The sequence below is a fragment of the Lepidochelys olivacea genome (genome assembly GCF_965140295.1).
Source record: "Lepidochelys olivacea isolate rLepOli2 genome assembly, chromosome: 19".
Taxonomy (NCBI): Eukaryota; Metazoa; Chordata; order Testudines; family Cheloniidae; genus Lepidochelys; species Lepidochelys olivacea.
Window position 1 is genome coordinate 16,669,312 of NC_140429.1, and position 144,179 is coordinate 16,813,490.

The 144,179-nt window shown below is 45.0% G+C and overlaps 1 protein-coding gene across 1 annotated transcript; it reads left to right on the forward strand.

Annotated features, from left to right (window-relative positions):
• Window positions 1–26,429: 26,429 nt before the first annotated feature.
• Window positions 26,430–118,718, forward strand: HIVEP3 (HIVEP zinc finger 3). Its single transcript, XM_084652215.1, has 6 exons — window positions 26,430–31,768; window positions 36,096–36,241; window positions 87,488–87,663; window positions 97,702–97,800; window positions 109,337–110,406; window positions 117,414–118,718. Exons 1-6 carry the CDS (start codon window positions 26,657–26,659, stop codon window positions 118,308–118,310), a joined length of 7,500 nt encoding a protein of 2,499 aa, XP_084508341.1. The 5' UTR covers window positions 26,430–26,656; the 3' UTR covers window positions 118,311–118,718.
• The last annotated feature ends 25,461 nt before the right edge of the window (window positions 118,719–144,179 follow it).

A 144,179-nucleotide genomic window follows, 5' to 3' on the forward strand; every position in this document is an offset into this window, starting at 1 on the left:
GAGGGTGGTGAAACACTGGAATGCGTTGCCTAGGAAGGTGGTGGAATCTCCTTCCTTAGAAGTTTTTAAGGTCAGGCTTGACAAAGCCCTGGCTGGGATGATTTAATTGGGTATGGGTCCTGCTTTTGAGCAGGGGGTTGGACTAGATGACCTCCTAAGGTCCCTTCCAACCCTGATATTCTATGATTCTATGATTTCCCCTCCCCACAAAGGGGTGCAGGGCTCAGGGTGCAGGTTACAAAACTCTACTAAAATCCTAACGTTAGTCTCCTACCCCAGTGCCCAGACACACTGGCAGCAGGCGGCAGCCCTGGGCTAGCAGGCAGAGCAGAGCTGGCCACTTACTGACTGATCTGACTTGGAGAGCTGGGGGTGCTCACTCCGCCGGGCTGGGGGAAGTTTTCTCAGCAAAGCTCTACATTTTGGAGAGGGAAAGGCTCAGGCTGGGGGTTCTTGCTTCCAGGTCCCCAGAGGCCAGTTCTCAGGGGAACCCTGCAAGCAGGTCTGGGTCTAGGGTTACCAAATGTCTAATCGCACAAACCCAAACACCCTTGCCCAGCCCCTTCCCCAAGATCACACCCCTGCTCCATCCCTTCTCTGAGGCCCCGCCCCCGCTCACTCCAGCCGCCCTCCCTTCATCACTCGCTCTCCCCTACTCTCACTCGCTTTCACCAGGCTGGGGAAGCGGGTTGTGGTGCAGGAGGAAGTGGGGGCTATGGGCTGGGGGGTGGGGTCGAGGGGTTTGGAGTGTGGGAGTGGGCTCTGGGCTGGGCAAAAGGTTGGAGTGCAAGAGGGAGTTCGGGGTGTGGGCTCCGGGAGGGAGTTTGGGTGCGGGAGGGGGCTGGGGAAGGGGATAAAGGTGCAGGAGGGGGTGTGGGCTCTGGGAGGGAATTTGGGTGTGGGAATGGGCTCAGGGATGGTGCATGGGGTTGGAGTGCAGAAGGGGATTCGGGGTGTGGGCTCTAGGAAGGAGTTTGGGTGCAGAAGGGGGCGTAGGGATGGGGTAGGGGGTTGGGGTTCTGGAGGAGGTTTGGGGTGCAAGCTCCAGCCGGGTGGCGATGCCCTTGGGTGGCTCCTGTAAACGGTGGCATGTCCGGCAGTGGCTCCTAGGTTCAGGGGTGGCCAATGGAAGCTGAGAAGTTGGCACTTGGGGCGGGGGCAGCACACAGAGACCCTCTGTCACGCCTCTGCCTAGGAGCCACTGCTGGACATGCCGGAGCAGCTTGGAGCCAGGGCAGGTAGGAAGCCTGCCTTAGCCCTGCTGCGCCGCCAGAATTTTAGCAGCCTAACATCTCCCGGATTGGCTTCAGTAGCCTCCAGGAGATCAAGCCCCATTCCGGGAGACTCTCAGCCAAACCGGGGGGGTTGGCAACCCTACCTGGGCCTTATCAGCCTCCCACATAGCCAGTCCTGCCGTTTCCCTGGCTGGTTCCAGAATGCTCCCAAGTGGCCTCTCCCCCCCAGCAGTGCCCCCAGGGGGGGTATCCACTCCAGGCTAGCTCTTTTTTCCGGGCTGTCTCTTGTCAATCATTTGACTCTGCCCCCTCCTCCGAGAGGGCACGCCTGTAGTCCTTCCCCAAACCAACGGGGCCCCTGTCGTTCTACATAGTGGCTCTTCTCTCTACCTCTGAGTCTGCCCTGGCTCCCCTTCCCTACCAGGGACAGGAACCTGGCTGAGCTACTTGGGGGCTACACTAGTCAAAGACTGAGAATCATTGTGCAGCTTTCTCTGTGTCCTTACACAGCAAAATGTGATAGGAATTGCATTGCCTGGGATGGGCACTACATCACTGGAAACACTTAGCACTGATGTGAGCAAACAACTGGAGAATATGCTGCAAGGAACAGGAGGGGACCCATGTTTTAGTCATGGGTATTTTTAGTAAAAGTCATGGACAGGTCACAGGCAGTAAACAAAAATTCACAGTCTGTGACCTGTCCATGACTTGTACTATATACCCCGGTTAAAACTTGGGGGGGTGGCGCCCTGGGGGTGCCGTGGGTGCTGGGGTGGCAGCCCAGTGGGTGATCAGGGGGGCGTGGCCCAAGGGAGTGCGGCGGGTGCTGGGAGCGCGCAGCCCAGGGAGTACCACAGATACGGGGGGGGGGTGCGTTGGCGGGGCTGGGGCAGGTTCCCTACCCAGCTCCTGGGAAGCCGCGATGTCCAGCTCCTAGCTCCACATGCCGCCTCTGCTCCGCCCCGAGTCCTGGATCTGCAGCTCCCATTGGCTGGGAACCATGGCCAATGGGAGCTGCGGGGGCGGTGCCTGCAGGTGGAGGCAGCACGTGGAGCTAGGAGCTGAGGGAGGGGAGTTCCTGTTGCTCCTCCAGGGAGACCTCTCCCAGGTAAGCACCGCCCCGCAATCCAATGCCCAGCTCTGAGCCCCCCCACCCAAACTCCTGCTGCGGGGCCCGAGACTGCCCCAGCAGCAGCCGGTGCAACAGACCCGGGGGCTGCCCAAGCTGCTCAGGCTGCTCCCAGGCCAGCCACACAGGCCGCTGCTGAAGTCACAAGAGGTCACGGAAAATCATGGAATCTGTGGCTTCCGTGACCTCCGTGACAAACACAGAGGCTTACTTATATTTAATCACTATTATTGTTTCCTTGATGCTATTGACCTACCTAATGGCTCTTTTCCATCTTTTAATTCTGTGCTTCTGTTTTATATCCAGTGACTAAGGCTTTGTCTACACTACAGAATTAAATCAGCCTAATGTAGGTTGACATGCAGCCACCATGGTTCATGTCCACACATTGCCCCCTCTGTCAGTGGTATGCATCCTCACCAGGAGCACATCCATCAACTGTGTGGGGCATTGACAGCTGGAGCGCCCTGGCCCTGCCCTGGGGCCTGCAGCTGGAGCTGGCTGTCATCCCTGGGGTGGGGGCTTCAGTTGTGAGCCCCACGTGATGCTGACAACTTGGGCTGTCATCCCCAGGGTGGGGGACTCCAGTTGTGAGCCCCACGTGAGGCTGACTGCCAACAGGCCCTAACTACTGTGACCTAAGCATCAGTATAGTGGGCAGCTTACATCAGTGGGAGCAATGTTGTAGTGTAGACGCTTACAGAGTTAGGTCAAGGTAAGCTGCCTTATGTTGATCTAACTCTGTAGTGTAGACCGAGCCTCAGACTATAGCCACCACTGCTGTCCAACCTAATTAAAATGGGCTGTATCCTCCAACCCTTTTTATGGTGAGTAGGACCTTAGCCATGAGTTGTGGCCCTGAACTCAGGGAGACTAAGGGTGGCAGAATCTCGCCCTTCATGACCAGCACAATCTAGCCTTGCTTTTATGAGTGCATGGAGGATATGAAGGTAATCACTGAAATGTGCGGACTGCACTGTGTAATGTCTGGGTAAAATTAAATGCTCCAAATGGTGGGGAGCACACTTATCCTCTTTGGTACCTAGTTTGTAGGATATCCACATTCTGTATCTGCCACTCTGGCCAGCATTTTGGTACTAAAGTTTACATTTCAGCCATCAGATGCAAAATGGTGTACCCTAATTGAACCACTAGAGTTTCACTTGGAATTATCTTTCAGCGAGGGATGGAGGGAGTCACCAGCCTGCCCTAGAATCATAGAATCATAGAACGGGAAGGGACCTTGAGAGATCATCTAGTCCAGTCCCCTGCACTCGTGGCAGGACTAATTATCTAGACTATCCCTGACAGGTGTTTGTCTAACTTGCTCTTAAAAATCTCCAATGATGGAGATTCCACAACCCCCCTAGGCAACTTATTCCAGTGCTTAACCACCCTGACAGTTAGGAAGTTTTTCCTAATGTCCAACCTACACCTCCCTTGCTGCAATTTAAGCCCATTGCTTCTTCTCCTATGTTCAGAGGTTAAGAAGAACAATTTTTCTTCCTCCTCCTTGTAACAACCTATTACATACTTGAAAACTGTTCTCATGTCCCCTCTCAGTCTTCTCTTTCCCAGACTAAACAAACCCAATTTTTTCAGTCTTCCCCCATAGGTCATGTTTTCTAGACCTTTAATCATTTTTGTTGCTCTTCTCTGGACTCTCTCCAATTTGTGCACATCCTTCCTGGAATGTGGTGCCCAGAACTGGACACAATACTCCAGTCGAGGCCTAATCAGAGTGGAGTAGAGCGGAAGAATTTCTTCTCATGTCTTGCTTACAACACTCCTGCTAATAAGTCCCACAAAGATGTTCCCCTTTTTTGAAATAGCGTTACACTCTTGACTCTTAGAGGCAGTCATCATTAACAGGGAAAAGGTGCCTTGGCTTTTTAAAATCAGTTGATTGTACAATGAAGCCCTCTTTCCCTAGGGCAACTTCCCTCTCAGTGGAGGTACACTACTGGTGAAATTCAGCCTTTGCAGAGAGCAAGGTCTGTGCATTACTTAAGCCCTAAAATTGGGACTTAAGAAGGTCTTAAGTGGAACCTAGGCCCTGTGCTGGCTCTCTACACAGGAGTAAATTTCACTCTAAAAGCAGGATTCTGTTGTGCGCGTTGTGATGCTCTGAAGCAATCTGGGGGCTTGTCTATATGGGGACATTCAGGAAATTAAAGCAAATCAAATAAAGGTGCAAAATAAATGTGTATGAGTTAAAGCGAATTAAATTCTTGTGTGGATGCTCTCATTCAGGCGCAATTGGTCTTAGTTCACTGTAACTGCAGGCTAATTGACGTACAGCGATCTACAGCCACTTTGCTCCTGAATGAAAACGCCCACACAGTTGCCCCCAGAAATGTTTCACCTGGTAGGCACAATGCACCCAAGTTTCTTGTCCAGTAAAACTCCCACCCAGAGCAAAGAAAAAAAAAGTGAGTCACCCGCCACGACCCATCACAGAGCCCAGCCCGTAGTCAAGACCCCCCTCATGTCCACCCCTCCCACAGGGCTCCCTGTCGCCCTTCTCCTGGCCAGCTACCCTGTGTGGACACTCACTGTGGCTCCCTGTACTTGTAGCAAGTCTTGAGGCTGAGTGAGTTCTGCAGGCAGAACAAATGGGACAGGGGCTGCTGGAAGTGGGGTGAGGTCAGGCAGGCCCCTGGCAGAGGGAGCCAAGGTGCAGGAGGTGGCCCCACAGTAGCAGTAAGTGGGAGCAGCACTGGCCACCCCACTACCCACTCAGGTTTGGCACCACGGCCTTCGTTTGGCACCACGGCCTTCCGTCATGACCTGAGTGGCGCTGCAAGCCTCAGGCTTTGAATTGCAACTCACTTTTGTCCCCTTTCCTCCTTCCCCATCATGATGGAGGGGTCACCAGGCCAAACTGAGCGGGCCATGAGGCGGCCAGCCCTTTTTCTCCTTGGCGCTGCTGTGGGTCCGGTTCTGCCCCTGCCAGTGGTACGCACCATGTGTAACGCGCATGCAGCTGGGGTCCCACTGCATTCATACTGGGAGCAGGCGGTGAATGTGTTTTAATTTATGTTCATTGAGTTTACACCACAAGTTAATTACTAAGTGTTCCCTTTTAGACAAGCCCTGGGACTTTCATTCAACTTACCTATAAACCAAATTTTCATAGCAGACCAGTTCACCTGTCAGCAGGTTCAGTTGTATATAGTGTAAATGTAAGAAGCTAGCAACTAGTGTTGAGAAGAATCTACTTTGAGGAAGTGCTCAGCAAGAGTCTTATGATACAGAATTTCTGTGTCAGAGAAAGAAAGATAAAATAATCCTTGAGTTCAAGTTCATGGATTTGTCAGGAGAGCATCAAGGGAAACCATTTTCAGCTGATCTGTATGAAGGTTACCGGCCATGGGGTCATGGTATTGACTGAAACCTTGCTCCCTGCTGATTCACCCTGCAATTATGAAATTGAGCAGCAATCGTAAACTCCATCTGAACTGTAGTTATCCTCTTCTTCACCCCCCCCCCCGCCCACTTTGTGGTTTGAAACTATGTGGAAACATTTGGGAAGATTTCACAATACATGAGGATAACCATAAGTCTCGGGGTGAGGGGGTGGGGAACACGACTATGTTGCCAAGGAAAGGGAATTACTGCTTTAGATTCACCCAAGACACACAAATTTAGAAAGAGTCAACATCTTGCCAATAGCTGATTTCCCCCTCTTGGTTTTGGCAGGGCTGGAGACATTAATTCCGATGAATTTTGAAAGAATCATTACTTGGCACTAGTTTCAAAATATTAGTTTACTAATTGTTTTTCACACCAGTGCATAAATTAAATCACGACCGAGTATAGGAACTGAAAATAGCAGAGAGTTTTTACACTAATCCCAAGGAGTCTCTAGACACATACAGTGTAATTCTACTTCACAGCCACAAACACTGAACAATCTTGAGGGTCTTCTTAGTAAAATGAGAGACAATTCTGTTTTCTTGAGTTTTGCTTGTGAGGTTATAGGTTAAGATCATTGTATGTGAGGAGAATGTTTCCTGGACTGTAAAACGAGAGGTGGAGGGAGCTGCTCTTCCCAGAGGCAGGGTATGTCTCCTAGTGCAGTGTTTTTCAACTTGTGCCCTGCAGATCCCCGGGGGCAGTAGAGTTGGAACAGTTTTGTGGGGTGCTCTGTGCCTTAGTTTCACCAACAGTAAAATGGAATAATGATAGTGACTTCCTTTGTAAAGTGCTTTGAGATCTACTGATGAAAATTGCTATATAAGAGTTAGTATGTATGTAGCTATTAACTGCAGGAGACTGAGTTCAAATCACAGTTTAGCTCAATGGAAATGACTTTAGTGGAGTTTCATAGTCCCAAGTGAGTGTTTGTCCACCACAAAATGGGGCAGCCTTGGCAGAGGGGGATGGGAGTGCACTGATGGAACTATAGAAATGTTCCAGGGCTGGAATAGCAGTGGGTGCTGCCAATCAGGATTGAGATGGATGGGCCAGAACAGCATATTCGTCTAAGATGACAAGTCATTTGTATTGCGCTCCTAGGACCAAACTAAAGGCAGGTATCTGCTAGTACCTCTCCTAAATCTGTGTTTGGAGGGAGGGAGCCTGAATTCCAGGCTGTATCACCATCATGTGGCATTCATGTGGCTGTTGATAGTTTGTTCCTTTTTCTTCCAATTTTAATGTTTATTTTTAACTTTTTAAAAAATGCACTTTTGCAAAAATTTGTCTGTGTGACTAAAAAGCTTCTCTGTTTGGAATAGCTGCTTGAGGTTATGAAAATTTTACTGTTTAGTGTTTACACATATCATGCTGGCAAAATGCTAAGTTGCTTTTCTTTATCAGCTGAGACTTCATTTTATGGTGAGGTGAGAAGGAAAGTTGGTGAGCCCGGGTGGAATCTGGGTAAAACGAATAAAAACTTTCCTTCAACAGCAGGCGTTCCCAAATCTTTTCTTAATGGAGATTACATTCTAATAGAGGGTTTGTCTCCCAAACGCCTCTCCTTCCATTGGCAATTATTTTTTGCCGTGTTGTTGTAGCCATGTCGGTCCCAGGATATTAGAGAGACAGGGTGGGTGAGGTAATATATCTTTTATTTGCTGTTGGTGAAAGAGACAAGCTTCAGGTCCTGAAGAAGAGCTCTGTGTGAGCTTGAAAGCTTGTTTCTTTCACCAATAGAAGTAGGTCCAGTAAAATATATTACCTCCCCCACATTGTCTTTCTATTTGCCAGTTATGTTGACCATCTCCCCTCTCATTCATGCTCCCATACCATTCCTGTAACAACTACAGGAATTGTTTAAATGAAAAAGGAACTGTAAGAAAGCATTTAATCTATGTATCTGTCTATGTACTTGTATGGCCCTCCTCAGTGGAGTATCTCAGTGCCTCACAGTTGTTGATGGATTTTTATGCTTACAACACACATATATTATCTCCATTTTACCACTGGGAACTGAGGCACTTTGTATATTAAATCACTCGCCTGACTTCTCCCACAAAATGTGTAGCTTAGCTGGGAATTCCCGGAATTCCCCAAGTCACTTGAGTTGTAGTCCAGTGGCTGATTTTGACCTCATCTTCGTAAATGCAGAGTAACTCCACAGAAGTTACATCAGTGGAAAATTGGTGTGAGAGGAGAATCAGGCCGACTGCATATGTTTCTGGAAACTTGTGTTTGTGGCTTTAAAATGCATATTGATTTGTCCTTTGTAAAGAATTTGTAAAGAGACCCATAAATGTCCCTTTAACTTTCTGTATGCAGTGCTGCTGTAGCTGTGTTGATCTGTGGATATTTGAGAGACAAGGTGGGTGAGGGAATATCTTTTATTGGACCAACTTCTCTTCATGAGGGTGACAAGCTTTTGAGCTTACACAGAGCTCTTCTTCAGGTCTGGGAAAGGTACTCAGGCCAGGTCTACAGCATAAACTCCCTTCAGTGTAACTATGTTGCTCAGGGGCATGAAAAATCCACAGTCCTGAGTGATGCATTTATACCGACCTAACCCCCATGTAGACAGCGCTTTGTCGGCGGGAGAGCTTCTCCTGTCGCCGTAGCTACCTCCTCTCGGGATGGTATCTGAACTATGCCAGCAGGAGAGGCTCTCCCGTCAGTGTCTGATCATCTTCACTAAAGTGCTACAGCAGTGCGGCTGCATGAAGAGAAGCCCTCAGAGGAGATGGAACAGATTGTTTAGCATAAGTAGTTAACACATATTTCAGGGGAAAAAGAAAAGGAGGACTTGTGGCACCTTAGAGATTAACAAATTTATTTGAGCATAAGCTTTTGTGAGCTACAGCTCACTTCATCGGATGCAGTGAGCTGTAGCTCACAAAAGCTTATGCTCAAATAAATTGGTTAGTCTCTAAGGTGCTACAAGTCCTCCTTTTCTTTTTGCGAATACAGACTAACACGGCTGCTACTCTGAAATATTTCAGGGGACCATTCAAGGTAAAGTTGTTCGTTAACACTCCTCCAGGCATAGGGAGGAAAGGAAGGTGGGAGGGGTTGTAGATTGTTGAAATAAATATCTCTATCAGTCCATGATTTTTAGTGTCTAGCGACATTATGAATTTAAGCTCCGAGACTTGCCTTTTTGAACGTGTTGTGCAGGGTTCCTCAGAGGCTGAGGTCAGTATAGAGTGATTACTTTGTGAAAAGCGTTCATCCACAGGTGATGTGGTGTTCTTGTCTTTTATCGTTTTCCTATGTGAGTTCATTTGAAAACATAGTGAGTGTCTGGTTTCACCCACGTCGTTGTTATTGAGGCATTTAGTGCACTGAATAAGGTACACCACATGTTGTGATAGGCATCTGTAGGACCAGTAGATCTTGAAAGGTGTGTTGTGAGGAGTCCTGATCATTGTAGCAGTGGAGATATGTCTGCAGGTTTTGCATGTTATTCTGGCAGGATCTGCTGCCACTTTGGGTTATTGTGTCCTGGTCTGTGGGCAGCTTGCTTCTGATGGTGAGGTTGGAGAGAGTGGGGGGTTATTTGAAGGCTAGAAAAGGGGGTTCAGGAAAGATTTATTTCAGGATGGCTTATTACAACAATCTGTAACTCACTGACAACCCTCCCCCCCCCCCAGTTCCTTTCACACACACCCTTTTTTTCTCCTCCCTATGACTGGAGGGGTGTTAACGGATAACTTCACCTTGAATGGTCCTTTGAAATATGTGTTAATTACGTATGCTAAACAATCTGTTCCATCTAGTATTTAGCTGGGACTCTGAGAACAAGTCTACACTACAAAATTAATTTGACCTAAGTTACAGTGAGTTACAGCCACCGCAGTAATTGATCCTTGTGTCGGCGGTGCACATCCTCACCTGGTACACCTGATTTAACTGCCAGCGTGGGGCATTGTGGGATGGTCTCTGAAAAGCAGCAACAGTGGATGTAAGCAACGAAGTGTCTACACTGACATTGCATTGACCTAAGCCAAGTCTACACTACAAAATTAAGTTGACGTAAGTTACGTTAACTTACAGTCACTGCAGTAATTAAACTGCTTTTGGATGTCCACACTACGCTCTTTTTGTCGGCAGTGTGTATCTCCACCAGGAGCACTTGCACCAATTTAACTACAGTGTGGGGCATTGTGGGACCGCTTCTGAAAGGCAGCAACAGCCAATGTAAGCAATGCAGTGTCTGCACTAACCCTGCGTTGACTTAACTACATTGACTTGGCGCTATGCCTCTCACGGAGGTGGAGCTAGTAAGTTGGTGAAGTGGGCGATTTACATCAGTGAGAGCTACGTTGTAGTGCAGACACTTACAGAACTAGGTCGATGTGAACTGCCTTACGTTGACTAACTCTGTAATATAGACCAGGCCTGAGTAAATTTGCCAGACCTGAGGAAGAGCTTTGCACATGGGAAGATGGACGCTTTAACGCTTGTCTTTCTCATCAACAGAAGTTGGTCCAATAAAAACTATTACCTCACCTACCTTGTCTCCCTTTTTTTTCTAACAATTATCTGTTGCTAAAGAAGGATAAAATCCAAAAGAATTTGTAGCCTCCTCCCCGGTACTTGGGATAAAGGGGAAGTTTGAAAACTACATTCTAGAAGACAAATCCATGGATGCAGAGTGTGTGTCGGATGGCGCTGAGGTTCAGATGCGCAAAGTGAAATGACTGGCCCCGACCAGCATGTCAAGAAGCCTCCCACTGTGCTGAGCTTCCTGCTCGCATGTGCTGTCGCGGGTGCTTCCTGAGATACCAATTCCCATATCTTTGTAATTGAACAGCCCATCTTCCCATGTGCAGAGCCGTATCCCTCCATTCTCCTCCCTGCCTCCAGCCTTCTCACACTGCTGCTGCTCCTTCTTTCTTTTTAAGAGAAACAGAACACGTGGCTGTGGTAAGAAGACTGTGAGGAGCTGCCAAACCAAAGGGAAATACAGCTAACCGGGGCTGGAAAGGCGCCTTTTGTCTTCACCATCCACACTCATTTGTGTACTGGACAATGGGTGGGATCCCCTTGTACTTCTCACTTGGGCTGCCTGGGCATTGGCGGGCGTAGTTCCCACTCCTTCATTCAGCTGCATCTGCTCAGGGTGCTGCTGAGTCGCCAGCCCTGGCTCAGGCTTAGGTGAGTCTTTTCTAATGGGGGGGTCTCCAGGATTCTACGTTCAGCCCAGGCTGGCCTCGCAGCTCTGACACATCTCAAGTGTCCCGCTGGCAGCAGCCTTCCGGCTAGGAGAAGCCCCTGGAGTCCTCCCTTCTCCAGCAAAGGAGACAGTGGAGTGGCAGTAGCAGCAAGGTTAATCGAAGCCCAGTGGAAGAGAGGCTGGGAAAGGCTGGGAAACCCTCCCCCCATCCCCCGCCCACCCCAGCCAGCTCCTGGAAATTCCCTCCCTCCCAGTGCTGGCATCGTATTGGGAGTGGCCAGGGGACTCTCTCTTTCGCTGTTTATACAACAGAACAGCGGGGAGTGGCCTGTGGACTCTGCCCAGTGCTGGCACCAGGGAGTGGTTATGGCCTGGATGTGAACAGGGTGGTTAGGAGCTTGACAGGATCCAATGTGACTTTCCTCCGTCAAAAAGAACAGGAGGACTTGTGGCACCTTAGGGACTAACAAATTTATTAGAGCCCAAGCTTTCGTGGGCTACAGTCCACTTCATCGGATGCATAGAATGGAACGTGTAGTAAGAACTGATATATACACATACAGAGAAGGTGGAAGTTGCCATACAAACTGTAAGAGGCTAGTTAGTTAAGATGAGCTATTAGCGGCAGGAGAAAAAAACTTTTGCAGTGATAATCAAGATGGCCCATTTAGACTGCTGACAAGAAGGTGTGAGGATACCTAACATGGGGTAATAGATTCAATATGTGTAATGACCCAGCCACTCCCAGTCTCTATTCAAACCCAAGTTAATGGTATCTAGTTTGCATATTAATTCAAACTCAGCAGTTTCTCGTTGGAGTCTGGTTTTGAAGCTTTTCTGTTGCAAAATTGCCACCCTTAAGTCTTTTACTGAGTGGCCAGAGAGGTTGAAGTGTTCTCCTACCGGTTTTTGAATGTTATGATTCCTGATGTCAGATTTGTGTCCATTTATTCTTTTGCGTAGAGACTGTCCGGTTTGGCCAATGTACATGGCAGAGGGGCATTGCTGGCACATGATGGCATATATCACATTGGTGGATGTGCAGGTGAACGAGCCCCTGATGGCGTGGCTGATGTGATTAGCCACATAATTAATAAATGGGTTAGTCTCTAAGGTGCCACAAGTGCTCCTGTTCTTTTTGCGGATACAGACTAACACGGCTACTACTCTGAAACCTTTCCTCCATCACTACTTCTGTGAAGCACACAAACATTATATGTTGTATGCCCTCCCCACTGCAGCACCAGCCCCCACCCTAACTTCTCTCATTAGCAGCTGCCTCCCCATGGTCTCTCAGTGAATCCCACCTTCTCTGGGTCTCTCTGTATGGGCGCGTCTACACTTACAATACTGCCCCAGTGCAGCTGGGCTGCTGTAGCGCTTCCGTGAAGACGCTACTGTCCCGACAGGAGTCGGCGTAATTAATCCACCTCCACGAGCGGTGGTAGCTGTGTTGACAGGAGAAGCCCTCTTGCTGACACTGCACTGTCTATGCCAGGGGTTAGGTCGGTGTAACTGCGTCGCTCAGCGGGTGGATTTTTCACACCCCTGAACAACATAGTTATACTGATGTGAGTTTATAGTGTAGACCTGGCCTTAGGCTGTAAGCTGCTTTTATGCCATGTATAACATTGAGCACAGTTGTTACCTACCAAGTGAAAAATAATAGTTTGCAGAAAAAAGCAAGTTGTGGGCCCAGGCAGCTCAGAGATCGCCTCTATGAGCAGGACACAAAAATATACATCATATTGCCCCAGCCCTTTTTCTACTGATAACTTCTGCAGTCACAAATTACAAATAAATTGGTTAGTCTCTAAGGTGCCACAAGTACTCCTCTTCAAATTACCGAGTCTGGCAATACCTGGAGCAATGTATCTCAAACTCCATAAACCATTCCAAGTTTAGGTGCTGCAGAAGCATAGAACTTAGATCAAAATTAAGCGTGATTGGAAGCATGGGCCATGTATGTGCCGCACTCAGCATTATCAATGCACTGTCAACCTGATCAGAAACACCCTGCTGTTTCAGTCCTGGACCCCCGTACCCCTACCCTGCTGCCTCCCAGTGCTGTTGATGCTGCTCAGTCTTGAGCATTACTCAGGGCATGTCTACACTTGCCATTTAAAGCAGAAAAAGTCCCTTTTTTTGCACGAAAACTGTGGGAGTGTCTACACTTGCCAATGACACTGCAAAAAGGAAACCACCTCCACGAGAGGTGTACGGCTCTTACCGGTGATACTTTTGCGGTGATGTGCAAGTGAAGACACGTTCTTCCTGTTTACAGCGCTTTTAGCCTCCACAGGATATCCCACAGTGCCTAGGTGACCACTGTGGCCTGCAGCTCTGCTGTTCTGATGCCAGGTAAACAGACGTCCACTCCTCCCCCTGTAAAGCCTTAGGAACTTTGAAACTCCCCTTCCTGTTGTCTTGGCAAGTGCTCATGTGTCATCTGGCCAGGTGACAATGGCTGCTCCATGGAGCAAACGATCCCTTGCGTGGAGCAAAGCTGAGCTCCTGGAGCTGATCAGTGTTTGGGGAGAGGGGGCTGTGCAGGGACCCAGGGTGCCCCGCAAACACCCTCCCCCCCACCTTCCCACAAGACCTATTGTCAAAATGGAGAGAGCTACACTGTGGGATAGCTGCCCTCAGTGCTCTGCTCTCATCAGGGATGGAAGTGCTGCAAAGGTGAACACGATCTGATGCCTGTGGAAGTAAGTGAGTACACAAACCAGCGCTTTTCTTTCACCAGTTCACTATCGCCATTGAAACTGACAGCACAAAAACTCTGCAAAGGTAGACATAGCCTGAGGCATTGCAAGTCATGTCCACCGAGTGCTGATCTGGGCCAGATTTTGGGGTGACCCACCAAACTCATTTTTACTTGTGATATAACCAAGGCTTGGACTTGGATTTCCAAAGGTGAAAGACTAACACACTCAGCCACTGTAGCACCACACCTGTTCCTGCTGCGTACTTCCGATGCTCCGGGCTCCCATGAGTCTTCAGTTTGTCTGTTTTCAATTTTATAGTAAAACTAGAAAGCAAAGGGTGAAGGTGGAAAAAATACCGTTCTCCTGTGGCCTGTGACCTCAAACTTCAGGTGAAAGGAGGCCACTTGGTTCAGTATAACATTCAATTTAGTTTACATAATAACTCGCTTCTGGACTTTTAAGTGAATAGCTGCCTGTGAATAGTAGATACACTTTATAAATTTGTGTGGCTCTGTTAAGAAGGGTAAGCATTCAGTTAATGGTCTTAGGATATCTGTAGCCTAGACTGAGAACACAAGCTAAAAAGCCAGTGGCTTGTGCTATGCAAGTAGCATTGTCATTAGCAGTCAGACATGGAGGGAGCAAGGTCTCATGGTTAAAGCACAGTGTGGTGATTTCTAAGTTCACTTTCCCCCGACTCGCTGTGTAACCGTGGGCCCAATCGTTCTGTGTCTGTAAAATCGAGACAAGGATAGTTAGCTGCACAAGAGAGTTTGCTGTGGAGCTTCATTAATATTTATCCGGTGCTTTGAACTCTTTAGTGGAAAAGCCACTATGTAAAGAAGTAAATGGCATTCCTTTGCTATGGCACAGTATGTGAGGGAGAGACTAGAGCTGTGATTTTATTTTCAGGATTTGGTAAACTGAGGCACAGTAGATGCAAGTCACAATGTCCGTGCCGTATTGTTTGTGGGCCATTATTTAAGAATTAAAATGTGGTATAAAGTTTTATTTATTTATAAAAATGTGGGAGCTCCTTGAAGGTGCATTTGTTGCAACAGTTGATGCTGTCTTTACATTTTGACTTTAAAAAAAGCGACCCTCTGTCAACTAGAATCATGTGTTAACAAAAAGTGTTTAAATTAATTTGTAAATTGGAGGAATATTCAAAGTAATTTATTTCCTGTGCTGAGTTCATTTTATTGTTCAGCCTCTGTTTTGGGGATTTCCAATATGAGAATAAATGCTGGGAGACTGTCAACCTGATGAGACACACCCTGCTAGTTCAGTCCAGCACTCCCTCTCCTGCCTCCCAATGCTGTTGATGCTGCTCAGCCACAAGCAATGTTGAGGCACTGCAACTCATGTCAATAGAGTGCTGATCAGGACAGATTTTGTGTTGATTTTAGTGTTTAAAAGAGTACTATGTAAACCACCAAACTCACTTTTACTTGTGATATAACCAAAACTCCACTGTTACAGTTCTGAGCTGCCAAATGAGAACCCGTTTCATACAGCTATGTGTTGATTTTATAAATCATTTTTGAAGTTGGTCTGTTAGATTTTGTCTCATACTGTTAGGGATTTTGGAGTATCCTTGGGACCTCCCTGGCTATTCTGTGTGGAGCTAGGCACCTAACCTAGATCCACAGATACACACTCAAGTTGCAGTGGGGGAGGTTTAGGTTGGATATTAGGATAAAGTTTTTCACTAGGAGGGTGGTGAAACACTGGAATGGGTTACCTAGGGAGGTGGTGGAATCTCCTTCCTTAGAAGTTTTTAAGGTCAGGCTTGACAAAGCCCTGGCTGGGATGATTTAATTGGGGATTGGTCCTGCTTTGAGCAGGGGGTTGGAGTAGATGACCTCCTGAGGTCCCTTCCAACCCTGATATTCTATGATTCTATGAAAAGGATCTTTAGGGCCAAATTTCTAAAGTGGCCACCCTTTGGTGAGCGTGAACTTTCCCTAACTACTCACAAATCTAACTACCTGACTGCTGGTTCAAAGTCCTCTGGCTTGCTCCCACAGGTCGTTTCAAGAGCGCAAAAATGTGATTGCAAATTTTGTAAGTGCAAATTTCGCCCACAAAAGAGGATATCAAGCCTTAGCATTTTGAGGACTGAGCATTGGCAGCATGGTTGGGGGACTAAGGAATGAAATATCAGGGAAGCTGCATATCTGGTATGCACTGAATTAGCAGAGCAGGATGTGTGTGGGGGGAATGGAATATCTGGAGGTCCAGATTAATGTGCATTGGTAGAACAGTGTGGGAGAAGTCAGCGCAGCACTTGCATGCATTGATCCTTATTCAAGACTTTATCAGCCATTGTCTTCATTAGCATCTATTGTAATTTAGCTGGAAATTAAAATGTTATTAAATAAATAAAAAAACTGAGTTCCTATCCTCAGACATTCTATTCAACAGCACAGTGAGTGATGGGCCAATGTGCTGTATTGTAGGCTAGGGACAGCTGCCTCATGGTGGCCCAGTATCACAGGTGCAGTATCATCGGATGACGTTTTGTCACTACACTGCCAGCGAAGTGAAAAATCAGTTCTTAGAGCTGTGTGAGTACTGTGTGCTGCTTGCCAAAAACAAATGTTATTAACAGAACCAGCACAACTATGGGAGAGGGCCCTGTATTTCATTCTGACTCGGGCATAGTTTATAATTGTATAAATGAAACTCCAGTTGCAGGATGAAATTCCACTCTCTTGAAGACATTTGGTTGTGCAGTGCAACTGATGGCACAAGTTGAGGGCAGTGGGCATGGGAAGTGGATATTGTAGGCTGCGGGAGGCTTTGCCTCCCCAAACAGCCCAGCATGGCCCTGCCCACGCTCCGCCCCAGGCCCCCTCCCGCTTGCCCTTCCCCCTTGACTCCAGCCCAGGAAGGCTGCTCATCTTCCAGTTGGGAAGCGGGCTGAGGGTAGGACGGCCATAGCAGGCCTGCGGCTGGGACTTGGGGTGGCTGGGGCCACCCAGCACTGGGGGGCCCCCCAGATGCTGGGGCCACACTGCCTGGTGCTGTGGGGGAGGCTGCAAGTGCTGGGGCTGCCCACCCTGTGCTCGGGGAGGGGCTGAGGGTGCTGAGGCTGGGGGCCACATGGTCTGCCCAGCACTTGGGGGTGGGGGGCGCACACCACCCACCTGCCTGTCTGGCACTCAGGGGGCTGCACGCTACCCACCTGCCCAGTGCTTGGGGGCTGGGGCGGGGGTGGAGGGGCTGGTGGCCACAGAGAGGGAGGAGGCTCTGGGCTCTGGCAGGAGAAGGGGGTGGGAGAGGAGAGGCCTCTGGCAGGAGGGGCAGGCCTGGTTGGCCTCCCCAAGCCGGCAGTTCACCTGCCATCTATGGCCGTGGATTTGCTCAGGTGTCTGTGAGGTCTGAATTTAGCCTGCAGATATTTATATTATTGGTGAGGACTGAAATGAACCTCAAATTCCAGAGGGAATTTTTAGTGCTGGTAGTTAGGAAGAAAACATCTCTATATTTGAATGCAGAGCACATTTCGCACCTGGAAATGGACTGCATTTAATTTACTCAGAGCCGGAGAAGGGCTCAAACAACACCTCCTACCCCAATCTCAGCAGTTTAGGGGAAGAGCTGTGGAATCTGAACCTTTGATCTGAATTGTTGAAATCCAGATCTGAATTTTGAGGCTCCTCTCAGCTCTGCCGCACCCACCTAGAGCTGTGCTCTGCCTGATGCCTACGTGGCTGACGTAAACAAACCTGTGATTTCCTGCATGCTGTCACACTGGCAGAAGGGATAACCCTGGGGATGTCCTTTTCATGAACATGCATGTCACCATATTAGTGAACCTGCCGAGTGAGGTTAACCAAGCCGCTAAGGACTCCTCCACCTGTTGGGACTGGGTTTGTGTACTCTCTCTGTTACCAGGCAAACTGCTCATCAGGGCACCTGGTGTCAGTCCTGCACTAACACTGCTGAGATGGCATTTTAATATATTGGTTTAATAATCACAGTGTGGTGTTGTTTTTCAGACTGAATTAAACCCTGAGCAAAAAAAGGAGGCACCCCATCAAAATTAAAGAAAATCAGTTCCACTGTAAGTAATCTCTGTTTTGTTTTAATGATTTAAAGTGGGTATAAGTCGAATATATATTCTGCCCTTCATACTGAAACAGTAGGACTTGTTTTTCTATTTGGTTGGTTGTTTTAGCTCTTTGCTCCAATATTTCTAGAGACATTTGCCAGATAAGCTTATCAAGAATGTAACTAATCCAACATCACGTTAGCTTGTTTCACTTATATTAGTGACTCCAGTTACCAAAAATAATGACCGAAGCTGTGCTAATGCTCATGCAGATCACTGGTTACATCATAATTCTGTTTTGGTCACAAATATTTCTCTTTGAAGGTCTATGGCAGCATATCTTCTGTCACTCAAACCCATTGGCAAGAACTAGTTATCAGGAACATACAATACAGGAAGCAGAGAGTACTGTACTTACAACTCCATATGCTTTATTCATAGCTTGTATATTGTTTTTGAGTGGAAATATCTTACCATGTTTCACAGGAAAAAAAGAGACAAGATCTCTTGCAGTATATTTTGTTATATAGGGGGAAAGAACTCATTGACCTTCTGTGAACTTCGTTCAGAACCAAAGATTGTTTGTTATGATTCCTCAGTGAGAATACATATAGCAGAGGCAGAGTTTCCACCGGAAGAACTTCAGACTAAGCAGGATGATCTTGTTCTAATTGAAACATACCCTAATGTATGAGAAAATAATTCCTTCTCTAGGGGTGTTCCTGAAAGCAGAGTTTTGTCACTTTGACGAAGAAGTTTCATCAGGGCTTTCAGTTTAAACTGAAAACAATTTATAAAACAACATGGGTTGCAAGTTTTCAAGAATCGCTTTTTCAAAACAAACTTGGGGACAAAAAAACCCCTCCCAAAACAAACAAAAATAAAACAAAACAAAACTCCTCAAACTCAGCAGAAAATGGTCTGGCTCCTTTAAGGGTACTTTTAATGAAATTCTCGTCCCGATCACAAGTCAGCTGTGAATTACAGCCTGTAGCACTCCTCATGCTGTGGGTCTCACCCCAAGTGACATAACAAGCACCTTGTCTGTGTGTTGCAGTACACACACAAGATGACATTCTCCCCTGTGCTGGGGTCAAGCATTGGGCATAGGCACGACTCAAGTCCTGCTTAAGCCCTATTTTGAAGGCTTGGATGAGTTTTTAGTGGTTTATGGACCTTGTGACTGGCCCTGTGCACAGGGTTGAGTTCCAGCACATGCAGGAATGTAGGATGCAAACAATAAATGAGACTGTTTAAAAAAGCATTTATAAGTATTTTGTAAAAAAATCGGGGTGGAATTTTGGTCCCATTGAAGTCAGTGGGAATTTTGTTATTGACTTCAGTGAGGACAGAACGTCACCCTTTGTGTTTGCCACTGCTAATGAAGCAGCCGATTTCTCTTCAAATATACCCGTTTTGGGGTCAAGTAAACCTATCTAGGGAGATACAATGTTCTAATGCAGCCAGGCATTTTTCAGATACTGGAAATGAATAAAAATAACAACCAAAACCCCTAGCTTGAATGTCTTTCGTATTTCCCCAGAGACATTCAAAAGTAGCTAAGATGTAGGTGTCTTCAGATCAGAATCTTTTTAAAGATCTGTTGATGTGGTGGCAACACAGTGTTCTGCTTTGCAGTAGTGTTGGGAAATCGCAAAGGGAGTGAAGGGTAATAGACCATGTACCACAGGAGGAAGCGGAGGGGTGAACAGAGAGTTCGGGGTGAATATAAAAGACTGAGAGGAAAAGAGGGGCTGCTTTTCAAAGAAAGAGAGGGGAGAAAATTAATACGAAACAGATTGAATAGTACAGCAAGATCAGGATAAAAAAGAAAATGGCATGGAGATGGACAGTATATGTTGGAGAATGGAAAGAGCTTGGGACAGCAATTTGAAGAAGGGACTAATCAAGAAAATAAATCTGGCCTGATTCCCCCTTCCCCTGTGGCCACTTTGCGTTGCTCAGGGGGTACAAAGCAGCCAAATTCTGGCCAGAAGTGGCCAGTGGAGAATTTCCCTTGTATATGGGAATGCTCTGCTGGTGTTAAGTTGTCAGAGTCAGCATATCCACCTCCTGCATCAGCCACCTCCTTTTCTCCTCCAGCATAAGTGCCGTGTTGGCAGAAGAAGAGAACATGGGGGAACAGAACTCCACTACATTTCTTCTCTACTGGCATAATGCAGAGCAGCTCCTCAGCTGCTCTAACTTATCTCAGAGCTAGGGAGTGGAGGGTCAGACAACCAAAACCAGCCCCTGAGAGGCACCCCACACACTACTTTATCCTGTGCCAAGCAGAGTTCAGACACAGGGGAAAACCTTGCCCCCTACTTTTAGGTTCATGACATTTATTCTTGTTCCTTTATTTATTGTATTTTCCCTGGAGAATTATAATTCTGGGGTAAGGGGATTGGTTTTAGAACTTTTTTGTTCTGTTAACATTGCCAACTACTTTGGATACAGTCATTCAGTAACTGAAGAAAAAGATAGAAAGTATCTTGAATTTCTCCAGAATGCCCACACTTGATGAGTTGTCAATTGATTGGTTTTTTTTAAATGTTAACTGCCATGCAAAGATCCCAGCAGAAACAGCTGGGATCGACTTCTTCATTGGAGAAGGCTAGAGATCGTGTTTGGGTTGACACAACGAATCATCTCAAAGCCCTCCCCCAAATCATAAAGGTGTCATTGTCCACAGAGTTGTGATCATGGAGGCCATAGGAAAAAGCAAAATGCAGACTTTTTTCTGGCTTATCGCAAAGTGCTGTAGCTGGCAGTTTTTAATGCATGGGTTTGAGCTTGTGTGTGTGTGTGAGAGAGAGAGAGAGAGAGGGAGAGAGAGAGAGCTCACAGCTTTCTTAAAAAGTCTCTGCTTAGATCCATTTCCAGCAAACTAAAGTCGTAAGAAAAGAAATGCCAGACCGCTTCTGTCTTATCTTACTGGTGTGCTGAGCAAAGAGCACTGATTTTAAACAAAAACTAACACTATCACTTCATTTACAGGACATTTTGTAATCTTGTAGCACCATGTTCATGATGAAGAATGTTAACTAAAACAGAGAAATGATACTGAAGTTGATTCTCTTCTTTGGAATCTGGGGACTTGGGTCTGTTACATCCCAAGTTCTCCTTTCACACTCCCATGATCCATCTGTGCACCGTAAATGTAAATATGACAAGAAGCTGGTGGCTAAATTAATGTTCTATTCCATAGACTACCGCTGGCATGAGGGCATCACAGAGAGGCAGCTGTGTCGAAACTACAATGCACTGGTATAAGTCTAGAAATGAGCCCAGAGCAGGGTAATTCTTAAAATTGTGACAAGCGTGACAAGGACATGCAGTTAATCATCAGTGCTACCAAAAATGATGAGTGTTCTGCCTCAAGCTGACTGGTCCTAGCTGGTGTTAGTCAGACATGCGCTGGCAGCCAGGTCCATTTAAAAAGAAGGTTTCAAAACGATAATGAATTGCTCCTTTTAGCAACAAACTTGTGAATAAGATAAGGCATCCTCTTTAGATTGCTGTTGCAAGTCCGCGAGGTGCTCAGCAGATAGTGGAAGGGCATGAAGCTCCAGGACAAACGTGAGCACTGAGCAGAATCCACGTGTAGACAAAAGGAAGTAAGTCTCAAGTTCCTTTGAGCGCGGGTTCACGAAGCTCCTGTCTACACTAGAAAGAAAGGTATTTTGATTTTGTTTAAATGTGCTAGCTAATGCGCTGTAAGCGGTGTTTAGAAATGTGCCAGCAGTTAGTGTGGATAGCATTTGGTCCTTTCCAGCACAAGCCAGCTGGTTGTGACGAATGCTAGGATGCTGCCACATTTTTCAACTCCATTAATTAAAAATGGTAGCTGGCAGGTTTTTAAAATAACACCTTTGTTTTCTAGTTGAGACAGGGCCTCACTCACAGAGACAATGGGATGGTCAAACACAACCATCAGCTAGGCAACATGTTCCCCTGTTGAGCCTCACTGCTGTTATTTCCGGTAGTGAATTGGGGACTGTGGAGCAGTACTCTCCATAACACAGGATGGGGATTCCTTGTATTCCTCATCCAGCTCAGCACCATTTACCTCATGCTCACGTACCAACACGTTCCATCTGGCCAGGATCAAACTATTAAGTAGCAGCATTTTGATTAAGATGTTTTATTAAATCAATTGATCCCTCTTCATAGAATCATAGAACTGGAAGGGACCTTGAGAGGTCATCTAGTCCAGTCCCCTGCGCTCATGGCAGGACTAAGTATTATCTAGGCCATCCCTGACAGGTGTTTGTCTAACCTGCTCTTAAAAATCTCCAATGATGGAGATTCCATCACCTCCCTAGGCAGTTTACTCCAGTGCTTAACCTTGAGGCTCACGCACAGCCATTAGCATGCAAAGGCACACCCAGCAAAGTTACATGAATGCTCTCCCAGCCACTCAGGAACTGGGACACCTGCAAATCTCCCAGCCCCAGCATTGCACCCCAGAAATGTGTATGTTACACTATTCAAGATCCTCTTGATCAGTGTAAGCTCATTAGTTTGTCATTTCATCAAAGCAAATTATCATGCCACAACCTTTGTTAACCTGAGTAGGGATTCCCCCAGACACTTCAACCAAAAACACACTGGTTGAGATAAAATATGAAAACAAGTTTATTAACTATGGTGTGACCGGGATCCCAGGGGAGCCGCGCTGAGGTTACTCAATTAGGGTGAACTACAAAGAATGGGGCAGACAATACCCAAAGCTGGTGGATATTCCAATCCTTAGATTTACCAAGCCAGCACAAAACAGCTTCTATAATACCTTGCTCATTACCCAGAAGCCAACAACACAGTTCCCTTAAAGCCACCCAGCCTCAGGCCTCAACCCCCACACCCAAGTCAAATATGATGAGGATTACTGAAAATCTTATTCATCATATAAGAAAGTTCTACCAATCCCAAAGGATTGGACACATTACCTCCCAGGTTAATTAATATTCCAGATTTTACCCAAATACACGCTTACAGCCAATTCTTATTAACTAAACTAAAATTTATTAAAAAAGAAAAGAGAGAGAGTATTGGTTAAAAGATCAGAATACATACAGGCATGAGTACAGTTCTGAGATCAGATTCATAGTAGAGATGATGAGCTTTGTAGTTGCAAAGAATTCTTTCAGGATTAGTCCATAGGTTATAGTCCATAATCAGGTTCATAATCAGGGTGATGCAGATAGGACTGGAAATCTCAGTCTTATGACTTAAGCTTCACTGCATGAAGCATCAAGCAGATCTGAGATAAGGATCAGGACCCAAAGGTTTTTATGCAGTTTCAGGCCTTCTTTTGACAGCTTGAAGTCCTTAGGCGAACAATACGCAATCATAGAGACTCTGAAGTAGACCTGTTTCCTAAGCATCACCAGTAATTAGCTACATGGATTAACATAAGGCAATTGCCTGTTTTCCACCACTCACAGGTGATTTGCTGTACATTTCAAAGAGAGGTGAATACATTGATATCACTATATTTACAATTAATTTAAAAGTTAATATTTCCTTTTGATCTCTTAATTAACAGAATACAGCATAGACAGGGACTGTTTGACTACACTTTTAACCTCTAACAAGATATGTGTACACACATACAATTAATATCACCTCTAACGTCTAACAATATAGGTTTGCATTTCAAAGTTCTAGCCTATCTGCCATGGAATGGCCCTAATTACCATTCACATACTTTTCTAACATGTCTCTAAAGTTTGGATCTGGGTCCTTTATCCTGCAGGATGCTTAACCCTTTCAGGCCATGCATCATACTTTGTATAAGATTTGTTGCAATTATATAACAGTGGTAGAAACAATGATTTGCATGGTCATATTCCAGTCTGATAATGTCACATATGGAAAGATAGATTTTAAGTGATTATAAGTGATACAAGCATAAAAAGTCAGAATTGGTTACAAAAGGAAATAAAATGATAAAATTACAATCTAATTCCTAAACTTTACCAAGATAAGTAAAATTTGAAGCAAACAACTTTCTCATCACACCAGATGCTGCAGGCAGTTTACAGTGCATAGTTCTTAGTTTGCAGGCTGGATCCCCTTACAGCCTGGGACCATTCCTCTAGTTCAATGATGCTTCTTTGTCTTTCAAACGATCTTGCTCTGTGAGTAGAGGTGAGGGGAGGAGAGGTAATTTGGGTGTAATGTGTTCTCCCTTCTTATATCCCAACTCCTCGTACTGGAACAATCCTTGCTGTGTCATGGGGTTAGGCAGTCCGATTGGCTACCTGCCCTACAATCACTCCTTCATATGAATTGCAGATTCTTGCTTGCACCTTCTATATATGTGCAGCTGGACATTCAAGGCCTTTATTTACTGTCCTTTGTTACCTCTGAGGGGTTAGTCTGTGGGTGTTTCCCAGACTCACAGTATGTTTCAAGAACAAACCTATAACAAAATCTCATATCTCCATATACAATGTTGATGCACAAATTTTGACAGGACAACAATGTTCAGCAAATTATGACTTTTCAAATGATACCACACAAGGCATACTTTGTACAAAATATATCATAACCCCATATAAAAATGGTGAATATGGTTGATACAGGGTATTATTTTGAGGTACAGTGTGTCACAACATTGTACTTGCCAGTTGTTCCTACTTAAGAGACACAATCCAATTTTTCTCACAAGACACTGGCTGTCTTCCATTCCATCCCTCTAAGAAGCTCTCCTATTCTCCTTAAAAGCTTTTGTTTGTTGACTGGCACAACAGGTTAATAGAGTCTCATATCCAAGTTCACTGTAAGTGGGTTGCCCTATATAACCAATTCACTTGATTTTCAGAGGGCTGAGCTCCCACTTTCTTCAGTTGGAGTTATGGGTGCTCAGCATCTCTGAAATGAAAATCAGACTTTTTATTTTGGTGACTAAATTTAGGCACTCAGGTTTGAAAATTGCAGCCCCCATATTCAGAATATGCTCTAGATAAGGATATTGCAGATGGGAGAGAACTGTAACCTCTATGCATATGATTTAAAAAAAGTGATATAATACCGTTAATGCAATTAACTCCAGTGACTGGAGAGAGTCTCAGAGACATGCTCCAAAACAGCTGTATTATTCCTTTAAGTCCTTTAACATGCTGAAAGCTCACAAAGCTAAGTTCCTCTCTTATACTGACATGTACAGGTATCCATTGCAGGGTGCTGAAATTCCAAAGATTCTTTCTGGGAGTTGCTGTTCACTGTTGCCACGTGCCCCCACACCTGGCAGATAAGTCCATGCACTTGGAAATCAATACATTGTGAATTACAGCCAGGTTATAAGAGGACTGGAGAGGCTGAGAGCAGTGGCAATGGCCCGTCAGCAACAGAGCAAGCTAAATATTGGAGTCTGATTGATATGAGAGATGTCTAGGAATATGAAAAGCATGGCAATTATATTGTTTAGGTGCCTAGAGTAATGACAAAAAAACAAGTGAGGTGTCCTACTGTTCTGAATTTTAATCTCACTGTAGTTCTCAAAGATGATGTTGAATGACAGTTATGATAATGTATACTGATCTGAGAATGTGGTATACCAGTCAAGGATTCTGTTTTCAAATGTGGTCATGTAAACAGGACATCCCAAGCCCACACTGGGTTGTTAAAATGGTAGGCCCATAAACCTAGCATTTACGCACACAATGCCAATGTGAGCAACCCCATATTTGAGATATGGGCATCTGACAGGAGCAGCACTAAAATAAGTCTCCATGTCATTATCTATTAGAAAAAAATGATAAACTCAGGGAGTTTACTTAAAGGGACACAAGCAATTTAAGAAAACCATATTCTGTATGATTTTTTTTACGTACTGCTATTACTAGTGACACCTAAGATTATTGCAACATTAAGAGACTTAGAAGGAGAGAGATTGTTCTCTGTTTTTCAGTGTATTTACTTGGTGCATTTGGTAACACTTTGTATGTACTTAGTTCCATGGTTTTCTTTGGATAGTCCATTAAATTAGGTAGGAAAATGTGATTATAAAACTATAAAAATTGGCAGGGGTTGTGGGAGAAGTCAAGCAGTTGTAAGATCTGAAATGACTTTTAACTCATTTTTTTTAAAAATACTGTGACTAGATTTCAAGTTGTTTGTATCCCTCTAGCTTCAGTTACTGTTACAGTGCCTGGGTACGCATGTAGTGAAGAGAGAGTAGATCCCTGAGTTTTCACAGCAGTAATATTTAGGTTTGCATTGTCACTCAAAATGTTAAAAATGGTAAGAATTAGTTGAACTATTATGAATTTTCTTTTGTATAGAATGTTTGTTATCCTCTATAAAAATATAACAGTATTTCATTGGTGAAATATGAATGCTGCAGTAATTTGTGTCTTGGTTAATGTGATTACAGAAATGTGGGGAATACTTTTTCGAGGCCTTTGAACTCAAAAGTGGAAGAGCAGGAAGACACGGGGAACACACACCATTCAGTGTTATTTTCCTTGTAAAGGAAAACGATGATTATGTGATGAGCACTAAAGTCTCAAGTTTTCAAAGGTTTGCATAACAAACAAGAGACACATTGTGGGTTGCTTCTTGACTTTGAAGGCTTGCCACTGTCAACTGAAATAAAATGGCAAGATTTAAAGCCTTAACCAAGTTCACAAGGAAAACATTTGGACTAAAAGTTTTGGACAGTTTTCTCTCTTTGAAGTAGTTTGTCATGCATTACCAATGTGAACTTTATTGACCCTGAAACATTTTTTTGAATCAAATAGCAACTAGTGATACTTTAGTAAAATCTTATATCAACAACCATCTCTTGGTAGCTCCAGCTTCATAGCAAATGCAGGCAAAGCAGGGAATCTACAGAGGAGACCTTTATTATTCATAAATGAAGCCTGCCAAAACCTGCCCAAAATAGCATTCAAAGACCCTTTTAAGGTCATGGATCCTGAACAAAGCCAGAAAAGCACAAAAAAGGCTGAGGAAAGTCCCAGAAAGAGGCTTACCAAAGGAGAGGCTTTCCACTCCAGTATTTCATCTGCCTCTACGTATCAGGGCAGCTCTACGTCTTCACAAGCAACCCCTCTTCTTGATATCAGATCGCTGCAGCACTTTTCTGGCTCCTTGCCAATTCCAAGAGAGGAATCTCAGGAGAAAATTGGAAGTCAGAAGCAACCCAAGCATTCCTCTTTGGAGCACGCTCCTCACGTTTCACAGCTTCAGCAGCATTCACTGTCACCAGCATTTATGTCTCCTGGAAAACCAGAGCAGATCCTTGAAGGGCCCACATGGCAGCTAGTCGATCCAGTAAGACCGGGTCCTTCTGGCTCTTTTTCGTCACCTGGGCTTCATTCTCATCACAGCCAGCTCATACCTTCCCATTCACCAATCCTTCCTGGAGAGGACATGCCATCCGTTCAAAAAGTCTATATCCCTCGACCTTCCCAAGTTTCCTTAAAACAAACTGAGGAAGTGCACAAGAAGGAGAAGAAACCGCAGAAGCCAGGCAAATACATTTGTCAGTACTGCAGTAGGCCTTGTGCAAAGCCAAGTGTTCTCCAGAAACATATCAGATCACACACAGGTGAGCGGCCATACCCTTGCATTCCATGTGGCTTTTCTTTTAAGACTAAAAGCAATTTGTATAAACATAGGAAGTCTCATGCTCATAGAATAAAAGCGGGGCTGGCCTCAGGAATTGGAGCAGAGATGTATCCTTCCAGTTTGGAAATGGAAAGGATCGGTGGGGAGGAATTTGAAGAACCTACTGAAGGAGAAAGCACAGATTCAGAAGAGGAGACAGGTGCAATGTCAGGTCATTCAGTAGAACTATCACCCCGGCGAAAGCACACCCTGTTATCTAGTAGTTTGCATAGTCTAGGAAGCCAAGGTTCCAGCCACGACCGGTGTTCATTATCCCATTCCAGTATGTCTCAGTCTCTTGAGGACAACATGCAGTTTGTGGAGCCCTCATCTGATCATGCTTTGAGCCACAAATCGGAAGATACACATACTATAAAACAGAAGCTTGCACTCCGATTAAGTGAAAGGAAGAAGGTGATAGATGAGCAGGCGTTCCTTAGCCCTGGCAGTAAAGGAAGTACAGAGTCAGGCTACTTCTCGCGATCAGAAAGTGCAGAACAACAAATCAGCCCACCAAATACAAATGCAAAATCTTATGCAGAAATTATTTTTGGGAAATGTGGGAGAATTGGGCAAAGGACAGCAATGTTAGCTGCGACCACAACCCAGGGGTTTCCACACGTGTCCACTGAAGATAAGCCTAGCATGGTACCATTGTCTGTGCCCAGAACACAGGTTATTGAACACATCACTAAGCTAATTACAATTAATGAAGCTGTTGTAGATACCAGTGAAATAGATAGTGTGAAGCCTAGAAGAAGTTCTTTATCTAGACGTAGCAGCATTGAATCTCCAAAGTCTGGTGCATATAGAGAACCATTTCAGTTTGACAGCAAGTCTGGTTCCAGTAGCCAGTTGAATGCATCAAAATCATTGACATCTCATGGTGAAAAAATTAAGCCTGAACAATCATTGTTATCCCTTCAGCAATCCCACAGTGCCACAGAGACAGTGCCTCTCCTAAGAAGCCATTCAATGCCTTCTGCTGCCTGCACTATAAGCTCCCCTCAGACCTTTAGAGGTAGTTATTCATTTGATGACCACATCATGGAATCTGATGTCGTAAGCCGCAGTCAAGTGTTTTCTTCACATCCTCGAATGCTAAAACGACAACCAGCTATTGAGCTACCTTTGGGAATGGAATATGGTTCAGAGGAGGTTAGCTCAGTAAGCAAAGAAACCGTTTCCAAACCTGCCGAGGAACAAGAAATCAAGGAAAGTGATCTGACGAGAAAGTCAAGGAAGGGTCCGAAAGTTAAAGGGTTCATTTATGAGTGTAATATCTGTGGTGCTCGCTACAAGAAAAGGGATAATTATGAAGCGCATAAGAAATATTACTGTTCAGAACTTCAGATCTCAAAGCCTCATTCTTCCAGTTCCCATACCTCTTCAGAAGCTGAGAAAAGTCTTGTGGATCCTGATACATGGCCGCAGATGATGCATTACAAGCTGGGGACCAGTTTAGAGCTTACTCCACTCAGAAAAAGACGAAAAGAAAAGAGCCTTGGTGACGATGAGGACCCTCCAGCTTTTGAGTTGCCTGAAACTCCCTCATCCAGCATGAGGCCAGTAAGTCAGTTTGCTAACCCAGCATCATCGGATGTTGCTTTGAACTTACCCCGTGAGTCCATTAAGTCACCAGTTGATACAGGTAAAGCCATCCCGCTCACTGAAGTTAGTGCTGGCTTTCTCTCCAGAACTACAAAGCCAGTTTCTAGTACAGAAAGCAAAGAGAGAAGAAAAACTTCAAAAGAGATCTCTGTCATCCAGCATACAAGTTCCTTCGAGAAGTCTGATTCTATAGAACAGCTGAGTGGCTTGGAAGCAGAAGAAAAACCTTTAACCCAGTACTCATCTCAGCCAGCAATGCAGCACAATAGGCCACCTCATTCCCTGCAGCCAAAGCTGGTACGCCAACCCAACATCCAGGTCCCTGAGATTCTTGTCACTGAAGAGCCTGATAGACCTGAAACCGAGCCTGAGCCACCTCCTAAAGAGCCAGAAAAAACTGAGGAATTTCAGTGGCCTCAGAGAAGCCAAACTCTCTCCCAACTTCCTGCCGAGAAACTCCCGCCAAAAAAGAAAAGGCTGCGGCTGGCAGAAATGGCTCAGTCTTCTGGAGAGTCCAGTTTTGAGTCCGTCTCCCTGACGAGAAGTCCAAGTCAGGAAAGTAGTATATCCCATGGCTCCAGCCATTCCATTTCATTTGATCGTGAAGAATACAGTAAATCCGAGGCTGTCAGCCAGCCCTCTGAATCCCATACTAAACCCCTTGGCATTGGCTCACATATGTTAATGGTACCGAGCCACCATCATCATTCCAGGGAAATGCGAAGATCTGCTTCTGAGCAGACCCCTAATGTGTCTCATCCTTCTCAGATGTCGGAGCCCCGTAGTAAATCATTTGACTATGGAAGCTTGTCATCTTCTTCTGCTTCAATACCTGGCCCTTCAGTTTCCTCGGCTCCACAGGAGAGGAGGAAGTGCTTTCTGGTTAGGCAAGCATCTCTTACCAGTCATCCAGAGCATGAGCCAGACTCAGCCCCAAAAGGAAGGCAAGAGACAGAAGAACTATTACCTTCTTCCAGTAAATCTCCTGCCACCAGTTTGCCCCATCAGCCTACATCTTCATTGTCCTCATCCCCACATGGTGATAAGAGTCAGCCAAAAGATAGCCCTCAGCCTGTGTACAGCCAGCCATACTCTGAGGCTCTGCAGGTGTTTCATCATCCGATGCCACAACTAGCACTGCATGAAAAACAGCGTATGTCCCCACAAGTATCTCTCTTCCCTTTCCAGCACCTTCTGTCGCAGCCAGGACAGTCTGCAGAGCTCTTCTCCACTCATACTGTGTCCGACATCCTCTCTGCTCAATTTCCTATGCCACAGATTCCTCCCTCTATATTTCAGACACCACCACTTCCTCTTCAGCAGGCTCTTCTCCACCCAGGCCAGCTTCACGTTGTCCCTCCATTAATGTCACATCCAGCAGAAGTACCATACAGGCAGCACGCTTCATTCTTACCTGTCCATTACCCAGGCTCCTCACCGCTCCCTTCTGCATTTTTTCTACCTCTACAGTCTCCGTTTGCTCTCCCGTTGCCGAGTGAGGTTGGTGGCCATTTACCACAGATCAAATCCAGTGTCTCTCCACCAGCAGGAGCCTCCAGCCTTTCTCCATGCACAGAGTACAGCTCTGACAGCAGGTTACATCCTTTGACCAGCACAACCAGCCCTTCAGCCTCAGTCTCCACATCTCAGCTGATGGTTCCTACATGTCCGGCTCCTATGGTATCACTTGTAGTCCCCGTTCGCATTCAGACTAACATGCCAACCTATGGGAGTGCAATGTATACTACTCTTTCTCAAATCCTAGTCACTCAGTCCCAGTGTAGTCCATCTTCTATTGTCCTTCCGAAGTTTGATGATCGCCAACCCAAAGGTGCCCTGGTGTGCAGCTCTGACGTTCATGGAATAGGCTTCGATTTGGCACAGATGATCACAGAGGATCAAAGAAGCATCTTCCAGACTCCATATCTCAGAGTGCCATTGCCATTACCAGAAAGGAAGGGCTATATGCCACTCACCTCCCCATCAGAAAGTGTCCTGGGATTGGAAGGAGGCTCATCAACAGTTGGTGGAAGCAAGCGGATGCTCTCTCCAGCTGGTAGCTTGGAGCTGACGATGGAAACACAGCAGCAGAAAAGAGTGAAAGAGGAGGAAGTCTCTGAAGTGGAAGAAAAGTTGGAAGTGGTGAAGCCGTCCAGTGCAATAGAGGAGGGGAAAAAGCAGGATATATCTCACTTTCTGCCAGAGAGCCAAGGCCGACTTGAGGTTGAAACTCCACCTAGTTTGTCCTCAAAGCAGTCTGAGCCAAAGGAAATCCCAAGTATTATGCCACCAGCCTTGCCACATTCAGGTGCTTCGAGCTTTGAGGCACTGGAGGAATACACACCACAAGCTGGCAAGCAGTTCCGAAGCAAGACACCTTTGCAAACAGTGAAGAAGGAAGACTCCAAAGAGCTAGCAGAACACCCCCTACCCAATCCTCCGAGCCCAGCGCCTCATTTCGACGTCACGCAAAGTGCAATGAAGTCTCGAGAAGGTACAGATCTGAAGAAGGTACTTCAGTTCCCCAGTCTCCACACAACTACTAATGTCAGTTGGTGCTATTTAAACTACATAAAGCCAAATCACATCCAGCAAGTCGACGGAAGGTCCTCAGTGTATGCCAGCTGGTGCATTAGCTTGTATAATCCCAACCTCCCAGGTATATCTACTAAAGCAGCCCTCTCACTCCTGAGATCCAAGCAGAAGGTGTGCAAAGAAATCTATACCATGGCTACCGCTCCACGTCCAGAGACAGGCAGGCTTGTGCCGTCCAGCTCCAGGAAGCCAAAAATGACAGAGGTAAGAAAAGTGTTGGCTTTCCTCCTATCTATGTGGGCGGGGGGCAGAAATGGAGGGAGGAGAGGTCTTAATTTAGTAGGGGCTCCTTGTGCATCTCTTTCTCATCCTGGTGAATGCTTACCCTCCGTGGGACAGTGGGAGTGCGTAAGAACGCAAAACACGCTCTTGGCCAAAAGACACTGGCAAAACTGCTTTATGGCAGGATATTATAAAATTCTGTGTCTACTTGTCTGGCAATCAGCAGAGCAGTATGTGATCGCCTCCTTACGTTGAACTACCAGTACTAAGCACAAAAGATGACACTTATATTTGCCTTGATGCCTTGATATTTCAGTTTTTTAAAAAAAATTATAAAAGTTATTTTTTTTTATTTTGTGAAATGTTAATAAAAAACAAACTCGTGTATAGGTACAGATGTTTTAGGTAATGGGATTCCATCTGTAAGTGTACCTACCTATCCCACAGTCATCACCATGGTATCTGAACGCTCAAAAGTACTCAGGGCCAGATTTACAAAGATATTTAGGACCCTAAAGATGCAGATAGGCACGTCATAGGATTTACTAAAGCACCTAAACATCTTGGGCACTTAACTCCCATTGAAAAATCAATTGGAGTTAGGCACTTAACTCACTCTGGTCCTTATATGCCACTAGGTGCCTATCTGCATCTTTAAGGGCCTAAATACTTCTGTAAAATTGACCCTAAACCCTGAAAAGAGTTAAAAGAAGTAAGACAAACCTGTTTTATATTCTTAACCCACCATGCCACAGTCATGCAAGCTGCTTCACACGGGCAGAGCCCGGTGACTGTGCAGAGCTCCACTCAAGTCAGTGGGACGCCATGTGGGCCTCTGGGTCTGGGAGATGCTATTGGTTACCACACGGTGCTTTCCCCCTCATTTTGGTGGCGGGGAGGGGAAGGAGGATTCCAGAGCATAGCACATACTATTTTCAGTTAATACCAAACTATACAAATCCCTAATCCAGGTCATTATTATACAGATTAGCAAACAGAATTGCTCTGAAATTTTTGCAATTTGGTAGTCATTTCAACCCAATTTGTATTGCCGGATTGTTTGTTTTATTTCTGAATCGCAAAATGAACCCTGAAGATTGAATTTATTGTAATGTCAGCTGCAATTGCTGCTTATAAATATGTCTTAAAATACACACCAGAGTTACCATATTTCTTTTCAGCAGTTCCATCAATATCCTGCAGAAACCCCCAAGACATGATTTCCAGGAACCAGGAGACACTCACTATGTGTGTTATAATAACAATAACAAATACTTTATCCTTATGCTGCATCTTTCTTCCCAAAAAGTCTTAATGTATATTACCAACTATGGGCCTCATTCTGAGAAATGCTGAGCCACCCACCCTCCGGTTGACTTTGACATGGGCTGTGGGTTCTCACATACACAGAGTAGTGCTTTTAGGCTGTGCTGGGAAAGATGACCTACACATCAGGTTTAAAATATCTGGTTTCCCTGTAATCATAGGTTAAAATCTAGACAGGGATGACACAACTCTCAATCCTCAAGACAGAGATATTTCATTACATGCGGTTTCCCCCAAATGGATTAAAGATCTTTTTGCCAAAACCTTAAAAAGAAAGCCCCGGTGGATATTAAAGTGGTCATGATGCATTTTGCAAGAGATGGGGATTTGCCCTGGTGTATCTACAAAATTCACCTCCCTGCACTGTTGTGCTCTCTCTTATATATGTATCCCACTCCAAAGCCGCTACCATGTCCTGGTGGTGTATGTATATATTTGTAAAATGTGTCATGATGAAAGGTGCTGTGTATGTGTAAAATATGTTTTTAAGTTTACTGTGTTCAGCTGGGACACACTAAATTGGGATGGCTGCTTTATTGATGTGTCTTCTGAGGAAATGGCTTACCTTAGTTTATATTAGTAACCTCTGCTTAAATGGGATAGTATTAGCACAAATCGTATTTAATTCAATGGAGGAAAAAAAGTGATTTTTAATCAAATGTTCAGTAGGAGTGAAATTCTAAAGCCTGCTCATTTACATGTTATTGAGAAAGATTCCCAGGGACAGTTTCCTGGCTACCCAGGAAGTTGTGGTCAACAATAGCTGGGTTCCAATTGCCTCAGTCAAGGGGCTGAAAGTTCAGGCTTCAGTCTGCACCTTTGTAATTATTTTCCTTAAAAATCCTCTTTATATAACTATACATTGTCAGGTAATACAATAGAAAAGTTAATATAAACCATAGTCTTTAATACAATGGGACATACAGTCAGTTACTAGTAAGCTGTAGTACATAGCTTACGGTGTTCAGACTTGGCTTGATTTTTCAGTCTCAGGGAGATTTACCAAGCTGGTGAAGTTTGAAGCAAGAGTAGACTGCTCTGCAAATAGCTTCATGACTAGCTAAACTGCTTAGTGAGCATGCACACTTTCTAAATGATATGCAATAATAGTAAAAGAGCAACTGTATAATTTATTTTACATCTGTCTAGGGCCTTCCATCTGTCCATTTATATCTTGCCCTTTCAAAAACATTGATATATTAAGCCTAACGCTACATTTGTGATGGCATATATTATTACTGTTCTTTTACAAATGGTGAAACTGGGGCATAGAAAAAGTTAAGGTGAAAACTTGCAGAAAAGTTTCATTAACTTTGGATGTTCAAATCATGACATCTAAGGTTTGATTTTCAAAGGTGCTGATCATCTGTGTTCCCACTGACTTCATTAGGTTCTCAGCACCCTAAGTGTACGTCTACACAGCAAAAAAATCCCCGCAGCAGTGAGTCCCAGAGCATGGGTTAACTGACTTGGGCTCCTACAGCCCATGCTCTTGGGCTGAAAATAGTAATGTAGACATTTGGGCTTGGGCTGGATCCTGGGCTCTGAGACCCTCGGCTTTCAGAACCTAGGCACCAGCCCAAGCCCGAATATGTACATTGCTATTTTTAGCCCCACAGCATGGGCCCTAGAAGCCCAAGTCAGTTGACCAAGGCTCTGAAACTCAGTGCTGTGGGGATTTTTTTGCTGTGTAGATGTAGGCTGAGTGTCTCAAGCTGGACTCACAAAATTAGTGGACAATTTTGAAAACTTTGGCCTAAGTGATTTGCCAAGTGTCATATCACTTCTCTGTGGTAGATCTTTCTTCCTCTGTCTAGTAATCCGATGGTAGTTTGCAATAACATACCATAGTGAAACTTCTCACAAGCCACCCCCAACCTTCCCCCAAGAAGTAAACTGTTGGTCATCTGGGACACAGTTTAATGCTATGGATGATACATTGAGCATGAAATGGCAATATCCACAAAATGAAGTCACTCTGTGCTGCTGTGTACACAGAGTAAATGTAGTTCAGGTGAAAGCTAACTTGCCTTGCTCTTTCAAACCTTTGTGGATAATGTGAAAGAAAATGTTTTGTTAACTCATAACTTTGTCATGTCACCAAAATATAATGTCACACAGAGCTCCTTGAAGTAGCATAACGAGGTCCAGATGCAGAGTCTTGCTCTTCTTAGAACAGATTGAGTCACAGAGCACAGAACTAAGGTTTAAATCTGCATGGTGTAAACATAAGGATTTACAGTCCCGCTAAATGGCATGTCACTGTGTGACTGTCTTTATGCTTGGGTGTATGACAAAGCAAAGGGCCTCATGCTTAGCAGTGGGAAGAAGAGAAAACTTCACTTTTAGAATCTCTCGGGGGAGAAGGAGAAACAGGTTTTGTTGGCATTATATTTGTGGCGGTGAGGGTGCCGAGCCCTTGGCTAGCTTTGTTCTTCTTGAAAGGAAGTCACCCAAGAGCTTTCAGTAACCATCGGTTCATACAAAGTTTAGAGGTCTCCTGATTTCTATTCCCGACTGCCACTGACTCACTGAGTGACCCTAGACAAGACACTTCATCTGTCTATGCCTCAGTTTTCAGATTTGTGAAATGAAGATAACTGTATAGACCCACGTTACAAGAGGGATGTAATTCTTAAATATTTGTTAATAATTATTGTTTTTACAATAAAATATGTAAATTGTTGTTAATTTACATGGTACTTTAACACATTCCCCACCCTTAAAAGTTCAGTCTAAATAAGACATATCAAACAGAGGACAAGATCCAGAATTTGAGAGCATATTTGAAAATGTAAGTCATAGATACTAGGTACAATCATCATAGTCAGTACCACATGTGGTAGGTTGCCTTCTCTACAGACTAACACGGCTGCTACTCTGAAACTTCTCTATCTGAGGGAACCCAGTGTATATGGTCTGTGTGTTTGTTAGAGCCATTTGAAATGTAACAAATGATTGTTTTGCTCTTTTGGGGAGATAGGTTCATTTGCCTTCACTCCTTTCCAATGAAGGTCGAAAAGATTTAACTAGAGCTGAGAAGGAAGAGGATAAAAGAGGCAAATCAGAAGAAGAGGCTCCCATTTCCAAAAGAGGGGAGCCAGCCAGGATCAAGATCTTTGAAGGCGGGTAAGTATCTCATTTTGTTTTCAGACTTTTATTACAGCTTGTTGCATAAGAGCTATCAGTAAAAACAAAGTCAAGTCAGTAAAGGTGTCTGGTGGATATCAGCAGGGGATGGCCAGGTATAGATCGACATGAGCAGTTCCCTTTTATTTTTCTACAGCCACCTTAAACCAAACACCCTTGAGATTTATACATAATTCAGGCTGGATTCAGTTTCTTTCCTGAGTTGGTCTTCAAGTTAGCAAGCACTTCTTTAGCACTGCTCTGCAGGTGGTTCAGTTGAGACAGCTGAAGAGTGCAGATATTTCCTGCAGCTGTCTCTGTTGGAGGAGATGATGGATTGCAGTGGAGATGATACCATATTTCCTAGTTCTTTTCAGAGTCTTCAGATCAAAATAAAGTTCTTGTTAGTTGTTTTACCTGTATGATGAAGGAATTGGAATGATCTTTTCTGATGCTGGGATTTTTTTGCTGGGGAGTTGAAAGGATAGATTGCATAGGCTTAGCAAACTGGTCAATTGACTAGTCAAATAATGTCAGTTGATCACTTATTTATTATTTGGCCATCATGAAATATTGTCAAATATTCCAAGAATGTCCTGATATAGGCAGCAGCCTACCTTTTGGATGGTGTCATTCTTTAATTTTTTTAGAACTTCATTGTTTTGTATTTTTCTGAGTTAAAGTACCTTGGTTAAGTAACTTATTTTTTGTAATTAGGCATAAGAATCCAATGCTAAGCCTACTGCCGACCATAATGTCTTGCTCTTTTTTGTTACTGTTGTTACTGTACTAATAAATTAATGCTTTAAAATATTTGACCATTTTTTACATTATTTCGTAATATTTGACTGGCCAATTGACCAATTGTTTTTACACAAGTCAAATGCTCAACAGTAGGATTGCTTTATATATGCTTGTTTGGGCTCACTCCCAACTATCTGATTTAGCTACCAGCGTAGTTCCAACCAAAAGCTCTAAATTTGCTCTATAATCTGTTCTTACTTCATGGTAATTCATTACACTCTCTTGCACTCGCTTAATATTTCTGATTATGTTTTGAAAAATAAAAATCAGTTAACAAGTAGTACATCAACGGGATACAATTAAGAATCCTACGTCCTATGTATTTCAAAGGGGCAAAAAAACCTTCAGAAGCTTGTAGCAGGATAGGTCAGTCCTGCTGGGAGATGGTGAGTCCTCTTGGTTTTGTCTGGTTGGAAAAGACTTTGTTGTGTCAGGGATGCGGATCAAAATATGTAAACCAAAAGAGGGCTTAATGAAAGTTTACCATTAGGTTCAGTTCAAGCAATCCCTCTCTTGCTTAAATGTATGCCATCAAATTTACAAGTCAACTCAGCTTGCATAGATGTAGGCAATGGCATTGAGAGGTAGATCCATGCAGAGAGGTATAGAAGAGCAAACAAATAATAACATCTCATCTTGAACTCTGTGGCTAGCAACTCAATGTTTATTAATTAGCACCCTTCAGAATGAGTGAGTTCCCAGGATTTAGAAGGCAGGCTAGGGGACGGGAGCAAAGCCACACGTGGAAGATACTGTGCAAATACTCTTGTTTAGGCATGGTGGTGTTACTTCTGTGTAGCGAATGAATTTCTCATGGACAAATGATCTTGAATGTTATTATCTTTAAACACATGAAGCACCTCCATTACTGGTTCCTCTTGGAACTAGGAATCTCAAAGGGAAACTTATATTCTGGGAGTTAGATACCTTGTCATCTGTGATCAAGCAGAAGGACAATCTGATGTGGCTGAAATTCATCCTACTTTACACAGATCAGCACAGGAGTCTCTCTCCCAGAGTGACCCATTTTAAGAGAATTCTGCTCTAAACAGTAGGGAAATGAACTGTAGGTGTCCCACTCAGGGCTTAATTGAAAGACCTATGTTCCCCAATACTGAGCGAAATCCAGTCTCGTAACCACATTTTTTAAAACTTTACACTCTTTAAAAAACAAAACAAAGTAACTCTTTTTAACATGCTCTGTGTAACATAACATCAATGAATGTATTACTCATCCTGAAATAACCTTACATTTTATTTCAAAACAGCAGTACAATTGACCCAAAAAAGCCATACTTCTGTATATAGAAGAGAAGATGACAGCTGCTTACTCCCAAGCATAATCAGTGATGCAGCACATCAGAAATGGGTGCTAAAATATTACCTCCAAATTATAGAGTAAAGGCTCTGCTCAGAGCTCTGATTGTCAGCACGGGGAAAGTGGTTCACCGGAGATACTATGGGAACACTCAGTGGTCAATGTCTTATCATACCAGTGCAGCTGTTGATATGGAACAAATTAGCCCCTAACACACTTTACATTCTTGCTTGGCAAAGTGACTCTTCTCAGGACACTTTCTACCAGTGAAGTGACCAGCCTTCAGAGGGTTCTACAGGGACTTCAGTACTATATAAGTGGTTTCACACTCAGTCTGCTGGGATTATTTTTCAGAATTTGGTTACCCACTCCCCCAAAGAAGTTATCTCACTGTGTTTTTTTTCAAAGGGACAATACCCTCTTTCCCTTATTTTCCCCTTCATCTCTTTGCCTCACCCTGGTCCTATAGTATTGGCCAGACCCATCCTACTAACCAACCATGGTTGGTCGCAGATCTTTTGGGAGCTTTTTAATGCTTCTTGTGGGTCAACCGGAGAGAGTCACTGCAAAGCAATTCAAGATGCTGCTCCCACAAAAGCTGAGCTTGTTGCATCTCTCTCACTCCAGCTCTCTCTTTGTCTCTCTCTGGTTCTTTCTTTCTTCAGACTCCTCTCTCATTCTCACTGCTGCTGTCAGCACTCGCCTCCCTCCATACTGCTATTACTCTTTGGCTTCACCATTCAACTTCTTCCCACAACTACATCATTTAGAGTGCTGCCTCCCAGCTGCTGCCCAGCCTGCTAACTAGAATCTTATTGCTTGGCTAGTGAACAGGGGAATCAGAGCTATACCTCAAGATTTCCATTACCCATTAGCCAATCTTAAAGTACAAGAGTGATGAACTAAACAAACCTTACAGTGAATCTGTGAGAGTCTACAGACCCCACGTTTGACAGTCCGACTTGCCCCAATGTCACTCACTTTAAAACATGTAGTGTTGTAGCCATACTTTACAATGTCTCTCTGGCAGTTCTGAGAGGCTGATGGCTGGTTTTGTTGCATTTTACCTCCAGGGGACTTTTTAACAGAGATGGTCCCAAACTGGAGCTCCAGATCCAAATGCTCTTGAACTTCAGAGAAGTTCTGATTCAGAACCGAAGTTTTGTTGATGCTGAACATTGCCCTGAAGGTTTCATTCATGACTGTATTCAAAATCTAAAGATAAGGGACAGAAATGTTCCCCTCTGGATCACAGCAGCATGGTGGTGACCAAAAAGTGGACTGTGTGAAATGTTTTGGGTCTCGGGCCCATCCCCTAATAAGTAGCTCTTCATATCACCACAAGGCCGTTAATTGGACCCCTGTTGGCTGCCTCAGAAGACAAGATAAGAACTAAGTGAGCCACAAGAGTCTGGGCTATGACAGTGATTTTTAAATGAACCTAAGGGAGCAAAGCGCCCAACTCCCATTGAATTTTATTGGGATTTAGGCATCTAACTTCCTTAGGCTTCTTTGAAATCTCAGCCTATGCTTTTCACCATGTCAGGGTTCAGGTCTATTTGGGAGTATGAGTGAAACTTGTCTGGTTCTGCCTGTACTTTACCTGGAGCTGAACAAAGGACTTATCCCCAGAGCTGTCAATCAGAACTTTCAAACCAGAACTAATTCCACTTCAGAGAACAAACCCCAAAACTGAAACCCATTTGGCCAGTAGTTTCAGCTGCTGGATTTCACTCTTAATGCTGAAAATTCTTAAGAATTTATAAGTTTCAGAGTGGTAGCCGTGTTAATCTGTATCAGCAAAAAGAACGAGGAATCCTTGTGGCACCTTAGAGACTAACAAATTTATTAAATAAATTTATTAATAAATTTGTTAGTCTCTAAGGTGTCACGAGTACTCCCCATTCTTTTTAAGAATTTATATACAGCCATGAATCTGCAACTGCACCAAACTTTCACCCAGCATACACAAACCTGTCCTATGAAGGGCCTTACTGTACAACAACTGGTGTCATTCATTTTTCTGAGCTCAGAGACTGCCACTGTGTGTATTTAGCTCTCTTAATACAGTGTCTCTCAAGTGGCCTTTGCATGAAAAGGCCATGCCACAGCTGATACTTCTTGCAGAGATAATAAAAACACCCGCATGGTGTTTGACTGAAAGACACTGAAGTGATTTGGAACAATGAAAATGATCTTTAAAGGTCTAGTGGATCAATGCTAGTTTGGGAGCAGTGTCATGATTCCTCAGTGATTCTGTATCATCTTCATCAATACACTTCAGTATTTCACAGGTGTTGTCCCCATTTTGAAATCTTATATCATGAAATTGTACATTGATATTGACTAGGTTTGAAAGAAGGAAGTCTGTCATGGTAGGAGAAACCTGGCCTGCTTACTATGCATTAGTGTTTCCAAGATGAAATCTAATATTCTGGGGAGTAGTTACAGTCAATATATGTTCTACTGTTTCATGGCCAACCCCTCTGCGCTTTCACAATACTGCATCTATTTGTTCATTGCACCAGTTGATTGCAGTGGGGAAGGTAATGCTAAGATCTAAACTGGTTAGTCACTGATAGCTTTCACTTATGCTTCTACAAGACTATCGCATACAACTGGTACTTTATAAAAGGGGAAGGCAGAAGTGCGTTCTCAAGAAAGCAGACACAAATGGGCTGGCTCGTCTGTTGTTGTTAATGGTAAAACTTTATTTTTCTTTGTAGGAGAAGATCATGGGCTGAATTCTCCTCTCATTCACACCTCTTTTAAAACAGTAAAACTCCACTGTAGTTACTCCAGATTTACACCAGCACATGTGTGTAACTCCACCAGTTTAACCAGATTCTAGTCTCATTTTCTCATTACTCTGGTTTTACACCAGTGTACTTTCATTGACTTCAGATGAATTGCTTCTGATTTACACTGGTATAAGTGAAAGAAGAATTACCCTCATCACATTTCATTTTTGCACATCTTTGGTTGTAAGGGCAATGTTGTCTGGGTTCATTTTGCATTAGAGACTTGTTGTGGTTGATTTGGGGGAGTCAGAGCAGCATTCAGGCCCTTGCTAGGATCACTCTTCTTCTTGTTCTAATTCCTTCATCCAGCCTCTTTACTAAAACTTCACCACTGATGGCTGTAGTGTCATCAACCCTGAAGTCCTTTGAATCAAGGTTATGATTTCAATCTAAAAACACCATCCCACTCCCTTGAACAGACTAAATGTCTAATTGAAAGAATTCAAAACCCACTGCCTTGTCTTTCTAGTACAATGCAAATCATTAGAGGACTAGATGAGATTCAAACTTGTTGCTCCCCAGAAATTCCCAGGGTTGAACTGCAAGTTACTCTGCCTTGCAGTGCTGTTTTCCAGACCCCATGCTGCAAACTTGTAGATGGGATTGTAATTAAAGTGGTTCACACATCTGCGTAACCCAGCCTGCTTGGTCAGAGAAAGTTTCCCTTCAGTCTAGGGCAGTGGTTCTCAAACTTTATTTTTTGTGGACCACTTGAAAATTGCTGAGGGTCTCAGCGGATCACTTAATGATCTTTCCAAATGTTGTTTGTACCATTAGCTAACTATTGTAAAGCACTTTGGATAAAAGCACTATATAAAGAAAACTTAATAATTAATGGTTTTTTGTTCTACAAATAAAAGCACACAACTCATATTTTAAAATCAGTAATCTTACCATTCGAATGCGATGGATGTGCCCTCTCTTCCCCGCTGCGGCAGCCCCCAAGCTGAAGCTGGGAAGGAGGGGGCTCTCTTTCTTGCCACAGCAGCCACAGAGCTGAGGCTGGGAAGGAGGGGGGGTCTCTCCCCGGCAGCTGCAGCCCTGGAGCTGGGGAAAGTCGCCTCTTTCTCTGGCTGCCGCAGCCCTGCACATCCCAAATTCCCCCACCCCCCTTCTCACCCCACTGCCCCTCCCACCTACCTCCTATTCCCCCCAAGGTCACCACCTCACCTTACATGTGCGTCTTCTCCAGGGTCCAAGCACCTAATTAGTGGAGCCATGCCTGCGCGGCTCCACTAATTGGGGGGTGGCCCTTAGTTCTCGTGTATGCGGCCGCCCAGGCCCACACCTTAGAGGGAACTATCCGCGGACCACCTGAATGGAGCTCGCAGACTACTGGGGGTCCACAGACCACAGTTTGAGAACCTTTGGTCTAGGGGAAATGTAGAAGCCTTGGGGCTGTTTTCTCAGACTTCAACATCACTACTAATTAATGGATACATTTTAAAAAAATCTTTTTTGGAGCATGTTAGCTGCCTTCAACTGCTTTTTCCCCTGTGATTTCTCACCTTGGTGGACAACCTGTAATCTGTGGTTGGCTTCTCCTTGATGATCTCATCCCCTTTCTATGACAGGCTGTGGAAACTGCAGTTCCAGACACTAGCTGACACTCCTCATGGCAAATCCCTGGCACAACAGTGCAAATGTTTCACTACCCCAGAGAAACTCTCTTCTTTAAACACACAAAGTTTCGCAATGTGCAACTCCAAACGGAACCCAATTCACTAGGTTTCCTTTGCTACTTAGATGAGCTCAAGGAATTCACCTGTTTTATTTTTAAAGGTTTCAGAGTAACAGCCGTGTTAGTCTGTATTCGCAAAAAGAAAAGGAGTACTTGTGGCACTTTAGAGACTAACCAATTTATTTGAGCATAAGCTTTCGTGAGCTACAGCTCACTTCATCGGATGCATACACATATACATATGCATCCGATGAAGTGAGCTGTAGCTTACGAAAGCTTATGCTCAAATAAATTGGTTAGTCTCTAAGGTGCCACAAGTCCTCCTTTTCTTTTTATTTTTAAAGTAATTTTTCCCAGAGACATAGGCTTGAGCACATAATGAGCCATGTATCAGCTAAGGAGGACTCTGACGTGGCTGACATCAGCATAAGACAGAGAAATTTTATTGCGGCGGGGGGGATTAATATCTGCATGAGAGAGAATGTTGCTAATTCTCATTCCTTCCTCTGCAAACCTGCTCAGTCTCTCATACACACCACTTCTCCGCACAGCTTTGTGGTGAGGTTCTGCACGTCTCTGAAGCGCTTATAGTGTTAAATGTTAATGTGTTTGTCGTGCATACACTCTCTGCAATTACAGCTTGAAGAATTCCTATTGTAATATTTTGCTTTTCAAAGATTAAATGAAGTGGCTTCCCTAACTCTCACTAATGTGGGGCACTTCACAAGGGAAGGGAGCGGTTCCTGCGACCAGAGAGCTCAACAGAGCATCATGGTAGCTTTCCAATTAGGCCAAAATGATCAGTGTCATTAATTTGGGGGGCCTCCAGCTGTTGAGGGCTGGACCCCTGATTTTCAGAGCTGCAGAGCTGCACAGCTTTGAAATTGTGGAAACATAGCACCTGTGAAAACCAGGCCCCAGGTGTTTCAGGGTGGCATGTGAGACAGCTGGTGCGCAGATATGAACCCTGCTTGGTTGAAACCAGAAGCCTGTGGTGCGCTTGCTTCTTAAGGAAAGAAAAGGGAAAATGTGGTGGGGCAGGACTTGGACCCAAGTCTCTGAAATCTGGAAAATTTCTGTCTCTTGAGCATTTACTTTAAAATGTGGGGAGCGGGGGCACTTTGATCTTTGGAGCCACAAGGGGCAAGAGTTTCAAACCTTTGTAGGGGACATCATTGCACAATCCCTACTGGGCTCCCCTGGGGAAGTGCCTCAAAACACCCATGGCAGATGTGAAAGCCCCCAGCCATTACGGGTAAGTGTTTGTTTTTTGTTTGTTTGTTTTTTTTTGTTTGGGGGGGCGGGGTTGGGTTTTGGTTTTATTCCTAATTTCAAAAAATTAGATCAGTCCAAAGTGTTGGAACCTCTGCAAGAGCCGTAGCACAGCCTCCACTTCTCTGTCGCAAGAATTCTCCCATCCCCCCCTTTTTAACCAATGAGCTGACGTTTGGGTGTATTCTCAAGACTCATAGTGCCCAGACCCGCCCCGATGAGTAATGGTGGGATGGAGGGTGAAGAGCTGTGTGCTACATTTCATGGTAGGAGACAAAACATTCTTGCTCAGACACATTCAGAAATGATAAGGCCTCTTCTGAGCACCATAAATGTACACTATGCTTTACAGAATATAAGCAAGGCATGTTCTCTGCTCAAAGAGCTTCCAGTCCAGACAAGACAAGACACAGGGCAGTGGTTCTGGCGAGGGGAGAGTCTGAGTTACTAATGCTGAGAACAATGGAGGCAGGATTGTTGCAAGAGGTAGATTTGCATGTGGTGGGAGAAGGCGCTTGGTGGATGAATTCAGGAAGACTCTTCTAGGAATCAGAGTAACAGCCGTGTTAGTCTGTATTCGCAAAAAGAAAAGGAGTACTTGTGGCACCTTAGAGACTAACCAATTTATTAGAGCATAAGCTCACGAAAGCTTATGCTCTAATAAATTGGTTAGTCTCTAAGGTGCCACAAGTACTCCTTTTCTTCTAGGAATAGGAGTCAGCCTGGTAGAAGGCAGGAAGTAAAGTGCAAGAGGAAAAGGAAAATGAGAGATCCAGAAGGGAGGACGGGTACAGAGAAATAAGAGAAGAGCTGTGACATGTTTGGAAACCAGCTCTGCACATCTCAGTGTATGTCTGTTTGTTGTAAATAGCTGGCTGGATTTGTCAGATGAGAATTACTTTGTCTTGGAGAGCTAACGGTTTCCCTTTCCAGTAAGAGCGTGGGATAGCTCTAGCTGGAACACAATGCTGCATACCAAACCTGCCACTCAACAGATGGTGTCTGCATTCCACGAGCGCTTCTGTAAGAAGTAACCTCAGGTTATTAGCTTTTAAAATAGATTATTAATATCTGATGGCAGTAAATTCATTGCGTGTTTCCATACTCTGAAGTGCTGTAATTTTCTGTCAGAGCTTGGAGCTGGAATGAAGTCTGCATTTTCCTTGCATTAGTGACATGCCCAGTCATTCTGTGAGTGGATGCCATTATAAAGAGCTGGGAATTTACAGTTTTCAGTAGGCTTCTTATCATCAAAGCAGGTGGATGCCCAAGTACACATGTGTGCATGCGTACACACATACACAGGAGTGTCATTCATGATTTGAGTACTGTGATACCTGACACTTCCTCCATCTTCTCCCCCGGGGCTGAGACTGAATAATGTCCTCATGTGCTGGTGGCTGACAGTGCCAAGGCAGGCTTTCCTTCAATACCACCTGTGTTTTCACTGAGCAGTTCCTGCACATGCATATTCTAGAGACAGTGCACTCTAGTGGTTAGAACAGATAACTAGGAATTGGGAATCTGCCCAAGACACACTGTGACCTTGGGAAGTCACTTTCCCCTCTGAACTTCAATTTCCTTGTCTGTAAAATGAGGGTGATAATGCTTACCTACGTCAGACAGGGGTTGTGAGGCTTCATTCTTTAATGTCTTTGAAAGGGCTTAATGTTCTTTGATGAAGACTGTTAGTGTTTTCCCCCTCTTTTCTGCTCTGAATATCCACTCACTTAACTTGTCAAATTGGATTCACTGTGCTGTGTATTCCTGTTTCCCCAGGAAATTAGACAAATGCAGAATTTAGACTGGGTTATTGTCTGATTATTATTTTTTTTTAACGCAGTAACAATGTCTCCGTTGTACAGTCAGTCTGCCTGCCTGCCACATCCTCTCTGGCAAAAACTTCAAAGTGCAGCTCACTGTTAATTTTCCACAGGCATCTATTGAGAAATATTATGTACTGTTTCCTGCCCAACCTGGCGAGAGAAGCTCACCTTCTCTGCAGCGATTTCTCTCCTACTGAGCGGTGACTCTGACCCAGTCACTTCAGCAGTCTATACTGGCTGCTTCTGGGAATTTCCTGGCGGTGGCACAGGAGGCTAAGCAGTAGTCTGTCTAAAAAGGGCAGTCCATGGAGGGTTACACTCAGCTCCTCATGAGATTTTGCCTTTTAGAGGCCCTATAAAAGTGAGCTTTGGGTTAAAATTAGGGGAAATAAAAGACTGAACTGGCCATGAGTATGGAGCTAGCAGGGGAGCCCCCAGGTCATTGTTCAGGTACTATGGATGGATGGAGCCAGTAAGCTGCATTGCTAACAGCTCTGCTGTTCCTGATCAGGGGATGAAGAGAGGGCTTGGGCTCTGGGGCTGTCAGTCACCTGTCTCCAGCGCTAAGTTAATTAAATTAATTAAAACAATCCAAATAAAATGTGTGCATATGTTGTTCCAGTTACTCAGTGTGTGTTCATGGTAACACCCCCTAGGGTACTTGTGCAGTCCACATGGATAAGAAGGAGCAGACCCTCCCCATGTGCTCACAGATGAAGACAGAGAGATCGCCAAGGAGACAGAGATGAGGGAGAGTAGGACAACAACATACTTCTTTCCTTTCTTCTCATGTAATATACGGGTCAGCTCAGTTCACTATAAGCAGCATGGCAGAGAGGGTCTTCAAAGGAGGCCCCAAAATGGAGAAGAGAGAGGCCTTGCACAAAGGTCACACCAGGCCTGCGGGGTCAGCATGAAAGTAGGCATGCACGTGTTTGTGTGAGGAGCTGCCAACCGGGCAGTTGAGTGGGCATATTGGCAGAGCATCAGGGCACAATGTGAAGTGAGGTGAGTCCGGGTAAATAGAAAGGCATAGTTAAATCCGAAGCAATAGAAGATGTGGAACCAGTGAAAGGATTCAAAGAGGGGAGTGACATGATCAGAACGACAGGGAGAGATGATGACTTTCTGCACCCCAGCGTCTCCCGCCCCAGTTCTGGACGTCTGAGCTGCTCGCCTCTCCCTGAAGCTCACAGAGGCGGATCAGGTTTTGTGTCTCAGCACCTGCTTGCTGACAGATTGTGCCTCCACAGCAGCAGACAGTGGTGGCTTCCTTTGCTCCTGCCCTTCCTCCTACTATTTTAACTTTTCTGCCCAGTTTTCTTGGCAATGGGGAGCAGTGTTCTCCCTCAGCATTCCTCCTGCCCCCTGAGATGGTTAACCCTATGGGGGTTTATCCCTGCCTGAGCCTGCTGCAGCATCTCCCTACTGGCTCCTCTGCCCCTTACAGCCTTGGCAGAGCAGCCAAGGAAGCACCGGGTCAAATCCAAGTGCTGCTCTATGTGTGAGGCAGCCTTCCCAGGTTCGGCAGATGGCAAGTTATGCCCAGCCTGCACCCAGCTTCCATCTTTAACTCTGCTAGCTCTTGGGGCTCTGAGTCAGGCACATGGGGTCCCCTACCCACCAAGGCCGATACGATTCCTGACTTTAAAAACCTCAAAGGAAGGAGATTCCACCACCTCCCTAAGTAACGCATTCCAGTGCTTCACCACCCTCCTTGTGAAATAGTTTTTCCTAATATCCAACCTAAACCTTCCCCACTGCAATTTGAGACTATTACTCCTTGTTCTGCCATCTGCTACCACTGAGAAAAGTCTAGAGCCATCCTCTTTGGAACCCCCTTTAAGGTAGTTGAAAGCAGCTATCAAATCCCCCCTCATTCTTCTCTTCTGCAGACTTAACAATCCCAGTTCCTTCAGCCTCTCCTCATAAATCATGTGTTCCAGTCCCCTAATCATTTTTGTTGCCCTCTGCTGGACGCTTTCCAATTTTTTTACATCCTTCTTGTAGTGTGGGGCCCAAAACTGGACACAGTACTCCAGATGAGGCCTCATCAATGTCAAATAGAGGGGACCAATCACGTCCCTCCATCTGCTGGCAATGCCTCTACTTATACAGCCCAAAATGTCGTTAGCCTCCTTGGCAACAAGGGCACACTGTTGACTCATATCCAGCTTCTCATCCATTGTAACCCCTAGGTCCTTTTCTGAAGAACTGCTGCCTAGCCATTCGGTCCCTAGTCTATGCGGTACATTGGATTCTTCCATCCTAAGTGCAGGATTCTGCACTTGTCCTTGTTGAACCTCATCAGATTTCTTTTGGCCCAATCCTCCAATTTGTCTAGGGCCCTCTGTATCCTATGCCTACCCTCCAGCGTATCTCCACTCCTCCCAGTTTAGTGTCATCTGCAAACTTGCTGAGGGTGCAATCCACACCATCCTCCAGATCATTTATGAAGATATTGAACAAAACCGGCCCCAGGACCGACCCTTGGAGCACTGCACTGGATACTGGCTGCCAACTAGACATGGAGTCATTGATCACTACCCGTTGAGCCCAACGATCTAGCCAGCTTTCTATCCACCTTATCGTCCATTCATCCAGCCCATATGTCTTTAACTTGCTGGCAAGAATACTGTAGGAGACTGTGTCAATAGCTTTGCTAAAGTCAAGGAACAACACGTCCTCTGCTTTCCCCTCATCCACAGAGCCAGTTATCTTGTCATAGAAGGCAGTTAGATTAGTCAGGCATGACTTGCCCTTGGTGAATTCATGCTGACTGTTCCTGATCCTCTCCTCTAAGTGCTTCAGAATTGATTCCTTGAGGACCTGCTCCATGATTTTTCCAGGGACTGAGGTGAGGCTGACTGGCCTGTAGTTCCCAGGATCCTCCTCCTTCCCTTTTTTAAAGATGGGCACTACATTAGCCATTTTCCAGTTGTCCGGGACCTCCCCCAATTGCCATGAGTTTTCAAAGATAATGGCCAGTGGCTCTGCAATCACATCCGCCAACTCCTTTAGCACTCTCGGATGCAGCGCATCTGGCCCCATGGACTTGTGCTCGTCCAGCTTTTCTAAATAGTACCGAACCACTTCTTTCTCCACAGATGACTGGTCACCTCCTTCCCATGCTGTGCCGCCCAGTGCAGTAGTCTGGGAGCTGACCTTGTTCTACGGGTTCTACTCCATCTTCATAGTACAGAAGTACACAGGGGGTATCAGAGCCATTCTTAACTTCAAAAGGCTCAGTAGAATATGAAAATGAGGTTTTGGATAGACACCCTGACTTCTACAGTGTCATTGCTGTCCTCGGGGAACTTCTTGACTTCAGTAGATGTAGCAAACGCATATCTCCCTATCCCCATCAGACTGTGCTGTCGGAGACTTCTGAGGTTCGCCTCCAGCAGGAAATGTTATCAGTACTGAATACTCATGTTCGACCTGTCCTCGGGCCCGAGGGTTTTTCCAAAGATGTTGACAGTGATAATCAGACGGCGGTAGCAGGGAATTTTCCTGTGCCCCTTCCTGGATGACATCCTGTTCAGAGCTCCATTTTGATCAGCTGCACACAGGGCCATGTCTCAGATGTTAAATTTCCTCAGGCACATGGCTTCATCGTCAATGCCAAGAAGAATTCTCTGGTGCCATCCAGGAATTTATTTTCTGGAGGTCTACCATAGGACTATGCCTCCAACTGCTAGGAGTCCTGGTGTCATGCGTAGGGATGACTCCATGGCACAATCACACAGCAGAAGCCTTCAAGCTTTCATACTAAAGGTTTGGGACCACGCCCTGATACACATGAAAGATCAAGTACGGGTTCCAGCACAGATGTTCAACTTCTTACAACGGTGGTCAATCCATTACAATGTCTGCAAAGGCATCCCAAGCTGCCTTCCATATACTTTAACCCTCACAACCAATGCTAGCCTGAAGGGCTGGGGAGCTTACTTGGAGACCCAAACATCCCAGGGCCTCTGGACTTAGGAGGAAAAGGCTCACAGCAGAAACCTCAGATACCACAGTGAGGAGTGCTGGCTGGCTAAATAGACTCATAGACTTAAAGGCCAGAAGGGACCATCATGATCTAGTTCAAAGGTTCCCCAACTTTTCTTACTATGTACCCCCTTCCAGATCTACCAGATCTTCCTATGTACCCCCTTCCAGATCTACCAATCGGGCTGCAAGGTAAAAGGAACAGAGAGAGAGGAGAGAGCGAGAGAGAACAAAGGGCTGTTTTGGGGCAATTATCAGTGGAGTAAAGGAGGGTATGGGAGAATAGGACAAGTAATGAGATCCAAGCTGTTGGTGGAGCATGATTGCACAGCACCTTGAAGGTGAGCACAGGAAAATTATAATTGATACAGTACATTGGTACTGCACTGAAAAATGTAGAGTACACATTCATCCATTGATCATGTGCTTCATTGACTACTCGGAAAGCATTTGATACCGTCTGACATGAGTGTCTTTGGAGGATACTGGCGGACATGGGCAGTGGTGCTAGAACCAGAGGTGCTGGGGGTGCTCCCGCACCCCCTGGCTTGAAGTAGTAATAACAAACACCAAATATGTGGTTTCCATCATCAGCACCCCCACTATAAAAATTGTTCCAGTACCCGTAGACATGGAGATTCCAAAGCTTCTCATTGAACTCATTGCAAGTCACTGCCACCAACAACAGACCATGGTGTAAACAGCAGTAGGTGACAGTGAGTGGTTTTCCACTGGGCAGGGTATGAAACAAGAGTGTATTTTGTCCCCAAACCTCTTTAACATATATGCAGAATTCGTTATGAGACATGCCTTGGAAGGTTTTGACAAAGTGGAAGGAGCTAGGCTCTCCATTGATGGACACCTCTTCATCGACCTCAGATATGCTGCTGATGAAACGCTCTTTTCTGCAACCATTGATGCAGTGCAACAAAAGTTGGTGTCTGTAAGAACAGGGCGTGAGTCCTATGGACTATTCCTGAATGCAACAAAAAGAGTGACTAAAACAGGATACGAGTGGACATCACAATTAACAGACAAGCTGTTAATTATCTGGGATCATACGTATGCAACCAAGGAGGCTGTTCCAAAGGAATCAGAAGATGACTAGGGATAACTCACTCCGCTGTGCCTCTCTTAAGAAAGCATAGATCTCGAAATGTACAAAGGGCAACTGGTGAAATGCCTAATATTTTCCATAGTGATTTATGGATGTGAATTTTGAGAAGTTAATGTGACTGATAAGAAAAAAAATAAGCATTTGAAATGTGCTGCTGACGAACACTCTTGCATATCTCCTGGACAGAAAAAAAGATGAATACTTATATTGGAAATATTATTGAAGAGAAGTGGACCCTGATGTTGAAAACCAACAAACACAAACTTATGTACGTTGGTCACATTCGGTGTAGAGACAGAAAAAACCTTGAGAAATTTATTTTGGAAGGAATGGTGGGGAGTCATCATATTAGGGGACAACCAGCAAGGAATTGGATGGGTGGTGTGTGGCAGGTCACTGGAAGATCGGCTGCAGAGTGCTTGAAGTTAGCAGTGGATCATGATGGCTTTAGAAAATTGTTACGATGTCACTAATATTCAAACACAGATAAATGGATTTACTTACTCACTTAATGTGAATAAGGGGAGGCCAGTAGATGAATTCAGAGAGAAAAGAAGTCTGATCAGGTGTGGCAGATCATTTTAGCAGCTATGTTTTGCAGGAAATGAAGGAGAGAAATGTGGGAATTCTGGGGAGGGAGAGGTTGCAATAATTGAGGTGGGAGATGACTAGACCTTGGACTAGCATTTTAGCTGTAAGAACAGAAAATAAGTGTGTGTGTTTTGATATAGTGTGGAGGAAGAAGTGGCAGGAGAAGTGAAGGGAAAAGGAGAATAAGGAGTCAAAGATGACCTCAGTGATGGTGTGTTCATAGTAATGGCAACCAAACATACACCTACAATTGCTGAGTTAATGGGGCATGCGAGTGTATATGTATTTCTTATTCCGTACAAGTCCTCAGCTTTGTAAGAATAAACGTTCTTTCCAGTTTAATAAAAACTAATAGACTAGTTGGATATTCTCCCTTGTCAGGTCTTCCAAAGCTACAAATGTAAAAGAAGCCTTATTAAATACTTAAGTATGTCTATGATCACTCAGGCTGTCTTCTTACATTTCTAGATTCACAGACTCAATAGATTGTGTCTTATTCTGAGTCTATTCAGTAGGAGCCAAGTGTCTGGAATGATAAGGTCTTCATGTTTGCAGACTGCTTCATGGGCTTGTGGCAAACATCGGGATTATAGGCTTTTCACGTTATTGATTCAATGAAATGATCTCTACAGTCAATTCAGCAGAAAATTTTAGAAGGCAAATGTCTTTACCAGGTTTATTTAGGATTAGCCAACTCCTAACATCTGCACACCTTGGCAGCCTGTTCTATATAGAAGTAATTTATAGGAACTCTATAATAGATTCTGAGTACTGTGCAATCAGTTAGAAACCTGACATCCAACTAGACAGTCCCAGACCGAACCGGCTGTTACTCAATCCATAGTCCAGTAGATTCTCTGGTAAATAGGAAAAAGAGGACTTTGAAAATGTAATTGTGAACTGGATTTTGTGGGACCTCTTCCTCTAGCCTTTTGTCTTTATAAGAATGGAAAAATTACAGATGAAATAACCCATCTGTTCTCCAGGCAAATGTTAACACGATTAAAAAAACAATCAATCTTTCAAAATCTGATACTTGATTTTAGAATCTGTAAAATGTTAAAGAAAATTGGAGAGCCCCAGTGATGAGATGTGATGTGAAATTCTGGGGAACAATCCTGCATTGCTGAGGCAGTAGGAGACTCAGATAAAATTTTCAAACATATGTAATTTAGGAGCCTAAGTACCATTTTCAGAAATTGGTTTAGGCACTTAGGAGCTGAAATCCAATAGAAAGTCAATGAAACTTTGGCTACTAAGTCACTTCAGTGCTTTTGAAAATGCTCCACATTTTGGTTAGTTCCCTTCCTGGTAGAGGCACTCGTGTACTCGAGTGGCAGAACATGGGGCACAAACATGCTAATTGTAATGAGGAGGGCTGAGAGCAGATTGACTGAACAGTTATAGGCAACTCCATTACTTCCCGAAGGAGCAAGAACTGAGAGAGCCAGGAATCTACTGATTTTTTTATTTATTTTTTTAAACTTCAAACTTTGGGAAATACTCTGGATACGGATTAACTTTCTATTTTCAATATTCATCGTGTTGCCCATTCTTAAAATGGAGGCTCTGAGAAATGTTTTCGTTTACTACATCTTACTGCTCTTCCATAGCTTTCTGTAGAAATTCTTCTCAATAGATGACAACCCGTATTCCTACATTTTTATTCAAACTGCTAATAAACTTAGACTTTCGTGAGGTGTTTGACTTAGTACTACATGACATTCTGATTCAGAAATTAGCACTATACATTATCAACACAGCATGTGATAAATGGATTAAAAACTAGCCAATTAATAGATCTCAAAAAATACTGAACAATGGGGAGCCTTCATCAAACGGGGATGTTGCGTAGTGGGGCTTCCAACACTATCCAATATTTTTATCAATGATGTGGAAGTAAATCTAAAATCACTGCTGATAAAATTTGTGGATGACATAAAGTTTGTTGGAGTGGTAAATGATGGCAGGACAGTCATAGAGAGTGATCTAGATCACTTGGTAACCTGGGACCATTCAAGCAAATTGCATTTTAAGACCACCAAATGCAAAGTTATATACCTAGGAAAAAGGAATGCAGGCCAAACCTTTAGTAGTGGGAGGGGAAGGAGGCTGTATCCTGGAAAGCAGCATCTCTGAGAAGGATTTAGGAGTCAAAGTGGATCTTTGTGATCTATGGCAAAAAGGAATAATGTGATCCTTGGATGTATTTAATGGGGAGTAGAGAGGTAATTTTACCTCTGTGTATGGCATTGGTGAGACCAATACTGGAATATGGTGTCCAGTTCTGGTTTCTGCTTTTCAAAAAGCTTGTTGAAAAATTGGAGAGGGTACAGAAAAGAGCCACAAAAATTATTCAAGGGCTAGGGAGAATGCCTTACAGTGAGAGACTTAAAGAAATCCATTTGTTTATCTTATCATAAAGAAGATTGAGAAATGACAGTGTATAAGTACCTTCATGGGGAGAAAATAGTGGGTACTAAAGGGCTCTGTAGCAGAGAAAAACAGAACCAAAACCTGTAAGATGAAGCCAGTCCAATCAAATTAGAAATTAGGCACAAATTTTTAACAGTGAGAATGGAACAAACTGCCAAGGGAAGTAGTGGATTCTTCATTTCTTGAGGACTTCAAATCCAGACTGAATGCATTTCTGGAAGATACACTTTAGCCAAACAAAAGTTATGCTTCAGTCAAATACAAGTTATAAACGCTCATTACAGGGATAACTGGGTGAAATATAATGGCCAGTGATATATAGAAGGTCAGACTAGATGGTTTCTTCTGGCTTAAAACTCTATGAATCTGCTCTGAGGGGATTATTGTTCCTCTTCCTCAGCAATGGAAAGATGCCACGTTCACAGGGTTGTGCTGAAGACTGGATGTTTCTACAGTGACCTCAAGAGATCCCGTGCTCACTGTCTATGAGAAATCTTTACCTGTTAGGAGGATCTTGCATCATGTTCTAAAATGGATCACTCTGTGTTAGTCTAATTTACCCTGGTGTCTCATTCCACAGACAAACTCTCAACTGAGACTTGCCTCATCCTGAATTTGGTTAGCTGCATGGTGCTCTGGCACAGATGTTTGGTGGGTCATGGATGGAGATGCAGTCACTGATGGAGCTGGGTCATTTGATGGCTTTGAATATCAAGTCAAACAAAGGCCTTGAATTGGCAGAGAAAGTGGCCTGGGAGGCAATAGAGGGATCAAAGCACAGCAGTGGGCTTGCAGTGGTCTGTCCTACTGAGGACATGGGTTATCCAGCTGGAGGTTCTGCATTAGTTTCACCTTTGACTGCAGATACAGTGAAATACATTAATCGATGTATGGAGATGACAGACACATGGATAATTGTGCCCAGGATTGTATCGTAGAGGGTAAAGTATCCACGAATAAAGCATTCTTACCGCTCTCATGCCCTGATCATTCAGGGTTAGTGATAAGTTCAGAAGGACCATGAGACTTTGTGCCACTTTCACAAACTGGCAGCAGGAGTGGGAGTTCATCAGGGTTCAGTGGAAGGTTGGAGGCCAGTGCCCTGGCTAGTTCATCTAATCTTATAGACAGGTTCTGGAAAGGCAGCACATAACTGTGTGTGCAAATGCATAATTCTGCACATGGTGGCTTAGTTTTGTGGGTATGTCACAGGGTGGGTCTCCCTTACCCTGGATTCCTTGGTGCAAACACTCCTCACACATTTCTTTGGCAAGTTCAACACCATGTGCTTTATTTACAATGTGCAATACCAGTACAAATTCCGCACAGCACAAGGCTCTTACCTTCTCCCTTGGCACAGTGGGAGAGGGATGAGAGAGATCACCTCCCTGAGATCCTGGGCTTCTGTGGCCCTTCTCCCACTCTACCCCTCTTCCCTTTCCTGTCTTTCCTTTAGCTGTCCTCCGCCGATGAGCTGAGCCACATTATTAATTGTTCAATCCTTAACCAATTATCACCATAATTTGCCCCATGAGGGGATGCTTACCAAGTGTCCAGAGTGGTGAGTCAGCTGTTGTCTGCTCATACCGCTATCACAGGGTACAAACGGAGGTCTTTGAATGTAACAGGTACAGCTACTAACTTTCCAGGTGGAGCTTGGGTGCCAACCTCTCAAAATTTTACTCAAGGCATGGTCCTAAAAACTGCCCAACTACATAGAGAATCTGTGGGCAAATATTTTGCTGTAAATTATCTAGTTTCCATATACTCTTCTGATTGGCTTTTTCTGATATGATTGACCTGCTTTGTGTGACTTTTGGCTTGGTTAACAGCACAGGAGCTGAGAGTTCAAAGCACAGATCTTTCTTGCAGATGTTCAGATCAGTTAAACCAGTGGTTTCCAATGTTTGTGAATTTCTTGCCATCCTTATTTAAACAAACTATTTAATGGCTGGGATCATGTGGTTTTTCAAGGTTGCAAGAGACTGAGCACTTATGCCTCTCTTCTGAGGTTCAGCTGTATTGATTCCAAGCCCTTAGAAGGCTTGAGAGGGACTTCCAAGCCCTGGATTATTTGGAAAGTCATTTGGCCACAAGATGCCAGAGCTGCCCATATCCATAACTTGGTTTGCATAAAAGAATCTTCCCCTAAACCTTTGCCTAAAATGTGAATTGAACCAGGGCTGTCAGTGCTAAAAACACAGGCCTCTACCCAGATGTAGGAGAGCTGCTTTAGTGGTAAGAAATTAGCAGGGTGTATGGTCGTTAGCATTAGCCATTAGCGGGAGACAGACACAATCACCTGCACTAGTGACTGTTTTGGGTACCATGATGGCAGGGGCATTAGAAATAAAGTAGTTAGGAAGCTGGAAAAAAGAAACAAAAGTGGAGCTTCATATGCATAATTCAATGGTGTGGTTTCTCTTGCCAGATGCAGTGCGGTTGGTTGGAAAGAGCATGTCAGATTTTACCCAAGATTTGTGAAGGGATAAAGGTGGTTGGGGAGGAGGGGGAATGTGTTCTGACTAGTGTCTCACTGATGAACTCCATTTCCTCAATACTGGAGCGGATATTAGTGGTTTTATGCTCACCTTTACCATTGACTTGCTCCAGGCCCAATTTCCTTCTTGTAGAAAAGAGAACAATGCTCAAGATTGCAAAGTAAATGGTGACCATAATAGTAAAGACCATCACAAAACTACCATGTGTTTTTATTGTGTATGTGAGCACAGGGCAAATTAAGACTAATAATGATATTTATTCAATTTGTAAAACACTTCGAGTTCTACAAATAAATACGCCAAGTAACTGCTAACTGTCTCTTACTACTACTACCACTACTAATTTGTTGCTAACTATGAGTAAGACTCAAATGTTGAATCTTGGGTGTACGGGTGGGCACTCACGTAAGGTTCCGCAGCAGCCATGGAAGTCAGTCAGAGATGTGCGTGCTTGGCGCCTTTGAAAACCAGGTCTCTTATGTAGGTGCTTTCATGCAGATTCAGTTTGCTCAGATTAGGCCCCCAAGAGTGATAATGGTGGCCTGACTACACGGTTCCACCATTGAAATCTCTGGCAGTTTGTGGTATGGCTTATACATCGCAAATAAACTGCATCACAGTAGGGCTCACTGCAAGTATTAAAACAAAACCCTATTACAGTAAATGTAGAGCAGCCTGTGAATAAAGGGCAGCCCTGAAGGGGAGTGTCCAGATGTCAGCGTTATACTTTACTCACACAAGAAGACCCACTGACTTCAATGGGATTACTCTCAGTGGAACATTGAAGCATGTGCATAAGTGGAGCAACTGTCAGAGCTGTGACGTGGCAGTGAGGAAATCACAGTGAAAAAATTAAAGGATACACAAGTGAAAAATGCTTTTTTTCTGGTGCAGGAAACATAGGCACGTTAGTGTCGTTCCAGCTGTAAATCCATGATATATTTGTATAAAAAGGCTTAAATTCTCCTCAGCTGAATTAGGATTATTACTTTTGGGGAGTTCTATTGTTTATCACTTGGTATAAGAGTAACTTAAAATCATTTCTAGTTTCTGATGCCATTCTTGGGAAAGAGACAACACAGCTCTCCCTTTTCTGCATGATCCCCAAAATGCTGGAGTACATGAGAAACAGCGGGAAGAACAGCTGGTTGTTTTTGCACAGACATTCTCTGTGGACTTCCTGCTTGCTCTTAAAAAGTGTGAGTCATGTCTCTAGACTATCTGGTCACTGTAGTGTCAAGGGTCACATCTGGCGTGATGGGTTCAGGAACAGTGGCTTTAATCAGGTGGCTTCCAGGTCCAGTGCAGACAGCACTGTCAAGGGAATTCCCAGCTGAATAGCAGTCCCACCAGTATCTCTGGTTGCTGGCAGCATTCTACTAGCGAATGTTTGACTCGGCAGAAGGAAGATGAGTGGTTTTGGAGATTCTTGTGGAATTAGCATCTCCTTGTCTTCAAGCAATAGCACATCTTCAACAAAATCCCATTTAGAAGCAGGCCCAAGTGTCCCTAATTAAGATGTGCACACTGCAGACGCAAGAGAGAAGTTCTCTGCATTTCCCCAGGCCTGGCAGAAGGGCTTCAATGAGGTTTCCGTTCAAGTGCGCTGTCATAGCAAGGCAGGGGATGGTTTGTTTTCTGGAGGGAAAAAAAAAGTCTTAGATTTTTTTTTGATTCAGCGAAATCCAGTATGATGAATCAGAGAATGACTGAAGTGGCATGAACCTCCTTATCCAAGTGAACGGATCGATGGTGCTCACCTAGGCTTCTCAAATCAGATTTGTTTCACATGAGCCTGTACAGTCCCAGTAGGGGTCCTGTTTCTGTTTGGGTATGTGAGTATTTCCCCTGCACAGTTTGTTTTAATCAAAACCAGCAACTTCATAGTAACAAACATGGGCCTGGGTGTAATGAAGGAAGGGGAGAACAAACATATTTTAGTTTCCAGCTGCCACAGGGTTCTTATAGAAAATATAATGAGGGATGTGACCGTAAAAAGAATAAAAAATACTTTGAATCTCGTACTCTTACAATACGTTATTCTGCATCTGGAATCAACAGCAGTTCACAGGACTTGGACACACAATTTCTGGATGTACCCACAAATGTGCTGCTAATTGCAGATGTAATTACATTATTTGTGAGTGAAAATTTAATCAGAGACTGCTTTTCAAAAATCAAGTCCTTAATGTTCAGCTATATCAAATGCTTTCTGATTTTTGTGGCAGAATGTGCTGTTATGTTTGACAGGCTCTTGGGTACATGCATAGTACATGGAGGGATAATTTGTAGAATAGGGATTTTCAGAGATGTTCAGTCAGCAGATATACTTTAAAATAAAATGCTTTGTCCTGAAGTGTTAATGCAAAGAACATTTCTTTAAGGATATGGGAAATGGCTTTTACTTTCTTTGGCAAATACTCTTCATGCAAGCAATTCTCATAGACTCTCCATGTGGCCTTGGCTAAGGGACGTGTTGCTGATTACAAGTAGCTGTGTCTTTAGACTGCAGTTCACAGTGAACCAGAAAACTAACACCTCTCCTCAGAGCTGGGATCAGTTCTACAAAATGGTTTTCTAGACAGTGAAAACTGATGGAGGATGAGATTGGGTAGGAAGACTTTATTCAAGAGGAGGCTCAGAACTGTAGTAGGAGATCTGAGCTTCACCCCTAGACCAATCTTGTTAAGGGTCAGAGCTGGATATTACTTAAGATATGTAAGGTTGCCCATTCTAGATATAAAATAATCCTATTTACAAAGGGGAGAGACTTTCAAGTGAGTGCATCTAATCTCAAATGTGAGGCGCCTCTGTGAGATTAAAATCTCTCTTTTGGTCGGACTGTACTTTACATGGTAAAGTGTGTTTAATAAAACAGACATGACACTTCTAGCTCCAGATTGTCCTTTCACTTACAGTAGTTTTACACCAGTGTAATTCCATTGATTTCAGTAGTTACTCCTGAGTTACACCCATATACAAAGGAAGAATTAGGCCCTTATTTTATCCATACATTTCATCCCTCAAAGAGTGAAGGAAAATTGTGACTGTCCTAGTGATCCAAAAGCCTTCAGGATTAAAGTGACCAGGAAATTAGTGTGAAATGCAGGTTAGAAAAATAAGGTTTCCAAACTAAAATCCTGGCCTATGTCTCTGACATCTCTTGGTGGATGTCACACTGTCAGTTCCAACTCAGTATGGCTAAGACAGAGCTTTTATCCTCCCCCAAGCCCTCCCCACCACCCCGTTTTCTCAGTCACTGTGGACAAAACCACCATCCTGCCTGTCCTGGTCTCTCTAGGTCCTCACAGCTATGCTCTGTTTAAGTCGTGCAGATTCTTTCTGTATAACGTCTATAAGATATGGCCTTTCCTTTTCATCCACACAGCCATAACTGTTGTCCAGGCTCTTGGCTCTCACCATCTCACAGCTCAATACTGCAACATTTTCTTCTCTGATTTTGACAAATGCAGTCTTGCCCTGCTCATATCTATTCACAATGCTCTTTTGTGTGCTTCCACTGGCTCCTCCTCATCCTCCTTTTCTGTCACATGAAACATAAGCTGCTTATCTTCACTTTCAAATCCCAATATGGCATATCCCTACTCTGCCTGTCGTCTCTCATTCCCTATTAGAATGTCAGCTCCCACCTCCAGTTGGCCAATGCTGCCAGCCTCCACTGCCACTTGTTACATTTTCTCACAAGGACCTTCGTGCTTTCTCTCATGCTGCTCCTCATGCTCAGCAGGAGCTCCGCATAAACACCCACAAAGCCACCTCATTATCCACCTTCAAAACTCTCCTTCACCATGCCTACCAAAACCTTGAAAGGAGTTAGGCACCTGGTGCGGTGAAACCACTGCCCATCACGGGGTCTAATATTGTCTGATTGTTTCCTTATACTCCCCAGTTTATGTGTTGGTGTCCATCTGTTGTCTCTTGTTGTGTACACAGAGTGCAGGCTCTGTGGGGCAGGGACTATCTTTTTGCTCTGCGTTTGTACAGCACCTAGCATCACGGGGTCTTGCCCAAGACTCTGGGGCACCTGGCATTGGCCACTGTCAGAAGACAGGACACTGGGGTAGATGGACCTTTGGTCTGTCCCAGTATGGCCGCTCTTATGTTCTTATGACTAGGACTCCTAGGTGCTATGGTAATACCAAACACTACGACTACTAATAGTGTCTTTTAAAAATGAGTTTAGTTTGCATAAAAGTTGCTGGACTGACAGCACTGGGCCATGGAGTCACTCACTGCCCTGCCAATGTGCATCACCTGTGATCGAGGGGAACGCCTACAGGGGTGAAGAGGGATGTCCAGTCAGCACACATCAGTGATGGTAGTGGGTTTGTGATCTGGATACTTGACCATTAAGAACTGAACTGAGACTGCCAGCTCATTTCCTATGAACAGCCAAGGGCATCAGAGGGTAACAGCTTTCAGTGACTCCCAACCTGGGCTGAATTTTGAATCAGGGACCTAAGCGAAAGGCTCTGAATTCAATTATCATACCTCTGAGCCATCAAGGGCATTTTTTCTGGTTAACTCTCTCCCCCACCCCAACCTTACATCACTTGGAAGAGCTGGAAAGTTTTCTCTATGTGTTATCGCCAGGAGATTTCCATGGGAAACTTTCCAAGAGGAACATTTAGTCCTTGTCAAGCCACAGGGGAGGTAGCCAGACCCAAAGCATTTTCCATTAGTAATGAGGGAGTCATTCTTCTCCTTCCACCCACTCAGCATTCTTTGGAGACAAATTCCTGCTGCCGGTGTTCCTCTGCATAAGTGCTTTAGGATTGCATCCCTGCCTTGTTAGCTTCCCAGCTGCTTTGCGGCTTTGTCTCTGATCTCACCCGTGGGTGTGGCATAGTGTCTGGGAACTGACAGACAAGCATGATCCCGCGGTTCTATCAGGAATGCACTGGGGAGGGGGGTAGTCAGCAGATCTTAATGAAATGGGGGTTTTCCATCTATATGGATGAGACCTGCATGGGATATGTGTGTTAAATAGCAATCTTGTGAGAACCATGATCAGTAGCACTGGAGTTTACAAAAACATTTTGATGTCATGTCTGAAGTTGTTATAAAACTACTAAAACTAAATATCAAACTAAAATCTGTGGAATTGGTTTCTAAAATTAGCAGCCTGTAAATTAAAATACCCATGGCTAAAGAATCTTTTGGGACCTTTAATAGCTCTTTCTTAGGACATGCACAGAAAATTCATTATGCTGCATGAAGGTGTATTACTGTGTCTTTATTATTATTAATTATTATTATTACTATTTTATTTATTATTATTTATTATACAGCGAAACTTCTCTACAGCAGCCACAGAAGACACCGACTGAAAGTAGTTGCCTAGTAAGAGAAGGGCCTTTCAAGTTCAGTTGGAGAAAAGTGACTGAAAAAATTTCATTACAGGATTTCCAGATTTATTCTCAGTAATTTCAGTATCTGATAATAAATAATGATCATGGCTATTTCCTATCTAACACTTTTCATCAGCAGATCTGAAAGAGCTGCACAGACTTTACTGTATTTATCGTTACCACACTGCTATGAGGCAGGGCACTGCTGTTATCCCTGTTTTACACTTGCGGAACTGAGGCACAGGGAGATGAAGCAAGTTGCCTAAGGTCACATGGGAAACCAAAGGCAGAGCAGGGAATTGATCCCAGGTCTCATATAGCCTAAGCTCATGCGCGACCCCCTGGACTATCCTTCTGCTATGTAGTGTATGCTGTTTCCAAGTAAAAAGATAAGGATTTGAACTGTTGCATCCAGCGAATGTAATCTGGGATCTGCTTTCCTTCTCATATATCATCACCTGTAATAAATGCTCTGCCCTTTGTGATACTTGTGCTGTCCGATTGCCTTCAATAGGTTGCACAAGTGACTGGAACTTCCTGAACAATCGTGTTGATGATGTGCAAGAAGAAACAGAATCCAGCTCCCTCTCACAGAGTTGTGCTTGCTTTGCAGGAGTAAAGCAAAGAGGGCATTAATAACCCTTCATAGTAGCTCAAATCAGACATTCTGACTCTGAATACGCATGGGGGGGAGATGTGCTGAGTGAGAAGGAGGCATTTTCACATAGTCACTCCTCAGAGTAGAACCACACTAACTACAGGTCAAACAAAGATGTCCTGGAAACCTTGGGCCTTCTTGAAAGTGGTTGCTTAAGACAGGATGACTATGGGAGGGGATTCTTAGGGCACATTTCACTTGATATGTATGAAAAAATGGTAATTATTAATGAACTCCATAAAATGACCTTGACTAAAGGAGCAAGCTATTAGCTGGCAAATAAGTATTTAGATCAGTTGATACCTGTTTTATGTTCTACTGGGCCAAGTACATGGCTGGTGCAGCTCCAGTGACTTATCTAGAATTACACCAGGGATTAAAGGTTCAATTCAGCTCTCAATGAAGTCAATGAGAGTGATTTCATGGAGAGATGGATCGGTTCCTAATTTGGCCCATGGCCCATAAGCCTCACATTTTGAACTCTTTGTATAAAACACAGCCTATTATCTAATAACACTCCAGGGTGTGCAGATTTAGTGGCATCTGTCCATTGCTTACACTCTGCCTTCCACTCATAACTAGAGCTGAGCAAATCACTGATTTTTTTTAATTCAAGAACTGAACTGAAATATTTGGGAAAAAAATGGGTTTGTTTTTAACCAAAACTGCATTTATCCTTGTGTTGTGTGGTTTTATTTTCAGAAATGAGATGCTGAAAACATTTTTGTCTTCTAGCAAAAACCAGCAAAAACAAAAGCAAAAAAAAGAAATTAATTTTTTTGTTTTTCATTTTGTTTTGTTTTCACGTTTTTCATCCTTTTTTTGCTTTGTTTTGTTTTTCAAATAAATATAGCTACATTTCTACACAAAACATTTTGAAATGAAAAGTCAAAATGTTTCTTTTTGAAATGGTTGAAACCAATCATTTTGACTTTTTAAAAAAAATCCATTTTTTTTTTCCTGGCCAGAACTGTTTGCTAGATTTGACCTGAATTTTCAGTTTGGGTACTCTGAAGAATACATTTCTTGACAAATTCACTATTTTCCGAAAAAATGTCACCCAGCTCTGCTCATAACACACCTGTGACATCCAGGCAGGACAGCAAACACTTATTCTCAGTGATGAGCAGTATTCAAAGCTTCCCCATTCTGATTCATTCAGAAGAGCTTAGATGCCTGAACTTCAACCTGTCTGAGTTTTGTGTCCCGGAAGTGGGTCTGAAATCTGGTGACCGCGCACTTCCTCATGCAGTTCCTGGCGTTTCTGGTTTCTAGTCGGGTGGAGTTGTCACAAGAGCAGCCTTTGTTGTGATATTTCTGTTTCTGGCCTCAGGGGAAGCCCAGACAGATGGAGGCAGTGTGGAAATAAAAAATAATTAAACACGTACGAGTAATATTTTGGGAATGTAAAGCATTGGTTTGGCTCCGATCCATTTCCAGAAATGGGTAAATTGTAGTGATGAGGATGGGAGCCATTTTACCTTTCCAATGTCATGTAACTTTAGCACCCTTGTGGCCAAGATGGAGTCTGCTCCGCAGGCAGCTCTGGCCAAGAGAAGGTGTATGCAGGAATGCAGCAGGGAAAGTCCCTTCCACCCCAAGGGCACCTGGTCCAACCCTCCAGAGTGAACACACACACCCACTGGAAGAGTACAATGAATATAGAAAAAGAAAATATTTATTTACAGAGGGATGAATGGAGAAAAACAACAGGGGAAAATATCGGGGGAGTGCTAAAACAGGGTTACATTCAACACAAGGCCCCACAGGCCCAGTGGTAGCACAATCTGAAAGGGCAGACACCCGGCAATGTGTCTGCACACAAAGTTCAGGAGTCCTGGGAAAAGTTCCAGTCCAGTGGTGAGTCTTGGGTGCTCCCAGTCATCTTCGGCACCAGTGAACTTTCTCCAACAAACCCTTCTGGTGCCCTCTTCTGCCTCTCTCTGCAAAGCCGCACAGAGCGACAGCCTCCCCATGTAACTAGCTACAGCCTCCCTCCTTATCCCCATGCAGAGTCACAAGCCCCAGTACTCACGGCCCCATGCAGCTCTGGGCAGCAGTGATCTTGGGTCCAGTTCCTGTCCTTTTCGGGGGATTCCTCCCTGGCCCAGTGCTCCTCCTGGCTCCTGGCCTGGGGTGTCCCCGATGGGCCGCCCTGTCCCTCCCCAGCTTCAGGCAGGTTCTCGGGGGTTTCGCTCTGTAAGGGCCTGCAGCCCTTCTCCCTGGAGCTCCAAACACCCCCCCTTGCTCTCCCCGAACTCTCTGCTCCCCTCCCGCAACAGCATTTCCTCCTTCTGGAACCATCAGCACTTCCCCCCTCAGGAAAAAGATTTAAAGGGGCCATGCTCTCTAACGCCAAGGGGGTTACACACGGGCAGTGGGTGGAGCCCCACTCTAGGGAGGCTAGCCCCAGCTCCGTCCCTTCTCCCCGTGGCCGGAGCCATGAGACTGCCTGCGGCCCCCGCGGCCAGAGCCACAAGCGCCCCCTGCCCGGAGGAGCTCCAGACCAGCTGCAGGCCGGAACACCCCCAGCCCTCGGCTAGAGGAGCCCTGGACCAGGTGCAGCCTGGAGGACCCCCCCACACACACACACACACTCTCGAATAGAGAAGCCCCAGGCCAGATGCAGCCCGGAGCATGTCCCCCCACCCACAGGATGGCTGAAGCCCTGAGCCTCCCCTCCACACACAGAGGAGCCCCGGTCAGGCTGGCTGAAGCCCCAAGCTGAGCTTTCCCTGCCCAGAGGAGCCCTGGCCAGGCTGGCTGAAGCCCTGAGCTGAGTCTCTCCCCACCTGGAGGAGCCTGGGGCTGGTCGTAGACATGCCATGCCTCCCCGGACCCAACCCACCCACTGTCCGGGGGGAAACGTCTGTAGAAGATGCTTTTTGATATGCCTTATGCAGGGTCTGGGGCAGCTGAGGAGGCAGTATGTGCCTCCGCTGTCACCCCGGAATTTGTATGGGGCATAATAAAGCAAAAACTTCGCTGCCAAACCCTGCAACAAGGGGTCTGCCGGCTGTGGCAGTGCGCCTATTATACCCACCGCCCATGGGGTTACAATTATTACTTGTATAATTCAGGATGGGTGAAAAGGAATGAAAGTCTGATGTGATAACTCCAGAATGACACTCCAGTTATTTGACCTTCCAGGACTTCAAGATGTCACGGTAGCATGAACACCCTTGGGTGTTTTGTCAGTAACATTCAGGACTGGAGAGGAGGGGGCCCATTCAGGGAAGCATAAGATTCTGTGGAACAAGAATATTCCACTCTGTGTTCCGAAAATCAACAGTCCACAGAGCCAAGGTGTATTATTTAGAACAGTTAGCTGACAAGAAAATCCCAGCTAGCCTGGAAAGGGATTGAAACATCATAAGGTCAGTAGTGTGTTAGCCCAGGGAAATGCATGGTGTATTGACACGCTGTGTAGGATAAGAAAGCTAGACGAAGAGTCAACGCAACTTTTGTATAAGGAAATCATGCCTTGCCAATCTATTAGAATTTTTTGTGGGGTCAACAAACATGCAGACAAGGGTGATCCAGAGGTTATAGTGAATCTTGGCTTTCAGAAAGCCTTTGACAAGATGCCTCATCAAAGGCTCTGAAGCAAAGTAGGCAGTCATGGAATCAGAGGGAAGGTCCTCTCATGGATCAGTAACTGGTTAAAAGATAAGAAACAAAGGATAGCAATACATGGTCAGTTTTCACAGTGGAGAGATAAATAGTGGGGTTCCCAAGGATCAGTATTGGGACCAGTGCAGTTCAACATATTCATAAATGATTTGGGGAAAAAAGGGTAAACAGTGAGGTGGCAAAGTTTGAAGATGATACAAAATGACTCAAGATAGTAAAGTCCAAAGCTGACTGTGAAGAATTACAAAGGGATCTCACAAAATGGGATGACTGGGAAACAAAATGGAGATGAAATTCAATGTTGATAAGTGTAAAGTAAGGCACATTGGAAAACATAATCCCAAATATACATACAAAATGATGAGGTATAAATTAGTTACCACTCAAGAAATAAGTTACCACTCAAGAAAGAGATCTTGCAGTCATTGTGGATAGTTCTCTGAAAACATCCGGTCAATGTGCAGTGCAGTCAAAAAAGCAAACAGAATGTTAGGAACCACTAGGAAAAGAATAGATAATAAGACAGAAAATATCATAATGCCTCTATATAACTCCATGGTACGCCCACACTTTGAATACTGTGTGCAGTTTTGGTTGCTCCATCTCAAAAAAGATATATTGGAATTGGAAAAAGTGCAGAGAAAGGCAACAAAAATGCATAGGGGTATGGAACAGCTTCCATGTGAAGAGAGATTACAAATACTGGGACTGTTCATTTTAGAAACGAGGTGACTAGGGGGATATGATAGAAGGCTGTTAAATTATGAATGTTGTGGAAACAGTGAACAAGGAAGTGTTATTTATCTTTTTGCATAACACAAGAACAAGGAGTCACCCAATGAAATTAATAGGCAGCAGATTTAAAACAAACATAAGGAAGTGCTTCTTCAGACAACGCAAAATCAAACTGTGGAATGCATTGCCTGGAAGGCCAAAAGTATAACTGTGTTCAATAAAGAATTAGATAAGTTCACGGAAGATCGTTCCATCCGTGGGTATTAGCCAAGATGGTCAGGTTCATAACCCTGTTTTTTGGGTTTCCTTAAACTTCTGACTGCCAGAAGCTGGGAATGGGCTACAAGGGATGGATCACTTGATGAATTACCTTGGTCTGTTCATTCCCTCTGAAGCCTCTGGCATTGGCCACTGTCAGAGACAGGATACTGGGTGAGATGGACCATTGATCTGACCCCGTATGGCCATTCTTATATTTTTACTCAAAGTCAGGTGATTCCAGTTCCATTCACATCTCCATCTCTCTCAGCTCTTCCTAAAATAGCTGCAAACTACTGTTCCCTAGGTACAGGGCTGTTTCCCCATAAATACACCACTATTCTCTAAACAGTTCCCTGGCTTCTGCTTCCTTTCTCAGTGGGGTTGGCAAGAGGGTTGTCTGGGCTCTGCTGTGAGGACGTTTGGAAGTCAAATATTTGTCTTGAAGAAGTTATTCCATAATGAGCAGCATATCGGGTTCACTTCCAAAATTCTTTAAAATTAAGGTACTTCCTGTTTTTTCAAATGTAACTGGGTCTCCATTTGAATGGGGTTTGCATTATAGTTAATGGCAATCGGTCTGATACTTCTTGTGTATAGTGCCAATAGTTTGTGGATGCGTATTCATGTCACTGGTTTGAAAGAGCAAATGAAATTCAATATTTCCCCACAGGACCCTTGCTGGAGCCTTCCACACTATGGGAAAGAGTGTTTGGGTTTCTATTACTAAGTAACATATGGATGGAGATCACTGGCTTAGCAGTGTACCAAAAAACATCTACTGAATGTCATCTTCCTCCCAAGCCCCACACAGCTACATAATCAGCTGAGCTGAACAACCCACTTTGGTCCAAACTAAAAAGGGAGAGAAAGTGTCCGGGATTCCCCCCAAGGGTAATCATCTCAGTAAGATAATAATCCCTCAGGAGGAGATGGACAAAGGGAAAGGGAAGCATTCTTTTCATCAGACAATGCTCTTGTCTTCCTGGTTTCCGCCGATGTCATTCCAAAATTAATTTCTGATTGAGAGGCAGGAGTGAGGATTTTGGAGATCATTCTAACCCTCTCCCTACACACACAGCCTTTCAAAGCTTATGTGGTTGGGAAGAAGGACCAGAGTCCAGGAGGCTGGGAGAGGAAGACAGACCTGACAGACCAGACTGATTCACCAGTGGAATAGGTTTGGTTTGGAGCATTTATTGTGTCTAATTTCTGTGTGGGGTGTCAATTTCCTCATATTCCACCTACGGACATTTGTTTGGCAACAAAATTATCATTAACCCTGTTGCTTAATATTGTAGGTGAAGCTGGTAGCGATCCATAAGTTTCAGTTGCCTAGTACTTTCCATTATAAAGGATTCTTGCAACCTTTTTTTGAGAAATTCTTACACCTTCATTGTTTGCAGCAGGCCTTTGAAGTTTGCAAAGGGAAAGCCCTTGGGCTGGAAAAGTGCCTTTTCTTTGTCCCATGAAATGACACGGAGGTTTTGCTGAAATACAAACTTCTGAAAATCACCATTTTCCTTCTCTCAATCCTATTGCTTGGGGAAATTTTGGCAGCTTGCCAAAACAATAACTAAACACGTACATCCTAACGGGCCAGATACAAACTGCAGCCAAGCAGCAGCAGCAGCAGCAGGCTCTGAATTGGGGCCTATGGGAATAGTTTCTCCTTCAGCCAGTTAATGCGTTCTGTAGTGCAAGGAGCAGAAGCTGTAGTGCTGAAGGTCCAATGTTCATGCATTGCTGATGGTGCATGACTTAGGGGGTAGTTACAGTTGTGCATAAGGGAATTTGTTTTTACCTTTTTTCTTTAAAAAAATCTTAGGAAATTACACACAAAAATGATGCCGAAAGGACATTATTTAGAATGCAAAAACAAGCAGATGAAAATTAAGGTTGCACAGGCAACCTTAAATCTAGCATTTCCTAACCTTTGAATGCTCGAATTTGAAACCTAAATACAGTTATTCTAACATGGTATTTTTATATGTTATATATATTATGGGTTGTAGATAGAACACGAACTTGGAGTCAAGACTCCTGGATTTTATTTCCAATTCTGCCAGGATTCAGTGTGATTTTGGGCAAGTGGTTTCCACTCTCCATGTCTCAATGCCTTCATCTTACAGATGGTGCTGATACTGCTGCTTCCTTAGCTTTGTCAAGTGCTTTGAGATCTATGGATGAAAAGCACCAGTCAAGTTTCTAACTATTATATGCATTTTGGAATCAGTAGAGGTTAAATTATTTGGCTCTGTTGACTTAATGGTTCTTAATATTATTAGGTGTCTTTATTTCATTTACTTAATCTCTGTTCACATTGTAGCTGTTTTCTGTCTTTTCTTTGTATCTGTCCTGAAGAGCCATTTGTGTCACCCATTGAGGTGCAGATTGTAAATAGGAAGAGTATTAGAGAGCAGGTGGGAACTTTTCCAAGGGAATGTTCTCGTCAGAATCATCGAATGCAGCGTGTTCCACAGAAATGTGTCACTTTTGACAGATCTTTTGAAGGAAACTGGAAACGTCGTTTTCCCTGCCAGCTCACCTGCCCACATGTCGACCTCCTGGGAGGCAGGGGAGTATATTTCAATTCAGAAACACTAAAAGATTCCTGCAGAGGGATTGTCTGATGTTTCTGAAATTAAATATTATGAAAGTTCATATTTTCAAAAATTGTGGAGATTTGGCTTTTTGTCCTGATTCAGGACAATTTTTCTCCCAGAAACCTTGATTTTTTTCACAGAAGTGAAATTCACTTTCCAGGCCGGATCTAAGATTGATTTATTTGTAGTGAGTTGAAGCACAAGAAGCTTTGTATCAGGTGTGTTGCTGGAATATAGCGTACATTACTATGCAGCAGCCTCTGGAGTCAATGGTTACTGATGTTGTCCCATGAAAGAAACATTAAACCTTTAGAACCTTGATTCACATTAGGTAACTGGGGCCAGTCTGATACCAGCACTCCTCTGTGTGGCACCTGTATGACATGGTGTCGGGTGTAAACTAAACTTTTGTCAAAAATGGAGCAAGTGAAGCAACCTAAATCCCTCAGGCTGGAAGGGAACCTGGCCAATAAATGGGGGAGGAGGCTGCAGCATGTTCTAATTTTTCTGGAAGCAAGTAGCATTGCAGAGAAATCAGAAAGGGTGACATCTTACACACTGCTACATGTGCCAGACCCAGATGTATTGGAGATTTACAGTACTTTTCAGTGGGAGCATGAAGGGGACGTCAAACTGCTAGATAAAGTCATCCAAAAATTCAATAATACATGAGCTACACAAGAATATCACTCAGGAAAGGCAGATATTCATTACAAGAAACTTGCTGCCAGGTGAGACCATTAACCATTATGTTACAGACCTACAAAACAATGCTAAAATATGTGAATTTCAGCAGATGAACTAATTAGTGATGGACTAATTAGCAACTGGATTGTTTGTGATACCCATATAAGTAATAACTATCTCAAAGCAAGGTTACTATGAGAAATAAACTTCATTTTCACAAGGTTACCAGTTTGGTGGTTAAGGTAATAGTGTAGACATAATCCACCTAGACTCCTGTAAGGCATTTATCTTAGTGCCACACAACATTTTGATTAAAAAACTAGAATGATATAAAATTAACATGGCACATGTTAAATGGATCATAAACTAGCTAACTGATAGGACTCTAAATGTAACTGTAAATAGGGATTTGTCATCTAGCAGGTCAATTTCCAGTGGGGTCCCACAGGAAACGGTTCTTGGCTCTATGCTATTTAACATCTTATTAATTAGCTGGAAAAAAACATAAAATCACTAATAAAGTCTGCAGATGACATAAAAATTGGGGGAGTGGTAAATAATGAAGAGGGCAGGTCACTGATTCACAGCAATCTAGATCACCTGGTAAACTGGATGTAAGCAAACAATATGCATTTTAAGATGTCTAAAAGTAAATGTGTACATGTGGGAACAAAGAATGTCGACCATAGTTACAGAATATGGGACTCTATCCTGGGAAGCTGGGACTCTGAAAAGGAGTTGGAGGTCCTGGCAGATAATCAGCTGAACATGCTGTCGCCAAAAGAGTTAATGCGATCCTGGGATGCATAAACGGGGAATCTTGAGTAAGAGTAATGCAATTATTTGATTTCTGTATTTGGCACTGTGGTGGCTGCTGCTGGAATACTGTGTACAGTTCTGAAGCCCACAATTCAAAAAGGATGTTGATAAATTGGAGAGGGTTCAGAGTAGATCCATGAGAACGATTCAAGTGTTAGAAAACCTGCCTTGTAGTGATAAACTCAAGGAGGTTCAATCTGTTTAGTTATTATTACAGTTTATAACTATCTACATGGGAGCAGATATTTAATAATGGACTCTTTAGTCTAGCAGAGAAAGGTATAACACAATCCAATGGCTGGAAGTTGAAGTTAGATAAATTCAGACTGGAAGGAAGGTATTAATTTTTGCTTACGGTTTTGTTGTGGTTGTATTGGTCCAAGGATATTAGAGAGACAAGGTGGGTGAGGGAATATCTTTTATTGGACCAACTTCTGTTGATGAAAGAGTCAACTGTGAGAGTAATTAATCATTGGAACAATTTACCGTGGATTGTGGTGGATGTTATTCTGAAAGATCTGTTCCAGGCACTATTTGGGGAAGCTTTATAGTCTGTGCTATACAGGAGGTCAAAGTAAATGATCACAATATCCGCTGGAATCTATGAAGAACAGTGAATTTTTTAAGGGCTAGTGAAAATTTTGCTTCCCAAATGAAAACATTAGCAAGCAGCGAAAGAACTAATTAGGAGTGTGTAAAGACTGAACCCAGCAGCAGAGACATGTTGGTTTGAAATAAATGTGGAGATCATTATAACATGAGGATGTTCAATACAAAGGATTTAGTGTTGTATATGCAGTGAAAGCAACCGTTTAGCAAAAGTGTATTGCTCTTGGCAGAAATAGCAAAGAAATACAAAACCAAATACAGTCATGGACATCAAGATCATCATCCAAACTATGCCAATGATACAGAAACATAGAGTTCTACAGCAGATTGGCTTGTGAGACTGGAAATAAAAAGGGAAAAAAGAGAATTTCAAAAGACGCTGGAGCTGTTTATCACGTAATCACAACAAGCGTATTCGGAGGATTAGTGGCAGAAGATGTTAATGTAGAAACTTACGGTTGTTTTATATAGTGAACACATACGAGATTATATGACAGATGCCATTCAGCAGAGTATGAAAGAGCAAAACAGGAAGTCACATGTATGCTTGAATGGAAGAGCAGTCGGCAGATGACCAAAGGGTGCACAACTTGTAATTGACCAGGATACAAAACGTTTTCTGAAATAATTGGATGTGATGTTTAATGGCCTGGGATCCAGTCAGGGTATGGTCCATCGCATTGCTATCGACGCAGAGTGCCTCCAGAACTGCAGGCACATGTAAAATGCCATTAGCACAGAAAGAGAAATCAAAAGGTGAATGATAAAATTACATGTTATTTAGAGAATTCAGAACCCGAATGAGGAGTTGGCTAACAGCCTGGTTGCTATAATACAACCAAACATGCTAAGGATTGGTACAGATCCCGAAGATTTGAATGAGGCCATCAAACAGAAGTGCTGCCCCATGACAGTTAACCCTATAGGAGGAATAGAAGGCTCCTCAAAGAAGACATCCACAGGCTCCAGATGGTGGATCAATCTCAGCATCTGAAGAACCTACTGCAAAAGGAACTGTTTTAAGACAGGAAGTATCAAATGGTTTTCCTTGACAGTCAAAAGCCACTGAGGGTCAGATACTGAGGATGATCATCTCATCTGCTCAGAGCTCCGGTACGATACTGCAGAAAAACCTGAGTGTCTCTGGATTAAGTTTAGAAGTGTGAGCAACAGGAGTGATGTAGTGGTGGGAGTCTGCTATAGACCACCGGACCAGGGGGATGAGGTGGATGAGGCTTTCTTCCGGCAGCTCGCGGAAGCTACTAGATCGCATGCCCTGGTTCTCATGGGTGACTTTAATTTTCCTGATATCTGCTGGGAGAGCAGTACAGCGGTGCATAGACAATCCAGGAAGTTTTTGGAAAGCGTAGGGGACAATTTCCTGGTGCAAGTGCCAGAGGAGCCAACTAGGGGGGGAGCTTTTCTTGACCTGCTGCTCACAAACTGGGAAGAATTAGTAGGGGAAGCAAAAGTGGATGGGAATCTGGGAGGCAGTGACCATGAGTTGGTTGAGTTCAGGATCCTGACACAGGGAAGAAAGGTAAGCAGCAGGATACAGACCCTGGACTTCAGGAAAGCAGACTTCGACTCCCTCAGGGAATGGATGGGTAGGATCCCCTCGGGGACTAACATGAAGGGGAAAGGAGCCAGGAGAGCTGGCTGTATTTCAAGGAATCCCTGTTGAGGTTACAGGGACAAACCATCCCGATGTGTCGAAAGAATAGTAAGTATGGCAGGCGACCAGCTTGGCTTAACGGTGAAATCCTAGCAGATCTTAAGCATAAAAAAGAAGCTTACAAGAAGTGGAAGGTTGGACATATGACCAGGAAAGAGTATAAAAATATTGCTCGGGCATGTAGGAATGAAATTAGGAGGACCAAATAGCACCTGGAGCTGCAGCTAGCGAGAGATGTTAAGAGTAACAAGAAGGGTTTCTTCAGGTATGTTGGCAACAAGAATAAAGCCAAGGAAAGTGTGGGCCCATTACTGAATGAGGGAGGCAACCTAGTGATGGAGGATGTGGAAAAAGCTAATGTACTCAATGCTTTTTTTGCCTCTGTCTTCACGAACAAGGTCAGCTCCCAGACTGCTGTGCTGGGCATCATAACATGGGGAATAGATGGCCAGCCCTCTGTGAAGAAAGAGGTGGTTAGGGACTATTTAGAAAAACTGGACGTGCACAAGTCCATGGGGCCTGATGAGTTGCATCCGAGAATGCTAAAGGAACTGGCGGCTGTGATTGCAGAGCCATTGGCCATTATCTTTGAAAACTCGTGGCGAACGGGGGAAGTCCCAGATGACTGGAAAAAAGCTAATGTTGTGCCAATCTTTAAAAAAGGGAAGAAGGAGGATCCTGGGAACTACAGGCCAGTCAGCCTCACTTCAGTCCCCGGAAAAATCATGGAGCAGGTCCTCAAAGAATCAATCCTGAAGCACTTACATGAGAGGAAAGTGATCAGGAACAGTCAGCATGGATTCACCAAGGGAAGGTCATGCCTGACTAATCTAATTGCCTTCTATGATGAGATTACTGGTTCTGTGGATGACGGGAAAGCAGTGGATGTATTGTATCTTGACTTTAGCAAAGCTTTTGACACTGTTTCCCACAGTATTCTTGTCAGCAAGTTAAGGAAGTATGGGCTGGATGAATGCACTATAAGGTGGGTAGAAAGTTGGCTAGATTGTCGGGCTCAACGGGTAGTGATCAATGGCTCCATGTCTAGTTGGCAGCCGGTGTCAAGTGGAGTGCCCCAGGGGTCGGTCCTGGGACCGGTTTTGTTCAATATCTTCATAAATGATCTGGAGGATGGTGTGGATTGCACTCTCAGCAAATTTGCGGATGATACTAAACTGGGAGGAGTGGTAGATACGCTGGAGGGCAGGGATAGGATACAGAGGGCCCTAGACAAATTGGAGGATTGGGCCAAAAGAAATCTGATGAGGTTCAATAAGGGTAAGTGCAGGGTCCTGCACTTAGGACGGAAGAACCCAATGCACAGCTACAGAATAGGGACCGAATGACTAGGCAGCAGTTCTGCGGAAAAGAACCTAGGGGTGACAGTGGACGAGAAGCTGGATATGAGTCAGCAGTGTGCCCTTGTTGCCAAGAAGGCCAATGGCATTTTGGGATGTATAAGTAGGGGCATAGCGAGCAGATCGAGGGACGTGATCGTCCCCCTCTATTCAACATTGGTGAGGCCTCATCTGGAGTACTGTGTCCAGTTTTGGGCCCCACACTACAAGAAGGATGTGGATAAATTGGAGAGAGTCCAGCGAAGGGCAACAAAAATGATTGGGGTCTGGAACACATGGCTTATGAGGAGAGGCTGAGGGAACTGGGATTGTTTAGTCTGCAGAAGAGAAGAATGAGGGGGGATTTGATAGCTGCTTTCAACTACCTGAGAGGTAGTTCCAGAGAGGATGGTTCTAGACTATTCTCAGTGGTGGAAGAGGACAGGACACGGAGTAATGGTCTCAAGTTGCAGTGGGGGAGGTTTAGGTTGGATATTAGGAAAAACTTTTTCACTAGGAGGGTGGTGAAACACTAGAATGCGTTGCCTAGGGAGGTGGTGGAATCTCCTTCCTTAGAGGTTTTTAAGGTCAGGCTTGACAAAGCCCTGGCTGGGATGATTTAATTGGGTATGGGTCCTGCTTTTGAGCAGGGGGTTGGACTAGATGACCTCCTGAGGTCCCTTCCAACCCTGATATTCTATGATTCTATGATTCTATGATCTCTTGTGGGTGAGGGATGTCAGGTCATCTATCCTGACCTCCATCCTAAACTGTCTCTATATATAGTTTATCAGTTGGTTGTGCTAGTTTGTGGTGGTTATTTTTGTCGAATATTTTATTTTTTTTGTATTTGATTTTTCAAAAAAGAAAGGTGAAGCTGTAACAGCACTCCTGGAATCAGTGAATACTGGCCCTGTCATACTTTTGGGTATGATTGGTGCCAGGAAATAAAGTTAAATCTTCAACTAGCTTTTGTGCAGCATACATTTATTACAATGAATCCTCAAAGTAATGGAGTGTATTGGGAGGGCAGAAAGCAGTGGTGTCTGCGTGTCACTCTAGGCTCTCCAAATTACATCATTTCCCTTGTTATTATTTATAGATGTCAGTGCCATCTTGGGTTGATTAGGTGCTCACATCGCGTGTATTCTGCAGTAGTTGTTCCATTTCTGTATATTGTCTTTTGGAAGTAGAGATACACTGTTTCTCCCAAAAGAGAACAAAAGACAGTGGTGGGACAAAGTCGAGCTGCCCGCAGTACTTCTCTGCTCTTGCAGTTGCATTTAACTAAAGGGAGGTCCAGAGGGAGACTGTTTAATCTGTACACAGAAGCAATATTCAGTCCTTCTCAGCTGCAGCATACTCTGTGCAGGAGACTGAAGCTGAAGCTACCTTGTAGTGAGTATAATGTCAGGTTTGCGGTATGGTTTGAGCTCTGAGGAAGTTTTTGTACCATAGGGCCAGATCCTCATCTGGTGTAAATTGGCATAGGACTACTGAAGCGGTGCTTAACTGGATTGTGTTGCTTGTGATGACAATTAAAAGACATCAGGGGTCACAAAGACCAGACCTGGTACCTCTGATGAAATATGTCCCAAAGATGCCATCCCTAGGATGGACAGTTCACCTTATGGAAGGAAAATATCTTTATCTCAGACTTTGCTTACTGTGCAGTACGTTAGCGATGGATAGTTCTGTGGTCAAGGTAGCAGACTGGGAGTCAGGACTCTTGGGTTCTCTTTCAGGCACTACCATGACTCACGGTGAGACTTCGGACAAATCACTTTCCGTGTTCCCGTTTCCCAGTCCCTTTTATGCCAGTATAACTGCATCTACACCAGGGCTTTTGCTGGTGTAGAAATGTTGCAAAAAAATCACTCCCCCAACCAACGTTACTCTATTGGCAAATATTTCCAGTGTAGACCCTGCCTAGGGGTTTTTGTATACACTGTTCAGTTTGAAACCGGTATAGATAAAGTGATACAAGCCCCTACTGTGGATGCAGCTAGACTGGCATGAAGGTGCTTATACTAGTAAAGTTTATTGCCATAAATTTACAGGAATGAGCTATAGCTGTATAAGGCACCTTTATACCATTGTGACTGTGTCCATACTAAGGGCTGGAGTACTTAAATCAGTACAAAAACTGTGTGTAGGACACACCAAGTAGATGTCACTGCCCAGAGTTTTTGCTGTTATATAGCCTAAATTTTCCCTTTCATAGTTTCACCCCATAATTCCAAAGGCCACCCCAAATAACTCCTCTCCATCGTTAGCATCCATGAGCTATTTTGAGACAGTTAACATCTCCCCACCCTGCTTCCTGTCACTGAGCCACGCTAAACAGATCTAGTTGTGTTAATGTTTCCTCACCTCTCAGTCCCTGCTACCCACTAATAAATGTTTTTCTCTGAACTTCCTCCAGTTTGTCTACGTTTTTCTGGCCGTGAAGTGCAAAGAGCTAAACACAGTATTGCAGGTGTGATTAGACCGAGAGAGACTACCTGTTCCTGGATGTGATGTCTTGGTGCATATACCCAAATCACATTGGGTTTGGTGCCCTATCGCATTGCTCCCTGGCTCACACGGCTGCTGTGGCTTTTTGAAGCAAGCACAGCACTAGCGTCATCTTTAATTTGTTTATTTTTGCTGGAGTGCTGGAGAAGCATTGATCTGCTTTTAGAACAATGTCCTAGCCACTGCTGGGATCACTTCTGAAGTAACTGGCATGCACCCACTTAGCCAGTCAGCAGTGCCAATGTCATTCTGACAGCAGCTGAGGGAGTCTGTGACCATGTAGGCTGCACTGTAGTGATACTCTCATCCACCTGCCATTTCACATTCAAAGAAAGGAGGGAAATTACTGCAGGTGATCTGCCTGTGGAACACAAATCAAGGCTACTGTAAACTGCAGGCACTAGCTTTTCCTTATCTCATGGCCATCTTCCACACAGTTTCTTTGCAGTGCCCTCAAATTCCTACCCTTTCTACTGTGCTCAAGCCCATCATGAGAGAAAATGAGCTGCTTACATTTCTTTTTAAAGTTGTCTTTAGAGATTTTCGAACTTGTGGTTTACAGGTTGCAATATGGTAGCCCAGCTGTTCTCAAACTTTAGCCGCCCGAAGACCACCATTTTGATTTTAAAATTTTTGCAGACCCCGAAGCCAGCTTGTAATTTTCCCTGGGCGTGTTCAACCACCACTCAGCCCTAGGCCCAGTCCCCACTCCACCCCTTCCGCCAAGGCCCCACCCCAGCCCCACCTCTTCCCACCCCCGCCCCTCTCCCAAGCGCGCCCCATCCCCCTCCCTCCCAGTGCCTCCTGCACGCCTCCGAACAGCTGTTTTGCAACGTGCAGGAGGCACTGGGAGGGAGGAGAAGTTGATCAGTGGGACCAGTGGCCCCGGATATGACTCATGGACTCCCTGAATTAGCCTCGTAGACCCCCGGGGGTCCATAGACCCCAGTTTAAGAACCGCTGCGGTAGACAACAGAGCTGAGAAATCTAAAGAGAGTTCCGTTTAATGGGAACTATTAGTCCATCAGCAACCATAACTGTCAACTAATTCCAGTTTCTAAACTGGCAGAAATGGCTTCATGTGTTTTCACTATGTCAGTAGCAGTGTGACTGGCTAACGAGGCTGCTGGCTGACATATAATTAATGAGAATCCCATTACATGGAAGCATAGAGGAGGCCCAGAAGTCAAGGATTCAATAGAAATCCTAATATTTCCCTGCTTTCAGTACACTTCTCCTCCTAAATTGTTGCATAGAGTTGTTCTTCCCTATTAAACAATGATTACCTTCAGCCTCGGAGGTGGCTGCATTTCCATTGTGGCGAAAGGAATTCCTCTATAAAGTGCTTTGGGAGCCTTCAGGCTGAAAATGCGATCTACAATGAATATCACTGAGTGTAGAAATAATAATGTCTGGCACGTATATAGCACTTAACATCTTCAAATCTCTGAGCATACATTAATTAATCACTATTAGCTGATTTTAAAAACTAATAAAGCATTTCTTTAGCCAGGTAACTCTACTGCTGTAGTGTAATTGGTATTTCCATTTGTTAGTACTATCTTGCTATTACTTTTTAATGCTTTCAGACAGTTCCAGTGTAATATTTCTTGCTGAGTGGCAGCCTAATATGAGGACAGGATCATCATTTAAAAATTATTTACATGCTTTTCCCTGTCATGAATAGCAAATTAATGTGGCATGTAAATGCATCAAAAGATAGCAATGCACAGAAAAACAATTCTGTTAGCTAAGGGCCATTAGCTGAGAAGCTCCTAAATAATGTGAAATAAATACTAATAGAACTAGTGATTATACTCTGTCTTTCCCTCCAGTCTTAGTTGTTTGCATGAGAAATGTTTTACAGGTTAAGGGCCTCAAAAGCAGTTGTATGCATGTGGAAAGCTTTTCTCTCCTGGGCTTGGCCTGACATCTTCATGGATGGTGCAGTGTCAGATATAGCAACCATCATTGCCATATGTAAATAGCACTTGACATCTTTAATGTCCTGTAGGCATGTTCAGTAATGAATGAAGACAGGGCCCAGTCCTGCATGCCTCACTTGATGAAGTAATCCTACTACTTCTATGGCATGACTCACGGGTGAGGTCAGCAGGACCTCGTCTTTTATATGACGGTGTCAGACCGTCACACGTAGCACTGGGTGGTGATGTCATCGCAGTTAGAATTCTGCTGCAAAACTTGGAGAATAGCTTTTTTTTCTTCTCCCTCTGTGTCTTCATTTTTTACCAGGAGTCTTAAACAGCAGTAAGGCCTGAGCAAGCAGTCAGGATGGGGAGGGACGGTCAGGGAAGCTTGATCAAGAGGCCCAAGTGGAAATCAAATAAATTAGCTTTCAATAAACTCCACTTTCCCAGTCTTAGCTCATAAAGATTCTTTTCTCTGCCAGCACAGGGGTTCTGGGATGACTTCTCCTAAGATACAGACCATTCTTTAAGCCTCCCCACATGAGGCTACATGGTCTATGTATTGCCATGGATTTATCTTCCTGGCAATCGTGGTTTTCGGAGGTGAGATGCACCCATATGGGCCACTCTGGTCAAAGGCAGCAACTGTGTTTAATGATCTCATAGCCGTTTTCCAATAGGACTCAGCTAAAGCAGGATCATCCGTGAAATATTCAGTGTCCAATAGATTGTTTTCACTTGGGGCTCAGCAACTACAGAACTATCTACCAAGGGAACACAATAAACCCTTCTCTTTTTTTATTTCTCTTGAGTTGGTTAGTGCCTGCCCTGAAAAAGGTTAGAGTCGTCCCCCTCTAGGGAGCTGAGCCTCATTTGTGATAGTATATTTAGTCTAGCCAGTACTAACCGTACCTCTAAATGCCCTGTTAGTGCCAGTTAATAGTGTAAAACCTGACCCATGACTGCTGAAGTAGAAAGCAGGTTCATCTGAAGATACGGTCAGACCAGGTTAATCTACTGCAGTTCGCTGCTATGTTTCATTTCATGGAATCGTAGAAGTTAGAGATGGCAGAGACCTCTTATATCGTCCAGTCCATCTACTCACTCAATGCTTAAATGTTCCCTGTGGGATATTCACTAGTATCTTGACTTGTCTATTTTAAATATCCCGAGTTGTGGTGCTTCCACCACTTCCCTTCAGAACCCGTATTTGCAACGGAATGGGTCTCATTTTAACCCAGACCTCCTGACTCCCAGTAGAGTATTCTGTCTCCCAGTCCATGCTGCCTCCTTTAAATAGATAAACCAAACCCTGTATTTGGAATGAATGAAGCACTGAATAATGCCAGAGACCAGCACCTGTTACGTGTTACCAAAGGAAGATGAAGTTACGTAGACTTTGTGAATGCAGGTCTATGTATTCTCAGTACATAAAAAGCTCATAGAATGGCCACTGCAGAACTGACATAAGCGTGTTGTTTTTCCAAGTGATTACATTGTCATTTATGCAGAAGAGGCACCAGCAAGGCAGCAAGGTCTAAAATTAGACCTACCAGATTTTATGTGGTCTGCAGATACATATGTGCCTGTCTTGCCATCTCTCCATTCTGTCCTTGTGGGCAGATAGGACTGAAACGTATAAGGAACCTGATCATTGTAGTGCTCCAGAGAGCAAGCTGTATTTTTAACGTTGTAACCCCGTCTGACATCAAATTCAAAGAAAAGGGCAAATCCTTCCCTGTCCTTTGCTTCTACAGAGCGCCCCAGATACAGTGATATCAGTGCAGTGTGCTGTGGCTAGGGGTAGGAGCATGGAATTCAGTGGATATACCAGGCTCCTCCATCCCCACCCCCATAATGTGTGTGTGTGTGTGTGTGCATATAATTTTTGCATAAGCTCCTGAACGTTGAAGCTGCACTAGTGTCTGTGACAAAACCTGTGGGAAAATTTAATTTCCTTCAATCCCTGTGGGAACCCCCTTAGCTAAAACCAGCTACTCAGCCTTGGTACACCTGTGATCATTTATGTAGTAGTGGTTAGAGGGCCTAACTGCAGTCAGGCTCCAGTTGTTCTTGGTGCTGTATTAACACATAATATAAGACAGTCCCTGCCCCAAAGAGCTTACATTCTAAATAGACAAGACAGGAAAAGGGTGGGTGAAAGGAAATATTGTTCCCACTTTACAGATAAACCTAAGGTTTGATGGTAAGTGGCCCAGATGGGATGTTGGGATTGTTTTGGTGTTGCAGGCTTTTTCAATGGCTAGTGCTTGATTCAGGATCAAATGAAAATTTGTAATAATACATTTATCATAGACTTTCTTTTTGGGCTAGGTCCAGCTGTCTGACATCAGTCCTGTTCATCTGAGACATTTGCCCCTTGAGGTTTGAGTGGAGATCAGGGAGTACTGTCTACAAGACACATATTTCAATATTATAGGAGGGAACTGTGAGTCAGGAGTCCCAGTTCCCATACCCAGCTCAGCCACTGACTTGCTGTGCCCAATTTCCCACCTTGTAAAACTGGGATTATAAAAGGAGATAGTGAGGCTTACTTGGTTATGAACTAATTTGAGCTCCTAGGTGACAGCTGTCTGCAAATGCCATGAAATATATTTCTTAATGTTTTGTATTATAATAATACTTAGCAATGCATTTATTAAAGATCTGGAAATGGGGCTGATTGGTGAGGAGGCAAAATTTGAAGATGGCACAACATTAAATAGGTTAGTCAAGACCAGAGGAAACTCTGAGCAACTTCAGAGGATCAAAAGTCTGGTTAATGGGCAACATAATGCCAGGTGGAATATGCAGGACTGCTAAATGCAAAGTAGTGCCTATTGGAGGCAATAATTTGAACTACTCATTCACTTTACTGGGTTACCTGAGCCTCATTGTGGGCAACTCAGTGAAGATCTCTGCTCAGTCCACAGTAACATTCAAAAAAGCAAACAAAATGAAAGGTAACAAATTCAAAACTGATAAAGGAAATACTATTTCACCCAGTGCACAATTAACCTGTGGAACTCTTTGCCACAAAACATCATGAAGACCAAAAAGCTTACCAGTGTTCGAAAAGGAATTACACATTTATATGGCTAACAAGAACATCCAGAGCTATAATAGTAAATATTACAAATTAAACAAGAATTGCAAAAGGGATATAAATCCTCATGCTTTAAGGTAGCAGCCAATCTCCAAGGGGTTAGGAGGAAACTTTTTCTGTGACCAGAATATCCCATAATTGCCCATTGCAAGGTTTCTAGCAGCCTTCCTTGAAACATCTCTGGCCTGTGTTATGCTGGAGGTCAGAGGAGATGGACATACTGGTCCTTCTGGTGTTAAAATTTATGAGTCTGGCACTTGCCACTACTGCCGAAAGGATACTGGACTAGGTATCCCAGCTGTGGCAATTCCTGTCTTTGGAATCATACCTGTAGTAGCCATGTGAAGTCTAACATGTGCCTGTTTCTCAAGCAAGGGTTACTTTCTAAAATGCAATAAAAAGCTCATCCTTCATCTTTCATTTTGTTGCTTTAAAGGGGCTCTTTCCAAAATTAGACTGACCTCACAATGATCATTTAGCCTCACAGGTTTCAAATCCTTTCAACATTGTGTGGAAACCATGGCACCATCGGAGATTTAAATTGCTTACTGTAGGATTATGAAAGTGCTTTGGAAAAGAAGCACAAACTTGCTGACACAAACTTAAACTGTGAGTAGTGGAGGAGTCTGGTTACAGTAAATGCTACGGAACAGGAAGGTCCCTTGTCGAGGGTAAAGCCTTAAGTGAAGTGGTCTGTAATTGATTTGTCTGTCTGATGCAAATTATGTGAACATAGACCCACAAAGAAAGGCAGCAGTAACCTCCTAGTGTTGTAATTACCTCCACGAATGTGTCACTCTCTCGGTAGCAGTTAGAGGGCATTTTCAGCAGCCATCTCCGGTTTTATGGCACACTTTATTTGGATTGGTTGGTTTTTGTTTTGTTTAGCTTGTTTAAGGTTCTCTTTCTCTGGCTCCTGTCAAGACACACTAAATAAGCGGGACAGGAAGCCCCTCTTTCTAGGCAGACTCAGCCTCAGTGAGTGTCAGATAAGCTGCAGTGTCTAATTTCAGATCAAATTGTGTGTCACTTTGTCCAGGAGAAGTTAGCCACTGGTAGCATTCATGAGGCTAACTAAGGGGCTGCTGGACACAAAGGAGTTACTCAAACAGCTCTATGTGAGAGCGCAATTAAGGATAGCACAAGTACGTGCCTGATAAAGGAGCAATTTTGTTTTTAAATGGCAATATGATGTGTTACTACAGAATAATGACAGAAAGAATTGAATAGCAGGAGAGAGTATGGAAAATGGTTAAAGCGGTGGACGGGGAATCTGGACTCCCAGCTCTTCCACTGAATCACTGAGTGAACAAGAGCCATTGGACAGCTTTGTCTATTGCTTTTGTATGCCTTAGTTTGGGGATATGTCAAAGTACAGGTTTATCAAACCTGTGTACTTTCAATCCTCTTATACAGATCTGAAACATGTACATTGCTTTAACAGGAGGCTCGAGGCATTTCATATACATTGTCAGCAGTGACTACTGGGCATAAAATGGTTTGATTTTATCAGCAATAGGGATATGTTATTGAGAACTGGTCTTGAGAGGATTGAAGTCATCATCAGTCACCGCTGGCTGGCACTTTTTGGTCATGTAGTCCCCCTCACAGATAAAGTCCCCTCACCTGAAGCTCTGAAGATCAGACTTGAGGTCAGGAGGAGACATTGCCCAGCCACAGACAGGCAGTATTCACAGGGTCATCCGGGATTAATTTGACTGCACCAGGTCAGTAATAACCCTGTGCAGCTTTTAGATGTCTGGAATAAAGTTTCAGAGTAACAGCCGTGTTAGTCTGTATTTGCAAAAAGAAAAGGAGTACTTGTGGCACCTTAGAGACTAACCAATTTATTTGAGCATAAGCTTTCGTGAGCTACAGCTCACTTCATCGGATGCATACTGTGGAAAAACAGTATGCATCCGATGAAGTGAGCTGTAGCTCCTGAGAGCTTATGCTCAAATAAATTGGTTAGTCTCTAAGGTGGAATAAAGTTGTACAATTTGGCCATTGACATTCAGCGCGACGGACCCTCACTATCTCAGCATGTTGTTAGTTTTAGGTATCTAACTGGAGACACTTAGGTATGCTGGGCACCCAAAATTAGTAGATACTCTCTAGATACTGGCTTCACCTAGGCCAATGCTCAGTACCCCTCTGAAAAATAGCTAAAGTGTGCTGGTTGGCCTAATATCTTCAGCATTGCCTTTGTAAGTAGATGGCGTTACCCCAGTAGTCCTTACACTAACGGTATCTCAGATACACTGCTAATGTCATGGTATCATTCATTGCTTACCAAAGAATGGGTAAAGACGTGGTGGCACGCTGTGTGCCTGTGTCACAGGGGAGTGGTGAGAATATCTGTAAATGTTCATAAGATGCTACTATTTAAAAGCATGTCAGATGGCAACCCCTCCTCAGCCCTGTTTTGAACAAGCAACCATGACATTTCCAAGTGTCCCTAATCTGCCCCACCTCCTGTAAAAAAATATTAGGAGATCATCGATTACCATGAGACCACCCGTGTTTGACACTGTGTGAGAGTACTGCACAGCTCCTTCTAAGGGGAAAGGGTGGGGCACTGACAGAATTATTCTGTCATGATCTGAAAAGAAATTCTGCTTTATGTTGAAGAACTGCACTGCTTACCATTTTCTCACTGGCAACTTCTAGATGACAGCCCCGGGATGTACTGGTATTCTGTGGAAGCTAGACTGGATTTTCTGTGGACACCCGTTTTTTCTCTTACTTCCTCTGTTTTTGTTCCCTGGATCTACCTAAGGCTATGTCTACACTGAAATTGCTACAGCAACACAGCTGCAGAGCTGCAGTTACACCGTTGTAGCGCTTCAGTGTAGATATTCACAACGGCGACAGGAGGGGGTTCTCCCTTCACTGTAATTAATCTACTTCTACAACAGGCGGTTGCTGGATCAAGAGAAGAATTCTTCTGTCACCGTAGCGCTGTGTACATGGAGGGTTATATTGGCTTTACTATGTGTCTCAGAGATGTGATTTTTCACATTCCCTGAGCAACGTAGCTGGGTCAATCTAACTTTTTAGTGTAAACCTGTCCCTATGTGCTTGTCTACATGGGGACATCCAGGAAAGTTAATTCAAATTAAATAAAGGTGTGAATTTGAAGTAGATTACTTAAACTGCATTGTGTGAACACACTCGTTCAGAATTAAAGTGGCCTTAATTTTGTTAATTTCAAAGTGAATTAAACTAAACCAAATTAAGGCCACTTTAATTCCGAATAACAGCATTCACACAGGGATTTAATGCAGTTTAGCTGATCCGCTTCCATGGTGACACCTTTAGTTAACTTGGATTAATTTTCCTGAACCTCCCCATGTAGACAAGCCCCAAATTACTTCTATGGCCTCTTATTGGTGTATCTGAGCATCTCACTATCTTTTAAACATATTTATGCTCAGAACACTCCTATGAGGTAGGGAAGTATTGTTATCCCTATTTTACAGGTGAAAAACTGAGCCAGGAAATTTGTCCATGATTTGTCCAAGATCTCACAGGAAGTCTATAGCAGTACAAGGAATTAAACCTAGGTCTTGTGAGTTCAAAGATAGCACCTTAGCCCCTGAACCAACATTGTCAGACTACTTCAGTACTCAGCTTTGAATTCCTCTGGGTTTCTATAGTACAAATATTTTGTAAGGTTAATCACACCTTCATTTATGTAAGCACCCAAGCTACTCATGACAAAGTAGTTCCATGCTGCCATTCCTGCTCCATTCCTCTTCAATGCTGATGACATTTTTCCCTTTGTAGTTTTGACGTTAGTCTTTGTTGACCAAGATATTAAAAAGGGATTAGTGGTTTGGGGTGATTCAATCTGTGGGTTCCCTACTTAGACTCTTTAAGGAGCCTTGATTTTCAGAGAGTGAATGCTCTGCATTTTCTGAAAATCAGACCTCTTCAAGGTGCCTCAATGGGACACTCAAAAATTGAGGCACCCAAAATCACTTGTCGCTTTTAAAATCTTGGTCTATTATTACTGTATTTATCTGATGAGATCAATTTGATGTTTCTCTATTCTTCCATTTGCTGAACTGCAAGAAGCAGGTGACTTCTGTGACTCTCACAAATATTACTCAGACCCACCTCACAATAACTGTCCCATTGTGCTAATGTGTGGACTGAAGGTACATGACTTGTAATAAGAAAGAAGGATGTGCAATCTAATACTTTCAGGCAACATTGTTCCTCACTCTGAGCCAGTGGGGAAAGAACCTAGCGCCTTGAACCCTGATTTTCTGTGCTATCACAGTGTGTTACAGAATTCGATGTTTCTTGTCTCTGATATATTTTGGATAAGTTTTGTCCCCAGATCCCAGCTAGAATTCTGGGCACGGGCCACAGGTTTCAGAATGGCATCTCAGTAACTTTCAAGTTGGATTTTAAGGTTATCCCTGTGAAAATTTGACTGTGGTTTATCTGGGATATAGCTGATCATTGAAGAGAAGCTATTTTAGGTGGTATTGTAGCAAGTCATGCATATTTTTGGATATGTCTGAAGAAGTGGCTGACAGCAATACATCTCACAGTTTTCGGGAAGATGAGACAGATTGTGAGGCAAATAATTGGATTATGGTCAACTCCCCCAGTTTTCCTGGGTTTGTGAGTGGGGAGGGCAATAGGAAATTCAGGTCACCCTGTAGCTCTATCAAATATTTTGCTAATTGCCTCAATGGACATGAGGGAAGGGCAGCTGTAGATTATTAAACCTTATTCCAGAGGGAGAGATGTTTGACTCAAATGGGCTTAAGAGCTGAAACATATTTTGTGTTTAGCCTAATTATTCATAGCTGGTGACTCTGGGTAAATTGCTAGTTCAGCCTTTCACCTCTGGTGTCAATAATGTGCTGAATTAATTTAGGAAAGTTATTACTTCTTTTGAGGTGGGAATCTTTTTTTTTTTTATCATGACACCTGTTGCTCATAGGTACAAATCAAACGAAGAGTATGTGTATGTGCGAGGCCGCGGAAGAGGGAAGTATGTATGTGAGGAATGTGGAATTCGCTGCAAGAAACCCAGCATGCTGAAGAAACACATTCGCACGCACACAGACGTCAGGCCATACGTCTGCAAGTACTGTAACTTTGCATTTAAAACCAAAGGTAAGAGACAGTCAGCTCCTAGCTCCTCTTCTTAGTGTATTGACTTACTGATCAAACCTACATGGGGGCACTAGTAACAGGGAAGGAAGGGCCTTCCTTGATTCTGGAAAACCCTAGGATTTGGTGGGGCGGTGGCAAGAGAAATCTGTAATTGGCTGAAATTGCATGAATGCTGTGTTATGCTCGAATGCATTCTGCTGAGTCACTGCAAAAAGCAATAACCTCACTTAAGAGTTCACCTGCAGCATAGCAGCTGTGCTGTGATCCAATCTGTGTTTTTAAAGAAAAAGGTCCTGAAGCATAGTTCCAGTAGTGACTGAAGACCATTGCAAATGATTTAATTGAACAGCATCTGGCTGTGTAGGAAAACACCTTCAATTTGGGATTCAAACACAGTCTCATCACTTGGTTGATCATCTTTGGGTGGCTCGTCATGCTAGTGCTCTCAAAGACACTATTTGTGCTGTGTATTATCATCTTTCCCCCTTGCATGTGGCTGCAGCAGAATATGCATCATCTCAAATTAGTTCTTCCGAGAAGATTGTGCTTTCTAGCAGGAAGCTTGCTATTGATGCACATGGGAATTTGCAACATTTCCCACCCCTAACACAGCCATCGCTCCCCTTCCCCAGCAAACACACCCATCGATGTCTTAATTTACATGATCAGCTATAATGTGGAGTCATCCATCATATGTGCTCTGAGAAAGTGACAGCACAGGAATGTTCCACCAGATGTGTAAAAATCCCCAGCTCAAAATGTTCACTGTGTGACTGGAAGTAATGCAAGCACACAGAGTAAAATTCTCAATGGGCCCAAGTGACTTAGGTGCCTAACTGCCACGTGATGCCAATGGGACTTAGGCGCCTTGATCATTTAAGTGCTTTTGAACATTTTACCCATAGCCACTTCTTCTGAAAGAGATGGTAACTTTTGCATGGGTTCTGTTTCTTTAATTGTGGCACAAGAGAACAAACAGTGACCTTTGAGAGCCATTGTAAATAACTATGTAATCACATGGTAAATAAGGCAGAAAACTGGACCACACTTCATCGACCAGGCAATGTTTGGGACACAATCAAGCACAGTTAACTGATAACGCAAATGGGCTCGCTGCTCCAGGGGGCATTTGATCCATCAAGTCCTCGAATATTGCAATAGGCTGAGTGGACAATACCCAGTGCTGGTGGCTTTGCTTGTAGAGTCAGCTGAAGATAGTAGGTTGGTAATCACTGGAAATGTGGCAGCAATGGGGAAATAATGAATTTGAAGCTAAATTCTCCTTTCAATGCACACAGCAGATCTGAGTTCCTGCTTTCCCCGTGCCCCTGGAGCTCTCAGGTTTTCTTCAGACGCATTTCTCCTTTCTTTTTCTACTTATTCATTGTCTTCTTTCTGTTTTCCTCTTGCTTTATTCCTCTCCTCTGAGGTTTTCCTTGGAGATGGGAGAAATCTCTTTAGCTGCTTCCCTTTCTTGCCTCCTACTTAATTTCTGTCAGGCTTTTCTTTGGTATGCTGGAATCAAACCATCGTTCTTACCATCTCTCCAGCTGCTTTCTTGTCCCACAACTATGCCTTCAGGATACATTATGATAGTGGCCTTTTTGAAAGGGGCTGTCGCCTAAAACGACTTTCCCCCTTCAAAAATCCTCTTCCGCTTCAGCAAGAAACCACTGAGAGGGAGGAAGTCAGCATGGAGGGAAAACAAATGCTAGGGTTTAAGGGCAAAACTGTCATATCTCCCTCCAGTTACATGAATGCATAGACCCTAAATTTGAGTGGTCAGAACTCTTGTGGATCTGCAGGGTTGTGAAAGGTAGTTCATGATGATAACCTCAGAATTGCTTGAAAATTGATTTCTTGCTGGAAGTGGGGTTACAGTGAGAAAGCTGGGTATGTAAAATGGATATCTTTTTACTCAGTATAACTGCTCCATGTGCATCTCTGAGTCACAGCTGCTTGCTTTACTGACGTGGACATGCAGGATTCAACAAAGTTACAGGAGAGCTTGTAATATGGACCAGCAACATGATCATTGGCTAAACTCCATTTGAGGAATCTTTGCGACTGGTGATAAGTCCAAGGCACAAAGTACCCAGCTTGACTCTCAGATCCTAGAGGGAGTTTCCAGGACTGGTGGTTACAAAGCTCATCTTTAATACTTCTAAACTGAGTGCATTTGGGTCCTGATTTCACAAATAACCTCTCTGTTCTTTGGTGTGGTTTTGTAACTGCAATTAATTGCAGGGTGCAAGCTACCTGGGTGTACCTGCAAAAATGCAGGCTGAGTAGAAGCCCTTTTACAAATCAGTTCTCTAGGTATACTTTTGACTTTCAGTGTAAAACACAAGGGGGATAGCTATGGAGCTGTCTTCAGTTCAGCTATTGTAGGCCTCCTCAGCACGATCCAATACTCTACACATTCAAGTGGGCTGAAGGCATTTCAACTTTACTTATTTTTATAAGGATCAATGGCTTGCTAAAAATCCTATTTTTTTAAAAAACAACCTTATCTGTGTTACAGAAATTAGTAGTAATTACTCAGAGTGGAACACTTCTTAATATGCTTTTCACTGTTTATCACATTTGTTTACCTTTTGCATTTCTTTCAGTGTGGACAATGCTGTAATATTTGGGTGGCAAAAACTGCAGGGAAATGGTTTTATTGGCAGTTGTCGATCCAAACTGGATCCTGGTATACACGTATGAGGTCTAATCAGGTGCCTGATAAACACACCAAGACGTTCGCCACGTACGCGTAGGCAAGAATATGCAGTAGTGGAGGCTGCCCTGGATCTACCATCCTGCTTTAGAACATTGAGACAGAATCCGAAGGCCAGACCGAGTCCAGATGTTCAGTGCCTCAAGGATTGTAGCTTTTGCCAGAGAACAACAGCTTAGAGCTGCTGCTGACTGCCTAACGCCTCAGCAAGGGTGCGTTTCTGTCAGGGTGATGTCCCTTGGTCTTACTCCAACCAAGGCATACCCACAAGGCAGTGGGGGCTAGGATTTTGAGGCATCCTATAATCGCCTTACTCTGAAGGTTGGTTCTGGGTGTGACCATAAACTGCATCCAACTGGAGGGCCTGCTGGCAACGTGATGGGGCTACTGATGGCGGGGTAGCTCCTATAAAGTATCACAATGTTGCAACCTTCAGAGAAATGTTTATTAGTTTAAGAAAATAATCTTGGAGGTTTTATTTTTTAATTAATGGAAACATTTGTTTGAAAATATGGACTGTAAAGGTTTATTTCAGAAAGCCAAACTTCTGGCTCAAGTTTAAATGTGCCCCTTTTAATATGGTGCCTTTACCTACCGTCTTATGGGCAGTTAGTATCACTCTTAACAATCCCCAAATAAAAGCATTGTCAGGGCCTTTGTGGAGGTTAACAGGCTTCTTGCCAGGCAGGAGATGAGAAGATATTGCTCTCAAATGATTGTCTGTCTTGGGAGGGTGAGGTAAAGCCTTTTCCTCTTGACTTTTGACCTTTTCTAGGCCACAGATTAGTGTTGGGTGTTTAATTTTTGCCCAGTACAGATAGAATTCTATCCCATACCCATTTTTGGTCTTGTTCACTAATCACATTAGCCTCTCACATTCTGATTGGCTGAGCTTCCTAAACTGTCTGAATAAACTACATTGACCAACTTACTGTGGTCCATGCCACTACATTTGACTACTTTTATGGTGGTTACAAGGGACAAAGAAATGTCTATTAAAGTAAAATATGTTCAGGTAACTGATGTGTTGGCGGAAAATGTTAATTTGATAGTCTAGTCCAGTCACAATTTCCAGACACCAGACTACTTTATGTCCTGACACGTATTATTCCTTTAATTAATTAGACTGCAATTCCTTAAATCAGAGTGTGACAGTTATTGAAGTTAGTGAACATATTAATATATTAAATGCAAAAAAACAAATTAAATGCAATGTTATGGTTGTACAGTTTATTATTACTGGGCCAGCAGATTCAATTTTATGTTAGGCCTGTTTCAGAAACTACAGAATAAATCCAGCCAGCTAAAAGCTCAGGAAGAGTTAACTGGTCTTGTAATAGATATATAGATTTAAAAGATGTCATAACACCTTTATGTGCTGAGGCATTTTCTAAACATTTAGAAAAAAGTTGAGAAAGAGACTAAGCCATTTCAAAAAGAAAAGGAGTACTTGTGGCACCTTAGAGACTAACCAATTTATTTGAGCATAAGCTTTCGTGAGCTACAGCTCACTTCATCGGATGCAACATTTTATGAGAATGTTCTCAGACAGTCCTTCAATACCGGTGGTGCTGGAAAAATTTTTATGGTGGGGGTGCTGAAGGCGGAAACCATGTATTTGGGTTATTATTACTACTTCAAGCCAGAGGTGCAGCAGCACCCCCAGCACCCTAGTTCCAGCACCTACCCCTTGCCCCCCAGTAATTCACCAAGTTCCGTTGGTGTGAAGATGAAGAGTAATCTTCAGGAAATGTCTCTATATTCTCTTGTGCAATTGGATGTGTCAGTGGCATTGGAAATCAGAAAATATCCCGACAGTCCATGGATGAATTTCAGTAGCATGTCATCAGTGAGAGACTGTTTTGTAGACTGAGAAATGGAGAGAAAACACTGGTATAAAGGAGAATAGCAGAACAAGAAATAATGTCTGGAAGTTAAACCCAGACATATTCAAATTAGAGACAAGGCACACGTTTTTAACCATAAAGGTATTTAACTATTGGAACAAACTTCCCAGGCAAGTGATGGATTCTCCATCTCTTGAAGTCTTCAGATCAAGATGGAATGCCTCCCTGGAACATATGCTTTTGTCAAAAACAAGTTATTGGGCTCAGTACAGGAGTAACTGGATGAAATTCTATAGCCTGTGTTATATATGAGGCCAGTCTAGATAACCCAGTGGTCCCTTCTGGCCTGAAAATCTATGAATATATACAATAATAACAATTATTTTTAAATGAAATTTTTGGCTAGATACAGTGGTATAAACTAGAATGTTCCTTTTATTGTATTCCCAGTGGGTGAAATTCATCTCTCTGCAGAGACTAAATCAAGGCCAATTCATCACATAAGTGCTACTAAAGTCCTATTCTGAGGGCTTACATGGGGCTTAGGCAATATACAGGCTTAGTAATCATCCTCTGCATAGAGGTGGATCTCATTCTTTCTCTGTAAAAAGGGAGTCTTGCTGGCTGTAGCAGAGTTGTTGTGATATTCCTTGTACACTCTTTTCAGTAATGTGAAAATAATGTAAAGTCCAGGGAAAGTGGTTACGATCCCTGTCGCAGTTGCACCTTGGCTTTGCACACTCAGCATGTTTCATGATGTACGTTTAACAAAAGAAGGAGAACATGTGACATAGGTGCATTGTGCCCAAGTTAAAGTTGCTTTAGGACTCTTAACTTTTCCATTACCTGCTTTTTATTTTAATTCTGCAACCTGACGGGGGTATTAATGAACTTTACTGAATTTAATTTCCCTGTTTAATTTTAAAGAAAAAATGGCTTCCAACCTCTCTAAACTGCTTTAAGGATTTAAGGAGGCACAAGTGTTCTAACTGTCTCAAGGCAACGCAAGCACTTAAGCTGCTTTAAGTCCTGAATAAGACCCTATAACGGCACAAGAGCTGAGAACATACAATGACAATTCAGAATTTCTGAAAGCACATGTGCAGAATATCTCTGTGTTGGGATTGCTCTGTGTCATACTCAGTTTTAGCAAGATTTCACTGCTTCAACATTTTCAGTGGTTCATTATTTTATTTGGAGCTGGCCAATTTATTTCAAACCTAAGAATACTCTTGAGAAAACTCCTCACTGCAGACGACTTACCTGCCTAATTGTCAGTGTACTCGTTCTACTGTCCAATATAAATGTCTTTCTCTATCACTCTCTAGCTCACGCTCACACCTTCATATTTATTTTTTTGTTCTTCCCAAGCTATGGTAAGTGGAATCAGTTAGTAGCCAGTCCTTGGTTGGGCACCAAATAGCTGTGAATTCCTCCCCCTGAAGTTCTTTCTCAGCTTTTACTTAGTCATTACTCAGGCAATCACCTGTTGATTTCAGTGGGAATTTGCCCTAGTAAGGACCTTACAACTGGATTCTTTTAGCATTAGTTAAGGGGAGTCTAAAAACACCAATACATTTCCAGAAGAACTTCGAAAAACAAAATCATATAATTCTGCCAATTGCTCTAAAAATAATGGTTCTGTTTCTCATTGTTGTAAATCGGCATCGCTCTGTTGACATGCATGGAGCCATGCTAATTTACACCAGCTAAGGATCTGGCCCAATGGGTCTCAATTCTCAGAAAGAACAGTGGGCCAGTGAGAGGCATCCATATTTTGTCAGATGACAGGAGAAATCTTTCTCTTCTGTTCCCCATCCTCTCTCCAGGCTACTAGTTCAGACTTCTAGCTATAATAAGGTATTTTTCAAGGAATGAAGTACCACCGTTATGATAGGGCAGCATTGTACCTACTAATGTCTGATAAGTCCAACAGGAAGAACAAAGGAACTGCCCTCCCAAATCTGCTATTGAATAGGGAAGGGATTCCGCATCCTGTCCGGCCTCAATATGTTCAGAAGCAAGTCAATTAAATGAGGCCTGTTTGACTTTCCTTCCATGGGCTACGTGTTCAGAAATGGATGCTGGAATTGCACCAGCCCAATCTGCGCATGCACCTCAGTTGCAAGTGCATGCCACATAGCTGTGCACACACATTGCCCATTTCATGCACAAATGTGGGATTTGCACACGCATTTTTGCAGGCGCAGCTTAAGCACCAGCATGTGAAAATGTGGTCCTGTCTGACAAAAGGAGGATGAAGAGACTGAAAAGAAAGGGAAGAAGAAAAGGAGAAGGAAACACAGCACGTAAAACGCTACTTTGCTTCATTTCTATTTGACGTGAAGTTGATTTTTTTTGTCAATATAAAAAGAGTCTTAGCACTGGCCAGACAGCGTCCTGGTGCTTAGTACAACTCCCAGTCTAAGGCCAGCTCACACTATAAAGCTTTGGCAGCATAGCTGGGTCAGTCAGGGTGTATGAGAAAAACACACCTCCTAGCTGCTATACCTATGCCAGCCAAATCTCTAGTGTAGACACAGCTATGCTCACAGACAAGCGCTTCCGTCAGCACATCTAACTTTCACGGAGGTGTTACTATGCTAGCAGAAGATCTCTCTCTGTCAGAATAGGTTGCATCTGCTGGCATAGCTATGCCAGCAAAGCGTTTGTAGTGTAGACAAGGCCTTAGTCACACCTCTGGCTTGGCATCATAGTGTGCGTAGCTGAGTGGGGATATGGCTCTTACACTGCTCCAAGGCAATTGCCTCCAGCTGATCAAGGTATAGGACTTCTGAAGAGTTCTCTTCAGCTAGAAGTATGTTGCCTAGAGTGGAACTGGGTTAAAAGCAGGTTAAATAAGGTGATGGGTCAATGCTGTGGGCTGTAGAAGAGACGCATTGGGTGCTCTGAGATATTGTATTTGCTGTTATCCCCTAAAAATAGCAAAGAGAAACGTCTCTTACTGAAATACAAATCGCGATGTATCTAGGCCAACGCTTCCCAGGGTGATTTTCAAATGGGATGAGCACCTCCACTCACAGGGAAGTTATTGAGGATCTGGCTATATGACCAGCTATCAGACCAAAGCAGGGGTAGGCAGAGTGCAGCCTACAGACCAGATTTCCATCTGAGAAGTGGTTTCTCTCTGTGGACCCTGTCTTCCTTGGCTGCACCTCCCTATTAAAGCTAGAGAGGCTGCCCTCTGATCCATCAGATGCGAATGAAGTGCAGCTTTCAGGCTCCTGACTAACAGTCATTGCGATTCTTGTCCCTGTAGTACAGTGTATGCACCACAGTGAATCATTGTGAGCTCGCGGGGGGAGCTTGGTAGGAGTGGCATGCTTGGCAGGCCTCTTTAGTCTAGCTTTCCTCCCAGCCCATGGTTAGCGTTGCCGTAGAATTCCTGGGGTACCACACGCTGCAGCGTAACTCGCAAACCTCTGAACACACAGTACATTTAAGCTGATTCATTTCCTGTGTAAACTCTCACCAGAAGGAATCAGATTAGGGTTATTGTGATGGTAACTGAGCATAGATGGGTCATTTGTGTCAGCTGTGGTGAGCTGCAATAATTTACCGAAGGTAGCAGCAGGGTTTCATTTACTGAGGAGTGTTGTCACTATTGACATTTTGGTATAATTAGTTACAATGGGTCCAATTACACAGTCCCTTCTTATCCTGAACTCCAGGTCCTTGGCATGGCAGGCTCTGGCCAACAGGAAAGCCTGTGCCATGTCGTCTTGTTATGATGAAGTTGGAGAGCTCAGCTAGATATGATTGAGTCATGCTGGGAACTCACCGACCCTTGAAGGAGTTGCAGCAAGAGCGTACATTTCTTCTTCTTATCAATCGGCTCAGTCCACGGAGGAGAGAGGTGAAGGGAGAAGGGTAAAGAAGAGAATAGAGGGGCAATTTTCTTCTTTACTCCTCCCATCATTTCTCTTGCTCTTCTCTTCTTTCCCAGATCCAGGTTCCACACACCCCTAGGCTCCCTTCTCCTGGGTTTCCCTTTTCTATAAGTAGGAATAAAAACTGCTCCATTAGCCTGCTGGGAGAGACAGTTGTGGTTTTGGCAGAATTCTAGAAATTAGTGACAGAAAAGACCTATAAGGCCATCTACTCCATTCCTTTGCCATTCTTTTGTAGATGTGCCTACATCATATCTTGTAGCACTTTCTCCAGGCTTCTTATAAATGTTACAGTGTGACCATGGCCCTGCAGAGGATACCCCACAGCCTAACAGAGCTCACTGTTCACTTCTCCTGATACTCAGCCTCAATATACTTTTTCTTAATCATATTTCTCACTGCTAAGTACCAGTGCAAAATGCTTTAGAGCTTTAGTCTGTGAAGTGTCACTGTTTGGGGTAGGTGTGCTCCTCGTTTGGCCACTCAGCACATGCCAGAACATCCCGGCAGCCCTCCCAGCTAGAGACCTGGGGGTCATTTGAGAAGTTTCCACCTTTCTTTACTGCTCAGATTCTTCTCAGGCAGTTTCAGCACATGAGCATATCTCCGCTTTACAGTTCTCAAACTGGTTGTGAGTTAGCTCAGTTACCTTGGCTAATTACTCGAGCTGATGGGAAATCTTCTGACAAAAAAGTTTTCCATTGGAAAATGCTGACTTGATGGAAGCGAAATTTTCCACTTGAACAGGTTGATTCTGTTGAAATTTTCTGTGGAAAGCAGCAGCTAGGCAGGCTCTCCTGCATGATTTCCTGCCAGCTCCCGGTATTCCTGATGGGCTGCCCAGCTCCCTGGATCCCTTGCTACCACCAACCCCTCTTGACAGGCTTTTTTTTTTCTTTTTTTTTTTTTGTTGAATGGAAATTCTGTTTTCCAGGCAGCTCTGCTGTTATTTACCGTTCTATCCAAATGTTAAGTTACAGGCAGACAAAGTCCAACATAGTTCAGCTGGGTTTTTTTACTCTTGGTTTTTTTCCTTCAGTTTTCTCCCTGGACCCTTGTTTTCTTGTCTCCACCCCACTCCTTGGTCACTGTTAACGGTGTGTCTCCTGTCTGGAGACACAGTGCTGCCTACTATGTGCTGGGACCAGCTCGGATGGATTGCTGGGCTGGGCTGTTATGCGAAGGGATCACCTAACTGTTCCTATTTTTCCTGCTCCTTTTTGGTGCTGTAACAATGCAGCAGTGCGCATGCTGGGGAGTATCTGTGCAAAGTATGTGCCCTCCAGCTGTTCTAGGCTGCATGGTGGCCGTGTTACTCTGAAGTCTCAGGTTTGGCACCTCCTCTCTCTCATCCCAGCCAGCAGTGAAGCAATTAAACAGAAAATCTATCCCTATGCTGCAGGCTGGCTGGCTGCTTGGGATAAAGGCTTCTGCAGAGAGAGCACCTTAAACTGAACCTGCAGCTAGGTCTAAGTGAAGTTGTCAACTTGTTACTCACCCCCTTGCCAGGGGAAAGAAACAGACTATTGATCAAGGTGTTTGTTCTGTTTCCTTTCAGGGAATCTGACTAAACATATGAAGTCAAAGGCCCACAGCAAAAAATGTCAGGAGATGGGCGTGTTGGTGTCTTCACTGGTGGAGCTGGAAGCTGAAGAAGGTACAGATTCTCTAAACTGTGGGCTCTCCCACTGCTGCTTGGAAAACGCATGGTATTTAGGTAGCAGAATGTCCATTCACATGAATGGAGCGTCCAGGTGCTCCAGGTACCCTGGGCACCGCTGGAAGGGAGCTTTGGCTGACCAGACCTGATTCGGCTGCAGTGCCATGCTTGGGGGAAACTCTTCATGGGGGCAGGGGGCATAGATTGTCCCATATCTGCCTATGGGGGTGGGGTTTGCGCCTTCCTTGGAAATATGTGGTGCTGGCCACCATCAGAGATAGGGCACAGGTGTAGATGAACCACTGATTCAGTACGGTGCTTCCTATGTTCGTGAGAAGTAAGTAGAGTCGGTGCTGCAGGACGGTGCTCTGTGCACACTGTGGGGCTACACAAGTGATATAATGCAAGGGGGCACTTGGCTGCTGCACAGTCAATCTCTTGGATGAGACATAAATAAATGTCCTGCTCTCTGGCCATGTAAAACCCTCCCTCCAGCGCTTTTCAGTAGAGCAGAGGTGTTAAGTAGCAGTAGCCTGGCTGACTTGTGACGGGTTCCCCCAGGGTGCCACGTGGAACTGGGGTTCCACTGAGTCCTCTGACCCACCAGCCTGGGCTCCCTCTCACACTATTCTGCTGTGACAAGCTCCAAAGCCCTCCAAGTTTGCACTTTCACCAACATTCACACAGGCAGGGACACACCCAGCTGCAGTTACATGCAGGCTCTCTAACCACCAGCCTCCCTGCTTGGGACCCCAGAAAAATACCATCCTGCTCTGGTCAAATCTGGCCAGTATATGGGTTTAACACCCACTCCACCTCTCCCTCAATGTGAAGAGGACTATGCACGCTTGTGGTAACCAAGCTGGGATTTCCCCCAGACACCTTAGTCAAACGCACACTGGTTTGGATTAAAACATAAAATAAATTTATTAACTACAAAATGATAGATTTTAAGTGATTATAAGGGATAGCAAACAGCTCAAAGCAGATTACCTAGTAAATAAACAAAAACGCAAGCTGATCTTAATACACTAGATAGGTAGGATATGAATTGGCAAATTCTCACCCTGAGTGATAAACAGATAAGTGATAAGCAGATTCTTAAGTCACAAGCTGCCTTTGCTTTGCAGCTTGGGTTTCCCAAGTTTTCGTACACAGGCTAAAAATCCCTCTAGCCTGGGACCATCACTTCCCTCAGTTCAGTCTTTGTTCCTCAGGTGTTTCCAGGTGTGGTGTTGTAGGGAGAGTGAGATACCCACATGATGTCATTTCCCCCTTTTATATTTTCCTCCCACTTTCTGGAAAGCTCTTTTGCTGTGACTTGGGCCAAACAGTTCCCACTGTGTAATGGAAAGAAAAGGAGTACTTGTGGCACCTTAGAGACTAACCAATTTATTTGAGCATGAGCTTTCGTGAGCTACAGCTCACTTCATCGGATGCATGCCGTGCCACAAGTACTCCTTTTCTTTTTGCGAATACAGACTAACACGGCTGTTACTCTGAACACTGTGTAGTGCTATCTCTGGGAGGTTTCTATTGTACACAGTTCCTGGAGTAATCCCTGTGCTTGTGTGCATCTCCTCAATAAGCCATTAACATTGATTGGTCTTTTTACTGTTGTTCCTGAAAGGCTACTTGTGGGTGTTTTCAATCTCACAACATGTTTCAGTAACACATACACAGCGAAACTTCATGACTTCCATACAACGATAGTACATACAATCCAACAAGATATTAATGTCTAGCAGATCAAGGCTTTTAGAATGATACCTCCTCACAAGGCATACTTTGTACAAAACATATCCTAATTATATGACAATAGTGAATAAGGGGGTGCCAGGGTATCAGAACCTTAAATTCCCCTCTCTGCTTCAGCTGGCTAGAGCATTCTGCACTGCTAAACAGATGCTGCTCTGCTCATGGGTCATGGAGTGCAAGGCAAGAAGGGATGCCCAGATCAAAGTGTGACCTCCTGTAGCTGCATCGTGCTGCTGGGTGAAGTGACCCCTGTGAATACAGCATATGAAGCCTGATGCGAGAGTCTTTGTGAGATGCACTTTGTAAATATCTGATCATACAATCCAGATTATCCCTTCCTCATTGAAGGGGCTCCAGGGGAGGAAATCTCCATGAGGATCCCCTTGCCCACATCCGGGGCATCGGTTTTCCTCCAGTGGAAAAGCATGTGTGGCCTATCTCCAAATCTGAAGCCCCCCTGGGATGCACTCTGGCTGTGACTCCTGGTGGCCCCCATGTAGCATGGTTCCCACAGCCTCCTTGTGGCTACCCCCATGAGCCTCCAAGGAAAAAATACAGCCTGGAGCTTTGTTTCCAGGTGGATCCCCAGGGTGCTGGAAGGAGCATGATGAGCATCTCCTGATCCCACCCCCAGCTGACCCTGTTCTCCTGTGTGGCCGACCCAATCTCCCCACACATCCTCTGCAAGGTCAGGGTGGGAGGGGGTGAGTGCCCCGGAGATGGGCAATTCTCCTTATCACAGGGAAGGTAGAGATTTGCATGCAGAGAGAGGGTCCTTTCCATGTGTGTATCCATGGGGCACAATCTGGGCCAGTAATGACAGTACCTAGGGCGTCTCTCAGCAGTGAAGCAGATAATCAGAAAGTACTTAAAACTTCATGGTGTTGTCAGATATTAGCTGGGTTACTCTGTATACTTAAAAATCTATTTACCCTCAATCCTGTGCTTAGTTCTTTCCCCTACGCGCAACCCCCCCCCATCCCACCCCCATTTAAAGGGCCTTTGAATTCAAGAGCCTCTTGTGTTCCTGTGAACCACCTAAGTTTCTTTAGTACAGCAGTGTCTCCCTTGCTCCATGGTGTCTGTAGCTGAGTTTCATTGACATCGGCCCAATAAGCAGGTCTCTTCCCTGTGTGTCTGAGGAGCATCAGAGCAGCAGGCTGCAGCCCTGAGAACGACGGCCTTCTGTTTGAAGCATGAGTAGGGCTGCAGATTTTTCGTGGTGGTGAAAATGTCACGGATATTGTGAGGTTTGCCCAGGACTTCTCTTTGTGTCCCTGATTTTAATAAACTCACCTCGCAGCAGCAGCTCCTGTTCCTGCGAGCCGGGCCCAGCTTCCCGCTTGGGTTCTGTGACCTGGCATGTGGGGTCACAACGCCGCTCATTAAAATTTGGCCCAGACACCCCTCCGTCATGACAGAGGGGTGTACGTGTCAAACCTGAGTGGCCTGGAGAGGGAGCTGGGTCCAGACTGAGGGACAGAAGCCACAGCTGCAGGTGAGTGTAGGCTCATTCTCCATCACACCCTCTGGGGACAGCACCCAACCCCTCCCGAGCACCTGCCTAGGGTAGGACCCATCCATCCAGGCCCCCCAGAGGCAGGACCCAACTCCCCTCGCCCCGGGCCTCCAACCCCTCAGGGGTAGGTGTATCCTCCTGCCCACTGTCAATGGTGCTCCCATGGCTTTACACTCCATTTCCCCCTAAACCCTTTTACTCCATTTACTATGACAGCTCTGAAATGTCGAGGGCAAGGTGAGAGATCACCAAGAGTGGAGCAAAAAGAACTAGGGAAATCCTAATGTATACTTAGCTGTGTGAGCTAAAGAAGGATATTTTATCCAAATGGTTAGAGGCTGAGCTCTGACAGTTGCTGAGGGTTAGATGACGAGCTCTTTGGGAGCCGTTAGATGTTTTTATGATTGTTTTTCTGTTTCCTTTAGTGAGGCTCTCGGTATCGTGGGCTGGAGGCTCCGTGCAGGGATAAGTGGGAAGAAGCCTTCAGGGATGGCAGATGTCTCGGCGTGCTGGTGGGATTTGGGGATTGTTGTCAGTGGGTCATTTGTATAGACAGTAAATATATTTTAAATATACCTCTACCCCGATATAACGTGACCTGATATAACACGAATTCGTGTAGAACGCGGTAAAGCAGCGCTCTGGGGGGCGGGGCTGCACACTCCGACGGATCAGCGCATCAGCGTGTCTGGCTCTGACATGCTGCTCTGAGCAGCGTGTTAAGGGTGACGGGCCGGGGCCGAGGGATTGGATAAGGGGCAGAGGGTCTCGGGGGGCGGTCAGGTAACAGGGAGCAGGGGGGTTGGATGGTTCAGAGGTTCTGGGAGTGGGGCAGTCCGGGGACAGGGAACGGGGGCATTGGATAGGGCGTGGGAGTCTCGGGAGGCCTGTCAGGGGGCGGGGGTGTGGATAGGGGTCGGGGCAGTCAGGGGACAGGGAGCCGGGGGGTTGGATAGGGGGTGGAGTCCTGGGGGTGATTAGAGACGGGGGAAGGTCTCTGGAGGGGGCGGTCAGGGGACAAGGAGCGGGGGGGTTGGATGGATCAGGAGTTCTGAGGGGGTCAGACAGGGGGTGGGAAGTGACATTAATAACGGAAATGCTCGAGGCCAAAGCAAGTTCAATATAACGCGGTTTCACCTATAACACAGTAAGATTTTTTGGCTCCCGAGGACCACGTTATATCGGGGTAGAGGTGTACTGAGGGGGAGAAATGATACACCTGTCCCCTTCACCGTGGGGTTTGGCCCGATGGCGCACAGAGCTTCAGTACAATGTGCTAGGTCAACATGACGTTCTCCATTCACAAAGCTTTGCAGAGCTGATGGGACACCACTGACCTCTTCCTGCTGCCCCCCATACCCTTCGTCACCAGAGCAGCTCTTGCAACTGCGTTTAGCATTTCTCTTTTTCCTTCTACTGCCCCTCCCAGCCTGAGCCAGTCTGATTGTCCTGGCCTTGTGCTGAGTCACTTCCCTAAACCAGCAGAGTTCAGTTTGCAGCAGGCTCACAGTGGCCAATACTTTACTGTCAGGCCTGGAAATTTACTCAAATTCAGAAGCTGTCATTGGAAGGTCTAGTAATTGAACCCTCTGGGGAACCCACTCTTCACAAAGGCATCACATGAATTTTAATTAGGGTTGTCAACTTGGTAATATTTCAAAAACAGACACTCCAGTAGGAGTGCCAGAACCTGCCCCGCCTCTTCCCACCCCCACCTACCCGAGGCCCTGCCCTGCCTCCTCCCCCAAGGCTCTGCCCCATCCACTCCTCTTTCCCCCTCTCCCCCATCTCTCGCTGCTTTTCTCCTCCCACCCTGCCTCCCGCTTAGCCAGGGCTGTGAGCTGCAGCCGCCCAACGCAGGTAGGAAGCAGCCCTGGCTGAGTAGGGCTGGTGCCAGTAATGACCGGACATCTCCCCCACCTGCAGTAACCAGACTTCGGGTGTCTGGGCACTAGGCCACCCTCACCCTTGCTGGGATGTGGGCTGAAGTCTTCTGTGTTTGGTGAAGATACCATTTTAATAAGGCCCTGGGTTGAATTTATACCACTGTGAATTCCACTGGTTCCCATGATGTTTTAGAGCAGAAGTAGGCTCATCCTGAGGAATCTGCTAACAATAGGGATGATACTTACTGTACAATGGTTTAAATTCATGTCTGCTCATTTTTAAACTAGCACTCAGGACACCACATTCACGTCTCTATATGTTCATGGGGAACTGGTTGGCTTTGTTAAATTGCCACGAAAGATATTTTCATGGGGCAAAGGTTTAGTGCAAAAGAGTCTAGCTCTATAGGACATGGCTCAAAGCTCTGCCCAGACCGTCGTGAATCACAGCACCCTTGAGGGTAGGTGTGTACATGACATTCACGAGGCCACACAGAAGGCAGGCACGACAGTTAGGATTAGGGGTTCCTAGCGCCACATCCCATGGTAAGGCACTCGACCACTCTACATCTTGTGCACCAGACTCTGATCCCAGTTACACAGGTGTAAATCTGTTGGAACTCCACTAGTTTTAGTGGGTCGACATAGGGGTACCAAGGATCAGATTTGGTCTCTCTGTATACACAGAGGACTCAATTCCCCAGGGATCACCGGTTTTTCACCTGTGATATGAGACCCACATCCAGGCAGACAAGTGGCAAGCAGTGATGGGAGGGAGCATTTTAACAATCTCACCTGGATGTTTTTTTGAGAGAATTGTTTAAATAAATCTGATGAGGTTTGTTAATGTGGTTTAAAGTAAAACGCAGCCCCGTTACTCCTAAGCAGGGAAGCTGCTGGTTCCCCCCCTACCAAGGTGGTCTATAGGCAGAGGAAGCACAATGGCTTTTTATCCCCTTGCTGCTGGTGCAGGTTACATTGCCGAAATGGATGCTTTTCTTTCCTTTAAATCTGACTATGCTTTAGGCTTTTGTCCTGCTCTTAAAAGCAGCCTTTCATTCATGCCGAGGCATTCTTTGTTTGGCAGGGGCATTGCCAGAGTTCAGAGTGGGGGGAGCAGGGCCAGAAAAAAAAACCCAGTCTAGGATTTGCTAGTGATAGTCCCAGGGGAAAAGTGTTAGTGCGGCGTTAGCCAGCGGAAGCCTGCTCCAGTGTCAGATTGCTGGAGGTCTCCTTCAGTCTGTTAACTCACTTAGAATAATTGATTAGCTGATGGCTCCTTCAAATCTCCCCCTGCCCTTATACTACCTGCACCTGATTCTTACTCAGATCAAAGCTTGATAGGAGAGGAGACAGTTGCTACTGAAATTTTGGTTGCTTGATACTCTGAAAGCACAAGGATTGTTGTAAACCTTTTCATTATAGTAAATTAAAACTAATGAATCATATTAATTGTGTGAAGCTTTTAAAAACCTGCAAATCAGAAATCCTATTTGTGCAGCAGATAATTGTAGGCTGCAAAGGCTAGAACTGCGAGAGCTCAATTCAGTCATTCAAGGGAATGCTTTCATTAATTATTTCATTCAATCATTCATTGCTCCGATCATACAGGGTTAATAGTAATGTATTGTGAGCAGCACAGTGTGTGAGCTGTTCTAAAGCCATTCAAGGCTGCAAGCTGAAAGGAGTATTCTGATTAGGAAAAGGAACGCGCTAAGCAGACGAGAAGGCTGCATTTGTCTCTGCCTTTGGTCTCATTTTTTAAAAAATACCATTAAACCAAAAACCCTGTTAAAAATCTGCCTTTCACCCAGAGGTCACCTGGGAGAATGCTTAGCAGACGGTTGGAGTGAGTGTCAGCTGGGAGGCCTCTTCTCCCCTCATTAAATCATGTGTCCATGCCTGTTTGTGAATGAGCACTCAGTTCCTGGACACCTGCTAAGCTCAGTGAGGGAAAGGACCTGCCTAGACTCAGGAAAGCACAGGGGTAGGACTCCATTAGCTTTCCGAATGGAATCCTCCTCCATTTGTTGATGTTGGCTGCACCGCTGCTGTCTGGACTGTGTAGCTGTCTGGACGTTATTGCATTATGCAGACAATCCATGTAATTTTAGAATTACAAAAAATATGCAGTCTCCGCTTCCTCCCATTTGTGTTTGTGTAAAGGGGACAGGGGAAGAATGTGTAAAGGTGAAAAGGGGAAGGCTTGGTGTCAGAGCAACTCGGGGGGGGGGTTCCTTTGGTAAAAGCAAACAATTCCTGGGCTTTTGCCCAAGTTTAAAGCATTCTGCATCATGACTGAAGAGACCCGAGGCTCAGAAATGCAGAGTCTAGCATCCATGCAAAGGGCTAGAAAATCATGTACGATCCTGTAAGTGCTGGGGGATGGATGGATGGATGGAAGAGGGAAAAGATACAGAGATGTCTTAACACTTGCCTTCACATGAAATTTAAAGATCATAGCTCCATCCCACATCCCAGATTTTCTCACTATCACATAGCTTCCATTGCTGGCAGGGCACTGAGTTGGACAGAGCGTTCTTTTTTGTAGTGACAGAGACTGTCTTTCTCTTCTTTTAGAGGGAGATCAGTACAGAACCATTCAAGGGCTTGCCCATCCAAAAGTGATCATTTCCAATTGCAATGAGCTATTCTAGGAAGACTCTCTGCACTCTCTTTGCCATCCGTTTCTAAAACTGGCTGTGTTTCACATGATGGGTTTATTTCTATTTAAGGGACAGGGGAAATAGAGGACTTTTCCCATTGCCATAAAAGGAGACTCTGGGTCTGATCCTCTGCTCTTTCACTCAAATTTTACCTTGGTGTAATTCCACTGAATTCAGTCAAGCAATACAGAGTGGAGAATCAAGCCCATATGCTCTAGGCATCCATTGATATGTGTCACTGCCCAGACACATTGTCATAAAATGCCCTTCCAGCTTTTCCCTTCCCATTCTCTGGCCCGCTGAGTTCAGAGAATCAGATTTCTCTTGTGAAACGTTCTGGCCTTTGGCTGAGTTTGAAGCTTTCTTTCTGCACAGTGGGAACATGTCAGGAGGGCAAGGCAAAATCCACTTGGGGCTCCCCCAAATCTCACTCATTCCGATAGTTCCTGTGTGGCAAATGTGGACTACTCCACCACATAGAAATGGATTAGCTTTACCCTAGCTTTGTACTGCTGACCGTGCTGTGCTCACCGGATACTGTCAGTGCCTATCTATTATTCTGTCACTGCCAGGAAACCAAACAGCCCAGGGCGAGGATTCCTAGGGAGTGGAAGCTAACAGTGGGGTGCACTTTGGCCATCACTGTCTGCCAGTTCTAAGCTTTCCCAAGGCATAAAGTCATTAGAGTAGAGGAAATAACTAACTCCTAGATCTGGCTGTGAAATGTTTTCCCTTTCAGAGCAAGAAATATGCATGGTTCTGACTGGAGCTGGTTGAACCATTCATTTAGAATAATACTTGTTATGAATTTAGCTCCTTTCTGGATTAGCAAATAATCCATAGCCGGATCCTAATTTCAGCTAATTTGTTCATTACCCCTCGTGTCTCACCATGTAACAGTCAGCCTCGTGGTTGTGAGCTGTTCACTTTGACTATTCACTACATATATTGTGTGACAGCTGAAACTTTTTAAATAACAGAAGAGCCAATGATGCATCTGTGCTAAAATGCGTGCCCTTTTTCACAACATCTGACAGTTGCTGAATACTCACAAACAAAAGATCAGACCCCACAACTCACAGTAACCTGAACTGGGGTATTTTATCCATGGATCAGAGCGGCTTCTCATTGTTTGGCCAGCTCTACCTCTGACAACCCACCTGGCGTGGTCAGAAGTGGTCTGGCCTGACCTTTCGCTCTGCTTAGTTCTCCAGGTGCTCTGACTGGCTGGTGGATGGCATCATTAAATAAAATGCTGTTTCAGTTAACATCGATTTGATCAGGTGAGAAATAGGGTGTCCTCATCTGAACCTAGTGGAAAAGGAGTCCAGGAATCCTGCAGTTAGTGAGTTCACACAGGTGTCTGTGAAACTGCTGGGAACTAACCACAGAGAGACCTACTGAAGACAGTCAGCAAACGTGGACTAGCAAAGGGACACTGGTTTTCTTCATGTAGCCTGGCACACAAAGAGGCTGAGAAACTGAGAATGTTAATATTCAAATAGCCAGCTCGAAGAGCTTGCACTAGGAAAATCCTGCTTGGGTTGAGCAATAGTGACATCCAGTGGCTGTTCCTATGGATCTCTTCGAAACCAGCTCACGTCTCCCCTGCCAACATGTTTTACGTCCATGGCCCAGAGATAAAAACATTCTTAGCAGAGGGCAGCAGGGAGTTACCCAACACAGCATCAAACTTGGAAGCACAGTGACACTAAGTCCCAGATTTAGGTACCAGTGGCATTCAGAAGACCCCCCTCAGCTGCCACTGAGCCCTGTAGGTGCCTAAACCTACTTGGAGCCTAAGCTTTTGCAGAGAACGTTCCCCAGGTTGCCTGTGTTTCTGACTCTGGACATGTGCACTGCTGCTTCGCTTTGGGTGCCCAGACACCCAAGCTCCTGTGCAATGCATGGACCAGCTGCTGCGCCTAGCTTGCCTGTGAGGCCCAGTATGATAGACATGCACAGAGCATGCCTCACTTCACAAAAAATGGGGGGACAGGGTTTGTGGGGGAGGTGAGGCCCTCCCTCATAACGTCCGGTGCAGTGGTTAGGGTACTCTTCTGGGATGTGGAAGACCCCTGGTTCAAGTCTCTCCTCTGCCCGATGAGGAAAGGGAATTTGAAGAGGGTTCTGCCGTCTCTCTCATAGCCACTGGACTGTGGGATATGCTGGTGTGGATAAGAGAGAGCAAAAGCAGGCATGAGAGTGACTGTGTAGCCTGGTGGGTAGAGCTCTCACCCTGGAGCCAGTGCTCAGATAACTCTGTGTGTTCAAAGTGGAGCCACTTCAATAGAAGATAGTGACGCTGACACACATGGGAATGTTCCTGGTCAGTTCGTTCTCCCCCAACAACTGGGCTAAATGTTATGAGGAAGGCGGCTGTTACCCCTCTTCCCCCCAGATTCTTGCAAGAAATTCCTGAGGTGCCTGACTCTGGGTGAGGGCTCACAGCTGAGAATACCAAGCCCAGATTTACATGCCAAACTCCCCTCTCATTGGCTAGCATAGGCGGCTCCCTGCCTAGCATGCTGGCGTTGGTGGATCCTATTCTTAGGCACCTGTCTGCCTCCTTTCCTTGTATAGGAAGCCTGAGCACCTAACTCAGGCTTTGTGAATCCTGGTGATTTTCTAAGTGTCTTTGTTCCTTTGTGACTCTAGCCCCATGGCAGTTAGAATGTGCACTTTATCCAGCACCTATCGCACGCTCGGTGCTGTTGATGTATTAATCTCATTTGTATTGGCAGCAACATCTAGGTGTCAGGTTAAGGATCAGAGCCTTATGCTGCTAGGCATTTGACAGAGATGCAGAAACTGCCGCTGCCAGACAGAGCTCACAGTCTTAAGTTATGACTAGAACTGGTCAAAATATGGGAAGGGTAAAATTCACAGAATTTTTTTATGGTTTCCCCTGGTGTTTGTTTGTTTGGGAAGGGGCAGTTTTGATGTCTGAAACGTTGACAGAATTAAAAAAAAATTCACCCACCTCTAGTTATGTCCACATGTGACTAATGGAAGAGACAAACAAAGGGGAGTGGTGACATGAGTGAGATAACCGGAAAAACAAGCATTTGGTAGAGATGTGGCGGATTTCCACCTGCCTAGACACTGCCAGCTGGTAGAGCTTTGCAGGCATCATGGCAGAGAAAAGTCTTGAAGAGGGGCTTAAAGGAAGAGAAAGTGTGGCTTTGTGGCTCTTATCAACGAGCTTTTCCCATTCATAATGGGAGGCCTGGGAGAATGCGTGCAGGTGTTCGAGGGAGCAGCAGATGTGATGGCTGAGTATGCTGGCACAGCAAAGGCTGCAGTCAGTGTTATGCCAAAATAATAGGTCATTGAGCTATGGAGGGGCTAAATTGGGAAGGGGCCTTAAAGCTAAAGGGTTGTGTTTGAGGTGGTGGCGAACAGCCAGCAGAGGGATGCAAATGGTGGGAGGCTGGTTAAAGCAATGAGCCAGAAAGGTGATTTTAGCAGCAGCCTTTGAATGAACTACAGGAGTTACAGACATCAAGGGCCGAGAGGAAGAGGCTGCAGGTATCAGACACAAGATGATAAGGGTCTGGACAACAAAAATATCCTTTTTTCATCTAGTCCACTCAGAGCTCCTTTGAGCACTCGGAGTTTAACACAGAAGTTGATTATTTCAATATATTTGTGTCTATTTTGCATGCTTGATGGATTTTTTTTCCTGTTTTGTTTTTTTCCAGGAACCAGTGAAGACCTATTCCAAGATTCCGAAGGGAGGGAGGGATCCGAGCCTATTGAGGAGCACCAGTTTTCAGACCTAGAGGAATCTGACGATGACGATGACAATGAAGATGATGAAGATGAGGAGGAAGAGGAGAGCCAAGATGAGCCACCTTTAAAGTTTTCAGAAGCAAAACATACCTCCCTTCCAATGCACTCTTTGGGCAGCTCTCCATCTGCTCCAGAGGAATGCACAGGAGCAGCATTGTCTTTAACACAAGATATTGTCTCCAGCATCCAACAAGTAGGCAGGGGCCACCAGACCACTTCCCCAGGGCTGGAAACAAAATGGTCAGCAGACAGTAGCGAAGTTGCTGTTTGCCACAGCTTCTTGAGTCTCCATAGGCCAGCTTTGACCTCCAGTGAACATTTGGCTTCTGCTGAAAGGGAATCTGTCACAAAGCAGCACATGTTCTTAGCTATGGACCTGTCAACCTCAGAAGACACCTCCCCAAGAAAGAAGTGGTCTCCAGGCAAGGACTCTGGTGGTGGTGGCGGCGGCAGCGGCAGCAGGCCAATGCTAGCTAGAAAGCACTTGTTAACCAAAAATGAAACTTCACCGAAACGTTTCTCGCCAACTGGAGAAATGTCTTCACTAAGGTGCCTGTCTCCAGGGAGAGGGATGTCACCGTGTCAGCGCATGTCACCGAGAAGGGAGGCATCTCCACTGAGATGTTTGTCACCAAGGCTTGAGCTGTCACCCGGCAGGCACCCTTCCCCAAGAAGAGAGTTATCCCCAAGAACGTACCTCCCACCAGAGAGGGGGGTCTCCCCTGTGGGGCATTTGTCTCCCAGCAGAGAGATGTCATCAGTCAGATATTTATCACTGAAGAAAATGTTGCCTCCAGCCTGTTCAGAGTCACTTTCTAGATATCCATCCCCAGGGAAAGAGGACTTGCCTTGTAGCAGCAAATCAGCTGCAGATGACCAAGTTCAAAGTTCATTAAAACTCCAGCATGGAATATTAGCTTCAATGCCTCTACCTCACAGGTTCCTTGGCAAAAGTGCAGAGCTGTATGAGTCCAAGTTGGTAAGCTCCAATTCTTCTTCTATGTTCATATTTTCTATTCATCTTTGTAAATCCTTTGATTTTCTTTCATGGATATTGTCTAGTGAAAGATGTCAGATTGACTGATATCCTCTGCTGAGTCACAGGATGGGTGCTACACAGGTAGCAGCAAGTGCGTGTTTTCCACCCCCATCACTTTTCCTCTGCACCCCTTTTCTCTCCCTTCCATTTCTTTTCTCTCCTCTTCCTTCTTCCCCCTTCCGTTTCCTCTCTCTCCCCCTGCTCTTCCCTCACACACCCACGCCGTTTTTTTTTCTTTTGTGTGTTTTTGTTTTTAAAGTTAAGGGTTAATGCCATGCTGTGTGGAGGAATGACTTCTAAAGGATGGGAGGATATTCATTATCTGTGGCTCACTCAGTCCTTGGCCTTTGTGCTGAAGAGGCAACAAGGTGGGAAGGGCACTTAGTGAAGACTGAGGTTGTGGTTTTGTGATAGGGACACTTGTTCTATAGGAATTTGAGACCCACTAACTCATTTCTCAAATGCCATGAATAGCCATGATATTCTAGATATGTTCCGTTTCTACGGACCTGAACCAGATTTGAACCAGTAAAGGCGAAAGTTCTTGTCGCCATTACTAATCCCATCTAGCCTTCCAGCTAGCTCCATTACGTTAGCTGTTGAGAAACATTTATTTGGGCTTCTCATCTCACTCGCTTTCTCAGACCAACTAGGTATTTTCCTCATTGGGTCAAAAAAACAATTAATTCTGCCTTTGCTGGACACATCACATCCTACATGTAAAGGGCGTTAGTGTGTTTCTCCCATACATATAGATTAAAGAGGACACGCGGTTTGTAGAGAAATCTCCCACTTCCACTGTTACTGCCACAGCTCTCCACAGAAAGTCTGTATGTGCCTGGCTCTCATCTGAGGGCTTGTCTACATGGTGGGTTAGTCTGAACTGAAGCGTGCGCAGTAGTGTTGAACCTCACCTGTTGCACACTAACAGGCCATGTAGACCCTGCTGGCTCAGACTGAAAATTCCCTAGTTCGAAACTGTACGATGTTAATGCATGAATAAGCCCTTGTGTGAACAAGACCTAAGTTACACTGGTGTAAATCAGGAGTAACACCACTGAAGTCAGCCAGTGCAGTTACATTGCTGTGAAACTGGTGTGCACCTGTGGAGAGTGTTCTGGGGACAGAGAGCCCTTACAGAACTTCTGCCATAGTACTCTCCTGACAGACAGTAATCCTGTGATTCCTCATAGAAACCATGTAGCCCAGTGTGTGTTTTTCCTTGTCTGTGGTTTTTCCCTATCAGGGATGTGGCACTGATTTCCCTTGGGGTTTGTTTGTTTAATTCTTTTCATTTATAACTTCAAACACTATCCCTGGGTTAGGCCCAGACTTTCACCCACCCTACAGCTATTTCAGTCTACTGTGAAATAATCTTGGTTTTGTTCAATATCTTCATAAATGATCTGGAGGATGGTGTGGATTGCACTCTCAGCAAATTTGCGGATGATACTAAACTAGGAGGAGTGGTAGATATGCTGGAGGGCAGGGATAGGATACAGAGGGACCTAGACAAATTGGAGGATTGGGCCAAAAGAAATCTGATGAGGTTCAACAAGGATAAGTGCAGGGTCCTGCACTTAGGACGGAAGAACCCAATGCACCGCTAGAGACTAGGGCCCAAATGGCTCGGCAGCAGTTCTGCAGAAAAGGACCTAGGGGTGACAGTGGACGAGAAGCTGGATATGAGTCAACAGTGTGCCCTTGTTGCCAAGAAGGCCAATGGCATTTTGGGATGTATAAGTAGGGGCATTGCCAGCAGATTGAGGGACGTGATCGTTCCCCTCTATTCGACATTGGTGAGGCCTCATCTGGAGTACTGTGTCCAGTTTTGGGCCCCACACTACAAGAAGGATGTGGATAAATTGGAGAGAGTCCAGCGAAGGGCAACAAAAATGATTAGGGGTCTGGAACACATGACTTATGAGGAGAGGCTGAGGGAACTGGCATTGTTTAGTCTGCAGAAGAGAAGAATGAGGGGGGATTTGATAGCTGCTTTCAACTACCTGAGAGGTGGTTCCAAAGAGGATGGCTCTAGACTATTCTCAGTGGTAGAAGAGGACAGGACAAGGAGTAATGGTCTCAAGTTGCAGTGGGGGAGGTTTAGGTTGGATATTAGGAAAAACTTTTTCACTAGGAGGGTGGTGAAACACTGGAATGTGTTAACTAGGGAGGTGGTAAAATCTCCTTCCTTAGAAGTTTTTAAGGTCAGGCTTGACAAAGCCCTGGCTGGGATGATTTAATTGGGGATTGGTCCTGCTTTGAGCAGGGGGTTGGACTAGATGCCCTCCTGAGGTCCCTCCCAACCCTGATATTCTATGATTCTATGATCTCCTGTGATGGATCCTTATGCTGCAGAAAGCAGACATACAATTCAAGTTGCAGTGGGGGAGGTTTAGGTTGGATATTAGGAAAAACTTTTTCACTAGGAGGGTGGTGAAACACTGGAATGCGTTGCCTAGGGAGGTGGTGGAATCTCCTTCCTTAGAAGTTTTTAAGGTCAGGCTTGACAAAGCCCTGGCTGGGATGATTTAATTGGGTATGGGTCCTGCTTTTGAGCAGGGGGTTGGACTAGATGACCTCCTGAGGTCCCTTCCAACCCTGATATTCTATGATTCTATGAATTATTATATAAATTGTACACACACCCCGAATGTGACACTGAATTCTAAACCTCCCTGTCTCTCTGTTTGCAAGTTCATGATAACCCTTGAAAATTTTAGAATCCCGTACAGCAGAGGTAGCTCTCCAGCCTAAGCAAATTGACAAACCAGATTCCCAGACTGTAATGACATAACTGACTATGTCATTAATGATGCTTTTGGCAAACAAGGAGGTAAATAATCCAGTCCCTTTGAAGAATGGTTATAATCAGAAAAGTGACCTCTTCTTAGTCCATTTGTCTGCTCTTTGGGCAGCCCCTAGTCTCCTCTGTTCATTTTACTGACACAGAGAAGTTTTCGCTCCCGCTAGACTTACAGCACCAGAGCAGCTATGAGAGATGGAGCTGGAGCCTATTCTGCTTCACCCATCATCACTGAGATTGTCAGCTGAGTTTTCACCGCAGAATCTTTATTCCTGATGACGATGCAGGAGGCAAAAGATCAGAGCTGGATTTTCCAACCCAAGGTGGTGTTTGCAGGGACAGCAATTAGAAAAACAGATTCTTGAGTTACAAAGGAATAGCATTTGATCTGGAGTCCCTGAGGAAGAGTAACCAGGGACCTCTATTGTGTCATTTCTCCCCATGTTATGGTGACAATATTTTTTATTGGAGTCCAGCTTGGAGGCCCTGGAAAGCTTATGCTCAAATACATTTGTTAGTCTCTAAGGTGCCACAAGTCCTCCTTTTCTTTTTGCAGATACAGACTAACACGGCTGCTACTCTGAAACCTGGAAACAATCAGTGTCCATTGTGTTAGGTTCTGAACAACCATATACCAAGCCGTGGTCCTTGCCCTGAAAGGCTTCCATTAAGAGTGCTCTGCTGTTTGCTGGGTAGACAGAGGCTGGAATTGCTGCCTAAATGTCATTCAACCTTCTCTGAAATCCAAAGAGTTTCCCCATATGTAGGACTTCAGATATGGGGAGTAGATGCAAAGGAACATAAACCAAGGGCCCTTCCACTTAAGTCCTTTTGCCGCACAGACTGGGCCAAGATACTAAAGCAACTAGTTTCGAAATGTCGTCTGCTGGTGTCTGATATCCATACCCTTGCTTTGGTATGTTTATTTTTAGGGATAAAGAAGCGAGAGTGGAGGCTGTAGGGCAGGAGCATCCATCCTGAGGGAACAGATGCTGCACAAAGCCTCAGAGCAGAGCATTTCTCCATGGCCTACAGCTAGCACTGTGGCTGTTTCCTGCCCTGTCTGAATTTTTGGACGGTCATGCTGTGGAGTATGCAGCAGCGCAGTGCTGCAGAAAGACAGTTCTTCCAGGCAGAGCTATTAAATAGGGAAGCATTACAATCGTATCAGTGAGATACACTGACCCAGCCTGTAGGGTCACAATATAAAGCACAAAAAGAACAGGAGGACTTGTGGTACCTTAGAGACTAACCAATTTATTTGAGCATAAGCTTTCGTGAGCTACAGCTCACTTCATCGGATGCATAAAGTGGAAAATGCAGTGAGGATGTTTTATACACACAGACCATGAAAAAATGGGTGTTTATCACTTCAAAAGGTTTTCTCTCCCCCCACCCCACTCTTCTGTTGGTAATAGCTTATCTAAAGTGATCACTCTCCTTACAATGTGTATGATAACCAAGGTGGGCCATTTCCAGCACAAATCCAGGGTTTAACAAGAACGTCTGAAGAACCGGGAGGGGGGGGGGGGGACGACCAAGGGGAAATAGGTTCCCTTGCATAATGACTTAGCCACTCCCAGTCTCTATTCAAGCCTAAGTTAATTGTATCAAATTTGCAAATGAATTCCAATTCAGCAGTCTCTCGCTGGAGTCTGGTTTTGAAGTTTTTCTGTTGTAATATTGCAACTTCATGTCTGTAATCGCGTGACCAGAGAGATTGAAGTGTTCTCCGACTGGTTTATGAATGTTATAATTCTTGACATCTGATTTGTGTCCATTTATTCTTTTACGTAGAGACTGTCCAGTTTGACCAATGTACATGGCAGAGGGGCATTGCTGGCACATGATGGCATATATCACATTGGTAGATGTGCAGGTGAACGAGCCTCTGATAGTGTGGCTGATGTTATTAGGCCCTGTGATGGTGTCCCCTGAATAGATATGTGGGCACAGTTGGCAAAGGGCTTTGTTGCAAGGATAGGTTCCTGGGTTAGTGGTTCTGTTGTGTGGTATGTGGTTGCTGGTGAGTATTTGCTTCAGGTTGGGGGGCTGTCTGTAGGCAAGGACTGGCCTGTCTCCCAAGATCTGTGAGAGTGATGGGTCGTCCTTCATAATAGGTTGTAAGTCCTTGATCATGCGTTGGAGAGGTTTTAGTTGGGGGCTGAAGGTGATGGCTAGTGGCGTTCTGTTATTTTCTTTGTTAGGCCTGTCCTGTAGTAGGTGACTTCTGGGTACTCTTCTGGCTCTGTTAATCTGTTTCTTCACTTCAGCAGGTGGGTATTGTAGTTGTAAGAATGCTTGATAGAGATCTTGTAGGTGTTTGTCTCTGTCTGAGGGGTTGGAGCAAATGCGGTTGTATCGTAGAGCTTGGCTGTAGACAATGGACCGTGTGGTGTGGTCTGGGTGAAAGCTGGAGGCATGTAGGTAGGAATAGCAGTCAGTAGGTTTCCGGTATAGGGTGGTGTTTATATGACCATCACTTATTAGCACCGTAGTGTCCAGGAAGTGGATCTCTTGTGTGGACTGGTCCAGGCTGAGGTTGATGGTGGGATGGAAAGCACAGTATAGCATGGCCTGATTTCAGTTACGAAAACATCGTCTCCCTGGTGGTTGGTGACCTCAGTAGTGAGCTGCCCGTCTCAGGTCACCTACAGTCTGAGATCCCAGGTGTGACTGTGACACTTAGAAATAATGGTAAGTGAAGGTTCAGTGAGTGCTCTAATCTTTATGAAGGAAGGAAGTACTCTTATAATCATAGGAAGTGATATAAAAACCATTTTAGACCAGCCAGTGCAAGATTAGATCAGCCTATTTAAACAGGGTGAAATTCTCCCCAGTGCAAAGGCTTTGTACAAGGTCCTACACAGACACCACTTAAACCCTTAAAGTAGGGCTTAATTGAAGCATAAATTGTGTGTAAAACCACTTCCCCTCTCATTGGCTGTTGCACAGACCACCTCCTCCTTCTCTTTGTGTTCTCCTAGGGGACATCTACGCAGCAAAGAAAACCGCTTGGCTGCTCCCTGCCAGCTGACTCATGTTCACAGGGCTTGGGCTGCAGATCTGTTTCATTGCTGTGTAGACTTTCTGGAGCCTGGGCTCTAGGACCCTGCAAGAGTCCCAGCCGGAGCTCTGGGAGCTCCAGTCAGCTGGCATGGGCCAGCATCTGGTTTTTCATTGTTGTGTAAACAGACCCCTAATCACCTAGTGCACCTCTGTCAATAGCTTGCATTGGAGAAGGGATATTAGGGAAGAGTTTGGGTTTTTAACTGCCTGCAGTATGGTAAATATTTTGTCCATTTACACTGACTGCTTTTGCTATCACTTTCCCTTTTGTCTCCAATCTCTTCTCATAGAACCAGCATCAGGGGAGTAGCTGGTTCTCTACAGACCATAACTGGGAGCATGGGTCCTGCAGTATACTCTCAAATTCTGTGTTCAGCCCAATTTTAAGGATCATCTGTTGAGAATTCCACCACTTCCTCTTGGGGGTCCTGTGTGGTGGTTAGCTGTAATAATCCCCTTGGTAACCCATTTCTGTGTAACCCACATTTCTGGACATGACATAGGTCAGAAAACTATGTGAAACCTAGAGACAGAGTGAAGAACAGGCAAAAAATAACTTGATAGAGTCATGCAAATTAGTTCCTATAAAACAAGAACTGATCCTGTCCATCCCTGAGAACTCAAACTCAGTCCAAAACGCAGCTTTGTACTTAGAAATTGTTAGGGTTTAAGGTTTCTTTTTAAAAAAATGTCACTCTACTGCTCTTCACTGTGCCAGGCAAAAGCAGAAGAACTAGAATATAGGAAGAATAGTCTTTCTTGTGGTGGTCTTGATCTGTTTCAAACTCATGGGGGAGCTTTGGGAAAGATTCTTACATAGAGAGAGCCTGAATCAAAACCCTAGATCTGTACCCCACCAGCCTTTGTAAATGGTTGAGTCCAGAACCAAATTTCATGGCTCAGGCCGCTCTCTATTCTGAACAGAACTTGCATATCTTCTGAGGTTTGCGCACCCCTTTACATTCCAATAGAACGTTAATAAAGCCAGTCAGTGGTTGTTCGTGCTGTGGAGTGATGATCCTAGGAGCTATAACCCTCACTCACTCAGCTCTTTTTTCTCTCTTAAATGCAGAAGATAGAACCTCGAAGCCCAGCATGTTCACCTGGCATCACACAGCCTGTCTGCTCCAAACCCTTGCAAGCATCCCATGAACTACATGTCCATGCTCCGAGCCGAGGGGAAGAGAATGTCTTCAGCCATCTTCCGCTGCATTCACAGCAGCTAACAAGGACTCCATATCCTATGATTCCCATTGGGGGCATCCAGATGGTCCAGGCCAGGCCAAGTACCCATCCCAGTTTGATGCCCGATTCAGTTGTGTCCCTGCAAGCAGGATATTTTTCACCTGGTGGCAATGGCAGCAGCAGCTTTACAGAATCCAGCCAGGCTGAGGAAAGGGGCAAGGAACCACAGGTCCCACAAGAATCTTCATCCATATCCCTAGCTGCGAAGGTTTCTAAATACACACTGTCCCCACAGCTTAAAGGCAGCGGCTACTTAGAAGAGAAAATGAGGACTAGTGAGCATCAGCAAAAGACAGAACAGGAGGAATACAGGGTAAAAAAGTATGGTGAGCCCAGCCACTCAGCGCAAGAAGGCTGCTCAGCTCCCACCGACTGTCCGAGCACAAATTATGAGCACTCTCCAAAGCCTTCAACAAGCGGGGAAGAACCCTTGAAAAAAACGGGCAAGAAGCAATGTGGCAGCTCAAGCACTTACTTTGAATCATCCTGCACTTTCATCTCAGATTTCCCCGCACAGACGTTGGACAGAAGCAGCAGCACCGGCTGCTTGTCGGAGCCCTCATTGAGCCATTCACACTCCCACCAGTTCTCCGTTAGGAGAAGGAACCTCTCGGGAGAGCCAAGTCACCAAGGGGGAGCCCATAGGAAGAGCAGCCCGCACTTAGAACTCACACGGTTCAGTCAAGCTCAAAGGCAGGTGGATGAGAATACAGGAAGTACTTAAGTCTCCATTTATCTCTTCCACCTCTAGGCTTCCTATGTAAATCAACAGACATTTTCAACACTATTTCCTTTACTATAATCATCGCTATACAAAGCACTCTAGTGTATGACCAAACCCATGGAAGATTCTTGGTTTTCTTTGTCCCAGTCTGGTATTATCTCCACATGTATGCAGTTACTTGTGCCTTTTTCTCTACCTTTTGTTGCTTGAAATGTACAAAAATGTTTGAGGCTGTGAATATTTTTTTAGAGTTTTTTGGAAAGGGGTTTGTTAGACCTTGTCTTTTTTGCCATTTAGGTGTGTGTTCATATATGCTCGAGAGATGCAGAAAGGAAAAGGTTAAGCATTTTAAGGGGGAAGAAGATGCACTGAAAACAAAAACAAAAAATCTTTTTTAATATTGATTAAATGATTAAAAAAACAAACCCTTTCTCCTGTGTACAGAAGTTTATGATTCATATTTATTACCTGCTTTATTTAATTCTTGGCAAAGTGCTTTTTTGTTGTTGTTGCATCACTCTGGTTGCCTATCTTTGTGCTTTAAACAGTTGCGACTGCTTTACATTTGAAAATGTGTTTACCCTGAATTGTAAATGAAACTAGCACTTATTTTAGAATGGAAGGCCCATTAGCAATGAATGCAAACATCACTCCAAAAAGAAAAAAAAATCTCAACGCACCTCCCTTCTGCAGAACCCATAAAAGCACTTTTTTTAAAAGCGACAAAAGGGTTCTTCAAATATTTAACTGCAAGAAAACAAGGAGGTATCGAATGTAGAACCAGTTCTGGGAATGGCGTTTCACGGTTTGTAAAAGAGCCATTCTTAGGCGTGCTTTAATAGTGACATTCCAGGACTGGCTGCTCTTACAGGGCACAGTCTGCTAGTGGTCCTGCCTGTGTCACCCCGATGCCCCGTTTTCTGGGGTTTCAAAGCCCCCTGTCACCATTCGCTCCTGGGTTCAAAATGAAAATAAAGTCTCAGCCTTGCAAACAACTTTTGGCCATACCTTTATTTATATTTCTACAGCCCCTGCCTTCCCAAACAATTCCCATGCGGCCCTTTTTAAGGAAAAAGTTATAGGGATGCAATGAAGAGCTCATGTGCTCTTTTATTTGCACACCTATGGCTTTGTAACCCACATCTGGCTCCATGGCATATTTTATTTTATTTACTTATTTAAATGAAATGTTGCAAACACCTAGCCTCCATTGTGTGGAGGGGACTTTTGGGTATTTCATTAACAGAGGTTCTGATGACTGAGTGGATAATGTATGAAAATTGGCCTGTTATGCATGCATAGTAACTGTTTTCATAGCATATTTTTAAATATGACCATCTCTAGCAGAGCGTTGGCCTCTACTGCCAATAGATGTGATACCAAATATGGAGAGATGTGATGGAGCCATTCTGCTCTGTTGTGTTAACACACTTTTTAAAATACACACGTTCAGTACATGTTTCCCCTAATAGACAGCAGGCTCTTTACTGCTTCAGAGGGCTTTCCAATCAATGGAATCTGTACAAACACATTTTTAAAAGAAAACAAACAAACAAAAAGATAGAAATATTTAACCAATGGGCCATTTCTTTCTTCTTTCAGAGCTGTTCCAGTTTATCGGGTACATAATACACTTTTTAAAATAATAATAATAATAATAAATCAAATATAATCCTGAATGAGGACATATTACCTTGCCAGACTTGATGAGCTATGAACTGCTCCTGACTGATGGGTGAATAATATGGGGTGTTTTAAATAAACTTCTGTGATATTTTTTCTTTTGGTATAAAGGGAATTAAGTTCTAAAGAAGATCCGATGGAAATAACATTAAGATTGTGACACCAACTAAACCAGTGTCCAGATTTCAGAGTTCACTGGACCCCACCTCCTCATTCCTGACTAGCACTTTTACCTAGTTTTCCTTTCCCCCGATCCACGCACAGCATAACTCTGACCCCCTCAATCCTCCAGTCAGACCCAAGCAGATTTCACTGCAGGATTGTGGCTCATGGCCCAACTCAGCAAACCACCTCTGTTCAGGAAAACATGGTTACGTCCCATTCATTTTAATGGGAATTAAGCACATGTTTAAATGCTGTGATGAGCAGCGGTGGACTATGGAATCAGGGCCTGGGCGTGAGCATCATTTGAACCCATCCCTTCCCTCCATAATGAGTACAGCTTTGAATTTCCTGGCTATGGCTGGTTCTCTCTTTTATTTCCCCTTGTCACATTCTTAACATTATTTCAAGGTAGCTTTATGTATTTAATTGTTTTTTTATAATTGAAATTGTACATAAAGAGAAATAATGCAGTGGTTGTACACAGCACCTGGTTACATTGAGTGCATATGACGTTAACTTTGGGCTAGATCAAATTTGCGTGGCTTTATTTTCTAACCATATTTTAACCCTTGACATGTCAGCACATTGGAAAGAGCTTGGTTTTTTTCCTGTCACTTCTGAGGGAAAACCACAATTCCCGCAGTGTTAAGGTGCACCCATATCCTGCCAAGTTTTGGTCCCATTCACATAACATGCCAGTCATGTGCAGGAGTAATCTGTACTCTCTGTGGGTGAATGTGCATGTATGAACGCAGGCACCACTGTAAACTCTGTGGGAGTACAGGCAGAAATTCCCAGCCCTCAGGCCTGGCCTGGATTCCCATTGTGACAAATCTCCTGTAGTTTTCGGGGAGAAGCTAGGATTGGGTGGAATTCTGCCTCATGGCGCCCTCTACTGTGTTCAGCAGGTACCTATGGCAGGTCAGAATTAGCCACATAGGATTAGAAAAAGAAAAACAGCATTGATATGTATGAGCAAAATGATCATGTTAGTTTGACTCCAAGGGAAACAGTGCCCCCCACTAAAGCATGATGGTCTCTTGGTCTGAGCACAGGCTTAGAGGACAGGAATACCCAAACGCTAAGCCCAGCTCTGCCATTAAATCACAGTGTGACCTTGAGCAAATCACTCAACTCCTCTGGATCATATTCTGACAAGGTTTAAACTGGTGCAACGCCATTTATTTAAGTGGATTTTCACCTGTTTACATCAGGTGCCAGTCCTGTAAACATTTATTACCGAGCATTGCACTGTTTAACCTTGTGCACTCCTTGGCTTAGTCACAGGCATACGTGCTATGCTCGCTAGTAAGTGTTTGCAGTTTTGAACTCTTACTGTGGCTCTTTGTGTCTATTCCTCTATTTGTAAATAGGGGAGAATAAATCCTGATTTACCTTCCGAAGGTTTGGAGGGGAGGAATCAGTTAATATGTGCACAAGCACTTTGTATCCCATGCTACAAAAGAGATGAACAATACAAATAACAAGTTAAAAAACAGGTGGAAAAAATAATTTTTTGAAAAGTTCCAGAATTTCATCTATGCCAGAGGTTCCTGGCTGTGGTCCAGGAAGCACCAGTGATCTGTGGAGTGCTGGATGTTGACCTACAGAGAGCTGACTTTTCATGTGGATCCAGTTATCCTTTTATCTAGCTGCTGAATGTTCCCCTAATGTTCCCTTTCCATGTAAGCCATTGCTGGGGGTGCTACTCAATGGCAAACGGGTATGGATGTGTCCATGAGAGAATCTGTCAGTGAAAGACCCACCTTATGAAACAATTTGACTCTCCCTGTTCTCAGTGGACTCAGTCATGCAAAGTGTTGAGCACTCTGCCTTGATCCAATAAAGCAAAGCACTTAAGCATGTGCTTAATGTTAAGCATGCGCATAGTCATATTTACTTCAGTGTGCTTAAAGTTAAAGGACATATTGAACTTCTTTCCTGGATCAGGGTTGGAGTGCTCAGCGTCTTTCAGGATTGAGCCCTATCAGTGTCTGTTCCCAGACACATCCTGCAGCCTTGCAGCAGATCATTGTCAGCCCAAATTATTTACAAGTTGTCAGTTTCTTGCTAGATACCCAAGAAGTACAACAGGAAACTCTTAAACCTAGTGATGCAGTAGCTGTGGCTTTATTGGTTATGACTGGGGGATGTGTTTCATCACCTGTTATTACAGGGCAACATTTTCAGACATGGGTCATTGAAGTTAGGCTCCTAAAGCCATAGTTAGACACCTAGGTAAAAGGGATCTGCTATTCGGCAATGCTGAGCGCTCATAAATCCTGCTGAAATCAACAGGAGTTGCAGGTATTCAGCAGCTCTAGTAATCAGACCACCTCTACTGAGGTGCCAAATCTGGGTGTAGGAGAAGATTGTCACAGACTCAAATAGTAGTTAGGCCTCATAATGTCCACTAAAAGTTAATAGGAGTAAAGGTCCTGATCCTCAAAGGTATTTTGGGGCCTAACTCCCATTAATTTCAATGAGAGTTTGACCCAGATCCTCAAAGGTATTTTAGCATCTCAGAGCCCTACTTGCCTTTGACTTTCCTGCCAGAGGAGCCAAATTTTAGGCATCAAGACTCGATAATTTGGTCATATATTTGTATTTAATTTCCCTCTACCCCTTCTTGAAAAGCCGCCAAAAAATTAGTTTTAATTAATTCCTTTTGTCCCTTCTAATTTGTTTTTCCTTTTGATCCTCAAAAATAGTATCTAAACAAAATACATTGACACACAAAACTGTGTAATTATAAATATTTTTACTCGAATTGTGTGTACAATTTGATCTAGCCCTTTTACTTGTTCTTACACCATGCTTTTTCATTTCCTGACTTGGTTTCATCATGTGTTTCTTCTTTTTAAAAAAAATTTCCATCTATTGCACAGTATTTACAAATAAAAATATTGTAAATTATTTACACACACACACACACAAAGAATCAGTCCTGATGGCATAAAACCAATTTGTTTTCATTACTGAACTATGATGGCACTTAAGATCACTTTAGTAAATGTAATGTAAAAAATAATAATAATGTGTACGCAAATTTAATATACATGGTCTCATGTAAGATACATATTTGCCTTTTTTTCTAAAAGATGTATGTATTCTGTAAGTGGAATAGTCTGTAGAAAGTTTCTATATGTTCTTAAAAATGGCAATACATTCCAAAAAAGGTACTGTAAATATGTACAGTGTACAATGTAATTTGGTAGTTTTGCCTGTAATTTTATTTTAACTCCAGTTTCTACATTTGCATCTTGCAATGTCTGTATGGTTATATCAGTGCAAAAAAAAACAAAAAAAAAACGGGGAAAAAATGCAGGTAAAAAGCACAGAGTCTGATGTAAAAAGTGAGAAGAAAAAACAAAAGGAAAAAATACTCAGTATTTGATGTTTGTGACCCTTGTTGTAAATGACATCTGTACTGTGAATGAGACGTTTTTACGAGTATGCTATTGCCTTTACTACCGCTCGAGGCTGTCCGCTCAGTCTGAGCATATTTTTAAAAAAATAGCATGTTGGAATAAATTTTAAAGTCCCAACATATCACTACTTACGTGACTGGCAGTTCTTAATTTTTTGCTTTTATCCATTCATAGACTTGGGCTTCAGAATCACGGAGCCAAATTCTGGATAAAGGGCCGTGCATTGCCGTACACGCAGGCCAAAGAGATTGCCACTGAAAACCCCACAGCAGCTAGCCCGCTGAGGCAGAGCAACTTCGCAGTTGTCTTTTCCAGTGTTTCCCACTCAAAATGGAGGACACGCTGCAGCGTGGTAAATGCTAGGGTGAAATCCGGACCCTATGGGAGTTAATGGCAAATTCAGTGGGGCCAGGATTTCACTCTATTTCAGTGGGAGCCATAGACTGAACAGGATAAACTCCACATGAATATTTATTGGCTTTGATTTTTAAAATGCGTCCATCCAATGCTCTAGGGGCCTTTGGAAATAGTACAGATTTTTTTTAACTTAAGTAAATTATTTCCCCCCTCCAAAAACATACACGTTGTTCGGAGCCCATCAATCAGCCGCAAGTTTCTCACCCACCCACCCAATATTTCCTTCTTCAGAAAAAAAAGCCTGTAACTTGTCTGTCACAGCCCTTGGGCACAGCCTGTTCCCACGAGGGAGAATTTAAGCAGGGGGCTGCATCTGCTAGAACCTAATGCCTGCTCCTGCTGACTTCAGAGGTACGTCTACGTGCAGGCCTTGCCCCGTGAGGCCCTTTGTTGGCGCTGTTGCTGAGGGCTCTGCAGAGCAGACTCTCCAGAGGAACCCAACCAGGGCATGCAGCTTCCACCGTAGAGGCCTGCTCTCCCCTCCACCCCCAGTTCAGTTGCTGGTGAGACTGTGCATAGCACAAGAAAATCACCACGTTCCCCCTTGCCAAGGCCGGATTGATTCCCACAGATCCTTGCCAAAGGCTTTGTTTAAGCCTCTGTGTAACCCATCTGTGGGAAACTGTTTCACAGTCAGATCGGCTGTTTGCTTCAGAACTCCTCCTTGACGTCCCATCGCTCATTTTTATGTCGTCACACGGAGTCAGTGCTCCTCAGACCACCCCAGACAGGCTTTCCCCCTCCTGGGCTTTGCTGCCCTTCTGCTCTTGGAGGCGTGTATCGTAGCCCTCCCCCGCCTTAGCTGTAGGGTAGCCAAGTTATGAAGTTTTAGGGTTCGATCCAGCTGTAATTGGCCTGCGAGGCAGAGTGCCAGACACAGCTGTCAGCCAGGGAGATTAAGAGAGGCCTTTGGGCCTGAACATCAACCCTTCTGTCTAGTCAAACTGCCAGTGAGGGAGGAGTCGCCCAAGCCACCACCCAACGCCAGGGCCACACTGGTATTTTTAGTGTGTTACTTCGAGTCACGCAAGTGCACGTCTGTCTGCCCTGCTGGGAGGCTGGCTGCCTGCCACACTGCAGCCAGACCCTGCCTGGCTAGATAAGTGGAATTAGGGCCCACTTTGGTCTCCCCCGGTCATGCATGAACATTCTGACTGGGCCAGTCGGCAGGTTAGTGCAAGGGGAGCTAGGAGACAAGATGGTATGTTTATAGAGATATAGATCTCTTTTGCCCGAGGCCATGCAACCCAGGGGGTATCAACCAGGGAAGCCAGCTGCTGCTTATCTAACTGTAAGAGTCCATTTCAGGAATGATTAGCTTCCCAGATCATTGCTTTCTGAATGCATGAATGTGTAACCCTTCTGCCCGTCAGAGTTGGCAGCAACAAGGGCCGGGTTCAATATCTAGGGGATCCATTCCAATAACACAATGCAAACCGGCTCGAGCCCCCACCCAGTGACCTGGGACAAATATATACCACCCCCGCTGGGCGCCTCCAAGAGGCAATACTTCCCCTCTCGCAAGCACACAGTCTGAGTGTGGCAAAAAGCCTTTTAATAACAGAGAGAAACAATGTGGCATTATGTTGGGGAAACACCACCAACAGGATTCATAACACAACCCATGAGCAAAAAAACCCACCCCAAGCAAATTGGGGCATGCCCTTTCCCTTTGGTTCTTGAGTCCAGCAACCCCAAATCACCCAAAGTCCCAAAAGTCCAATGACCCAAAAGTCTCTGTCCCTGGTCAGGGCAGCCCCAGAGTTCAAAAGTTTATCTGCAGAGCTTTACCTCCCAACCTGGGTGGAGATGGGGGGAGGGGGAAGAGAGAGAGAGGTAAGGGGCACCTTCCATGATCTGAAGCTGACCGCCCCACAGCTCCATAGGCCTTCGCTCCGCCCCGCCCCATAAACTGCTTCGCTCAGCTCGGCTCCGCATCCCACAAGCCACTCGCGCCGTCCCACAAACTGCTCCACAATAGATCTTCAGGCTCCCCCACTACTTAACACAACACTCAGTGATTTCAGCTCTTAGGTGAATTCAACTTGTAGTAGGGGAGCCTCAATGCTGGTGCACCATTAGCCCAAAGTGAGCTCAGCAGCCTGTAACTAGACTCCTAATGAAATCAAAATTAGCTCTGATATTCCACAGTGGAGAGAGGAGGAAGTGCAATTAGTATGTAAGGCCCTCACCCAAGGGCCCATACCACCAAGTATTAATACTTATCCCCCAACCTCTCTCAATTCACAGAGTTTTGGAACCCATGTCCTTTGCCTAGCGAGTGCTGCTCAGTTGATGGTGAGTCCCTCCATCATAACAAAAGGCCAAGTACAGTTCCAAGCACAGTTCCCATAATCAGGGTAATAACAATTTATTCTTCCTGCCCCAGTAACAGAGACACTGGGGATCCCATAGCAGCCAAAGTGACCATTTGGGCAGCTATGGGCTCATGCTAGGCGGGGTGGGTGTGCCTATGCAAATGAGATCAGACCCTGAAGTTCTTTTCCACAACTTGCCACACCTCACCACCAGATGTCAGGGTGGAGCTCATCTTGACTCTGCTTACAAATGCATTGGCCCTAATGTTGGCTACTCTGGACAAAAATGCTGAGGGATGGGGCGGGACGGCTTGGCAGTTCCTGTATGCAAGTAATTTATTTGGGAGGGGGAGGGAAGGGGGTTTCTCACTCCTCACCTTGGAAGCCTACCCCACTTCGCTGGAAGTACTCCTCCTCCCATGTATTCCTCACCTGTTCTGCACCTCCAGCATTAACCCAGATGGCTCACGTGCCCTGTATTTTGGGGGCACGTCGTGATGACTGGACCCGTTTGGGGGTAGTGGTGGGGGGAGAACAGAGGTTGGTTGTCCTGCAGAGTCTTCCCTGGAAGTTCCATTTATAGGGAGGTAGTTTTGCCTAGTAGATAGTGCACTGTACTGGGACTCAGGAGACATGTTCCAGGCTGTGCCATGGGCTTGCTGGGTGACCTTGGACAAGTTCTTTTCTCCAGCTGTAAAATAGGGATAATACTGACCTCCGTGGTAAAGTGCTTTGAGCTCTACTGACAAAAAGTGCTATGTAAGAGCTAGGGGTCATTATTACTACAGAGAAGACTTGGATTCATGAGGTCAGAGGCAGCAGGTAAGTGCAGGGTTCACATATCTTGGGGATTGGTCCTGCTTTGAGCAGGGGGTTGGACTAGATGACCTCCTGAGGTCCCTTCCAACCCTGATATTCTATGATTCTATGATATGTTTGGGAATCACTTCTGGGCTCCAACAGCCTGGGGTTTATGGGGCTTATGCAGGGACATGCCTCGGTTTCAGTATCTGGATGCTCACTGTGCTCTCCCTATGCCCAGCTCACCTGCACAGCCCCACGCAGGATCCATGCCACAGCCGGCAGTACGTGTGGATCCAGTGATTCAATCTGGTCCCCACTCCCCCAGGTAATCCCACTGACTCCAATGGGTCTAGTGAGAGCTAGGGCTATGGTGCAGATCCTCAGAAGCATTTAGCTATGTCACTGTCAATGGGACTTAGGCACCTAACTATATGTGTCAGTCAGGATTGCAGAAGGATTGGACCCTCCATTAGCCCAGGGACACCTGTTATTTTCCTTTGTGGTCGTGCAGGATGGAGCCCGTGGGGCAGCAGAGTTTGTTCCAGCTACCCTGCCAGCTCAGTGGATGGAGAAGTCATTTTCCCCTTCAAAGAACAGTTTTGCCAGTGCTTAAAAACAGAGACACTCTAAAGGCAGCCAGGGCTGTCTGGGGAAAGCGGCAGCTAAACCCTGGTAATCTCTCAAACCTGGAACCAATTTGGTTTACATGAATCTCCAGAGTGGCTCAAATTAATCAGGTGTCCCACAACATGCCTGAACCCTCCGAGTCTTTATTTTCTAGACACGGAGACTAGACATTTCCTCCCCTGTGAAGCCAAACGTATTGTCAAAATATGAAGACTCCTGGCTGATATTACAGCTCAGGGCCTCCTGGGAAACTTGGTTACCAATCAGCATGTGAAGGAAGGGCTGTTATGACACTAAATCAACACTGCTCACTGAGACGCTAACATTTCCTTGGGTCTTTTGAATCACTCAAGTATTAAGGTGACTTGGTATCCTTCTCCCACTAATGATTACTGTACCTCCTACAACCACCTGGCAGCTGACCCCTCAGTTCTGGAGAACAAGGAGCTCCTGTATCAGACACTGCAGCCAAAACACAGCCTCAGCAAACTGTAGGTGAAATGAGGACTGAAACCTGGAGTCCTTGGCCCCTCTGCTTTGTGGCCACAGCACAGAATGAGCCCCTCCAGCCAGTCCAAGTGTAAGAACAGGAAGAGAAAGCCAAGACAGTGCAACGTTCAGGCTTTCTTCTTTCCGGCATGCCTACTCTTCTCTCGCATCATGCACCTCCTGAGGTGCACTGCTCTAAATTCCCATATGGAGTTCTACTCTCGCATGATCCCCGTTGGGAAGATATTTATCGTAAAATCCTCAATAGCTCTCTTCTCAGCTTCATCCTAGCTTAAGGCCCAGCTCAGTGGTGCTGCTAGGAGAAGCCTGCGTGGGGAATGAGGGCGTGAGCGATATTCTTCTCTATGAATATTGTATGTGGCTCAGTTTGCCTGCTTGGCATTATGTTGTAGGTCTGCATGGAGTTACATCAAAAGAGGCTCTGTGGGGGTAGAGGGGGAACAAACAGGAAATGAAACAAAGACAGAGATCAGGTCCCCCCAGCGAAAATACCCAGCATGACAGGGTCCTTAAGAGAGCAATGGGGGGGGGCTATTAAATGGGAAATGCTCATCTGCCTTGTCCCAGCCAGGCTGGCAGGGTTACTTTCCCCAGGTCCAAGCCTAGGCTCAAACGGACCGTGAACTGCTAAAGACCGCAGCCTCGAAGAAAGGGGCTAACCAGGCAGCAGTAGCTGTAGCAGCCTCTGACAGAGAGAGACACCGAGGCTACGTCTCCACTGCACAGCGCTGGCGGGGGCGTGTAATTTACACGTAGCTACTCACTGCAGTGACGAGCAGGCTGCGGTCACACTGCGGCATGTGGCTACACATGTCAGTGAAAGTCTCTGGCAGCAGGGAAAGGTTTCTGCAGCTTCCAGCTGCCGGAGTCCTTCCCTAGTGTGGGGAAAGGCTCCAGCAAGGGGGAGTTGGCAGAGCCTTCCAGGACAGGGAAGCTTGGCATGGGCGAGCAGACAGCCATGTAGGGGATGTACTTGCATACGTCCCCGCCCACTTAAAAGTGGCTGAGCCAGGCTGCCCTCCTCACCAGTGCCACGGCCTATGAGACTTGAAGCAAGTCTAAAGACCTTGGAGAGAGCATTTTGCCCCCTCCCCTCCCCTCTCCTCTCCCGTCCTCCCACCATTCCCTGGCCTCCCTGATTGGCGCCACTGGCTGCTGCTATCCAAGAGCATTCAGGGCTCGCTCAGTATGAAAATGTGGGCTGACAGAGACATGAAGGAGTGCAAGAAGGTGCTTGAAGAAATATGTGTAGGGCTAATCCTCTTGGTTGCAGCGAAACACTTGGCAGCGTGACCTGAGTACATCCTAAAGGCTCAGGAACCAGAAGGCCAAGAAACAGAATAGAAAATGTATTTTTTTTAAAAAAAAAACCATAATCACATGATTGTTAAGCCAATCTCACGGATTTTTGGTGTAGGGGGCCTGACTCGTGATTTTTGAATGCTTCAGGTTGGCCATGCTGTTAGTCCATGGAGGTTCTTCCCATCTTTGGTGGGTATGCGCTTGAGGTGAGCATGTCTGCTTAGCAACACTTCCACTGTGCAAGCAATGCGGGCGACACACTACGGGGAGAAGAAGGTGAAGGTGCTGGCCTGGGACTTGGGAGTTCTCAGTTATACTCCTTGTTTTATCACTGACTTCCCACAAATTTTATTAGAATCAGAAAAAGAGTGTAATCCCTAAATCAACCATGTGTGTGTGTCTGCTTTACCGTATAGTTTCTGCCCAGCAGTGCCCCTAGCCCCCTTGATGCCTGGTTTCGTACTACAATGTTCAAGAAATGGTACCTATCTCCTCGCACATCTGGACCTTTTAAAGGCACAAATTGTGAATGACAAATGCTGCAAGAGACAAGGTAGGTGAGGTAATATCTTTTATTTCATCAGCTTCTGTCGGTGAAAGGTACAAAGCTTTCGAGGTCCACAGAGCTCTTCTTCAGGTGCAGAAGGAAATCATTGTCTGAGCTAAACAGAAGTTGGGTAACCACAAAAGTAATACATGATATGGGTGGAAGGTAGATGGTTTATACTTAATGGGGTTGGAGTGGGCAATTACGGGTAGCAGGCAGTGTAGTGTGCGTGTGTTACAAAGTGTTGTAATGAGCCATAAACACCAATGTCCCTGTGGAGTCCATGGTTTTTGGTGTCTAGGCGAGTTATGAATTGAAGTTCCCAGGCTTGCCTTTTGAAGGTGTTGTGCAGGTTTCCTTTGAGGGCAAGTGTTAGGGGGCTTATTTCTTCACCCACTTACTTCCCTGGTTCTTCTTGCATGAACAGAAAGCAACAATACCCGAAGTCCAAAGGTGCAAACAATTCAATGTTTATTGGGGTGAACTTCCAGCAAGCATGATTCCAGTTTCCTTCCTTAGTATCCTCCTTCCCAGCTCTGACACCACAGAGCCTTACACCTGTGTCCCTGTTCCCATTCCTACCCTTAGCCAAATAGGATTCCAGTTTCCCCACTCCCATTCCCTGTTCCCATCTCCCCCTTTAGCAAAACATGATTCCAATTTCCTTACCCCCATTCCCTGTTCCCATTTTCCTCACCCACATGCCCACCCACCCCACTCTCTTCCTGATTGACTGCAGACTATATAGTAAAACTTGAGTTCTGCTTTGCTATACCTTAACCAATCATTTTCCTGAAATTTAACTAACCAATCCTAACATATTGTAACATGATTATGTACCCAACTATATCCCACCACCTTAATTAGTTTACACCCAGCAAAATTAATTATACAGCAGACAGGAACAATCACAGAACCAGACAGAGATTATACAGACAAACAACAGCAAAGTGGGAACTATAATGACAAAACAATACAGAAGTGAGGATTCCACATCCCAGCTATTGATAAGTGAGTTCTTGCCAGACAGGATGCTATCAAACTAAGTTTCCTTTTACATTTTCTAGGCACTTCCCTTTCTCTGGAGGTGATAGGAACACAATCCTGTCCTGATAGTGCCTCAGAGCCCAATAGCACCTTATTTCAGTGTGACTAGTTTGGAATGCGAGGATGTGACCGTTCGCTTCCCAGCTTATGGCTGCCTCTGCTGCTTAGCCAAAGGCCTTAGCCTAAGAACAGGGCCTCAGACTGTCACAGTAAGAGAAGGCCCTTACACCGGCAGACAGTGATTTTGATTCTTTTACATCTCTATAACTAGCCAAGTGATAAGAATACACCTAAATTCTTGAAATACAGGCCTTTGCAGACAGGCCTGAAGAAGTCCATGGTTTTTGGTGTCTAGGCGAGTTATGAATTGAAGTTCCCAGGCTTGCCTTTTGAAGGGGTTGTGCAGGTTTCCTTTGAGGGCAAGTCTTGAAAGATCAGATGTGGAGTGATTGCTCTGTGAAAAGTGTTTGCTCACAGGTAATAGGGTGTTTTTGTCTCTTACCATTTTCCTATGTGAGTTCACTGTCCAGTTTCACCCACATAGTTTCTATTGGGGCATTTGATGCACTGGAGGAGGTACACCTTTTGTTGTGATAGGCATGTGTAGGACCCATGGATCTTGTGTTTTGTGGGGAATACTGGTCATCATAGCAGTGGAGATATGTCTGCAGGGTTTACATCTGTTGTTCTGGCAGCGTCTGGTACCCCTTTGAGTTGGTGTGTCCAGCTCTGTAATTGTTTAATTATATCCCACATGGGGTCCAGTGTGGAGCAGTAGGTGACATGTTGCAATGTAGTATTGCCCATTCAAACTTTCAAAGATCATGTCAGACCCCAAAAATCATGAGATTGGCTTAAAAACCAGGAGATTAAAAAATTGTGGGTTTTTTTGTACTTGTCTTCAGGGTTCTGACATGTTCCAGGGTTTCCACAGCAGTGAGAGCTAGACATTGACTATTTTTTAACAAAAGATGAGATTCTCACAGTCACCTGACTCCAGGAGCTGGGGCTTTAAGAAAAACACCAAATACTGTGAGACTCACCAGCTGACCATATTACAATAGGGGAAATGAATGAGTTTTAGTGACAGCTGGTAGGCACCTTTATAATCAGAATGGGGCTGTGGACCCAGGCCATGGTAAGTCGCACCTCCAGGGGTCTGACGGGCAGCAGCCTCATGGCTCCTGATTGGTTCCCCTCCCTATATAAACCCAAAGGCATTCTGTGAAGTGTCTGGGAAACAGTGTGCATCTTCTGTCATTGTTATGGCCGTTTCTGCTCCCTGCTCTTGAACGGCTGTCTTTCCCTTGGCTTGATTTGGATTTCGTCTTCTGACCCAGACCCTGAAACCTGACTTGGACCCTGATATTGACCCTGTTCTGGAACCTGACTGTGAACTCCTCTGCTACTTCCAGCCTCAGGTTTGACCCTGCTCTGACCCTTGGTCCTGACGGCCCTTGTTAGGATCCTGACTCAGCCTTCTTCCCCGTTACACGGCATGATAGTGTCGCTCCTCCCTGGATTGCAAAGCACTTTACAAACAATAATGAAATATATTCACAACCCATGCAGCTGCATCTGCACTGAGCTATTTCTGACATGCTCCCGCTGTTGCTGTGGTAGCAGTGAGAGTGTACATCAGTCTCTGGTGTTTTTACCATAGTAAACTGGTTCAGTGGTAAATCATCTTCTTACAGAGAAGATAATGACTCAGGCCAGGCTAAGTGACTATACTAAGGTCACTTGGCAAGTTAGGAATAAAGTTCAGAACTCATCATCTCCTACATCATCCCAGTACCGAAGACCCCCAGACTTATTCATCCTCAGGATGCTAGTGCTGAGTCATTTTACAACGGTGTTGAAAGTATCACAACATTCCATGGTTCTCTCATTACTCGGGAGAGGAAAATCCCAATAAAACTAGAGCACGCTCCCATAGTTGATCTGTTTTCCTGTTTGTAAGGGGGAAATGAAACCTATCTTAGTGTGTGCTCTGACAGGCAACATTCCTGCACCATGAACTATTCCCAGAAGGCCTCGCTCAGCGCTTCCAAAGCACTTGGTCCTTCTGCTTTTTGTGTCACTAAAGCACTATGAGAAGGGTCTGGATTTCCCATTCAGAACTGTTGCTAATAGAAACCAGGAAAATCACAGCCCTCTTCACATGAATGGTGCAGGGGACTGGGGACTCGGAGCCACCAATGGGTGACAGAGCTGAGATCTGAGGCCGATGAAGGAGGGGGTTTGCGAGGATATGAGAGGAAAAGGATGGAGCATCTCCTAGGCTTGTGTACAGAGAGCCAATTGGGGCTGAATAGGGCTCAGATTCAAGGCCACAAAGGACCATTCTGATCATCTCGTCTGATCTCAAGATGGAGTGATGGACAATCTACCACCTTTGGTAAGTTGTTCAAATGACTCATTACTCTCACTGTTAAAACATATGCCTTATTTCCCGTCTGCATTTATCTAGCTTCAGCTGCCAGCCATTAGATCATGTTAGACCTTTCTATTCTAGATTGAATAGCCCTTTATCAAATATTTGTTCCCCATGTAGGTACCTATAGACAATAATCAAATCACCCCTTAACTTTCTCTTTCTTAAATTAGATTTCAGAGTAGCAGCCATGTTAGTCTGTATCCGCAAAAAGAAAAAGAGGACTTGTGGCACCTTAGAGACTAACCAATTTATTTCAGCATAAGCTTTCGTGAGCTACAGCTCACTTCATCGGATGCAGTGATTGAGATCCTGGAGTCTATCACTATGAGGCATGTTTTCTAATCCTTTAATCATTCTCATGGCTCTTCTCTGACCCCGCTCCAGTTTATCAACATCCCCTTGAGTTGTGGACACCAGAACTGAACACGTGATTCTAGCAGCAGTCACACCACTGCCAAATACAGAGGTAAAATAGCCTCTCTGCTCCTCCTTGAGATTCCCCTGCTTATGCATCCAAGGATCGCATTAGTCCTTTTGGCCACAGTATGACACTAGACGCTCATGATCAGCTGATTATCCACCGTGACTACCAAATCTTTTTCAGAGTCATTGCTTCCGAGGATAGAGCCCCCCACCTTGTAAGTATGGCTACATTCTTTTTTCCTAGATGTATACATTTACATTTAACAGTATTCAAACAGAGCTTGTTTCTGCCCAGCTTAGCAAGCAATCCAGATCGCTCTGTAACAGGACCTATCTTCTTCATGATTTACTCCTCCCCCAATCTTTGTGTTGTCTACAAACTTTATCAGTGATAAAATTATGTTTTCTTCCAGGTCATTGATAAAATGTTAGATAGTGTAAGGCCAAGTACTGATCCCTGCTGGACCCCACTGGAAAAACACCTGCTCAGTAATGATTCCCTGTTCACAGTTACATTTGAAGACCTATCAGTTTGCCAGTTTTTATATGCATTTAATATTGTCATGTTAACATTGTATTGTTCTAATTTTTTAATCAAAATGTCATGTGGTTCCAAGTCAAAAGCTTTACAGAACTCTAACCACCTCAGCACTATTACCTTTATCAATCAACCTTGTAATCGCCTCAGAAAACAATATCCATATTTCATCAGCACTGAGTGATGCAGCAGGCAGACAGAGTTGCAGGAAAGAGATCTTTGCAGAGCACGCAGAAAGGCCAGAGTTACATGCAGAGAGGCCTGTGTGCATCTGGTAGCAGCCTTGCCAGAAACTTGCATGGCTGACATTCGTGATGTCTCACCAAGCCAGGTCCACCCGATGCTTGGCCTGCTTTTTCCAGCCACACCCCTCATGCCACAAGGGAGCTGTTAAGCAAGGAAGGTGTCAAGCTGTTTTTGTGTTACCAATGGGGCAGGAGAAAACAGGCCAGGCATCAAGAGGGACCTGGCTAGCGGGACGCCAATGGTCTAGGGCTAGTTCTATCTGTGCACTCTGCTGATGGTGGCTCTCAGCCCCTTCTTAACCGTGGTGTATGCAGAGTCCCCACGCTATTACTGCTTGCACTAGCCCCTGTGCCTGAATCCACCCTGATGCTGCTGCGAGTGGGTAAGCAGCCGCTGTCCGCATCACCATACAAGGAAGTGTCTTCTCCATGGGCAAGTCCAATCCCACGCAGCAGAGGCAGCCTTTGTATGGAACAGAGGGCAGGAGAGAGCTCCTCTTGCAGCGAAACCTCTCCCGAAGGATAGAGTCAGGAGACAGTTTGGCTGAGTCTCATCTCGCCCATGTCAAGTCCCTCTCCACTCCTCAGAATCCCATTGCTGGCAAGGCCATTTTGAATCAGGACTGGCAGATGGAAGCAGAGCTCTAAGCATGAGAACCCAGGGCTGGAAGACCCTGGGGTGCTGCAGGCCAACAGTCAGGGTCTTCAGCAGAGTTCTGTGGGGGGAGTCCAGCACTGGCATAGCAGGTCAGGATTGAGGGGCATTGTCAGAGTGGTGGGCAGGGGAATGCAGGACTGGAATAGCAGGGATCCACCCTGCAATCCTGACTTGCCGTCGCATAAATATGTATGAAGGCTGGAATAGGACTGGGGGCTGTGTGTCAGGAATTAGTAGCATTGGACCACTTTGCCTTCTAATGCTTCCCCATTGTTTCTCTTTTCTTTGAATGACTGGGGCAAAGAGATGCTCCCTCCTTCATCAGTTTTGTAACAGTAACCAGCAGAGTCAGTGGATCCTGGTCCCTGTCATGTTAAACTGTACTGCCTGGCCCTGTCACCTGTCCTCATTTATACCTCAGTGTGGGGAAGATTTCTGATGGTAAAGGGTTCTGTGATCTTGCAGGCTAAGGCAGAATGAGATCCAATGGCTGGAAGTTGCAGCCAGAGAAATTCAGCCTGAAAATAAGGTTCACATTGTTAACAGCGAGAGTAATTAACCTTTGGAGCAACTTGCCAAGGGTGGCAGTGGCTTCTCCATCACTCCGAGTCTTTAAGGTTGGATGTCACTCTCTGAAACAGGGTTGAGCAAACTTTTTGGCCTGAGGGCCACATCGGAGAATAGAAATTGTATAGCGGGCCATGAATGCTCACGAAATTGGGGTGGGGGTGCAGGCTCTGGGGTGGGGCTGGGGATGAGGCGTTTGGGGTGTAGGAGGGTGCTCTGGGAAGCCAAGCCACTTGAGCCAGGCTCTGAGAATCCCTGCTGCGGTGGACTTTTTTCAGTCTAGATATTCTCAGTGACCACGGCAACGCTGACCCCGTTTCAAGCAGGGCTACATGAGGACATCCTGCTTGTTTCTCACCGACACTGTGACCCCTGCAGGGGTGCCAGAAGAATGTGTTTCCATTAGCCACTCTCAGTGGCCTGATCCCAGTAGCCTGTTGGGCTCTCACTCCTCGCTGCTGTTGACCACGCTTGAATCCATAACCTGCAGCTTAATAACTGGACACAACTGAGAAGATTCTTCAGTTTAGGCACGAGTATGTATGTCCCTGCGGTGTGTGCGTGTGCATCTCAGCTCTGTGTCTACGTGCACACGTATCTCTTGGCTCGGGAGCGGGCAGTGTACCCGCATCAGATGGGGGGTTCATTTGCCTTTCAGCAGTCGGTAGCTAGTGCAGTACATCCCGTCTTATGGCCAGGTGCCCAGATGCCGCCCTCCTTGCTCCCCACACACCAGCAGGGAGTGTTTGTGTGCGAGCTCTCTGCCTGGCATGCCCACTCATCCCGCTAGCACACAGTGAGGTGTGGTGGGCCCAGGCTCCAGCCATGCCAGACAGAAAACTCATACCTGATGCAAGGAGCTACGTGTGGGCTCTTGATGACGGAGGTGTAGCAAAGCGCCGTCCTCACAGCTCAGCTCCGTCAGTGAGCTCCATCTGCTGGAGCGCTGCAGTCATGGCGACCAAATTAAATGTCCGTAGCTCCGTAACAGCTGTTTGCTAGGAAATCAGCTGACAAATAACAGCAGTGTTTCCCCCAAGACATTTGCCCAGGGTAGCCTGAAAAATACTGCTCATTTGCCACCTCCACATTTATTCCTAGTCCTTGGTCTTTCCTGACGATGGGAAAAGCCGTAGCTTCAAGACGGTGCAAAAGATGCCCCCCAAGGGTTCTCTCGGGAAGTGACTTTCCAACCTGAGCCGCCTCCTCCAAATCTCCGCTTATATGTTCTGATTGAGCACAAGGCTGACTCCAACCTACCGGCCCAAAGACATGGTGACATGGAGTTTCTCCTCCCAGGGAACAAATACTCATCCCTCTGTCCTTCACAGAGCAGATGAGTGGGGTGGAATGGGGCTGCCCGTCAACGTAACAGTCTGACTTAAATGATATGAGAGAGACAAGGAGGGCAAGGTAAGATCTTTTATTGGGCCAACTTCTGCTGGTGAAAGAGACACGCTTGGAAGCTTGTACTCTTCTGTACCCCCACTGTGACGATGCTCTATAACGAGAGCATCATCAGCATGCCCATCCACTGTATGTTACGGTGTGAACTGCACAATCAGAGACATGTGTGGTATGAGGGAGGCACGTCTCTCCCATGTTTCACTTCCTGATCCTAGCACATGCGCCGGCCATTTCCCCCCACAAAAGGCCAAGAGGGAAGGGAACCCCAGGAGGGTGATGCTGAAGGTTTTATTTGGTGTGTGTTCCCTCTTCTCTTGGGCTTGTTTTGTCGTCACGTCCAGAGGGTGAATGGGACAAGCGGGCCCAGCCCTGTGTTACTGTCTCATCCCATGGAGTTGAAGTAGTGAGTGTAGGGCTGGCTGGAAGTACAGCACCCAGAGCTCTTGAGAGCAAAGCCCCTTGTGCAGGCATAGCAGGGGGCAGCAGCAGGGCAAGATAACCAGCCCCCCATCGTGCCACAACTGTGTTCTGGAGGCACCTCATGGGGACATCAGTCCATCTAAGATACGTGTACGGCCCCTGCATTACTGAAGGATCTGGACGAGTCAGAAGTTTGAATGTATTCAACCCCCGCCCCTGTGAGGAAGGGCAGTGCTATTGTCCCCATTTTACATGAGGGAAACTGAGGTCCAGAGACACTGAGGGCTCGATCCACAAAGGGGACTTTGGTGTTGCAGCACATAGCCTAACTTTCAGGTGCCCTGCCACTTTGTGAAATCCATAGTCCCGAGTTACGCACCCAGGCTCCCTAGACAATGCCCCTAGACAATACGAGGCTTCCTAGACAATCCCAGGCCACCCAGCCTCCACCCTCTGCTCCTTTGTCAGTCCTTAAAGGAAGGGAGGCCTAGAGCTGAACGGTGACCTTAAGGCCAACTTCCTTCATCCATGAACCCTACATCCCCCTGCTCCTCCTGTCAAAGGCAAGTGGCTAACACCACCCAGGCCTCGACGGCTCCCTGGCCAGACATCACTGAGCAGACTGATGCTTTTACAACCCCCCTCCATACCTTGTCTGCATTTAGCCGGTTGATACTGTAAGGGCCTCATGTCTGTAGACCACTGGGCACGTTTTTGGTGCCCTCATCATTGTAATTTTACAGACGAGCTTGCCCCACCCTCACGCGGAACGAACGGTTCCTCCCTGGCGTGTGCCGTACTGCTCTGCGCTGCGCGTGCTGCCTGCGGAAGGTGCCTCTGGCTTTTCCGTTGCCGCCTGCCTGATGCTGGACGGGATTACAGCGCTGAGAAGTGGGGAGAGGCTTGCTGACGGATGGTATTAACATGAGCTTGCAAGACTGAGCCATAAAATGATGGGTTTAGCGGGTGTGTGGGTGCAGTGGCAGTTCCCACTGGAGTGCGGCCCTGTTCCTGACAGTGCGGCAACAGGCAGATGCATTGCACCATGAGTTAGTGTTAAGAGAAGTTAATGATCGTTCTCTGGCACTCTTGTCTCTTTAATTAAATTGCCTCAGGAAGCTCTGCCAAGCTATGGAAGTTACACTCCCGCCACCAAAGCTACCCTGTGGTCACACAACCATTTCACACAGGTACTTGTGAGCTCCGTCAGCATCATGATTGTCACCATCTATGCATTGCAGATGCGGAAACTGAGGCAGAGAGCGGCACAGGGATGGTCCCAAAGTGTCCTGGTGCATCAGTGTCAGAGCTGGGACTGAACCCAGGCTCCACTGCCTCCCGAAGAAGGCACTAGATCTTAGGAGGCCTCATTTTCAGTCCCCTGCTGTGATCATTAGTACCAGAGAAGTGGCATGCCAGCGCCGTAAGGCAATCAGGAAAAGGGGTGCCCCCCCCCTTCCTGGTCCACTGGAGAGCAAGGGATGCAAGGGGTTCAGCGATGGGTTTGCGTAAAGGTCCTGGTGTCTGGTTAAGATTTGGGATGAAAAATTAGGCTGGTTCTTATTTGGCTCAAATTCAGTCACCCAGCCAAGGCAGGGTCTGATGAGGAGACAGGCTTCCTGCTGCACCAATTCCTTCCTCCCCGCTTAGTGTGACTCTGCTGCATCGGGTACCAAGCAACATTACGCCTGACAATCCTCTGCCCAAACTCCCCTGGCCTGCTCCTGACGCAGCCTTGGCCAGACCTGCTCACAGGAGTCACCCTCCCCTGCTGATGGACAGCCTGGGAACCAGCAAGTCAGACTGGGAGAACAGGCCAAACGAAGGAGGAGTTTCTTGAATGAAGAGACACAGGATGAGAAGGTGAGATCCTGTAGCTCCAGTTTGGTCCAGCTAGGGACCCTCCCTGGAACAGCCTGTGTCCATGTGTGTCTAGCCCCTGGGATCCAGGCCGTTCCCAAAGGACAGCCACCTCCAAGTTAACTAGTCTCCCAAGGATTCAAGGGGGTTGTGCTCACCCCAGTGTGTGGATTAGAGAAATAATGTTAAACACATGGCAAGATAGGCCACATCTCTGCTGTCCTAGTGGCCCAATCCAGATGGCCCTTATAATTCAGATGGGCCAGTGGTTAAGGCAGGGGTGTGGGAGTTGGGCTTTCTTGGTCTTTATTCCTGTTCTTCCTGAATGCCTCACTTGGGCACTGCACTTCCGGTCTCTGGGCCTTGGCTTCCCCGCTCTAATTGAAGGTGATAATACCACTGACCTGGTGATTGTTCCTTCGGATGGTTCGAAAGCACCACACAACCCTTGGCTAAGGGGGGTGCCACGGAAGGGCAAAGTATTGTTATCGCCAGCAGTAGCTGGGAGTGAATCGCCAGTTTATTTATCTGGGACCAGACTTGGTGTTCTGTGACAGCACAACTTCAGAGCAGAGTGCTGACAACCATCACCAGCTCCCCTCCATGGGACTAGAGCCCCTGAATTTCCTGTGGCTTGTCCTGCTTCCTATGTGATGGACTGCTCAGACATGGAAACACATGGTGCTGCTCAGAGAGTGATGGGTGTCTATGGATCGCCATCTAGTGGCGATTTATTTTACTGTTCCCATTTCTCAAAAGTCAATGTACAGTATGTTTTTAAACAGGTACAAACCCTTGTGCATCTCTGCATGCTGTGTATGTAAGAGTGAGAGAACAGAATAAATAACGGGAGTGCTTTGGAATCAGTAATCTCCGAGAAGCCCCTTTCCACTTTGTCCTTACATACTCTGCTTCTGTGCACGTTATCTGTCTGAGTCAGACCGGGAGCGCCTCAGGGCAGGGACCTCGTCCCTTTACTTGTCTGTAAAGGCCCATGCATGTCAATGGTGCTATAGAGACAATAAATATATAATACAGCGCTTAACTACCACGGCGATGAGAACTATTGCCATGCCTAAGAATACAAACTTAGACACGGTGTGTGAATGTGGGTGGGTGGATGGGTGTGCACAGGAATGCATGGCTGTGTGTGAGTGTGTGTGTAGACAGGGTTATGTCAGCGTATGTGAGGGTGTGTGTGTGAGTGTCCGCATGTGTGTACCTAAATGAGTGTGAATGCCTGGTGTGTTTGCATGTGAATGTGCACACGTGGCTGTAACTGTGTGTGTTCCCTCGTTCCAAATGGAACTCCCAGTCCAAGGCAGGGGAAGACTCTGTTCTTCATTGCATGGGAATAGTTTCAGTTCCTTCCACCCACTCCCAGCCTCACCTGCATCAAGCCCAACCATGTGCAACCAGCACAGCAGACTTCTGTCCTCAGGGGTGATGTGCTGCAGCCTTCCTGGAAATGTGGAGCTAATAGACAGTGGGTCCTTGCGGAGCCATGGCAGTGGCTGTTACAGTGTCGTGTTCCCAGCCTCTCCTGGGAGTCCTCGTCCTGAACATGGGGAGAACTGTGCTGATGGAATCTGCTTAGCAAAGGCACAGGTGGAACATTTCAGAGGAAAGAAGTGATCAAGCACTTGGGAGTCAGAGATGGATAGAGCAAGCCTGTGGGGACCCCGACATGGAGACTGGTTGAAGGGTGCGGGAGAGCCCTGTGCATTCAGACTCCTTCATTCAGCAGCATGGAGTTATTTTCAGGGGTTCAGAGCGATTTCTGCCCTGGACTCCTTTAAACGCCTCACCCCCTGACTCTGCCACTCACCCACACTTCCTAGGCCATGTCTCATTGTGTCCATCTTTCTGAACCAGCCACCTACAGCCCAACACTTCCCATTGCTGGGGTAGTTTCAAACCTGTATCTGAATTTGCATCTTGGATTTGTCTCTGCTCTCTGGTGACCAAGGTGGATAGTCAGGGGATGTTCCTTCAACTGGCTAGAGAGCAGTGCTGGACAGTGACCACAAATGAGAGATCCTTTCTTCAGTGTACTTCTCCCAGCGCAAGATTGGAACTAGGATCTCTTAGGTGAGCTGGCCTCAAGATGGACAGGTGCTGGGACTTTCCAGCATTAGCAGCCCATGAAGGTAGCACATCCTTCCAGTCAGGAGGAGATCAGTTGCTCCAATAATTTCTAGCCTTGGGGCATTCACAAATGGCTTGACTATTTCCTGTTGGTGTTGTGTGACTGGTCACCTCAGTCACAAGGGATTGCTTCTGCTCCCTGGCTGATGTGTTTCAATGGGCAAATACCTTGTGTGACTGAGGCACTTTCCAGGATGAATTTTCAGATGATTCATGCTAAAATTTCTGATGCTTTCTGGATTTGGGAGAGTTTTCCTGGGTGCCCAAAGCCTCATGACTAACAAATGAGACTTGGTACGAGTCGCAGCTAATGGAACTCAGCACCTTTAGGTGTGAAAGCAGTTGCAAAGTAGTGTTTTGTTCAATCTACTGTAATTTCTTCTTTACTAGTCTCTACAAGGCAAACTGCAGGTGGCCCAATCTAGAGAATGACTCAAACTGAGAGAATGCAGTCACACACATACCATGTTACTGACAGACACAACAATCCAAACAACACAGCCTTTTCCTGAGTTATATGAACCATCAGCACCAATAAGGGCCCAGGAGTTAAACAACCTAGGTATGCAGATAGATGAATCCACCTCTGCCAAATCTCTATTATTCCCCTTTCAAGCCATGAACACCTAAATCTGTTTCCACTGAATTGGAATAAAATCCTCTTTAGATGATGAAGCAAAGTGATTCCAATGACAATTTGCATTAAAGAGGCCAGATTATCAGCTGGTTCAGTTAAGTCACTGATTGAGAGTTGAGAGCTGACTCAAGGTATACCATACCTTTCATCAAAGGATCTCAAAGTGTTTAAAGCATTAATAAACCAAACCTGACAACATATGAGTATTGCATGCACAACCTCCTGTGTGTATCTGTTACAATGCAGCCTTTAATAACAGAATCATACACTATCTCCCCAGTAGCACAATAGGCCATTTTTCTGGTTGGGAGATACTTTAGCAAATTAAGATGGTATGTTAGAGGTAGGGCTTTTATTTTTAAATGAAAGGAGTTGATGCCACTGTGGCTAACATGCTGGATAAAAAGCTGTTGCTCTGTACATATTGAAAGTGAGCCCTTGGTGCTCCGATTACAGCTGTGGAGCTATCTGACAAGCCATTGGAAGCTCTCCGAAGTGGGAGTTTTGTGATCACGCTAGTTTCTGTCTGGCAGAAGGATTAAAAAATTACGTTGAACCCAGGAAATTTAATTAAAAAATGGAAAAAAAATTATAGTTGGGGCTCAATCCTCGGATACTAGGGAGTTTAACATCTGCTACCCACTGGCACTCCAGTGAAATCTGTCCCAGGGGGCCTTACTCAGAATTCACTCATTCCTCACACAAACCGACACCCATTGAAAGCAATAGGAATTTTGCCCAAGGTAGGTCTGAGTAAGATGTTGAGGATTTGATCTCTCCTATCTACCGAGCCTTCTTACCACACCCATCGCCAAGCCATCTCAGTGGAACCTCACTTTGGTCATAAACACACCTAGGCTTGCCACTTTTCGTTGGACGTATTCCTGGAGGTTTCATCACATGACACAATCTTTAATTAAAGATTAATCTTTAATTCCTTGAGGCTCCAGGACAAGCCTGGAGGGTTGACAAGCCTGGGAACTACAGGCCAGTCAGCCTCACCTCAGTTCCTGGAAAAATCATGGAGCAGGTCCTCAAGGAATCAATTCTGAAGCACTTAGAGGAGAGGAAAGTGATCAGGAACAGTCAGAATGGATTCACCAAGGGCACGTCATGCCTGACTAATCTAACTGCCTTCTGTGATGAGATAACTGGCTTTATGGATGAAGGGAAAGCAGTGGACGTGTTGTTCCTTGACTTTAGCAAAGCTTTTGACACAGTCTCCCACAGTATTCTTGCCAGCAAGTTAAAGAAGTATGGGCTGGATGAATGGACGATAAGGTGGATAGAAAGCTGGCTAGATCGTTGGGCTCAACGGGTAGTGATCAATGGCTCCATGTCTAGTTGACAGCCGGTATCAAGTGGAGTGCCCCAGGGGTTGGTCCTGGGGCCAGTTTTGTTCAATATCTTCATAAATGATCTGGAGGATGGTGTGGATTGCACCCTCAGCAAGTTTGCAGATGACACTAAACTGGGAGGAGTGGTAGATAAGCTGGAGGGTAGGGATAGGATAGAGAGGGACCTAGACAAATTGGAGGATTGGGCCAAAAGAAATCTGATGAGGTTCAACAAGGACAAGTGCAGAGTCCTGCACTTAGGACGAAAGAATCCAATGCACAGCTACAGACTAGGGCCCGAATGGCTCGGCAGCAGTTCTGCAGAAAAGGACCTAGGG

What these genes read in the sequence shown, in the direction of transcription:
- HIVEP3 (XM_084652215.1), top strand. Translation starts at nt 26,657, where the DNA reads ATGGATCCTGAACAAAGCCAGAAAAGCACAAAAAAGGCTGAGGAAAGT. An exon ending in GGAAGCCAAAAATGACAGAG is followed by an intron (nt 31,769 to 36,095) that starts GTAAGAAAAGTG and finishes TTGGGGAGATAG; the next exon opens with GTTCATTTGCCTTCACTCCT. An exon ending in AGCTGTATGAGTCCAAGTTG is followed by an intron (nt 110,407 to 117,413) that starts GTAAGCTCCAAT and finishes TCTTAAATGCAG; the next exon opens with AAGATAGAACCTCGAAGCCC.